This window comes from Musa acuminata, chromosome BXJ3-9 (assembly GCF_036884655.1).
Source record: "Musa acuminata AAA Group cultivar baxijiao chromosome BXJ3-9, Cavendish_Baxijiao_AAA, whole genome shotgun sequence".
NCBI lineage: Eukaryota > Viridiplantae > Streptophyta > Magnoliopsida > Zingiberales > Musaceae > Musa > Musa acuminata.
Genome location: NC_088357.1, coordinates 46,021,809 through 46,140,624, shown reverse-complemented (window position 1 = coordinate 46,140,624; position 118,816 = coordinate 46,021,809). Strand labels below are relative to the sequence as shown.

The following is a 118,816-nucleotide window of genomic DNA, read 5'->3' as shown; positions in this document are numbered from 1 at the left end:
CTGACAGTATGCAGGGGAGGGGGGGGCTTTGATTGGGATGCTCGCAATGGGATCCTCCTTTTTTGTGTCATGTGCCCTCTCCCTTCATTTCTGTACTTCGTCTTCTCCACTGCATTATTACCGGAGTAATTTCGGTGTGTTTGTTCCGTTAAGTTGGATCCCAAGTTTACAGATGAGAGAGACTGTAGTTTTACCCTGCTTGCTAACAACAGTGTTCTTGAATTACATGTGGATCAGCCATCTTGTGGTTGATGGTTGTCAGAGTTGGATAGGGGTCAAAGAACTATCAATGTGGTCCAAAGATCCAGCAGCAGAGGCATGCAGTGGGTAAGAGAACACTGGCTCTTTGCGATTGGCTTGCTTGTGGTTAGTGGCGTAGTCTGTGTCGGACTGACATCGCCCAGCATTTGGGACATACAATTTTAGGTGGATTTTCCTGATTTATTTAGAGCAGATAGATGACAAATGGCAGATGGGAGAGGACGAACAGCTTCTCCAAATCGTTGTCTCCTCCTTTTGGAACCTTTGGAAGCTCAGAAATGATGCTGTTAGTGACACAAACACTGGGAATCAAATTAACAACGTGTAGAGTAGTCATTTCTTTGGACTATATACCGTGTTTGACAGAGTAGAGTCCCTCTCTCTTTGGTCTGCAACGCAAACTTCTTGTCCCACCAACACACACAGGGAACATGGAGTCCTCCAGTCCACACAGCCTGACGAGCCGGGGATCGGCTGTGTTCCCGGCCCCGGTACGGACCCACCTCTCGACCGTCGGGTCCCACCAGCGACGAGGACCGATGGGCGTGTCGAGTGGTGGGCCCCGCGGTCGAGGACCGATCCGGGGTCTGTGCTCATGGTGTTCGGTCGCTCGACGGAGACGCGGGAGCGAGCGAGCCCCCTGCGGCGGGTGTCGGATTCTGCTCCGTTCCCGACGCACTCGGCGCGCGCTCGTGGACAGCGCAATGCACACCGAGCGAGCGTGCCGGCAAGGAGCAGGGGCCGCGCCCGGGGTGGGAACCCGGCCGCGAGCCGGCGCGGCGCCCGAAGAAACGAGGACGACAACGACCCCTCGTCCCTCGTCTCCCCCCTCCCCCCCCCCCTCCCAGTCCTCCTCGCCACACCTCACCTCACCTCACCTCACCCATTAATCCATGGCCACGGCCGTACCTCCCTTTCTGTAGTTTTGGCTGAAGGAGGCAGCGCTCTTCCTCGCCTCACTCCATCCCGGTCGCCGTCAAAAAGAGATAACAGACAAGCAGAGAGAGAGAAAAGAGAGAGCAGTGTGTACTAGCCAAGCCTTGGAAGCTGGGCTCCCTTGTTCCTTACCAGCCGTTCTTTTCCTACATCCATCTTATTCATTTAGAAACATGCACACACTGTGATCAGAAGAAAGAAAGAGCCAGGGAGACAGAAGGATAGATTCCCTCAGTTCTCTTTTCTTGCTCATGGTCCTGTGATGGAAGCTCAGAAGCCCAAAGACATGGTTGTGGGTACGCATCGACAGTGCTGCAGCAGCCCAAGGTGGCCATGCATGTATGTCAGTGCCTGCCATGACATGACCTAATGATATGACACCATTTCATGACCTGACATGAACCGGGAAACATACCCCATGCAACACCATCTCTCCCCCCCACCCCCCCCGTTCCTCTCTTCCCTCAGTAGAGTTGTATTCCACGGTGGGCCTGCACGTAAGCTTTGCTCCCCTGGCAGCAGGCAGCTCCACCTTTCCTAGGGCTTCACAACGCCATGCTACAGCCATGGGAATTGACACAGATGTATATGGTTTGAATAGGTTGTTGGCGGACTGTGGTGCGCGTGGGTTTTCGTGCTGGTGGATTGGTCCTTGTTCGCCTCTTCTGTGCAACAACTACAAAAGGTTCAAAGGAAGAAGATTGGGTGCCAGGACATGGATTTCCTAACTAGAGAGAGCCAAGGGATGGTTTGATGCTTGTGGAGGGACGCCCTTTTGCTTTGCCCCTCAAAGCTTAATGTATCATCAGTTCCTTCTCTTCCATTTGAATCGGAACGGCTACAGTGCTAGGCAAGGTTAGATGGGAATTCCCAGCCATGGCCGGCATGTGGGCGAGCTGCCATTCGGTCATTGCCGGGAGAATTCTTCCTCTCTGTGACAGGGTGGGGAGCCCACACGCATGACCAAGATTTGCGCCTCGATCGAAGCGCGGTCACCGAGGCAAGACTCGAGGCTTTCCGGCGATCGAGGGGACATATGCCATCCCCACTGTGAGATATTGCCGAAGCCTGTGTGCAATTAGCATGAATAATTAAGTGCCTTCTTATATGGTGGGAATCAACATTGGGCTCTCTGAAACAAGTATCATAAAGGAGAAATGATGCATTGAGACCCCTCCTCATGCCTATCTATCTATAAGAATCCTCCACTGCGAGCTTTATTTAATTGAAATTGTTTCTTTTTTCTTTTTTCTTGTGGGAAGAGAAATAATTGGCCTTTTTTTACATTAATTTTTCTTTTCACAAGATTTATTGTGTTTATTTGAGTTGCAATGTGCTCAAAAGGCAAAAACATGTAACAAAATTTGATAGACAATCCTAAATTAAAACCAATATATATATATATATATATATATACACGAAAGCAGTTTTCGATTTTAATCGCAGAAGGTTTTCTACTGCACTAATTCACCCCCCCCCCCTCTTAGTGCTCTTGATCCTAACAATTGGTATCAGAGCTCGGTATTTCTCATTTCGGATTTACACCCGAGAGAAATGGCTCTTGATGGCTTTCAAGAGGGTTTATCGGTCTTTCATCCACCATTGTTTAACGGATTGGACTACACTTATTGGAAAACTCAAATGAGAGTTTTCTTGATTTCTATGAATTTGAATTTATGGAATATCATATATATATATATATATATATATATATATATATATATATATATATATATATATATATATATATATATATATATATATATATATATATATATATAAAGATTTTTCACAGAAACTTTATAATTCTAAGCTTATATTGATCGGAGTCTCGTGCACTGACGTATATATCCTTTTTCTTTTTCTATATTTTTAGAGTATCTTCGATAAGTGTCTTTATTTAATCCGAGAGGATAAATATTCTAATAGAATAATTGTCTTCAAGACAAATCTCTCAAGTAATTGAGTTCTAATTTGTCTGAAATATCAATCATATCAAGTTCTCGAACCAATATGAGTTACATATATGACACTGTCTTAATGTAATAATTCTTCTAGTTTTGTATTTCTTTTATCTAGATCTGTCTCTAGAAATGTAATGATGACATCCAAGGAGGAAACATTGTCCTGTAACAGTTATGTGATGCTCAAATGTTCTTCCTTTAGCTTCAACAATATCATTCCACGTCATTTCAATTCAAGTCAAGATCATTTCACTTAGGATTACTTCCATCTTAATTTGCTCTGAAACCACCACAAGTAACTCAATATAATTAGCAGATTAATCACTCATATGACTCAACCATACAAATTCATGGGTTCTTTAGCGGTTAAAATTCTAGAGAAATCCCATGTTGCAGAAGCCTTCTTGCCACACGCCAAAGACTAAAATTTCTTAGTAGAGGCAATCTGTAGATTCTGCAACCATCTTCTAGCTCTAGAATTACACTCATTGCTTCTAAGATTCAACTTGAACTCTTCTCCAAGGATGCATATTTGTTTCTCCTTTGAACTGAAGGAAATTTGTATATCCTGAATGGCATCGATTAAACTGTTCCTCGGTTTGGTTTCAGTGTTCTGAAGCCTCTCTTTAATCTCATTTTGAAGTATCATTTGCTTGTATGAACATGTTGACCATCATATCAGCATCTCGAATCATTCCTCGAGGAACATGGGTGGCCTCGATCTTTGATCTCAAGCTGAACTGCCTAGATGAAACAAAACGGGGTATATAATCGTGTGAATGATTCATTTCAGAAACCAAATTTAAGGAAAATGACTGAAAATTCAAGAGGAAGCATTTACTTTGAAAGTGGGGAGAAGATAATTTGTACAGATGACCACTTCGGAATGGGTGAAAGTTAAGACAGTGGCTCGTTCTCGACCAGCTATCAAGTACGGGAAATCTTAATTGTGAATAGCTAGCTACATACTGACAGTAAGAAATTCGAGAAACTATTTAGCAATTAATATCTGTCTGCTACTGTAACATATCTGTCTGCTACTATTTGGGAATGCTACTGAAGCATACTAGAGAGGCATCATTGTTTGAGGGCTTTGTCCTTCATGGTAAACATTAAACAAATTGCTATGTAAAAGAGTTATCACTCATCATGTGTGAGGGAAGTACACTTTCTGCTCTAAAATTCTACAAATCAGTATCCCATGTCTAGATTCACCACACAGTGGCAAAATTAGTCAAGGTTTCAGATACAGGTTGGACTGGTATGAACTAGTACTTATCGACCCAACCAAGGATTGGTACCAAACCATATAGCTCGGTACGAATCAAGATTCATCATTTCATTACTTTCCGGAGGTACCGGATGGTACAAGTCGATGTACCATCTGGTATGTACTGTACCGATTCAACAAGCTGTAAATGGTATTGCTTCAAAACTCAGACTTGATATCAAATGCCATAAATGGCTGTGAACTTCCCAGACAACCATAATGCAGAAAAAAATGTCATATGAATTCTATAATCTGTCAGGCAAGAAAACAAGTACCTTTTTGGTCGTGCGCCAACATGCACTAGATTCCATAGTATTTTCCCCAACCTCCTGCAGCTTGTTTCCCAACCGTAGCAATCCAAGTTTCGACTATTTTCCTTGTTAACAACCTCATATTTCAATTGAAGAACATCAATTGTCAGTTTTTCGAAGCTTGGCTATGTTTCTCAGACTTCCAAATTTATTCTTTTTTCTTTCTGTAGATGAATGATTAGATTTTGTACATCCTGTAAATGAGTGCATTTCTAGCTCCTTCGGATGGAGAATAATCGACTGTCTCTCGTGAAAGAGTTCTGATACATTCAGAGCAAATGCTGATTTTGCTGCTCTAAATTCCCAGCATCTTGCTTAGTTCAAGTTTTTATCTGCAGATAAACGAAATATTTGATTAGTGACAGTTTAATTATATAAATTGAACTCTTGTCTTTAGGTACAGTAAAAGTTGACTGCATGGATGAGTCTGAAGGACTTACGGACAAGAGGACTGGCACAAGTTCACAAAGGCTTCCTGACTATCAGACATCAAGAGCATATTATATTACATGGTCCTTAGCAATGTAGTATGCACTTCCAGAAGTATATTTTTCAGAACTCTGCACTTCTGCCTGGCCATCGACATTTCCAGAAGAGTCACTTGTACAAGTAAACTCATCTATAGTTCTTTTAACTTCAGGAAAATTTTCTGCCTCAGCAGTTAACACGACATCCTCTTCCTTTTTCAGTTGTTCCAATTCTTGTGCTCTTTCCTGGTTTTGAGAAATCTTTAGTAGTTCAGCAATGTGCTCCTGATATTGCACCAATTGTGTGTTAAGGTCTTGAATTTTTTTCTCAGCATCAGCACGCAAAGAAATTTGGTGATTTAGGAGTGTGTCCTTCTCTGAAACAACTTCTTTAGACTCATCAAGCAGAAATTTTACATGCTCAATCTCCTGAAGATGTGCTTTATTCTTCTCAGATAACTTGTTTACAGTCACGAACGCAACAGTTGCATGTAACTGAGCTTTCTTAATTTGCTCATCATTATCTTTAATCCGGTTTTCTAATTGGTTTATATTAAACATCTTATCTGTTATCTCTGAGGTCAATCGAAGAATCTCTCTTTCTTTTTCATTATTCTCCAGCTGTTGAGCTTCATATATAGCAAGTGTTGCTCCCCTTAATGACCTCAACTTCCACTCTATATCACACCTAGTATTATATGCCTCCTCCAAGCATTTCTGAAGTTCTTCAATAACCAGATCCCTTTCGGAAAGACTCCTTATCATCCTCCCAACCTGCTCACCTATCCAACTCCTTTGCGGAAAGCAGTCAGATATGGAAACAACCTGATCAGTAGCTTCTTCAAGGGATGTATTTCCATCAGCAAGGACATCAGCAATATCATATGCTAATCTTTCCCAATCTTCGGTCAATGATCTTAATTCCCTGTCTTTCTCTTTAACCAAGTCTCCAAGCTTTTTGTTCTCCTGCATCACCAGACATAGCTGTATTTGTAGCTCTTTCAATTTGGTTTCTAATGCCATCAGGCTTTGCTTAGTGATAGATTCATTTCTTTTGCTGCCATCTGCCTGATTTTGAAGTACTACAAGTTCCTCTTGCAAGCATATAATTGCCTCAGCAGACTCAATCTCAACCTGTCTACGGATTTCCTCCATTTCTTGTTCAAGAGATGTTTGTGACACCTGATCACTTTGGAAGCTTATGTTCAAATCTCTTGCCTTTTCTAGAGAAGCTTGCATTCTTCTCAGTTTCATTTGCAAATGGAAGTCTGCATTTTCATGATGTTCAGAAGGAACATCTTTTAGCTCCTCTTGGAGAAGGGATAGTTTTTCTACCTCACTCGAAGGACTGTCAAGTTGGCTTCTCAGTAAGGATATCTCCTGCACTTTTTTCTTTAGAAGCTCCACTTGCTGGTTGCTCTTTTTCTTTGCATCTTCCATCTCATTCACCAGAAGGATGTTTTCTAATTTAAGCCTCTCAATGATGGATCTTGCATCTTTCAATTCATTTTTTATGTCTTCATACTGCTTACTCATATATAAAACCCTTCTATTTGCTGATTTGAGCTCATTATTTGTGTAATTAGCGCTTTCCTCTACTTCTGTACGAGATGACTTCTCCTCTGCAAGGATGATTTTGAGTATATCCAACTCCAGCTGTAAATTTAAAATTTCCTCTTTATGCTTCATTACATGTTCGTGCGAGCATTCTATCCTCTTTTCACAGACCTGAGAATCTGTTTGGGATGATTCTGATAACAGTTCCTGAAATATTTAGATTACAGATAAAGTTTTATATTAGGAAAATAAATTTTCACTTTAGTACCAATGAATTAGCAGAAATCAGCAGTCATGATGGCAAACTATAAGTAAAGCATACATTTTTCTGATGTGCAGCACTGATATATTGGTAACTGTCTGCAGAGCTACAGTTCTTTAATTCAACATGCAGATTGCTTGTCTCCCTGTGAAAAAAAAAAAAGAACGAACATTTGGTAATTAAGAAAAAAATGAGTGGAAAACACATTTTAAGTTGAAATTGAGCTTTTCATTTCTATAATTAAAATGTATAGCTATAATTACCTAGTGAGTCTTTGATTTCTTTCTAAGCAAGATTGAAGGTCACACCTGCAGCTTTCTAATTCTTGATAGGTCTCGTTTAACTGAAATAGCATCAATCAATCCCAGTTGCCAAACCATTTAACAGCAAACAAGTTTCAGAAAATGAAATATTCTGCAAAATGATCGAATTAATAGTAACTCCATAAACAATGATTCATTATCTCTGGATGGACAACCAGATAGGGGCTTTCCAGCATGCTGAACAAACCTACAGAATTTTTTTCAAGCACTGATGGCTAGAAACACAAGGATAAGATCCTCAACATGAACCTTACCTGGGTTTCCATATCTGACTTTTGGAGATTATGAAGTTCAGCTTCTGCATCAAGCACTCGCATAAGCTGCAAGGATAAAGGCAATTATTGCTTATATATGTCAAGAAGTTTATAAGATAAGTAATAATGGTAGTTAGAACAATTGTGGAGACCTTGTTGCGTAACTCAGATACTTCAGCTAACAAATATTCTCTTTCTCCTCCGTAGAAGTCCTGGAACCTGGTAAAAAGATATTGCAATAAGAAAAAATGATGATCAGAGAATACAAAAGATTTTTTCACAAGACATTGATCCATGTGTTACCTTTGCAGTTGGTCTAAGAGCCTGACATTTTCCAATGCAAAGCGTGTCACTTCGGGATTCCTGTCAACTCTGGCACGAAGCAATTGTACCTCTTCAGAAAGGGCATGTTTTTCTTCCAGTAAGTATGAGTCAATTGGCACTTGGCATTCTGAAAGTTTTTCCAAACGGAAAATCTTGTCTTCTTGAAACTTAAGCATCATTTTATTGCTTCGACTTTCTTCCTCTCTTTGATGAACCTGTCAGATAAACACTATTAATCTCCTGAGAAGGCCCTCATTACAAATGGCAGCAGAACTTTTGTTTCTTATAGAAGCATAAAACTTACCAGGCAATTCAACTGCTTAATTTCAGCTTCGAGTTGCTTAATTGTAGTATCTGCCATTTTTTCTCTTCGCAATGCACCAGCCAAGATTGACTCCAATGATTTTAACTGCATCACAAATGGCCAAGAACTTATGTCCAGCCCATGTCATGACATGAATTCACCTAGTGAGTGAAACTTCAATTTTGTTATAAGCAGTTAACTCTTAGCTGGACACCACCATAAGAAACTCAGAACTATATTCTCATCCTGATTTGATGTTTCAGGTCAATGCCATGAAACATGACATAACCTATTTCTCAATATATGTATAAAAAGATCTATACCTTGAAAAGATATCCTCATGTTTCTACAAATTGTGACTTATGAAAATATGTCATTTACTGGTGCCTTATGGAAACTCTTACACTGTTCAAACCATCAGTCTGCAACTCATCAGCGTTTGTTTTAGTAACTTCTGGCAACTTCTCTATTGCAGAAGCATCACAAAATTCACCCTTAGAGTCTTCAAAAATTGCTGAACGAAATGATAGAGATCTGGAGACATTTTGACGCTTTAGAACTGAAAGTTCCTCCTGTTATGAAGTCAGCATTGAAGTTTTATGATGAGTTCTAGGGCAGAAAATAGTTTGGCCATTATTTGCCCGAAAAATAAACAAAAAAAATGTCAGGATTTGAGTCCACCTTTAATAAACGTATTTGGTGCCGCAATGCGATAACATCTTCTGAAGCATCTTCATTTATAACAGCCTTATAATTTGGAGGGGAAGAAAATGAGTTATAGTAAACTAAATATTTGAGATTGAAATCAAGGCAAGCTGAATCAGGCATGACAATGCTCTATAATTTCAAAGACAATTACATTGTTCTGAATGAGTCTTGCGCGCCGAGCAAATTTAAGGGTACTTAGAGTCTCATTAGCAGAGCTGCAAGAGATATTGGTATGTATAAGTACCACACAAAATTTGAGAACATGAGGGATGAAAATATTTTAGCAAGGCAGTCTTTACCATATTGAAGGGCTGACATTTGCAATAATCATAGTTTTGGAGTTGCCACCAAGAGAATCCTGAGATGATAACATAAATAAATTGATAACAGAAAGATAAGTGGCAGAATGACAATGTAGCAGTAAATCACTTAAATATTTCTTACTTGAAGAAGAAACGTAAGTTTCGAATCCCTGTATGGAACATGTCTTTGCTTCCCATGAGCCATATCAGCGAGAACCATTATAACATGACTGCAAATGCATATCTAACATGTTATTATCTGTGGTCTGAGAAACACTAATGTGACAATAATTCAAGATACTGGTTGGACTGGCATTTAACACTCCGACCAAGCACTGAAAATAGAATCATAAGCCCAATACTATTATTATTATTAAAAGAATATATGAATATTGTGTTAGATACCCAAGTGTTGATAAGGATTTGTTGATGTTTGCAGCTTCCTTTAGGCGTTCGCCCTCAGCACCTGAAGTTTTCTGCCTGCTCAGAATACATATTAGTTGATAAAGGCATTCAGCCTTTTCATCAAGTACCCATTGAAAATTTTGGATTAACTTATTTGACATTAAAAATTTACCTTTCTGAGCCAGCCAGATCCACTAGATTTAACTTTGCAAAACGTGAGTTCACTGTCAAATCTTTCTCCCATCTACTCTCTATTGTACAGGTAAAAACACTGTGTGAACGGCTGCTCTCATGATTCATATTTGTAGCTGCCACTTTCCTATTTGCAGCACCCTAAATAGAAAATTGAAATTTAACAAAAATCAAAATCTAAATTGTAGTATTTATGATGATAAAAGCTGGTAGCCAGATAATATTTACCAGTCTAAGAAGCTTAAGAATGTCATTGACATTCTTGACTACATATTCAGTAAGATTTTCAACATAGACACCCTTCCTGATATCTTCTCTCAACTATCAATTATTTGCCATGACAAAAGAAGCACATTATAACAAAATATTAGATGAAAAAGAAAACAAGAATTCATTAGAGAGTAGATGTACAAAGGACTTCAAAAGCACAAAGGAATTACAAGCAGATTGCTGGATGAGGGGACAAGAAGATCATTAATTTGTTCACTGTAAATCTCAAGGAAGGAACATTTGCAGCTATACTTAAGTTTTTCATCCCTCCTGCTTTCTTCCTCCTGCAATGGAAAAAATGAATAAAAATTAATTACCAAACTTTTAAAAACCCCAAATGAAACAGTATTAACCCACTTTTGATATTTTACCACTTTGATTCTTGCAAACAAGAATTCAAATATTCTTGGTATAATTCCACGGTTCAGGTTAGGCTCCACTTCCAGCTCTCCAATCTCACCAAGCATTGTATATGTCTTCCCACTTCCGGTCTACAGTACCAAACAAAAAAGTTTGGAAGAACAGGAGATGATTATGGGAAGCTTACTTGACAAACCCCTCAAAAGATCAAAAAAACTAGCATCTATAGCACGGTATTCATAAAAATAAAAGATACCTGTCCATATGCAAACACACAACTATTATATCCAGACATGCAATTCTCAACCATCGGCAGACCAGCAACTCGGAAAAGCATCTCCTGCAAATCATTTCAGGATACTGATTAGATAGGATCTGATGATTATCTTTGTTTCTATAATTCATAATAAAATACCTGATTTATTGTTTCACATGCTACATAGTCAAATGTGAATCGGGTCTCTGGTTGCCCAATCCAAGTTATGTTATGAGCACTTTCTTGCTTCAAGCATCTGCGAAAATCTTGCAGGCTTTTCTCTGTGCTATTGAGAGGACGAACACGAATTGCAACCTACACAAAATTATGAAAATTGTTTAATACTTTCTTTTGTTAATCCTGTCACAGACTTATCAAGATATCTGGCTTATATGGTTGAGCTAGATGCACACCAAAGGTCCTTATAAACAGATGTAGTTCTCCAGACAATGAGGTTGTCCAATAGGTCATTTTTATTTATTATGTCTATCAGCTATCATAATTGCACTAATCAGTGATACTTCACAGCAAAGAATCTACACTCCATTCTAATACATTAATGAGAACAGAAGGTCAATTTTTTCTTAAAACTACATCATGCTGCAATAGATCAGATGTATATCACTTGAAATAATCGTAAACCAAAGCTCACATTTACTACTATTTCCTGCAGTCCCTATAAAAAATTGGCACCAAGTTTGATGACTAATCTAATGTTAATGGAAATGTTCAATTTTAAATGTGAAAAAAATATAGTAACTTGTCATCTCATCAAGTGAACTTTAAGAGATTGTGATAGTGCGGATATCTCGCAAAACAAAATATACAAGTAGCAGTAAATTTTGTCATCTCTTGCAGGATATTAAAAAATGAGGAATATGACAAAGAGCAGATGTCTGGAGATGCTAAGACATCCAATCTACACTAATGATCCATGGATTCCTCCAAATGAGGAGCTAGTTTAGACTAGTATAATTGAAGTATCAATGTCAAGGGTTGGATAAGAGGAAGAGCAAAGTTATTCCTCCAATATTACAGCATTTATGTTGTTAGCCATTACGATGGTTGTGATTTTCATATGCCTTCTCTAAAAGAATAAATCATTTGGTAGGCAACATAATCATAGTTACACATCTTTTTTGTAATATTTGGTATCTTTTGACAGAAGAACTTCTCGAGTGCAAAAACATTCCTCTTATTTTTAAGTGACAGGCGATCTTATAGATGCAAGGAGGAGCTACAATGGACTGGAAATACTTGTAGATGAAATGGCGATCTCCAAGGTCAGTGAAAAGTCTTAGTTTCCTTAAAAAGACAGGAAGGTGAGAATAAACCAAAGCTTGAACGAAAAACTTATGGTTACAAAGCTGAAAAAAGCTGAAAACAAATACAAAACATTATCCAAAGTTTAGTACTTTGTGACAGATTATCTTAGACCTGTCCATAACCCAAATGCTGACGATTAATAAAACATGCTGTAATATTTATGGTAAAGATGCTCGAGTGAAGGTAATCTTGTTACTAGAAGCATCATGCTACAAATTCGGTTAAGCTACTGATGTGACAGAGTAATTAGGAGAGTTAACGATACCTACTTCATGCTTTCTAGTATTAATGATCGACATCATCAAGCTCCTGGTGAAAGTATATATGTGTATGTGCTTTGTGATTAAGGATGGTTTCGCAGTCCTAAAGTACGTGACCAATACACAGTTATTCTATGTTCCACTTTCAACCATTAGAATATTTTCATGCTTTAGTATGTTACAAAGTTGAACAATTCAATTTTGCACAATTTGAGTTTTTATTTTGCATTTGATGTTGAATGTAGAATTCAAATATGAAACTCCTAGGCTTAACGTGACCTAAAGTTCACTACCTGCACATTGTTGTCCATCCAGAATGATGGATCCTCTTGGAGTTCGAAGTGAGGAACTTCAACTGAATCCACAACAGGAGGAATGGACGAAATCTGTGTCGGTCTTGATGTCACTCCAAGGCTCATTGTTCGAGTCCCTGCACTAATTGGAGGGCGGGATTTGCCGAACCCATAGTTGGCAAACCTGATAGCACTCTTCGTCGGAGTGCCCTGAGTGGAACTGCAATCCGATTGCACGGACGATGCCTTCGCAGCCGTCTTAGACGTAAGGGTAGTAGTCAAGCCGTGTTCATCCCCGAGGCCTAATCTTCCGCCACGGCTCAGCGGCGGGAATTGGTTTCCAGGACCTCTGTAGCTAGAATCGTCATCAGTCTCCCTACCGATCACTCCAGGCTGACTCTTAGGGCACAAGCTGAGCCTGTGCCGAGCTACCATTCTCTCTGGGGTGCGAAACGGCAAGCCAGGCAAATCCGAACCCTTGGTATGGTTCTTGGAGGTCGTTGCTTCCGGTTTTCCTCTCAAAATCGCGCCTTGATCGAACCCGATCTTGGGGTTCTGCACCGGCTCCTGGATCGCTAGCAGAGGAGGCCGAGACGGATCGGATTCCAGCCGCGAGGACGACGAATCGCATGGATCCACCGGGGGGAGGTTTTCATTATTAGTCTCGGGGGTGGGAGCCCTGCTGGAGCTCGAACTTTGGCGAAATGTCCTCAAATCCTTCAACATCCTAAAAGAAAATTTCGCACATTAAGAACACGAAAAGGATCAAAACAAGCTTCAAATTCCGCAACCGAAAAATCAGATGTGACAAGTTTACCTGAACGAGGAATTCAAGAACAAGATCCGGAGGCGAAGAATCCTGCTGAAATCCGTTTGTTCTCGATCTGATACCTAAAGAAAACTAGGTCACCAGGGTTTCCGAACGAAATTATTCGCAGCTCTCGTAGGATTGGGAGAGTGGATAAGGAAGAAGAAACCCTGATCAGGGGAGACTGGGGAGACAGATCTCGGTGGCAGAAGTGGAACTCCTTGTCTCTTTCTTCTCTCTCAGAACTCGATGGAGTGAGACGGGACGACAAAATAGGGTTCGACAAATTTAAAACCGAAGAAGAGGGAGGGCAATACGGACGGCAGAGATTCGATCAGAATTTGAAATTGACGGTGATTCGAGGATGACGGGTTTGAAGTGTAGGAGTATTTTGGGAAGGAAAGGAGGACGAAGATTCGTTGCCTTTATTTACTCCGATTTAAAGCACAGCTTGCAACGGCTACTTCAGACGTCCAGTTCCTTCAAAAGAAATCCAAGGGTGGGAAAGACCCTTCAACTGTAACATCTCGACCGTCCACTGAGTCGGCCCCATCTAGGTCCACTGACGTCCTTCGAAAACGAACCGTCCGATCTGTGATATACCTCCACAATTTACACCCGGAGTAGTGTTCTACGTGTTTGTTACTTGTTGCCGGAGACGGCCTCATTACTTACCCAAAAAAACAAAAAAAAGGTTGTTGATCAAATCATTTGTCCTTATGTTGCTAATTACATATTATCCACTTAGTTAGAGCTCTTCGCTAGATTTAAAAAATTTACATTTGAATCTTTATATTATATTAGAATCTTTATAATTATGAAAGTAAAATTTTAATTTTATTTATCAAACGTCATTAATTTTACCGACCGACTAAAGTATAAAAATGAGGGGCAAAAAGATAATTTCAATGTCCTGTGATGACGAACTATGATATTATTAGGGGCCATGGGTGATTATTGTAGATAAAAAAAAAGAACAACGATAGTAAAAAAAAGAAGATGACAATATAGACGTCGATATTGTGTCAGTGTCACTCAACAATTATATCGATGCCAACGCAAATATAGAGCGACAAAGGATCGCTCAACATCTACATTAGCACCAACGTAGATGTAGAGCAATGCTGCTCTATAACTATGTCAGCATCGACATTGCTTAACAATTGCATCAGCACCGATGCAATTATCGAGAGATACCGACATAAATACAAAGCGTTGACATCTACGTCGTCCTTTTCCTCCTCTCTCTTTGTCTCGTTTCTCGTCATCTCTCTCCCTCCTCTTCCACAACAGTCAATCATGACTCACAACGATATTACTGTCCACTGCAATTGAAAACATAACTAAAATATTGAAATCACCTTTTTATCTGTTAATTTCGTGCTTTCGTCGATAAAACCGACAACATTAAAATAAATAAAACTAAAAATTTTTCATTCATAATTATAAAGATTCGAATATAAATTTTTTGAGTCTAAAAATCAAAATATTGAGATCTAATTATATAATTAACCCATATTATCCAAACAAAATATAATAATTATGGTTAAAATTTTAATTTACATTAATATCTTTATAAATATTAGAGGTATATTTTAAACCTTTTATAGAGTTCTTCTTCAACCCACGCAAATTACTTTTAATCATCATAAAGTATTTAGCTTGAGATGGATGTTTACAGTAGTGGTATATATGGAGAAATTAATATTTGGAAAAATATGTGTTTCACTAAGATGTATAATAAAGCACCAAAGCAGTGAAACTAAAATACAAGCTAAAGATACAACATCAGTCACTCAAGGATCTTATCCCTATTGTGTAAAACTGTAACAAGACAGTTCTAGAATGATCTGGAATTACAATCTTAAGTGATGTTGTTTAGAACTTCAATATCAACTACACAACAGATTCAACCAAACTGGCACATACAGGAAGTAAATGCAACCATCCCATCAATATTGAAAACATCATTCAAGAAACATCTCAAGTGAATGCAGTAGTTGAAACTTTCGGGGAAAAAGGAACCCCTAAATGTATGACCATAACGACTCAGATTTTTAGCTGCTTGTAAACTTGCACAAGTGAGAAGTATTTCACTAGATTACCAAGCAACAACTTCATAAGGCCACCAGAGTACATTTCATTATAGATCAGGTTGGACAAGATATGAAATAATGCAGCTAAACTTCTATAGTGATTTGAGTATCCACCCTTCCTCCAACCTGAAGTGGTCACTTACGACCTAAATAAATTCTGCTTGAAAGTTGAAACTACTCAACAGGAAACAGAAAACTCCCTTCTTAGGTAGTATTGCTAACATCCTTCACTAGGTCTGAAAAAAACCTTCCTTTTTCACATGATTATCATTACATCAAATATGCAACTTTTTTTCTGACACCTCCTTTGTCACATGCTTTGGTTCTCCTTCTCAGAGTAAATCATCTCAAGAAAAATGATAGGTTGCACAAAAAAGAAAGGAAAAAACCAATGCTGGCTGGATAATGATGATTTTTCTTTTTTAAGCCTTTGTTCTCATTATTCCCAGGCATTTACCATATGAACATCTGAGAAAACCACCAGATTGATCCTGCAGATTCAGAAGTACAGCATCACGATAATGCACTGATCATTCACTGATTGACTGAAACATGCATCTTAGTTGTCAAATAACAACAACAATTGTTGAAAAAAAACAGTGGAGAAACTTTCTAAAAATTTAATGGACAAATCGTTGCAGTCAACCTCATCTATTAAACGGCATTTGTTGAGAAGCAGAGAATATATCAAGAAAATCCAAGCACACTTTGAGTTGCATTTGGTTCATGGATGGTGTCTGAGATTTTTGAAGGGGGCCAGTAACGCAGAACTGTCCTTCCAAGAATGTTTTTCACAGGAAGTGGCCCCCTGAAATATGAAAGGAATATTTATTAGATAATGACAATTGGTATGTAGTTTGGAATGAGAATTTTCAGAATTGCAAGCATAAAACTATGAATCTGTTACATTGATCTCAACACTCACCAGTTGTGAGAATCAAAGCTGTTGTTGCGATTATCACCCAATACAAAGACATAGCCTTCGGGGATAAACTGTAAGGAACAGCAGCAGACAGCAATGAGTTAGCATATAAACCAATGTTAGTTTTATGGGGAATTAGATTCCAACTGAAAATTCTCTGAGCTTATTCATAGTGTAAACAATCGGAAAGTACAAACAAAGCTAAAATCTCATATGTAACCATGTAGCCTAACAAGTCCAATAACATATCTCTGGTAATGCAGAAGCTATTCATTTCCATCGAGGACAACAATTTATGCAAAAGAACAAAAGTCATATAGACTTAGTTAAGGCCATGACAATAATCTGCTTTTCTGTTCATTAGCAGGTAGACAAAATAACGCATCAGTTCTTCCATTCAAGGTTTCAAATATCAGTCTGATACAGGTTTCATTAATCATCAAACCAGCACGACACAAAGATGTCAGCCAATATACCGATCTTAACTTCCCAGTATCACTCGAGAAAAATAAGACAAGGAAGAACACAAGTGGTATACAAAACGACATTGACTGTTAAAGGCTGTTATTGATGCTTGGTCAAACTGATGAATAATGAACAATACATATTAGATTGACTATTATCTGTAACCTTGCTTCCATCATTCGTTATTGATGTTAAAGGCTGTCATTCATGCTTGGTCAAACTGATGAATACTGAACAATACATATTAGACTGACTATTATCTGTAACCTTGCTTCCATCATCAGAGCTAACAATCAATGTCAATGCTTTTTTTCTCTTGTTGAAGTTTTAAACATGAGCCCACCAAAAATCTACATCTTCAGCACATCCCAAATGAGATTCAATATAACAGTGGTTACAAACCAACAATATTTCTCATGAAGTCATGCCTAATTATAATAACTAGGAAATCAATGGACCACATAATATAGTATCTAAGACATGTTACATGCAAAACTTTCCAACTTTTTTTTCCTTCAAGCCACTTCTAAGAGTAAATAGAATTTTAAAAATAGCAGTAAAACATTTCAAAGCAACCAACGGGAAGCTTGCCATACCACTGGTTCCATTTCATACTCAAGTGGTTCTAGAATGAATTCCTCATCTTGGATGATACCGTTCACCAATAATTTACCATCACGTACCTAAAAATGAGGGACAAATGGTGGCTCAGTAAACTTTAAAAATAGTACAAAATTACAGACAAAACTATGGAAATCACTACAATGAGACTAGAAGTTTACTTCAACATAGTCCCCAGCCTTAGCCACAACTCTTTTGATAAAGACATCACCTGAACTAAATCCAAATTGCTGCACAGAATACACATACATAATAATTGTTGATCAGAAAAGCTTGTAACAAGTACAAACATACAGAATCAGATTACATTAAATTGAATAATCCTACAAAAAAAGGAAATTGAAAGATACCTGTAGAATCAGTGGTGCTGTGAATATAACAATGTCAGTAATCTCAGGCTCCCGAAAGCAATAGGAAACCTGCAGATTTAGATTGTCCAATAGTAAATGGCACACCAATGACTTAACATTGCATTTCAAACAAATATCTAGCAAACAAAAAATAAAAAAGAGAAAAATGGCTTCTATACTGAAACTGAGACTAAAAAGAAATGTTAAGAAACAAAATTCTTACTTTCTCAGCTAGAATTCGATCTCCGACATCAAATGTTGGATACATTGATCTTGTGGGGATCGATCTAGGCTCGGCCAAGCGTGACCCATACAGCAGGGGAACTGTCAAAGCAGTTAAAAACGTCTTGGTTTCCTCCGAACAGGAACTCATCCACCGTGAAAACCAACAATTTCTGTCGCCCGAGCTCCTGCTGCAACAATTGCTCTCGAAGCGTTTCATCGTAGGCACAGTGGGAGAAGAGATAGAGCTTTCTGTGTGTTCACTAGCATGCACAGAAGGAACAGTTCCTCCTTTGGTCTCATCTCCAGTAGGGCGTGAAGTAGTCCTAGCTCCTTTATCCATCGGGCTACCTCCTCCCGATCCTGGGAGGAAGTCACAACAAGGAAACCACTTGGTCGCCTGGAAGAATGGGATCAAAGACGAAGGCTTGAACCCCATCGACATCGAGGATGCGACGCCGAGTGCGCCGACGCCACCCAGCGAGCCGGAGCCAGGGGAGATGGCGGACAGCAACCCCACGACGAGACAAGCCTTCCGGTCCTTGGCCGCGGGATCCGAGGAAGGGGAGGAGGATGAGGAGGCATCCGAGGGCGCCTGGGAGCAACTCCGGGTCCTCGATTGGGGGCGGTAGTGGGAGTCGCGATCGGAGAAGTGGCCAGCGAAGAGGGCGCCGAGAGGCCTGCCTGCGGACTGGTGGAGGAAGCGGCAGCGGATTCCGGCGGCGGCGGCGAGGTTCTGACCGAGGTAACCGGAGAGGTAGATGGTGTGCCGGACAGCCATGGTTGCGAGATCTGGAGGTGAACAGCGAGATTTAGGGTCGTTGCGGCTTCTCTCTCTCTCTCTCTCTCTCGCTCTCTCGCTCGCCCTCTGTGGAAAGGGAAGAGAGGACGCGGGGCAACTCCAAACGAAGGGGAGAAAGAAAAGGGGGCGAAACGGGTCATTTATTGGAAGGCTTCGTATTTATGTTTGAACCGCGTCGTCATAGAACCGGCCACTCGCCGGTCCACCAAACTTATGGGTCGGGTCAGTTAGACCGCATATTTAATTATATTAATGCATGTACATAAATACACATTTTCTCTTCTCTCTTTTTTTTTCTTTTATCTATTTTTATTTTTTCAAAAAAATCCTCTCCTTTTTTTTTCTTCTTTTCAATTTTTATTAGAGTAATATTTTTTGATGTCAAATTTATTTAAACACCTTATTCACTATCTAAATTTATCGAAAAAGTTAAGAGGATTGGATAATTTTCTTTGTATAAAGTAGAAACTAAAAAATTTCATACTAACTTCGATCGATCGATCTAAGTTACTTCTTTTGTATTTTATGTCTTTTAATCTTTATATTAGGTCGATCTGATTGGTTTTCAATTTTTATAAGAATCGAATTTGATTTTGATAACTATAAATAATATGATAAGTATTGGAGGATTACATCATATTCTAGTACTAGTTTTAGCTCACTAAGAAATTGACTACAAATAAATTAATACTTGATCTTAAATGCATCATTCCACAGCTAGCAAGTAAACCTATGAGGCTATACTTATTTCTATCAATTCCTTTGACTTGTAGCACTTCAACTACATTTCTCAAACTTAATCAAGAATTCATTGAATTTGGATGCTTAGTGTTGTGGCTTTGACTAGACCAAGTCTAATTATGTGCACAAACTGTAAGCATAGGTGTCCTAGAAAGATCACCTAAAATTGATCCAAATCCACACTGTGGGGTCCATTACTTCTCCATCCACCACACCTTGAGGACACCCATGACCATGGAAGCTGGTCGAGATGGGGGGGCAGGGGAACATAAAACAAGGTGGAGATCATGCAAATCCAGATGATGATGTAAGGACATGCGCAATAAGAGCATGAATTGACTGGGTCAAGCTGAGACAAACCAAGGTTTTGACATTTGAACAACATGAGAGATCTGCCTCTGAATCAGTAAATGAGGTTGCCACTTTAAACAAAAGCATTCAGGATGACATTTTGGTGCCCAAATGGTTTGTTAATGAACTAGGCAGATGACATTAGAACATTAGGTAAGCTTTGAATTGATGGCAAGCTTACATATGTATGTGTATTTAAAAGACAACCCAAAAGAATCCTTCATTGTATAGAGATCTGTGTTGCTTGCAGTTTTGGCTCATAGAAGAATGCTTAATGAAGGATAAACCATTGACAAGAGAACAAAGTGAGAAAGACCACCAAAGATGCAGCTTCCATGATCTTATGTTGGCAACACCAACTCTGTTGGTAGCAGGTCAAATTGTACCACCACAAAGACTGGATCCAGAGAAGTTGAATTCCTTGTCAAAGAATATGATAAGTTTAGCACACATGTCTTGTAACTCTGTTAAGTATCCATGGCTGAATTTATTCAACAAGAAAAAGGAGACAAAGAGAAAATAAATCTTTACTATATTCCTTGTCAAAGAATATGATAAGTTTAGCACACATGTCTTGTAACTCTGTTAAGTATCCATGACTGAATTTATTCAACAAGAAAAAGGAGACAAAGAGAAAATAAATCTTTACTGCAGCAAATTATCTTTTTTTTCATTCAAAAAGATTGGATGATTACATACTAACCAAGTCTAGAATCAGTATATTTGTGCTTTTCTTTCCTCCAGTGCACAAAATATTTTGTTGTGTATGAACAAGATAGTAAGTAAAAGTCCAATGTAAAATCATAATATATAAACACACATGAATATATATGTTGTGAATGTCAATAAACTTTCCATCTGTTTTGATCTTCACTGGTTGGTGGGAGACAGCTTCTTGGGAGTTTCTTAGCTTCTCGGGGGGTTTCCATGGTGATTCAAACAAAGGACAGATTGACCAAAGTGGTTGATGCTATTGCTGTTTTACTTGTTTGCAAAAAATCAGGCGAGATAGGTGTCTTATACGGATGATTAAGCAAGCATTGTTTATACAGATGAGTAAGATTCATGTTCATGATGTCTTACATTACTTTATGCTGACTATTATATATTTATTATTTATAATATCTATCACTTACATGCGATTTACATGTCCAGTTTTAGTTAGAAAGCACATCTGAACTCAATTAGGATCTCAAATTAACTTGCTAATCTGTCCTATATTTCAACTTATTATATATTCTAGACTTCAAATTTTCCGTCACCTGCACCAGAAGAGGATATGGGCTCTATGGCAGCCATCCATCCTCTCCCTCACCTTATCCTTTGCCACTCTCCTCTTAAGACACACCTCTCCGTTCTTACCTGCCATTTCCCCCCAAAATGATGGCAGAAACCATGGTTTCTGAAAACTCTCTTGCAGCAGAAAGCAAAAGCCTTCCTTAAGAAAATAGCTTCATGGTCTCTGACAAGCCAAAAAAAGCTGCCAGCTGATGAAGGTCATCACCAATGAGGAAACCAGCTCAAAGGCCACTAGCTTTGGAGGGTGCCACCCTAGAGTTATTAAATAGCTGCAAGATCCATACAAGTTTTTCAATAGAATCATTAGGAATCAAATGGGCTCTCAGCCATGAGGATGAAAAGAAATGAGAATTCTACAGTTGGTAAACCAGAAAAGGCAAAAAGAAAAGCAAACATGTTTCATTTGTTGAACCCCTTGTAAATCATCTGGCACCAGCGAGTAGGATTGCGGCCAAGTGACAAGTGTGAAGCAGGATAGATTATTTGCATAAATAGATAACATATTGTAGGAAAACTTCCAACATGGTAAACTGAACCACATTTTGCAAGAATGAAACTCCCGAGTCCAACATTCCAAAAGGCAAGTCCAGAGGATACAACCGTGTCAGAACATTTTCATCAAGGTCCGTCGTACCGTATCGTACCGGTATTTCGACCCGGGCTCGGTACACCCAGGTGTACCGAGCGGTACACCTAGGTGTATCGTGTTAGGATCGAGAGCACTAAGAGGGGGGGGTGAATTAGTGCAGCGGAAAATTTTCTGCGATTAAAACGAAACTGCGTTCGAATGATAAAAACAGTTTCTGTGTAAAATCCGATTCTAAGCAAGATGATATTAAAGTTAATCTATGCAGGCAGGTTGCAGCTATGATGAAAACCAGAATACAAGCGCAAACTGAAATGCGACGTTTGTAAGATAAAACCGGTTTACGTCTAAATGTCAATTTTGAAGATACTGAACTTTGAGATATGTTTTATAAGTGCACAGAAGACAGTTTGCAGTTATGATTGAAATCAAAACGTAAACGTAAACTGAACTGTAATGATCGTATGACAAAGCCGATTTACGTCTAAGCGCAGATTCGGAAAGTTCTGAACTTTGAAACTTGTTCGTAAAAGCGCAGAAGGTAGTAGCTATTTAGGAGGTTTGCAGTAAAGATAAAATGCTCAAAGTAAATGCAAACCGAGATTTAGAGTGGTTCGGTCAATCTTGACCTACTCCACTTTTGGCTTCCTCCACCGACGAGGTCACCGACGTCAACTAGAGGCCTTCCTTCAATAGGCGAAGGCCAACCACCCTCTTACAGTTTCACTCATTTTGACGGGCTTAGGAGACAACCCTTATAGAAATTTTCTCTCCTCTCTTTACAACTCAGAACTTGGAAGAAAAGAGGGAGAAGAACTTTTGGCCTTTACAACAATTTTGAGCTCTAAGAATCACAGAAAAAGATCAAGATTTCGGTGTATGTCTGTGCTTTTTCAGTGCTGAATGGGTGGGGTATTTATAGCCCCCGACCCAGTTCAAATTTGGAGCTCAAAACTGTCAATTCCCGGAATTTCGGGATCAGGCGGTTGCACCTCCTGACTGGGGCGGTTGCACCGCCTGCCAGAGCTCGAAGACCGAGCTCAGGCGGTGCTACCTCCTGTCAGGGGCGGTTGCACCGCCCAGTCTCGCTCGGAGACTGAGCCTAGGCGGTGCTACCTCCTGGCTGGGGCGGTTGCACCGCCCAGTCTTGCTCGGAGACTTAACCTAGGCGGTGCTACCTCCTGGCTTGGGCGGTTGAACCTCCCACAACAATCAGGGTCCGAATGGGTAGATCCATTCGACCCAATTTTGGGTTTTTCAGGGGCCCAATTGCCCCAAGATTAAGCTAATGGGATCACCTCCCATTTCCAACTTAATCATTGTGCTAACTACGATAAATCCTAAGACAATTTCTGCAGCTTGCTCAAGTGCGTCAATCGCTTCTTCCGGCGAGTTTCCGGCGAAGTTCCGTCGATCATCCGATGAACCTTCGGTGATGCTCCTGCGGACTTCCGGCAAACTCCTGGACTTGCGACGATCCACTTGGCGAGTTCTAACGAGCTTCTTTTGGCAAGCTCCTGGACTTCTCAGATCTGTTCCCGCAGAACCTCCGACGACCGTCCGGACTTCCGTCAAGCTCTCGAACTCCCAACGTGATCATTGTCTTGACTCCGGCGCAACTCCTACTGCATGTCTTTCTTCCATCGTAGTTAATCCTGCACACTTAAAACAAAACATTGATCGAGACATTTAATCCTAAGCAATTAACCAAGTTGTCCGACATGTCATTGGTCCCTCGACGCTTCGTCCAATTCTTCGGCGCATCGTCCTCTCCTGCAGCCTATTGCCCAATCGGCCAGTTGACTCCGCAACTCCGATATCCTTGGCACAATACCCACTCTTCTTGGCCCGATGCCCGAGTCCACGGCCCGAAGCCTTCTGTCGATACGTCGACCGATCCACCGGCCTGACGTTCAATCTTCTGACATGTTCCTCCGGCACAACATGATTTTCCTGCTTTAATTGTCTCATCCTGATCAAAGCATCCTGCGTCACTCAAAACGCAGATTGAATCATAAACATATATCAAGTAGTTTCATCATCAAAATACGAGATTCAACATATCGAACACTGTAGCACTGCTACAGTGCTACATTGCACTGCTACAGTGCGAACCGGTACAGGGGCGATCCGCGTACCGCTGGCCTGTCGGACCGATACGTACCGCCCATACCGGGCGGTACAGTCCGATACAACAGACCTTGATTTTCGTCGAGTGTAAATATTTACAACAAATTCACTAGAGGCTCACAGAACTATGTGGTTGAGTTAAAGCATCATCAATATTTGGATCCTGGATAGGAAGAAGATAGCCACAAAAATCTGATTTGTGTGATTTTTAAAATGATTTGATTTAAATGTCTGATTTGACACCAACATACACATTATGGAAACCAAAACAGATTTGGGTAACACAGGGATCTATATTTGCATTAGTATGTACTAAGGGGTATTTAACTTCCAACACCTTGAAAATGAAAACTATAAAAATAGCCACAAAAATCTTTGACATTCTAACACAAATTTGGTAGGCCAAATTTTATCATTGGATTAATTTATCATTGATGGAATGAAAACCCAACTAGAGTTTGCTCCAAAAGTAGGTGAAATAAAAGAAAAGTCTACTTAGCAAAACGGACAAATTGAGGCCACAAGGGTAAGCTTAGCTCCTGTCCTAGATAAAAATGCAACATAGCAGGTGGCTTTTACTTACTATAATTAAAATCCAAATAGTTATAGCAAAAATAGCATTGTCAGTACTATGGATGTACTTGCAAATATTATTCTGAACTAAAATAACATAACTGTGGTTTGTGAGATAAAAAGGTAAGAATTATAGCTACCAATTCAAAGAAAAGAAAGTCTTTGAACAATCAGATACATTAGTTACGGTTCATATATAAAGCAAGCTATATTGCTTCCTTCGCAAAGTTGGCCTATAAATAAATAAAAAGAGTAAAAAGCAAGATAAATAACCTTGTGAAAGATGGCATTGTTGCAAGAACACCAGCACATGCATATATAATTGGTATAAGAGTCCTGGGCTTGTTCTTCCTAAGCCACATCAAGGACCCAAGTGCAGCAAGTGACAGATTTAGCACCTAATATCAGGAAGAAATGAAGAGAATAAGATTATCACATTGAGAAATATCAACAACTTCATCTCCTCATATGTAATATATAATTGCTAACTTGGTTCGCATCAGGATAAAGCAAAAATATATATAAAAAAATTCTAAGGGCAAACATTTCTCATCCTTTTTTAACATATATTTCTTATCTTTCAACTACCAACACTATCAATTATTTAAGGTCAGCTATTCTTTGGAATATTATAGCTGACCACAAATAATTGGGACCTCACAAGTTGGATATAAATTGAGAACAGACTATCTACACATGTTGCAATTTAAAAAATACTGCTGCAGTATAATCTGACAACCCAAACCAAAGTAGTTCATTTCACAAAATCAAATAAAATGTACTACAGATACCAGATTTGCATTTGCTTCAACGCCTTGAAATATGTATTCCCATGTGAATTCTAATCCTCTAGCTCCCACCCATAGTGGAGCCAATCGGTGCAAAATAGAATCTCCCGTCCTGCATATGGCAAGAACAGCATCATGAGAACCAATAAAACTCATTCTGAAGCAATAAAAAATTAAGAAAAAATGACTGTCATATAACAATACAAGATTAAAGATGGCAGCATAATACTTTTCACAAATCAATAAAGGAATAGTCAGAAATCAGGACCTTCTAGATTAACAAAAATTAATAGATTGTATATGTGGATTTGTGTCAAAGTTTCAACTTTCAACACCACAAAAATTGTCAGATACTAATGATGAGAAATATGCAATCCTAAGAACGAACAATATAAAAGCAAGTAGATTGAATTCAATACCATTTAAAGACATCAAGGGAATGAAAGCTGATTGAGATCACATAATTTAACAGAACAAGAAGTAGAAAGCAACAAAGTAAGAGTTATAACTGTGAGGATGAAAGTCAACTTGGCCTTAAGATGACAAGAAGTATGTTGGAATGATACATGGTAATAAATATGTTTCTAAGCATTCGGGAGCTTGCTTTGGACCATGACTTACGATTATGCTATGTGGCATTTAGAAACACATGACAGATTGTGATAGGTTAATTACATGATTAAAAACATGACTGTAGAATTTTACAAATAACTATATTTACTAGAGATCACCAAAACAAAAAGATTCTCAAGGACCAAAAACCTTGTTATCTTCTGAAATCATATATGTCAATCTTTCTTTTCCAATTCTCTTTAGTTCAAAACTTCAAATCACTTTTAGACTCAAACATTTACATTTTGCGCGTTCACACTCACTGTGACTTACTATTTTCTTTTCCTGTGTGCCAACCAAAAATCCAGTGATTTAAAAAGCGCTATGCGCCAAAAGGTGCCAAGGTCCAAAAACGCCCGAGGCGCTAGGCCCGAGCGAAGTGAGACACTAAAATATTAAAATATATAATATAATTAATAAATATAATTATTTAACAATATTAAAATCAAAATAATATATCATTAATCTAATAAATACAAATACATTATTGTTACTAGTATACTGTTAACAGTATACTTTCAAAAGAGGAGAAGGAAGAGGAGTGTAAGGGAAGACCGAGGGTGCAACGACAGCGGTAAAAGTGAGCAGCGACAGCGAGAGCGGCGACAATGGCAACGGCAGCGAGAGCGGCGAGCGGCGACAGTGGCAACAGCAGTGAGCAGCAGCGAGCGGCGACAGTGGGAGCGGGAGCGGCGAGCGACGACAGCGGCAGCGGTGAGCAGCGGCAGTGGGAGCGAGAGTGGCGAGCGACGACAGCGGCAGCGACAGCGGGAGCGGTGACAGCGGCAGCGGCGAGCAACGACAGTGGGAGCGGGAGCGGCGAGCGACGACAGTGGGAGCGGGAGCGGCGAGCGACGACAGTGGTGAGCGGTGACAGCGACAGCGACGAGCGGCAGCGGGAGCGAGAGTGGCGAGCAGCGATAGCGGCAGCGAGCAGCAGCATCGGTAGCGTGAACGCGAGCAGGGTTAGGGTTGGGCAGCAGCAGCTGATATCGGTGCTTTAGTTGGTTTGATTGAACCAACTAAAGCACCGGAGACCGAATCAGACCTAAAACGCTGGTTCGGTCGCCTGGTTTAACCCAGGCGCTAACCCGAAGCGCCTAGCGCTTGGGCTCGGGCGAGCGCCCAAGTGGCGCCTCTTTGAAGCGCGCCGCCTGAAAGTGAAGCGAGGCGCTCGGGCCCCGCCTCGCTCGAGCGCCTAGGCGAGCGCCCGAGCGCCTATTGAAATCACTGCAAAAATCCAAACCAAATCCAAGAATCCTCACTCCTCAGTCACATTTTATACCTTTTCAGCAATTCTCCCTGTAATAACCATTCTCTCACTAGGCAATTGAAGGCCTTCACTGTTTGCTTGGTTGGATGACTTGTGCGCATGAACATCAAGCAAAATTTCAAGTATATCTGTTGTCCATGAGTCAAAATTTTAACACTCTTTAGTAGTGGTTTTTAGATACAGGCAGGTATGAAAATATTAGAAATTAAACATCTTGGTTTTTAATGTTTACCATAAAGTTATCTTTGATTTTTCACATCCTCACAAGGTTATCAAATATAATTTATTAGAATTACTTTTCTCCTATTTTCCTGAAACTCATTTTCATCTCCATGCTGACCCAGACACTTAGGTGAATATCCACATATGATTCAGTCATCCATATCTTCAGTGAATAAATAATGGGATCAAACTAGAATGCACCTATTTTTCCATTTGCTATAAAGCATGCACTTGCAGTATGTGACTTCATCCTTAGGAGTCCAACAGATGAAGAAGAAATAATCAGACTAAAAAACAAACAGTGCGCACAGAACATGCTTTGACCTAGGAGTCCATCTGTTTCCCATATTGTTGCTGGCCTTATATGGGAATCTAATTTGTGTCTAAACTGCATCACAACAGTCTGAAGCAAATATTTCTGATAGCATGACATGTGCCCTGGTATCATAGATTAGGAAGATGTAACTTCTAGGAAATTCCCTAGTTCAAAGTAAGGTGCATCAATAGAACTTGTCATGTAGATGTGCTAGTCTTCATTGATACTTGCAGGATATCATAATTATTAAACCTGGAGATACTAATTTATAAGTTGAGAATGTAACACCTGGATCTAGCTAAAAGGGAACTAAGAATATGTGCACTATGTGGGAATATGAAGATGAACAGAGGAGGAAAAATATCAAAAAATATTAATCAGAAGGCCTTCTCTCATCATATTGACAGGGAACTCAGCTGACTTATCCATTCTCCATTGTCTAAAGCTGACAATACAACGGATAAAGAACAAATTATGAGAATGAGGTAAGAGAAGGGTCCATGACAAAAGTGAAAAACCAGTTGGTATTCAGGTATCCTCCATTGTTATGATCTCACTACAAAAAACTACAGCTTTCAAAAATAATAGCTAGAATGTCTACCAATCATTAAACCAAAAAACAGACATTCTTTTCTTACTTACCAAGACCAAGAGCCTGGAACTTATGATTCTGAGAAATGTTTCTGTGAGTCAATTGTGTCAATGCAAAATAAAGTCTGGCAACATCTATAAATCCAATTAATGCTTTGAGCAGTTCCTAATGAACACAACAAGCAAATTAGAATTTCTAGCAGGATGTATCAATATATATGTGTGTAAGTTTATGAAATTAAAATGCTCTAATTTTAGACATTCTAAAAGACAGGAGAAAGCACCTGATAAGGATCAAAGTTATCATTCTCCGGTACTTTAAGAAATGTTGCTAGGCAAATAAGCTGCATGTGAACTATGATGAGGTTAGCATAGGGAAAAACTAATCGCAAGTGACATGCCTGACCAGAACATTCTGAGGGAAAATTTAATTCAAATAAATTGGTATAGAGAGAAAATAACCATAAGACAAGGAAAATGAAATTTAAAAATACAACTTTTTTTTTATAAATGAATAAGTATGCATACAGCTCACCCAAGAGTAAAATAGTACACAGTTAGAAAGCATAATTGCACATTGAATGGTCTACAGTGTAAAATGGAGAAAAAAATAAAACCAACATGCAATAAATCTAAATGAGATACAATGACTCGTTAATAGAGGAAATTTTGACAAAACAATGCAATAGTTCCACTGTGTAAGGTTTCTTGCGAGAAAAGAAAGATAAAGAGGTCCACTGCAATTTTCTCAAACAAGAAGAATAAGAAAAGAAGGGCAAAAAGTAGAAGGGATATTCGCCTAAGAGCCAAACTAGTATGTTTATTCATGGTCTCTACAGTATCTGTATTTGAAGAAATGATGCAGATTGTTAATATCAAAGTTTTGAAGAGAAGAGAATATTGTTCAGCTTGGAAGTTGACAGGATTAATTTGTTCTCACTCAAAAAATATGTGGACAATCAGATCAACAAGGAATACCAAAATAAATTGAAAAGTGTATAGCAAGTTCATTGAAACTATAATTTCACCAAAATAATGAAATAAAATTACTCTTTTTTGCAACATCAGCAATACCACCACACAGAAATTGCGTTCACAAACCTTTACCAATGCAGTTCCCGGATAAACTATAGCAGCTTTAACAGATGTTCCAATTGTATCATACTCTGACTTGTATGCCAAAACAGAATGAGATCCAAGATTTACAATAATGCATAAAATGTGTTATAATAATCATATAAAACACATGCAAACAAATGGATGAAAAGGAATGCATAACGGATGAGATACAAATATATGTTATAATAATCATAAAAAACACAAAATGAGATACAAGAATTATGTTTAAAGACATTACCCTCGTCTCAAAAGTTAAACAAGAATTGCACAACAGATGCACTAACTTCCAGAAGACACTCCAAAAATTAACTAACTTCCCATCTACTGATCATTGTCTTATAAATAATACATTGTTTGCCTAAAGAAGGGAAAGTTCATCTACTAATATGCCAGCACGAAGAGTATGGAGAGTCGAGCAAAAGAAATGTTATCCAATACTCTTCTTCAAGAAACATGAATCAACTCCAATGCCACAAGGAAACACCATAACGAGATCCGACCTGCATTCATTCACCTATCATTAACTCCACCAAGTAGCGAATATATCTGATCTGGCCACACAATTCTCAATGCGAACTTGACGACATTGGCATGATTACCAGATATATCTAAATATATCAACCAAATCAAAGCAAGCAGAACATAGGGTTAGGTTTCCGGTAATAGTCGCGTTCCAGTAATCTGGAACAAGGAGACACGAGAATCCTTCCATCGACGAGCGATAACGGGGAGATGAATTGGGGAAACAGATCAAAGTAACCGATGGATGAAGCGGGGTGTTGGGGCTTACAGAGGAGTGGCGGAGTAGTAGACGGCGTGCGGGCCGAAGGTGAGGATAGCGCAGTTGAAGAGGTGGAACACCGTCATCGCCCTCTCTCCTCTCCCTCCTATGTCCCTTGCTCGCCGCTGCGTCACTGATGTGATGGCCTCCTTTGAGTTGCTCGTTTCAACGGCGATTTGAGAGATCAAGAGGAGAGAGAAGACGATCAGCTTCTTAATGGGCCGTACTCTGTTAAGAGTAACACTAAACCTTTGGAGTTGTATTCAGACCGGAAATTGAATTGAAGCTTTTTTGGGCCCATAATTTTAGCGGGCTTGAAAATTTTTTGGATTATTATTATTATTATTATTATTATTATTATTATTATTATTATTATTATTATTATTATTATTATTATTATTATTATTATTATTATAAACAGATTTTGAAAATAAAATAATTATTATTACAGATTTTAATACAGAAAATACATCCCTTCAAATAATAAGATACTCCAAGATAACTTCTAACCAAAATTAACATTAATTTTTCAAAAAAATTAAACGAATATATAAAATATCAAAACATAAGATATCTCTAGTTTTTTTAAATTACCTTTGAAAATCTCATTTTTGCTATTGGAAACCATTTACTTTATATAATAATCTAAAAAATAATAAAATATAATTATATTAAATGCAATCCCTCAATTACCAATTATAGTTTTTTTTATAACGTCTCAATTACCCTTACTTTATAAAACTCATTTCATTCATTGGTCAATAATCCTAGCGACAATGTCGGAACTCTAACAATGTCCTTTCTAACCATCTTCAATGATTAAAACGAAGAATTAAAATAAGAATTAAAGAAAAGAAAGGAAAGAAAAATGGTGATGATGAAATGAAGTGAAAGAGGGTTGGAATTAAATGATGAATTAAGAGTATTTATATTTATTTGTAAAGGGATATCTTATAAATATTATAAATTCTTAAAATGATATTGTAAATAACGAAAAAAAATTATCAATGCAAATCCATATGTTTTTTTGACCTCATAACTCCATGGAAATTAAACATTAAGATACCATATCCTTAAAAATTATAATTCCATATCTTTTTAACCTCATAAATTCATATGTTTCAGTAACTTTTGAAAGAATAAAAATTGAATACTAATGATAGTTAATTACAAGAGATAATATATAATTAATCAGTTATACAACATTATCAAGCTTTTTAAGATCATCTTATCTTTATGGAATAGAGTTTTGAGTTTGAGTTCGATCGTTTGATGAAATGACAGATATCATATCCATTATCATCTCTAATCTTTCAGTGAAGCTACGATTAGCGACTAACTGTAGTTTGTGAAGATTAACAGCTTCGTCTACTTGATAGACCAATCAAAGAGACAAATTGATTGTTGGAAGAAACAAAGGGCTAAGACAAAAAGCCAATTTCCATTTCATTGATCTGATGATCTAATTAGTGTTCCAAAGTCCATTCAATCCTATGAAGGTGGTGGAAAAGACAGCGTTCTAGAATGCATGCAATGCTATCATAGAACAATATTTTAAGCAAAAGGTTGTGATCCAAAGTACGTCCAACTATGTCAGAGAACAATAATTAAGTACTTATCTGAAACAAAATGCGACGCTTAAGCAGGAAGAATAGACACATCATCTTGGAAGTATAATTAAACATAGTTTCAATATCATACAGGAACTGTTCCCGTTTAAGAGGACTGTTCCTCTCAAACATGCACTACATAAGGAACAATGCATCAAACCTTAGCCAAGTTGATGTATCAATAATTGGGTTAATTATAAATTAATAAAAATATCATACGTGTTCAATGATAAATTGAAATAAGACAGAATCAACAAGTACTTAGTAATAAACCCTATGGTATATTCGTCAACAAAGTCAATAACATAAAAAATAATAATAATATTAAATATTTTAATTTCATAAATATAGAGATCCTAATAATTTTTGAAAACATAACTAGCAAGATGCTAAAATAGCTAACTACAAAAGGATAATCTATAATTAATCTTGCTATTTAATTTAGTCTCATGAAGGATCACAATCGAGTGGATGAGACATTTAGAAAACTAAATGAATCATCATCAGGATATGTACATATACAGAAATCATTGTCACGTATCTTGCTGCAATAACACACCACCTGCATAAAAGTCTATAGTACCTATATTTAATATACACTGACATCAGAAACCTTGAAGCACATGCAATTCTTTCACTAAAGTTCCAGATTGTAAATTGATTCCAGTCAGCTACTAATATTATACACGCTGATTTCCTTTGATTGATATGATAAGATCTGGTGTGGTTAGTTTAACAATATGTGTACAAGATATTTTGCCAAGTCATGCATATCAAAGACATGACAAGATTAATTTACTCGAACCTGATCATACCCCCTAACCTAGCAAGCCCTTCCACTTCATTTGGTTGAATGATCTCATCCTTGGCACTTAAAGTACACTGAGAAATAATTTAGGAAGGTGGCATGATATGACTTGACAACTAAGATTCAAATATCTCAAAAGCAAGGTTTTCTACTATTGTATAGTGCAAAAAGAGTAACACAGATCACTTACATAGATTGCCTGCATAAACTAGTACTACTGTCATTATCATAGATGAAGAGTATAAGCATTTATCTAAACCAGCATGCCACGTTTCAGAAGCACACACAGACACATAATAGCACTGATGTCACTCACTTGGAAGTATAACTAAACAATGTTTCCACAAGATATGCATATATGTACATGATACTGCTTCCATTCAAGAGTTCTGTTTCCTCTCAAACATGCACTGTATAAGAAAATACTAAACCAGGCAACGTAGCAGTATAAATAACTATAATCTTCGCACATTAGTTTCATCATCTGAATCTAATGATACTAAGAAACTGTACTGCTGCAGGATGCACAGAGACATAGAAGCACTGCTGTCATCTGGATAACATCATATCCATTTTGAGTACTGTTTCCTGTCCAAAGTGCATGCACTCTGCAAGAAACTATATTAAACCTTAACCATTGAGTCATGGAAACAGGCCAGGTTGCACACTCTACGAGAATCAACATCAAAATATTGCATGTAGGTTTATAATCAAACAACTACTTTTGATCCTTTAGCTTAATCTTTCTGGGTCTTGTGAGGAACACATTAGTCAAAGACGCAAGTAGAGAGGAAAAAGATGATCTTAGAAGGCTATATAAGCTGCCAAATAGTATCATCATCACAAAGTAACATAAGAAAATCTTTGTCACATTCATTGCTGCAATATTAAAAATCCCATTGGCATGATATGTATCTTCCAAAAAGTGAAACAATAATGAAACTGTTTCCCTAATCCCAGTCTAATAATGATAAGAAGAGCACAGTATGTTTTTTGGGCACTAAAATATGAAAGTATGTTTCAGGTGGACAGAAGAAAAGATAATAGTGCGTTATATACACAGCTGAGAGGGGTCGCCACTCAAAGTGGCGGTTGCTGATATGGTGCCTGTTTGCAACAAGAGGACTATAGGGTCGAGGAAGTAGAAGCTAACCATGTACCGAAATGTGGGTAAGCTGGCTCCCAAAAGCTCCCTCCTCGGCTACTGCGCACAAAGATGATGGTCTTATCCCGTTGCGAAGGTGACAATGGCACCATCAGACTTTGACATCCACAACAAGGACAAGCGACAAATGCTGCGCGACACAGAGGGGCAAATTATCGAACAGTGGATGCGCATATCTCGGACTCTTTTCTATCGAAAGGTAGCAGGTAAGCACGGCGTCCCTGTCGCGTACCTCAATTCGATCAGACGCATCTGGGCGATTGCAATGACACTGCCTCCGATCACGAAGCTATCGGCTGCAATTGGGGCATGCATCGTTGTCTCTGCCTACCAAAGTGATACGTGGCCGTGGAAAGCAAATAGCTCGCAGCGATGAGGTGTGGTTGTAATAATCGAACGCGCCCCGTTATATGCTACTGTTACGTGGCGGGCCACTGGCGCTGTGGAATCCGCCGGCTGTAGATGACGACGACGGTGGTGGCTTTCGGGACGTCAAAACCTAGAAAAGAGGTGCACGTTACGAATCATAGGCAGCAGTCTGGCTGGGCATTAGACCGCCACAGTTGAATCGCGATCATGGCGCTGTGTTCACTCATTGTTTCTGTGGTGTCCATTAATTTATGATATCTTTGGGAATAATTATGGTCTCAGGTGCACGATTTGGAATAGCAATTAGTAGAATGTTCGAGAATGTTATTTTACCTCTTTTCGGATCTAATGGATTATTCAAACGTGGCCGATAAGTACGTTGATGTAACTTAAGTGAGTTGGATAGCTGCAAGTTTCCAAAAAACAAAAGAAAAAAAATTAACCTGTTGGATGAATGACGAAAAGATGAAAGTAAAATATTTTGATTTTTTATTTTGAGATGGAATCTCACTTTCATCATTTATTATTTATATAAAAAATTTAAAAAATTATTATGAGAAAAATAATTATGATATGAAAGACGACGATGAAAAAAGAATTGATGATAAGAAAAAAGAGGATAGATAACCGAAGAAGAAAGATGAGCACGAGAGATGAAGACGAGTGTTAATCCTAGAATTTTATGATGATATGATAATTTTTTTACTAGTCAAACTATTTTGTGTCATTTTTTATCTTAGAAATGTAATGATTATCACCAAATTTCTTTTATGATATAATTATTTTTTTAAGATGTGGTATAATTATATTACATATAGAGAAAAACATGAGATAACATAATAATAATAATAATAATAATAATAGTTAGATGATTCTGCGAAAAGAAGTGCAATCGGAAGGTATGTTTTATATAACAACCGTTATATAACAAAATCATTGTCATCTTCAAATTAATTAAAATGGACAGTATTTTGAGTGATTTTTTCTTGTTATCTCTTGTCGTGTCATAGTAAAAGTAGTTAAGATAAATTTATTTTTTGATAAATATTTCGTGTCAAAGGTGTTGAAATAGTCAAATAGGATGCAATGAAAACTTGTCTTTCCGATCTCATATCTTTCGAATACCATAAGATCTTAGTTGAATTAATTTTGATAGGAATTATACTAATAGTTAATCATCATCTAATATATTAAAAAAAAATTCAAATCACCCTTCATCTATTTATTCGTATAGATAAAAGTCTAAGATAGATTGTCTAAGATTATTTCTCCTTTTACTCGTAAGGATAAAAACATCGAGAGAAAATATTGAAGCAGTTACTGGTTATCCCCTTCAAAACTAGGTATAAGAGCGAATTCGTGAAGCTTTTTTCTCGAAAAAAAATTTATACTTAAAGAGACTTTAATTACTAACCTGAGCGTCAAAAGGATCGAGTTAAAAAACTTTTCCTAATATCGACTTTGGTATAGATATCACATCGAAGTTATTTCGAACATTCTGACACTCACATATTTGGTCTGATTGACTTATTTTCCTAAACAAACTTATTACTTGATTTTTTTATTACCTTTCAATCTTGAGATCATTTAACACTCATCTCCTATGAAGACCTACAAAATCCTAATTTAGATTGTATACACCATCTTTTTCGAGATGGAAAGGATCTCTTTTTGTCATTGAAGCATTCTTACACTACACTCCATATGATGCACATCTACCTAACATTTGTTAAAGATCTACGTGTTGTTTGCATTGTGAATTCGTGTTCGAAGGCTTTTACAAGTTAAACCGTGCCAGCAAATTACCCTCCCCGCCACTTTTATACCCTTTCCTTTTTCTTTTTCTTTTTTGTTCTTTTAATCCAAATTGATTGAGCGGTGGGCTAAAGTAAACACGCGTCACCAAAGCATCAAATTACGGCTTTAATTCAACGTTTGGTCCGACCAATAGAAGCCGAACGCGTCGTCCTTCGAAGTAAAAGCCAAAAACGCAGGGTTCACGGAGAACCTTCTCACCGAAAGTGAGGGCCCAGCGTCCTCGTGAAGCCAAAAATTGTGTTTCGTGTCTCGGGAGAGACATGGGTCCGCGTGTTTCCCCCCTTTAACAAGCGGTTCCGCTCCCGCAGTTTACCGAACGAAACGTTCCGTACATCTTGGAGTCACGTTTATCCACGTGGCGTCGCCTGGTTCTTTTCCGGCCCCTATTTATACACCATCCGCGGCCTTTGGGTTTCGATCGTAGCAAAGCCTCCACCGTAGTCTCTCGCACACACTTTCAAGTTTCAATTATGACGGACAGAGAGGATGGCACGGCAAGCCCACCGCGCACCTCCAACCTGTTCGACCTTCTCCAGACCGATACCACGTTCCAATCTGAGGACGAGCAACCCCGTGGCAGAAGCAGTGGCCGCGGCCTGGGATCCTCCTCCGCCAGCCTCGGCTACGACTCCGACTGCAACTCGGCCAGCGCCCGGGGCTCACCTTATGACCTGTCCCCATGGAACTCGGCGGCCGCCTCCCCCTTCGCCAAGTCACCTTGGGCCTACCTCCCCTTCCTCTCCGACGACGCGGCTGACCCCGACGCCACCGGCCTCGTTGGGTCGCTCGTCCGCGAGGAGGGCCATGTCTACTCCCTCGCCACCGCCGGGGACCTCCTCTACACCGGGTCCGATAGCAGGAACATCCGCGTCTGGAAGGGCCAACATGAGCTGTCGGGCTTCAAGTCCTGCAGCGGCCTCGTCAAGGCTATTGTGGTCGCCGGCGACACGATCTTCACTGGCCATCAGGACGGCAAGATTCGTGTCTGGAAGACTTTCGCGAAGAACCCCGTGGTCCACAAGCGCGTGGGGACGCTCCCAAAGCTCAAGGACTTCTTGAAGAGCTCCGTCAACCCATCTAACTACGTCCAGGTGCGGCGGCACCGCAAGACAGTGTGGCTTCGGCATTTCGATGCGATTTCCTGTCTCAGCCTCGACGAGGAGGCCGGGATTCTGTACTCTGGGTCTTGGGATAGGACGGTTAAGGTGTGGAGGGTATCGGACTCCAAGTGCCTCGAGTCCATCAAGGCGCACGACGATGCAGTCAACGCGGTGGCGACCGGATTCGGTGGATTTTTGTTCACGGGATCGGCGGAAGGCACGGTTAAGGTGTGGCGTAGGGAGGCGGCAGGGAAAGTGGGTGCCACGAAGCACGTTCTTGTGCAGAGGTTGCTGCAGCAGGAGAGCGCGGTGACGTCTGTGGCCGTGGCGGAGGTTGCTGGGGTGGTGTACTGCGGATCGTCGGACGGGACGATTAACTACTGGTGGTGGGAGAGCGGGCAGTGGCAGCTGGTGCACGGCGGGGTGCTCCGTGGGCACCGGATGGCGGTGCTGTGCCTCGCGGCAACCGGGAGACTGGTGGTGAGCGGATCCGCGGACAAGACACTCTGCGTGTGGCGGAGGGAGGAGGGTGATGGCTCCGTCGGAGGCCCAGGCCACACCAAGCTGGCGGTGCTCGCGGGCCACGAGGGGCCGATCAAGTGCCTGGTCGTGGAGAAGGAAGACGGCGAGGCCGGCGGGGCCTGCGGTTGTCCCCGCTACGTGGTGTACAGCGGCAGCCTCGATAATTCGGTGAAGGTATGGCGCGTGCCGGAGCAAGGTGCGACGCCGTCGCCTCCGCGCGCGCGGCGCGTGGAGGCGCAGCCGCCGCAGAGCGAGAGAGAGGGCGCGAAGCTGATGGAGTTGGGCTCGCACGTGGGACAAGACTTTAGCGTGCCGGCCGCTGCGTGAGCGGACGTGCGGAGATGCACCCCCTGTTTCATGTACGTATTTGTTCCGATCTTGGAAAGCATGTCTTTATGAGTGAGTGTGTGTGTATGAGAGTCCGTGTTGTTGAATACGTGGTGGGGATTAGATACTGCCGAGGAAGCACCACAGCAAGAAGTAATAATTCAGTGGCAAATGCGTAAAATTAGGAATCCTTTTGTGAACCATAATAGAATGTTACATGATTTCTTCAGAGTTTATGTTTGTGTGAAGTTGTCGATTAATATGTGCATGATATCAATTATATCCGTGGATACGATACATGTGGAGATCCAATCTTAAAGTGTTCCTATCACTCTATTAGATTGAATAAATCTTGATTAAATCGATTATAATTTAATTAAAAATTATTTGATTCAATTAAATGAAATGAGACATCTCATAATTCAATAACAATAATTTTGTGTCACGAGCTACGTGCACTTAATCATTAATGATAGACGATGACGACCTTTGTATTTTTCTCTTTTTTGGTTTTTTCTTTTCTTATCACATACTCTCTTCTCTTGTCTATCTCCTTTTGACTTCTCTTTTGTCGTAGTACCCCTCACTCCTCGTCATAGTCACCCCTATTATCCTCTCATAACCTTGCCTCGTTGATTATTGCAACTCTCGCCTCTCCCTCTATGATTTTTTCTAATCCTCTACATCTTCCCCCAATCTCTCCTTCTGATTATAATATTTTTAAATTTATTTAAATGTTATTATATATAGATTTTAGTATTATTAATTATATTTGATAATTTTTATTTTTTATTAAAAATTAATTAGAAGAATATGAAGAATATATAGATACTTCGTTATTAATGGGGATTCCCAATCCCTACACTCACCCCATCTAAATGGGGAATGAAATGAGGACGGAGACTTATCTTATCTCATTTACATCAATAATTATGTGTTAAGTTAATTTATTATTATCTTTGTGATTTGAACAGACTTATATAATATATGCTAATTTATTCATGATATATTCATGAAGAATTCAAAATTCTATGTAATAAAAAGCATGAAATATGACAATAAATGTGAATGCAAGCACATACAATATAGTGGATATGAATAAATAATGTAAACTGTTCTAAGCATTTAAAATAAAATATAATCCATTAGATATATAAGATTTATCTAATGGTATTAAGCAATAATGTCCTAAATGATGATAAAATATAATCATACTGGATCTAAAAATAAAATTTTAAAGGAATAAAAATGCAAATAATTAATTTTAGAGGTATATATATATATATATATATATATATATATATATATATATATATATATATAATCCTTGAATCATAACAATAATAGTAAGAAACTACTGTTACGGCAATGACAACAAAACCGGCCACCGATCGACCGAGAGCACGAGAATGCGTTTCTGCCTTCTTTCCCGCCATCGAATGCCTCTCCGCCGTAGTCTTCCTTCGCCATCGTGCATCAGGCGATCTCATGCTTGTACTGGTAGCCAGCGCTGTCGACCGGCAACGCCGGTTGGTTGGGTGTCGATCTCTTGGTTCTCTTGGTTGGGCGTCAATCGGGGCTGCATGAATTATGTTCCCCGAAAAGCATGTCCTAATCCTCGCGACGGCAATGACTCATGTGGTCTGGCGCCTGAGGGCGTTCTCGGTCTGCCTCTTGGAGTTCGCGGCTCTCTGTTCTGGTATAAGGTCTTCTCCTTTTAAGTTGTCCGAAAGGTGTTTGTGGAAATACAATAGATTTTTTTGTTCCCATCTTAATGATTGCGACATATTCTTGTGAAGGTGATCCATGGTTATGTCTAATACTTGGTGCTCTCTGTATGCTACTTGCTCCTCCTTTGATGCATCTTTTGCATGGGTTCATCTTTATCGTGGAAAGAAATTCGAATTTGACGCAGTCATATGGAAAAGAACCACTTAATTCCATAATGTTATTTGTTGAATTCCAACCAATAATCGTTGCAGTAACAAATATTGCCGTTTGGTTGGATAAACCTTGTTTCCACAAACAGTGCTGTGTTTTGCAGTTCAAACTTATGTAAGTTTTACAGGTTTCCTTTGATATGACAGATAGTGACCATCTTGCAGCTTATGAATCTTCTACTCATGATTGGATTCTTACCAGACAAGACTGCTGTTGTTAAGGCGATGGGAAGGAACTTGTCAATTCTTTTCTTTTTGTTCAAAAAGAAAACACATAAAAACAACAACAAAGAAAACATGTGCAATTGAATGCACCTCGTGAACCTAACAGAAGGCACTGTTTCCAAAATCTATTTTGGTTTCCTTTCAAATTATTATGGCTTTCGGATCTCAAGATTTATCTAATCATACTTTTTCAGATATGGCATAACAGTTGAACCTGCAAAAAGAGAAAGGGCAGACTTTATGTCATGCATTTGAAATAAACATGGTAATCTTCTTTCAAGTTTGAATTCTCATAGAATGAGAATAACTATAATATGCATAAATTAGCTTTATCTTTGCAATTATCTGTTTTTTTCCTGGTATTAGTCATGTTTCCCTTCATGTTTGCTTTTATGAGATTAATGTACGTTTTTTTATACATGGTTGCCATGTTTGTGTGAACTACAAGTTTAGGATTTAAGAGAGCTTGAGTTGTATGATCCAAGTCAAAATAATGAGAATATCTTAATGAGATAGCTGTAGGAAATTTTGTTAAAGAACATGAGCTGAATTTTGAAGATGAATCAGCTTACATGGACTATTACCCTGGTCTCCAGTTTGCTGCTTTGTTTTCTTTCTACAAGGTAGTCCTTCAATTTACTCTAATAAAGATTTTTCACCCAAACTTAGAACTACTTGTAGTAGCTTGTTGTTGGAATATTGGAGGTACGTTTAGAAATCATGCATTTGTGCTACTATTACGAGGGTGATGCCAGTGCATATGCATTTTAATTGGCTGATGTGGACTGCAAAAATCTAATGCTGACGCCAGAAGAATCATCTGTGATTTTGGACAAAACTCTAAAATATTTGGTTTCCTTTTCTTTTCTAGAGCTGATATTAGTCTTATTAGAGATGGTAGCACTTTTAGTTTGCTCCTTGTTGTCCTATGGTATTGTTATGGCTTATATTCACTACCAATAGTGAAAAACTTAAAAGTACATGCAAAAAACATGTTTGAGGGATTTGTTCTGATTTGTTGATTTTAGGAAATATGTACAAGTTTCTCGGAATTTAAAAAGAATTTGCTACTTTTCGAGGAGTAGATTGAGGTTTGGAGGTGAGCACAAGAAGACGTCAACATCAGACTTCCATGAAGTGTAGGAAGACTTGATGGAGTAGAGACACAGCCCAAGTGGTCCAGACTATGGAGATCTCCAAGCTGGTCATCATAGATAAATTGTGATCAAGTTAGATGGATCATTGCAGCAGTGAGAACAATTTGTGAACTGAGAGATAAAGCACAACTCAGCAAAGATCTTAACTCAGTGCCAATTACACACCTACCCGTATTGATTTCTTAGAATCTATGTAGTGTTCTCCAAACTCCCAGAGAACCTTAAACCACCTATTCTAGCCTTCATTAGCTTCTGGCCCAGCTGAGAATTGCTCACCAAAAAAAGTAGACATTAATTAATTTGATAATATGGAAATGTGGTCACAAACAAATTGTTGAAAAGTATAAGTTAATTTGTAGCCCAAAGGAGATACTAATTGTTGAAACAAACCAATGCTAGGTGGACTCAGAACTGATAGATGTGGTAAACCAGGAAAAAGGAACATCTGCAGAACTGCTTATTCAAATTGGATCTGAATACATTGCTCAATAATTCTTCAAGCAAGTGATGCTGCCTCTTCAATATCAACCTGAATGCTAGCAAATGAGAAGAGATCGGTATGTGAAACCACAGTCAACGTGTTGAGGCCATTGTTAAAGGATACCTAATAAGTATCACTCAACATAACTCTGAAAGAGGCAGCTACAGAGAAGAAGAATCTCACTCTACATATGATTAGAATGAAGCTCTTACTAGCAAGCATCTAAAAAAATTGTCATGAAGATTTCAGATCCAGAAATCATGGTTCATGTATTCACATCATATGTTTTGGCTTTATAGCTCCCCACCAATGCAAGAAAACCAAGGCATTTTTTATGATGTTCCACTGTCTTCAACTTCAGTGTGCTTTTGACCATGTCCTTGAAGTTTCTTATCCACATGCTTGATTTCTAGATTTTCATAGCAGATGGAGTTTTAGGTGTCCATAAATGATAGATTATTCAGGCCTCAAAGCAAAAATCATCTTCTGTTACCACCAAATTCAAAATAGAAAGAGAAGTTAATGATTCTCAGTCCAATATAAGTGGAAATTAAGTACAAGCTGGGGTAGAAAATGATGACCACCAAATATACTTTCTAAAAAACAGAGAAACATGAGCAATATTTGTGTTTCTAATGTTAAAAATAATTAAAAACATAAACAGTGCCAAACATGCAATTGATTACTTAAGATTAGAATGAGTGTGTTCAATTGTTGTAAACTTGCATTCTCGGATTAGATTCTTCAAGGGTGTATGCTCCACCTCTTGGTATTCCTCTTTTTAGCCTGGATTCATCTGATTTATCTGGGTAAGATAGATTAGAAACATATTTGGGTAACTATAATTATCTACTAATGGTTTCTGTATCTATAATTAGTATGCATGCACTAGTGGCACAAAAAAGTCTTGTTAGTTATGCACATTATGAATATGCGGACTTCCATCTAGCATAATTTATCTCACATTCTTATTATTATGTTAAATATGTGGAATTTTCTAATTCACAGGTCTTGATGATGATGATGATGGAGTTCAGTGGAATGGATCACACACGGTGTGCAGCCACTGGCAACATCCAATGCTGTGGACCAGTAAGTTTGTTTACAGCAATTTTTTCATCTAAAACATAAGGATGATCTTCTCTTAAGCTTTCTTAGTGTTTGAGGAGGTTCCAATGCTGTTTATATTTTATCGAGAGATTATTTCCACATAAAGATGATCAACCTTATTTGTACCTTCTTTCAACCCTGGAATACTTCATGTTGACATTGCTATCCAGTCGCAGCATAAAAATACTCTGCAGAAGCTAGGTTTAGATGTAGGGTGATTATGAAGAAGAATAGTAATCTTTGAGATCAATCATATTGTACATAAGCTAGATCTATCAAAACCATTAACACGTGCCATAATCAATCCCGATTTCTGTTTCTTTATTTTGTTGCCAATGCAATGTCCCTCAACTTTGTGTAGTATCAGTTCAGGAATCAATGATTATGACTCAACTTTGGCCTCTACTACTCTGACTGGAACTCTAGTAATTGGCTGTTCAAGACTTGGTCATCTCCTTGTTCATACTTGGCTGCAACAGTGAAGGATAGAGTAGAAACTATGGATGTTGTGGCATTACATTTAGACTAGTGCTTACATGTGTTATACAGTTGAAGGATTAGATCAACTACACCCAACCGGGCTAGTGGTATGTATCTACGGTCGAATCGAGGGTTTGAATCATCGGCATGACAATTCATGTGCTCGTTGGCTCATTAATCTTATTTTCTTTCCCTTTCTCTAGTGGCTGTAAGTTTCTATTCTCTTTCTTCCTAACTACCATAGGTTTCACTAATAAGCTGGAGAGGCAAATTAAGCTAATTGAGATGTATTTTGCCTCTTTTCTTCTTTCCCAAAAGCTTTAAATTATTTCTATACTTTTTTCAGTATAAAGGATGCACATCAAGCAAATCAAGAGAACTGAACCAAAAAGGCATTATCCATCCACCAGAGCTTTCATTGTTAAGCTGAGGAAGTCATCATCTTGTTTCCAATTAAGAGGTTTTCCATTTGTATATATTTTGTTATATAAAATTTTCCAAGCATAAAATTTGAATACCTTGATTTGCTAACCATACAACCTTCCTGCGCAGGTGACAATTCGTGTAGCGACCCTATCTTAGTGGGCGAAGAAACAATGGATCTGTTCAAGGTTGACATCCTTTACACTAAATGCACACCCCCTTTGACCATTTGTCTGCACCCACCAAGTCATTCAATCCTACAGTCCGTCTTCGTTGCTTCGCCAACAACGAAGAAGAGAGAACCACAGACGCTTTATTCTTCCCAGTCTTCTTCTCCACTTTCAGTTTGCTTCCATTTGTTGTTTCCGTTGATCGACAGATAGAGAATGTCTTCGTCCCATCAAAACCCTGTTTTCTTCTTCTTCCTCCTCTTCTTCTGTGCCGCTACAAGAGCTTCTGGATGCAACCAGACGTGCGGCTCCGCTACTGTCTCCTACCCCTTCGGCTTCTCCGATGGATGCGGAATCCGGCTGAACTGCTCCGCCGCCGGGGAGATGCAACTCAGCGGACACCGGATCAGGGTCATCACACATGAAACCATCATCTTGGACGTGCAGCCGGTCTGCGACCGATCCATCCTGGCTGCCGAAGGGCTCTTCCGGAGCCACTACGCCATGACGTCGAGCAACACGCTGTTCCTGCGGAACTGCAGCTCGCAGAGGGACTTCGGGTGCATCATCTCCACCGAGAAAATGTCCCGGCGTCTCAACGTGACAAGTTGCGGGCTGCAGGGCGACAACACCATCTGCTACTCCAGCAGGAAAACGGGCGGGTTCCTCTCCTGGGAGGAGTTTACGGAGGCCACCGCCGGGTGCGCGTTCATGTTCGCGTCGGCGAGGTACGGGGGGGCCACCTTCAGCAAGCCGTCGCTCGTGTTCGGAGAGGCCGAGACCGGGTGGTGGCTCAACGGAGAGTGCCGATGCGCGACAAACGCCAACTGCAAGCGCGTCGACACGCCGGTCTCCGGGGGGAGTACGGGCTTCCGTTGCAGCTGCCACGAGGGGTTCGTCGGGGACGGCTTCGCCGACGGCGCAGGTTGCGCGAGAGGTCAGTCCTGCGTCTTCTCTTCTATTAATCACCACTTCCATTGCATGCTGTTTCACTTACGGTGATCAAAATCTAGAGAGAGAGAGAGAGAGAGCTTGAAAATTTTATTCTAGCATTCATATGATAATAAAATAGATACTATCAATCTAATTAAAGATATTGCATTACAAATCCAATATTGGAAAAATAAATCATACTGTAGTAATTTAAAAATAGGACATTACAACCTCTTCTTAATATCGTTGCTGTGATTCTTGAAATCATATGGAATTTAGCAAAAATACTTTGTCTAAGTCGGATTATGTTTTCTAAAACTTGGAAGTGTGATTTGGTGAACGTTAAGATATCTTCTAATTGGGGATTAAGGACGACATGGTTCAGTCATATAGATCAATCTGACCAGAAATGAAATGGATTAGCATAATTAACGAAGAGATGTGTTCAAATTTTTACTGTCACTTCTTTAGTTAGTCAATATAGTTTAGATGAGGTAGGCCAATAACCATATTAGAATAACCCAAATTATGAATGAAAATGTGAGAGTCGATTTCATCTTTAGTGAACCTTATTAAGTTGTCAAACAAACAAAGAAGTGGATGTAATGCTTGTTATGATTCACAACATGTGGAAATTGTCTCAGAAGAAAGGTTGTGTGTTTCATTGGACCATTATGATTGGAACCATCTTATAGTTTTTGGTTGACATGGAGTTCTTATGACTTCTGAGAGGCCAACTTATACTGCCCATCTGTACCCATTAATGGCCTACCTTTGTTCCTCTTAAATGACTCATCATTCTTCTCATTTCTTAAGTCCGTAAATTAAAGTATAGAGGAGCTGAGTTCAAACTTTCTCACCATTATTCATTCTTTAGCAATATAAGCTAAAGATCAGTTTTTCCTTTTTTTTTGTGCAGTACAAAATTGCAGGTCTTTAAGCTCCATTTCAAGCGATTGCTGGAGCGGCTCCAAAGTTGGAGCTTTTCTTGGAGGTATTATGTTTCTTCCGTTGGTGCTTCATAAAGAACATGATGAAATGATCAATGGTATTAACTTAGCTGTAATACATAAGCAAAAAATTTCAAGTTATAAAATAGAAAAAATAATGACTAAGCACAATTAACAATTAAATTATGCTGAAGGTTATCAAAGGGTCGAAAAAAGAAAACTATATAGTTAGATTAGTGTTTGGGAAAGTTTTAAATAACAATTTAAAATGATGCATATGTTCATTCAATGATTTCTAAATGTTTTTGTGATGTAGATCATGTTCAATGAAATTGATCTTTGATTAGGTGCCTTTATTATAGAATTAAGGCTTCAGCCCTTTAGATAGATAAAATTAACGGTAACTTCCACATAAAAAGCCAATTTTTTTTTATTTCAATCATTTTTATCAAATTAATTTCCACTTGTCTTCTCACAGGCGTCCTTGCCGCAGTCTCTCTGATGCTTGGCGTGGCATTCTTCCGCGAGTACATCCGACGCCTGTCCACCGCCTCCAGAGGGAAGCAAATCACCCGACGCCTTCTCTCTCAAACATCCTGCACCGTCGCCACCTTCTCCCTCAAGAACGTCGAACGCGCCACCAGCAACTTCGCCGGCACCTCCGTGCTCGGCGCCGGCGCCTACTCCACCGTGTACGTCGGAAAACTATCCAACGCCGGCCTCGTCGCCATCAAAAGGCTCAAACACGACGACGTCGACCTCATCATAAACGAGATCAAGCTCGTCTCCTCCGTCAGCCACCCCAACGTCGTCCGCCTGCTGGGCTGCTGCTTCGAGAGCGGCGAGCACATCCTGGTGTATGAGTTCATGCCCAACGGCACTCTCTCCCAGCACCTCCGCCGGAAGCGAGGCGACGGCTTGTCGTGGCACGCTCGCGTCTCCATCGCGGCCGACGTCGCCACGGCCGTCGCGTACCTCCACACAGCCGTGCAACCGCCGATCTACCACCGTGACGTCAAATCCAGCAACATTTTGTTGGATTACGACCTGAGACCGAAGCTGGCGGACTTCGGGCTCGCGACGCCCGCCATGGTGGAGTCATCCAACGCCTCGACTGTGCCGCAGGGGACGCTGGGGTACGTCGACCCGCAGTGTCACTGTAACTTCCACCTCTCGGATAAGTGCGACGTGTACAGCTTCGGGGTGGTCCTGGTGGAGATGATAACGGCCATGAAGGTGGTGGACTTTGGTCGAGCAACGAGCGAAGTGAACCTGGCGACGCTGGCGACGGACAGGATAGGGAAGGGGATGGTGGAGGACATCGTGGACCCGTTCATCAAAGGTGACTGGGATGATCGGACGAGGGCTTCGGTGCAGGAGGTGGCGGAGGTGGCGTTCCGGTGCCTCGCCTTCTACAGAGAGGCGAGACCGTCGATGGCGGAGGTGGCAGAAGAGCTGGAGAGGATTAGGATCGAGGACCGTCGGTCGGCCGTGGAGAAAGCAACGATAGTGTTGGAACATTAAATTAAAATTGATAATTATATAAAAGATTAATAAAATTATATATTTTTTTAAAGTTAAATTTAATAGCTTGGCTTTTTTCCTTCTATAAATATATAAATAGAGAGATTAAGAAAGATATAGATTAGAATACACAAGAGATTAATGTAGTGTCACAAAGTTGAGAAATCTGGATTTTGAGAGATTGGGAGATTTATGTCTAATTTATAGGTCTCATACTAATAAAAAAACATTTATATACTTTTATTATATTTATAACAATAACAATAAAAAAACATAATGTCCTAATAATTTGATATTGGGTTTTGTTTAATTACATATTATCCTATATAGTTAAATCTCTTTTTATATTAAAATTTTTATAATTATAAAAGTGAAACATTTAATCTTATTTATCATAATATCATCGATTTTATGGAAGACAGATATAAGATATAAGAGGTGATAATACTATGTATGAATAGCACAAAGACGATGGACAAAAAGATAATTTCAATGATAATGATGAGTTAACTATATTTTAGCCCATGTAGTTAGACATATTTAGTATATCAGTCCACATACTTCAAAAATTTATATTGAACTCTCTATAATCATGAAAGTAAAATATTTAATCTTATTTAACATAACGTCATCGGCTTTATCAATTGAAGATATAGCACATGACAGTACATACATGAATAGTATGAAAATGATAGGCAAAAAAAGTAATTTCGATGGTGGTGATGGATGATGGCATCGTGAGTGGCTGTTATGACGATGATCGATGACAACGACGTGGTGGTCAGCCTTATCGATGTCGATCCGAACATCAACGAGGAGGAGGAAGAGCTAGAAGAGGAAGATGAGGCAAGTGAGGCATCTACATCTACGTTGGCTAGGGTTTCAAGATCGATCGATTGTATCTGCTCTATCTCACCTGCCTCATATTCCTCCTTCAGTATCGACGCAAATGTTGAGCAACACCGAAGGAGGAAGAGGAGGCAAAGCGATGCGGTGCTGATGCAAATGCCCAACTCCCTCGTCTTCCTCCTCCATTGTCAACGCATATGCCTCACCACTCTACCTCATCATCGATATTTGGATCAATATAAATAAGGTCGACCACCACGTTATTGTCGTCAACCACCATCACAACAGCCACCTACATCCGCTACATCATTAAAATTACCTTTTTGCTTATCGTGTTCATGCCATTCATGCACATGCTATCATGTGCTATATATTTTGTCAGTAAAATCGACGACGTTAGAGTAAATGAGGTTGAATGTTTCACTTTCAAATTTATCAAAATTTTAATGTAAAATTTTGAAGTCTAAGAATCGAAATGCTAAAGAGGTCTAACAAAATGGGGTAATATGTAATTAGTATATTATTATTATTATTATTATTAAAATTCTATATTTATTTATCTTCCGTCGGTAAAATCAACGATGTTAGGGTAAATATGATTAAATGTTTCACTTTCATAACTATAAGGATTTCAATATAATTTTTTTAAATCTAAAGATCAATATACTAAATTAATCTAATTAATAAGGGTAATATATAATCAACTCTCATTGACACAGCCTCAAACAGGACAATAAAAATGTTTGAAATGTATGAAACAACTCCTTCGTGATGCTGCATTTACTTAGGTAAAATATCATCTGAAATATCCAATGCATACAAAATATCTCTATTATGTATTGCCGTCTAAAATAAAAAGAAGCAAACAAAGTGTCAGATGTAATTAATGAATCTTTGGCACATAATAAATTCATCCTGAAAAAAAAAATATTTTAAATGTTTGATACAACTGAAGTATCTCTCCTATGCATTTGCTTACGACATAAAAGTATTTGAAGCATCTATCTCAAAGCATCGCATTCCACATAATACGATCACCCCATGATAAATGAACATTCAAGGCATCGATATGATTCAAGCATCTTCTTACGTACCATACACATACATAAGATTATATATATATATATATATATATATATATATATATATATATATATATATATAATCTTATCAAAAGATATTATTGTTATGTTTTAAAAATTTTGTTATGTTTTAGGATAATTGCCCCAAATAACAATGATTTTAATTTTGATACACTATAATATTTTAATTAAATTATAAGTAACCACCATGTTATTCATCTCATTGGCATATTTTCAGTTAAATATACTTGTTTTTTTTTCAAATTGTGCGCATAATAAACTTTTATATCATTAATATTAATTTCAAGTAATCGTAAAATGAGAATAACATCTACTTACAATAGTATCATATAATCGATGATGACATAGTGATATCGTGTGCTTAACTTTTCGACAATAGATGGACGATACCTTACCGTTATATGGGCAACATTTTAATGATATGTCATTGTCACATAAATGATAAATCAACACCATGTGGGTGACACATCAACGTCACGTGACCCACATTTCAACGCCATGTGAATGACACATTAACGTCATATGGATGACATGAAATTGATATGTACAATACACTAGAACTATGTGGTTGACAGATGTCTAACAATGAAGAGAGTAAGGATCAAAAGAGATCACTATAAAAGAACTTTATAGGTTTATTTCCAAACTATTAACTAAATTATTTAAACCTAAAACTATCTTAAATATGGAAAGGGTATTTGTTAGTAACACCTACTATAGTTTTATAGGATTCTAAACCTCTATAGTTGAATAAGTATAGTATTAAACAAAATTAAGTTGTGATAGATGTGAAAGGGACCACAATTTGCTCCCAAATTTTTACTTAACAACAACTAATAAAGAAAATTCAATCATTATACAAATTAAAAGTTTATATAATAATTATGATTACCTATGAATATGAGAAAGAATTATTATTTATTCTATTCCATTCATAATAATGGAACAATCATGTTAGGCAAAACAAAGAAAATCTATTAGATATCCCATAAGTACATCGAACTCATCAAAATTCATTATGAAATAATATTCCAAAAAATTGACCCTAATATATCTGATTAAAACATAATATCATGAGAAATAGATAAATTTGTGACTGCTTCTTACTATTAGATTCTTTAGCTTTTTCATCTGAATTTACATTAATTTTACAAGATCCGACAAAGTTGTATGAATATATTTAAAGGAACCCTAAATTGAATTAGGGAGTAAGACTAATAGTATATAATTAGGGAGAAATTGAAATATACTATTTTTTTTTTCCGAAAATAAAAATGATAATAAATTACTCCCATCAAATAGACTAACTTTTTTTGAATAGAATAATTTTTAATATAAATTCATCGAGAAAGCCACATCAGCAATGGTAAATTTGGCCTTTCCCGGCAAACAAACACGCACGAAAAATTGAAATCGCTGCGCCGAAGCCCTTTAAGCATCATCGCTGATCAAACCAAATCCAACCGTCCGATCTCCTACCCAGCAGCCAATTTAGTCGCCCGCCTCGCTCCTCTCCTCAGTCACGCAACGCGTTCCTCTTTCTCCGCCATGGCTTCTCCGGACCAAACCCACTCCGTCGAAGAAGCCCTAGCGCAAGATCCCGTTCCCTCCGAGGCCATGGCCCCCGAGGAGGCGGCCGCGGTCAAGGACCTTGACTGCAGTGGCGGTTCCTCGAGTGCTCCCGAAGAAGAGGGGCCCGAGAAAACCCTAGTTCACGCGGACGAGCTGTTCGAGAAGGGGTCCAAGGCGATAGAGGACGGGGACTTCGTGGAAGCCGTGGATTGCCTCAGCCGCGCCTTGGAAATCAAGTTAGGGCTTCGTTCTGCGACCTTTCGATCTTTTTCATCCTTTAGTTGTACTCTTCGATGGCTGAGTTCGATTTATGCTTCTATTTGCATCGTTAATTTTGTCTGTGGAACCAACACGCTGACATATCTGTATATGTCTTACATCTTAATATTTCTGGAAAAGTCGTATCTTTTAATATTTTGACAACCTTTTTTCCCCCGAAAGGTTGATATATTGAAATTTGTATCGTCCAAATTTACAATGACTCATGATGACAATATGTAGATGTTTTTTTGTCATATGCCAATTCTCTTGGTTTACATGTTCATCTGTCTATATGTTTATCATATTAGAATTTGTGGGGGCATATATATGTATACACACACATGTATGCTATACGGTTGTTTGGGAACTAAACTGGATGATTGATAGCGTTAGTATGGTTTATTTCAGTAGTTATCTGTTAGAAAATTGATGTAATTTCTGATAATTAAATACCTTGTGTACCCTTTTTACTTTACAAACTCATGCTAATAGACACTTTTTGTGTGTGAAAAGATAATGCCTTAAAAGTTGGACTGTCGCTAAATCAATGTATGAATGAGGAAATAGTATGCTGCTTGGTCTGCAGTGTTGTGGACGTTTCATGTTGGTATCTACAATGGCCTGCAATGTTGTATACAAAGTGCGTTATTTCTTTGTATGATTGTACTTTCAAGCATGATATTTTTTATGCTTTTGATGATCATTCCTCTGATGTACCTTCAGTTACCATTTTATTTGTAATGTAGTTTTAATTATGATGTTAAATTGATTGATTAAGCTTTGAGAGGGGAAACAAAAGGGGAGAGGAAGCCAGTGGAGAAGAAAGAGGAGGGAGGTGAGAAAAGCATGAAGATGGAAGGAGGGCAACAAGAAGGATGGTTGTTAGCTATGGAGAGAAGAGAGAGGGGAACAAAGAAGAGAAAGATGAAAAATGAGGGCAGAGAGGACAGCAACAATGGGTGTTGGTTGTAGAGAGAGAGAGAGAGAGAGAGAGAGAGAGAGAGAGAGAGAGAGAGAGAGAGAGGATAGGGTGGGAAGAGGAGGAAAGTTAGAATGACAACAGCAGAGGGTTCTGGCTACACACAGACGAGAGGTAGAGAGAAGGTAAGATGGAGGAGGGGGTGATAGTTAAGTACCTCTGGTCACACATAATTGAGAGATAAAGAGGGAAGACAGAGGAGAGGGCGATGACTAAGAACCTACAGAGACAGGGGAGAAAGAAGAGGTAGGAAAAAGGGAGTGAAGAACAGGGGAGACACACTGGACAAGGAGAGACACAACCAGTGGAAGGCAATCGATGGTAAGAATGCTAGGGCATAACACATGTATCAGGCATGGGGGATTATTTTTGGAGCAGGTCGGAGAGAGGGGGGAGAATTGGGTTTTTATCCTGTCAGTGGTATTTAGGTCACCTGGGCTAGTCTTTCTGAGTGCCTAGGATGCACAGCATGTTTATTGTTGCTTAGTTGAAGGTGCCTTGTGTATAGAAGTATAGCACACAGCTACACACTGAAGCCCTCAGCCTCGTCTCGCCTTACCCGAGTGCTTCTTGACATTATTGAGTTTAGTTGATTTATTTCTGTATCTTAGATTATTTAAAATCCGACATTGTGTAATTATTTTGAGAAAAAGCAAGTGAACTTTCGTTATGATTCACTTAAGCTATAAAATAGAGCACTTAACTTGGTGTTCTGTCCCTGAAATCTCGGCTGGTGGGCATATTGGTTAGTGATCAAGAAGATATGGCATGAGACAATTGCTTGAACTTTTTGACTGATAGGCATTATAGTAGTGTAATTTTTTGGTTAATTATTACTTATTCTTCCATATTTAGATCATGAATTGATTTGTTTTTAATCTATTGATGATAACTGTAATCTAACTTTTTGTTTCAGGGTTTCACATTTTGGTGAACTTGCTCAAGAATGTGCTAGCTCATATTATAAGTATGGTTGTGCACTACTGTATAAGGCTCAAGAAGAAGCTGAACCATTGGGTAACTTCCCTAAGGGCCCACCAACAATTGTAGAAAAAGCCAAAACTTCTAGTTGCACAGAAGAGAGTGGAAGTTCATCAAAGGCTTCTGTTGACAATTCTAAAGAAACACCAGTTGGGAAAGAAGTACCTGATGGTATTATTTTACAATCCACATCTCTCTTCTTTACAAGGTCCAAGATAGTGATTGCCTTATCTCTAATTAACCTCATCAACACTATATATATATATATATATACACACACACACACACACACACACATGTATGTATACACATATGTATGTATATATATAATCATTTGAATGTTAAAAGACTCCTATACTAATTCTGTAAATAAGTACAATACATAGTTCATTTTGTATAAGGTGATTCTCCTTTATGACCATAACATCTCAGAAATATTGGAGACTAACGAGGGATTTGCTGCTTGTGCAGCTCAAGTTTTTAAAAACTTCATGATTAACTCTGGGGAACAAATCAGCAGTAATAGGGTCTTTGTTGATGACATCTTTATACCTGCATTGCCTTTGTCTTCTACATAGTCATCATCATATTGAAAGAGTTAAGACTGATAGTACATCTTAGGAAAAAAGGTTTATTGCTCCTATGGTTATTAACACCTACATCCTCAGATTTTAAATATGATTGCTTCTTTTATTTTATTTTTTTTAAGGGTATAACTTGATTATTGTTGTTGATGCCATTATGGATCATATCAGTTGGACCAACCAAATTTTATCATATTGTTGTAAGTGTAATTTTCCTCCATTATATTCCAGGAATGAACTGAATAATTTTACATTTCGAGATTGTGATTATAAATATAATTGATCAAGGATGCCTGTCCTTGTGTGTTGCTTTTGAAAATGAATTCTTGAGCAGCTAGTTTTAATCAATCTAGATGTCTTATTATCATACTTCAACTCTGTGTTTAATAAATCAGTAATACAAGGTACTTGTCTATAAACTTAACCACCTTCTGTACTTATATTGCTGTTCTACTCAGTATGTGTTCTAACGCTAGTGCTGATGATCTGATACATTAAGCACCTATATATGTTTGATTTAGATAATAGGTATCTGTTGTCACTGTTGTTTTTCTATTGGGATTTTTGTAACACTGGGTATAACATCTATCATTACTAATACTGATACAGTTTTTTAAACTGTCCTTTCATATGTTACTGGGTGATGTAGATTAGTCAAAACTATTGTGATAGGGTTGCTGTATAGGTCAGCTTGCTTATCGAGCAATTTGTGCAACGGTTATTTAAGAGTCCCAAATGGTTCTAAAAGATTATCAAAGTGACATAATAGATTTTTGAGTTATATGCCCTAAATGTTTAGTTTTAATCAATATGTATCAATAATTATATTAAGTTTATTATATATTTACTTTCGGATAGTTGTATATTCTGTTGGGAAGCCAAAAGCCTTAAAAGGACTGTTGGATTGTTAATAGTTGATCATGATCATAATAGTGCCCTTAGGAGCACCCAATTTTTTAGGGCACCCAATTTTTTTGTTAGGATTGTTTTCATTTTAACTTTGTGATGCTCATGATGTGTAAAGTTAATGTATTGAATATTGACTTATCTCGATCTTGATTGGTTGAACCAGGTTTGGAACAAAACTCATATAAACTACCTTTAGATTTTTGGTTCATGGTTTCAAATAGCGGTCTGTATCATTTGGGGTGAAACAAGGCTGTATGAGTTATTATACAGGCTGGTTTACCAGTCTGCTATATTACCAAGCTGCTATTGGACCAAAATTTATGTTTGTGGTTTGGTTTAAGAATATAGTGGTAGTTTTGGCTGAAATCAGTGACACAAATTAGTCAAAGCTACCAAAACTCATGAGATAATCAAGTCTGCCCAATTCCATATTTGTTAATTTTTTATGACTTTTTTCTAATGAAGACTGTTTAGTGGACAACAGTTGATCGTATTTCAGATTGGTTGAACCAGATTTCTCTTTCTAAGAGAAATGCTAAAATTTCCACAATGAAAAAACATTGATACTGCCAAAGAAACTCTTGAGGGTTAAAATTGAAACTGAAAATAAAGGTGACGCTAGAAATCTTGTGTTATATTTTGGTCATCTTTAGAATTGGACACGTAGTCAATGTTTTGATAATTTAGTCAAGATTACCAGCCACCACCTCCTCCCTCCCATTGTCCTTAGAATGCAGACATAATAACATAACAGAGGAATATACAATCAAATCTAATTCTAGTCAATAAGCTAGCACACTTGCCATTTATTGATTTTTTAAAAATATGAATAAACTTATTATGTTGTTCTTGTAGATCTTATAAAGTTCATGTGGTGACCATAGCAAGTTATGGATCTGGTTGGTTTGCATGATTGCTGGAGTTCTAGACATCTTTGATAGTCATCAACTTTCCTGTTCCTAACTCTCTGTTTCTTTGGCAGTAGCTTCAATTTTAGCCTTAAGCATGCCCTATCAGTAGTTTCTGCAGCATTATTGTTTTAGGTCTCTTCAGTTTCTTTTTTCTGTTTCATGGCTAAACATAAGTTGCTCTACTGTTCCTTGTCATAGCTGTTCTTATTATGTCTGTAGGAGAAGGTTTAGGTGATGAGGATTATACAAATGATGAAGTTGATGATGAAAGTGGAGATGATGATGAGGATACGGCTGAAGCAGATGAAGATGAATCTGATTTGGATCTTGCCTGGAAAATGCTAGATGTTGCAAGGGCAATTGTTGAGAAGAGCTCTGGAAATACCATGGAGAAGGTGAATATCTTGGCTGCTCTAGCTGAAGTTTCCATGGAAAGAGGTTAGCTTCCTTTAGCTGCTGTTCCTACAGATATCAACTGCTATACTGAAATCTGAGCAACTTTGCTAACTTGCAGAGGACATTGAGACTTCGTTAAATGACTATTTGAGAGCTCTATCCATATTGGAACACCTGGTTGAGTTTGACAATCGCCGGATTGTTGAATTGTATCCTTTCAAGTGATATATTGTTACTACTTGCTACTTGTTAGCAATGTAAAAATAAAATTCTGACCTGGAAAGTGAGTAATTAAAGGTCATTTACAGAAATTCTCTTTTCTGCTTCTTTAACTTGATTTTAGAAACTTCAGGATAAGTTTAGTCTTGGAATTGGGATCTAGAATTAAAGATGCCATACCTTACTGTGAAAAGGCGATATCACTTTGCAAGTCTCGTTTACAAAGACTCAAGGAAAATACAACAAGCTTGACAACTCCAGCTGAAGCTGTTGGGAATTCTGTGTCTGGCTCAGAGAAAAGTGACAATCTAACTGCTGAAGATGCTAGGTCTTCATCTAATTTTGTGGAAGAGATAGAACTATTCAGTTCGATATTAATTGAGCTTGAAAAGAAGGTATTTTTTTACTAATGTTATTTTTCTTTGCAAAGTTGAAATTTGATTCTTAGAATTTTATTGCATTAAATTATATTACCAAATTAGAACCACTCGATCTGGCAATCGGTGATTTTCTCTCAGCTGCATTGTCAAATATCATGCGATAGCATGGTTGTAGCTTACAAACAGATTACTTCTTTGGACACACCATCAGCACTTACAAAGTCTTTTACATTTTATGGATGTAGCTGGAAGACCTGCAACAAATATTGATGAATCCAAGATCTGTTGTGTCTGAAGTCATGAAGTTGATAGCTTCTAAGCAGCCTTATGATGAAAAGAATGCACCAAGTGCATCCAGAGCTTCATCTTTGAATTCTTTGCAGATGGGAGCCACAAATGGTGGTTTTGATTCTCCAACTATTTCTACTGCTGCATCAAATGGTGGTGTGATGGACCTAGGCATCGTGGGCAGAGGCATAAAGCGAGCTACTATAAAGCCAATTGATGCTGAACCTTCTCAAAAGAAACCCATGTTGGATAAGACCACAGAGAGCTGATCGTGGCAGCATTTCTGTTGCTCAAGATGTGGGGCTCTTGGCTCCACTCCTTGAGATGCCCAAGTTAAAGTAGTGCTGGTATGCACTTCACTTTTTGCCCTTTATATTTCAAGCTGGTCAGTGCGTTGTTTGCATTGGTGTAGTCTAAGCTAATAGGATATTTGATACCATGATCAGTATAGATGTCTAATGGAACTGTTTGTGATATTTAAATGTGTGCAAAATTTCTAGTGTAGCTAATCCTGCATTGAGCTTTGCAAAATATTGGACTCAAATCAATTAGTGGTGTACTTTCTTTGGATGAGTGCTGCCTTATGGAAATCACATATAGAGATTTACATATCAGTTTTCCAATGGATCCTTATTTTTCTCCTTTTTTTTTCTTTATGATGCCATTTTATACAGGTTTACTTTGTTTTTATCTTTATATTTTGCTTCATTGTTCATTGTTCATGTAGAATTTTTTATAAGAAGATTGCTTTAGTCAAAGTGCTATGGAGGTAGCAACATAGGACAGAGAAAAAGAGATGTGAGAGAAATATCTAGAGCTATTCAAGTAAGCAGTTTTGAGGATGAAATTTTTATTTAGAGAGGAGGATTATAATAGTTGAGTCCTACACATTTTCAACTATAACTAATATGCCAATAGAAGTATTAAGTAATATATATATATTATCCATATTTAGTAATATGATTAATAATATTTATACTTCATAAATATGATAAATAATAAGTTTATGTTTTCGGATTTCATAATTGAAGTATATGTTTTTCAAAAATATTATCCTTAGTGTTCTATGAAATGTTGGTTGAGCATGTATAAGTATTAATGTTTACGTTAAGCATATTGCAATAAGTCAAAATGTGTTAGTGGATTTGACTATGAGACTAAGTTATGATAATAAGCATGCATATAGTAATTAGAAGTGACAATTGAATTTTAATTGACTCGAAGTGAATATCGAGGCTTGAATAAGTTTCACTATGATTATTATAAGGAAGTTTTAAGTTTTATTCATTATGCATGTGAAGAATTATAAACTATTTAAGCATGGATGGAGTAATAAAAAATTAAATGAAGAAGTAAATTAAAGAAGAGCATTCTACTACATATTGAGATATATAAGTGAGATTGAAAAAAGAGTTTAGATCAAAAATGTTATCTTTGTCAAATCAAATTAAACTTAATGGAAGTTACTACAACATAAAAATTATAGTAGTAAAAGAAAAAAAAAATTAAAATGAGGTTGGGATTGAACTTTAAACCTTAAGGTAATCTTTTTAACACCTCTTATCTTATTCTAGCCTTATCTTCTTTAGTAACTTGTAACTCATGACTCTTTCTTTTCTTCTTCAATTGTTCTTTTAGCTTTTTTCATGAAAGCCAGAAACCATAGAAGATTGAGGTACTTAGAATCTTCTATTTTCTAAGAAAGGGTTTTATTCAAATTGAATTAATCCCCTTAGGAATATGATTAATCTTTGACCTTTTGATTTGTTTTAAGAGGTTCGCTGAGAGTTCTGTGAGATTTGAAATTGAGTGAATATCATCTTTATTTATCAAAATCAAAATATGAGATTTATAAATTTAAATAGTCATAATTTCATTAGAATAGAATATGTATTAGTAGTTGAAATATGAAAGTAGTTTAGCCTCCAAATTATTCTATTTTAAGCTAAAATTTGATATGTATTTAGTTTTATATGTTTTCTAATTTTTAACAAAATTTTATGATAATTAAATCAAGGCATTTGATGATCCTATGCTCTCAATTTGATACCAACTAGTTTAATTAAGGCATTTGATGATCCTATGATCTCAATTTGATAAATATGTTGCTTTTTAACACACTCTTTTATTAGTATTTTTATTTTTTTTAACTCAATTAGGTAAATATAAGTTTAATTTATTATAAAATAATAGTTGTATAAATTATTGTATGCATAAGGTATTTTGGAATCTATGTTTTGACTAATATGATCTGAATATATATATATTTTTTATAAGTATAATAATATATAAATTATTATAAAAATATTTTTATATTTATGTATATATAATGATATGTGGTATGAAAATGCACGTTTTTTTATGATATATAATATGAGCATGCATGAATATATTATGATATTTAATGTACGTATATGTTACGATATGTAGTTTGAGTGCATGTATATATTATAATATATGAGAGTATATATATATATATATATATATATATAATAATATACTGTGAGTGTGTACATTATAATATGAAGTGTAAGAGTTTATGAATTTGTTATGTTTTCTATATATGTATATAATAATTTTAAATTATTTTAATATAAAATTTATCTCTTTATTTTGTATATGATATATTGTACGATTATGTTTGCTAAAAAAAATCTTAGGATAAAAAGTTTACTATTAAATGTTTTATGTCAATAATTTTAAAATATCATAAACATGACATGATATGATATATGCTTATTTGAATAAAACTATAAAGATTTATACTTATTAATTTATTGTTCACTATAAATTCTGAAAACAAGTACAAAATTATAGTTATATATTAGATTTTAAAAATACTATGTAAATTTTTTTTACCATTTTATTTTATTTTATTTTAAAACTATATTTTTATTATACTCTTATTAATAAAAACAATTAAAATATTGTATTTTATTTTAATCATGAATGTTGGGTATTACGTTGTGTAAGCGTAGAATGAGACGAGAGTGGGACCAACGTAAGTTGACTCGAGGTCAGCCCCAATCATAGCCGAGCACCCAATTTCCCGGGCTTATAAGAGAACCCAATCACCATCCAACACGTACGATTAGAGCGAGAAAGACACATTCCAAGTTCTGACCGGCGTGGCCATGACTCAAGTCACGATGATGTCGACGTGGTGCGCACTTCATTGCACGATTGCAAAAGCTTTCAAAAGCCATCAACGATGGCGTTGCATCAGCGCCTCCAAAAGCGGAGACACGCCCTCAACGTGCCCCCCAAAGCAAGCGTGAAGTGGTGACGTGGCTTTGACCACTCCACCTGAATGAACGCAGGAAATCAATCTCCAATGCAGAAGCAGAGATCCCCGCGTCCCGACCAAGCCACTCACACGGCTAATACCTCCGGAGCCCACCGCTTTCCACCAGTGGAAGATCGATAACCCGTGTTTGGTGGCTCCACCCAGACGCAGGAACCATCCCGGGGTCCTATCAACCTGCGCACGCATCACAATGCAAAGCCCCGATCGAGTATGTGGGGGGGTGGAAAGCAGGTGTGGTGGTGTCAGCATAGGATGCCATCCACTATGCACAGAAACCTTTTCTCATTGGTTTCGATGGCCATTCCCGCGTGTGTGTGGTCGTGCATGTAAGACAAAGCATGTATGAATCAAGTACAATCAAACCGCGTATAATCCTAGCTGTCAGACGCCTACAAGACACCAAAGCCTGTCTTCCTGAGGACCCTCTAGCAATTGCCGTAGAAATAACTTCCCTTAATGCTCTTTAAATTTAAGTGAGAAAGAATATATACATACATATATATGATAAATGATAAAATAAATAAATGTTTAAGATGATATAAACAGAAGAAAAAAAATATGAATATTGCAGTTAGAATATATAAAATAATTAGTATTAGTGAGGTAAGAAGAGATAGACCTAAAAAAAAAATTACTGAAAAACTATAAATGAAGAGCTAATATTTTTAATTTCTAATAATATTATTTTGTCTAGAGCTGAATGACAATAAAAGATTTGTTTGACTGATCCTAAATAGAACATGAGGTGTGAATTGCCTCTGAAATAAACAATCTATTATTTAAGGGCATCAACAATGTCATTTGGTGCAGTATTTGAGTTATAGGAAGAATCTTTCTGTAAATTGTAGGAATCTACATTGATCTTTTCCAAATCTAATGAACCCTTGCCTCAAATCCCTCTGCCAAAATCTCCCTGTAGAAGTTGACATCTCAATCTTTTTCCCACAGACAAAAATATGATCTACGGAGGATCTAAAAGCAGACATTTAATTCCATTCCAATGTTACAACTAACCTTTTAGTACTCAGCACTTGCCACCTCTACTTTTACTAGGTTTACCTTACAGGTACACACACAGCCAATAAAGTATTTGTTTGAGTGCATTTGACCACACTGCACTGGATCAGTGTCTCTGGTGTCTCTTGTTTCTACACACAAACAACAGTGTTCCTTTGCCCTAACTTGTAGGTCATGTTCCCTACATTCACGAAAAGAGTCTGTTTCCAGATGATCTTACTTCACTGGCATTAAGAGCCTATGAACAAAGCAGCTATGCATTATAAATGCAATGGGCCACACTGTTTGTGCATCTTCTTGTCTACACAGCCTGGTATTGCAGACACACAGCATAGGTCTGTACAAGTCCAGAAACAGTATTTGTTTATGTGAACATGGACCAGGTTAGTTGTCATGGAATATTAGCATCATGTTGCTAACAAAACTCCAAAGTATTGTGGTGAGTAGCCTATGTATCTGGAATGTCTTGTACTACCTTTCCAAGATAGAGGAAAGAATACATCTATCATGTCGAGTCAGCTAAATCATAGAGTTTCTCTCTGTTACTCGAGGAAGCTTAAATGAGGACTTGATGCCAGTTTGTACTGGCACACATCTCACATCTACTCTGCCCAAAATTGTGGCATTAGTTTTGAGTCGCACAGATTGCAGAGGAGCATGCTTACTGTGGCAGCAAAGCATCAAATGGGTAGAATGGTGATGGCCAATGTGCTTTTGAGTTTAAACTTTAAACAATTGAAAAGGTACAGACTAGCATGACAAGAGTCAAGATGGTTTGTACATGCATACCTTCACTGTTCTCTGCTTCCCCATTAGAGCTTGTCTCACACCTTTAATGCGCTCCAGCGGTGGTGGATAAACATTGATGAGCTCTGCATTTTCTGCAAAAGGTTGCATCCTTGCATGACCTGTAACACCTCAACAGCAGCAGGAGAAAGGAGAACAGAACATGAAAGAAAGAGAAATATAAGGACAATGGTTAAGTAGGAGATCAAGAGAGGAATTGGCAATGGCAATGGCAAGGAATAGAAAGCCAATTGGCAATCAAAGAGAGAGATAAAAATGATCCCACAGTAGAAGGACATTAAACAAACACCTACTGTGCCTCGCTTTCCTCCCCCTCTCCTCCTCGAGTGAGATTCTCTTCAGATAATGCAGCAAAGCCTGCAGCATAATTCAATTAAACTAACAAGAAAGGATTAGTAAATTGGGCAAGGTAACTGCTTTTGAGGTGAAACGTTGTTCAAACGTTCCTTGTCCCTCTCTCCCACTTGGAATCCCCTCCCAACCAAACAAAATTATATTTTTTTCTTCTCCTCCCCCTCGCCTGCAGACACTTGAGCCCCATCTGAGCAAGGGAGTTTGAGCCATAGTGGTAGAATCTGGGAAAAGATTGGAGCTTGGAAGCAATGGCGAACGGTTTCGGGCTCCAGTGAGCTATTGGCAGATCTGGAGGAACTTCTGTTTGAGTAGAGGACGACAATGGCAGCCGAGAAGTCCAGCTCCAGAGGCCAAGCATGGTTTGGTCGTTGCTCCATCTAATTTTACTGGAAAGCTTTGATCTTTTAGCTCATCAGTCTCGTTTTCTTGAAGGTTTTGCACTACTGGATTGCCTACTGACATTGTGATCGAGGTTGGTGAGATGAGCTTCCATCTCCACAAGGTGATGATCTAAGCCCCAAATGTATCAGCTTTTTGCCCTTTTTGTTGGTTTCTAACTCGGATTTTAGTGTCGACAGTTCCCCTTGATGTCGAAGAGTAGAAAGCTCCACCAACTGATCACGGAGATAGAGCAGAAAAATGGGGCAGACGGAGAGGAGGAAGAGATCGAAGAAGTGGAAGAGGACTTCCACCACATTCCGCTGCCGGACTTCCCCGGCGGCGCTGAAATCTTCGAGGCCGCCGCGAAGTTCTGCTACGGTGTCAAAATCGAGATCACCGCCTGGAACGCCGCCGCCCTGCGCTGTGCGGCCGAGTACCTCGAAATGACGGAGGAGTTCGCGGAGGAGAACCTCGTGTCGCGGACCGAGCGGTTCCTAGCCCAATCCGTGCTCCGGAGCCCGAGGGAATCGGTGAAAGCCCTCAAGTCCTGCGAGGCTTTGCTCCCCATGGCTGAGGACCTCGGCCTCGTGCAGCGCTGCGTCGAATCCATCGCCACCCGCCCCGCCTCCGCCGACATGAGCTCCCTCTTCGGCTGGCCCATCAAGGAGGGCAGCAGCGGGCGGGCGGCCGCGGCAGCTGACGCCAAGCTCCAGTCTGCCGCCGCCGCCCTCTGGAATGGGATCGATACCGGGATCCGCCGAAAGAACGGCCTCCGCTCCACCGCCGCCTCGGCCGCGGCCGCGGTTGCCGTTGATTCCTGGTTCGAGGACCTGGCGGCCCTCAGCCTCCCTTTCTACAAGCGGGTGATCTCCGCCATGAGAGCCAAGGATCTGAACGCCGACGTGATCGAAGGCTCCCTCATCTCATACGCTAAGCGGTCGATCCCGGGGCTCTCACGGTCGAACCGTCATCATAACGCCAGCACTGCGGCCGCCGCCTCCTCTGGCCCGCTGCCATCCGAGGCGGAGCAACGGGAGCTCTTAGAGACCGTCATCACCAACCTCCCCCGATCGAAGAAGAAGAGCAGCAGTTCCTCTTCGGGTCTGGTCACCACCCGTTTCCTTTTCGGCCTCCTCCGCACGGCTAACATCCTCCGCGCCTCGGAAGCTTCCCGGACCGCCCTGGAACGCAGGATCGCTTCGCAGCTCGAGCACGCCACCCTCGACGACCTCCTGATGCCGAGCTATTCCTACCTTGTCGAGACGCTCTACGACGTGGACTGCGTCGAGCGGATCGTGGGCTTCTTCCTGGAGGGCCTCGAGGAGAGACCGGCCACCGCTGCCGCCGCCGAGGAGGACGCAGACGACGGCGGTGATGGGGAGGAGGAGGCGGGATCATCCCTGTGTACTGATAAGAACAAGCTGCTGGTGGTGGGGAAGCTGGTGGACACGTACCTCTCAGAGATCGCGTCCGACGCGAACCTGAAACCAGACAAGTTCTGCAACCTCGCACTCTCGCTGCCGGACCACGCGAGGATGTTCGACGACGGCCTCTATCGCTCCGTCGATGTCTACCTCAAGGTACGGCGATTCCGGGGCTCTTGTTGGGATGTACATGAGGTGTTTGTTAATATGTTCGTGATGGATTATATATGCACGTGCACGTAGGCGCATCCGAGGATAACCGAGGAGGAGAAGGAGAGGGTGTGCGGGGTGATGGACTGCCAGAAGCTGACGCTGGAGGCGTGCACGCACGCGGCGCAGAACGAGCGGCTACCGTTGCGGGCGGTGGTGCAGGTGCTCTTCTTCGAGCAGCTGCAGCTGCGGCGGGCGATCGCAGGGACGCTGATGGCGGCGGAGCACGAGGAGGCCGAGGAGGAGGAGGAGGATGAGGCAGCGGAAGGGGAGAGGAGGGAGAGGGGCGGGTGGAGGGGGGCGGCGGCGATACGGGAGAACCAGGTGCTGAGGCTAGACATGGACAGCATGCGGAGCCGGGTGCAAGGGCTGGAGAGGGAGTGCTCGAGGATGAGGAAGGCGATCGAGAGGATGGACCGCGGGGCGGTGGCGGCGGCGGGGGGCGGCCGGGGAAAGCTGGCCAGACGGTTCGGCTGCAAGTTCGGCACGCAGGTGTGCGTTTCGCACCACCGGACGGTGGTGGCGCCGAGGAAGTCATGAAGGAGGATCAACAAATGGCTTAGCCAGATGATGTAATGCTGTGTCTTAAGCTACAATGATGTCAACTTTCGCAAGACTAATCGAGCACATGAGGACGATTTAGGTGAAACACTTGAGAGAATGGTTACCTGAAGAAGCCTCCGTCGAATCATGATGGAGATAGGCACAAAGTGCTGATGATGATACTTCAAATTGCTCTGACTAAAATCTTCTCAAATTAATCTGAACACTAAAGTAAACACAAATTGTATGAACATTTATGTTGTTACCAAACATTAGGGTATAAAAACATAAATATGCTCCTTCATACAAAATCTTATAAGTTCTTTTGAGAAAATAAATTGATATATTTTTGAGAAAAAAAAATTATTGATTCCACGATTATATAAAAACAAGTTTATATTATTTTTTTAAATTATATGATCTAATTCGTCGTTGCAGCAATCAACGGCTATCTCGAAGCATTTCGATCCTTATACTTTTAAAAGTTATATTAATTTTTTTTTTATATTTATAAAAATAAAAATATATATTATAATTATTTGTTTAATTATTTTATTTTATATATTTTTAAAAAATTATATTAAGATCTTTATATTTGTGAAAGTGAAAAATATAGTAATAGAGATATTAAAGATAAATAATTATGAAGGCTAATCTATAATTAATCTCAAAACTTTTGGGAGAATTTCTCATGCCATATTTCATTTACGTAAGAAATAAGTAAAAAATATAAATCTTATATAACAAAGATAGATATAAAAATACTTCAATTTACAAGCAACAGTGACAAGAAAAATACTATTTATCTGAAGAGAAGAAAATAGTACAAAAAGATGGAATCATCGAGTCATGCATATTCATTTTCAGAAATACTCGCAATTGAAATGGCAACAAATAGTTACATTTGTTGAAACATCGTCTGATCATAATCGTTGCATAAAATGCATTCAAGATGATGTCTTTATAGCTTATTGTTAAGGTATGAACAATCTATTAGGTGTCATCCCCCCTGTTTCAAACATTAAAAATCTTAAATTGAAAACTAATGAATTTTTTTTTGTCACTCACATATACACACTGAAAAGCTTTTATTTTCTAAAAATAATACAAAGTTATTTGAATAATATTGGTAAATAAACTGCATCGCACGAAGATTAAAGATTGGTGCAGAAAATGCTGTCAACCTCAAATAATTGGGGCACAACTTTTGGTACAATTATTGTTGTTGTATATATACGAATAAAATTTTAAATTTTCAAAAATAAAATAAGCATATCTATGTGATTTTGATCATCAAATGATGTTGTACATAGTTTAATAACCAGCATCCAAGGTTGTACAAAGGTATATTGACATGTAAAATATCTATGTGTATTTATCATAACATTATCGATTTTATCAATAAAAATATAAAAATAAAAAAATAAAAAAAATAATTTTAATATTTTAGTTAGTGGTGACGAATAACATTGGTGGTGGCAGACGATATCGTTGTTGGGAATCATGGGTGGTTTTTATGGATAAGGAGAGCAATGACAAGAGGTAAGGGCTGCTTTGCATATGTGTTTTGTCAATACAGTTACCAAGCGACGAAAAGCCTATCGATGCAAATGCCAAGCAACGTTATTCTGTATTTACTTCGATATCAACATAGTTGTCAAGCGACATCGCTCGACATATGCATTGGTGGTTGTTTCGTCACTCGACAATTGTGTTGATGCCAATGCAAATGTAAAACGATGAAAATGTTATTCGATAACTGTATTGACGTCAACGCAGATACAAAGCGACTCTATCTCTCGTCGTCACTTTCTCATCCACAACAGGCACCGGTGACCTAACGATTAGTTAAAATATTAAATTTATCTTTTAACTTTTTATTTTTATGTTTTTATTAGTAAAATTAATGTTGTTAAGATAAATAGACTTAAATATTTTATTTTTATAATAATATCAATATAATCTTTTAAAATATAAAAACTAAAATACTAAAAAAATTTAACTAAATACATAATATCTAGTCAGACTATCGACCTATCAAATTGTTTAAAGCTACGCCCCACCACAATTCAAAGAGTCAGAACACAATTAATCACTTCCACCAAACCGTGCATTAAATGAAGAAGACCCCACCCCACCCAACTGGCCAACTATTCATTATCGATTGCTGTGATGACATGGATGGATGAGCTTCATCTTCCTATAATTTCCCTCGAGGGGTTCATGTTCAGACACGTATCTCCTGAATCGATTGATGTTGAATTCGATGGATGTTAATAAGGGATGATTGAATTATATATAAATAAATATAAGAGAATTTTTCAGCGAAAGATATTATAATTCACTGGGAATTAATCACAAAATTCTTAACCATTTATGTCATTATTTCTCTATTAATAATCTATAAACATAATTAATATCATAAATATTTTAAATGAATCTTATACGAAGTCTGTATACTAAAGATGTTAATATTTAATATTTAGATGAATATATATAAATATTAATATATGTTATTTTCAGATCTGGCGGAAGGGGACACGTCGGCACCGTGGACAGTGACACGTGATGGAAGTGGGGCTCCGTTTTGTCGTTTCCTAGTGTGCCGCATAGTACGGTTCCGGTCTGGCGAGCCATCACCCATTTGGCTTACCACTTGTTTGCATGAGAGGAATGAGCTGGTTCCCTGTGCGGGACCCTGTGGGGCCTTCTGGTTCATTCCACGCGTCCCACGCGTCCCACGCTCGAACGAATGATCTCACTACTCTCCCTGACGGTGTGTTCCCAGCTGTCGTGACTGAGCCGCTGCACGACTCTCGACACGAATCTTCCATGATCCAAGAACACGACAGGCCCCACCTCACTTGGGAATGGTAACCCCCCTCCGTCCTTAAAACTCCATGGGAGTTCCTTCGTTGAGATCATATCCGGGGACAGGGAGGAGCGAACCGTGACCTTGTGAGAGGGGATGGCGGAGACGACGAGGGCTTACCTGAGGATGAAGACGGATTACGCCCTCAGCGGCGGCGACGACGAGTTGATCCGGTCGGATCTGAAGGAGCTTGGCCTCGCCGCTAGGAGGCTCGCCAACCACGCCTTCATGCTCGGCAGCGGCTTGGGCGTCGGCACCACTTTCCTCAAGTTCCTCGCTTCCTTCGCTGCTATGTCAGTTTGCTCGATCTTTCTGCTTTTCTTTCCTTTCCTACCTTCACATTTCTAGTTTGTTTTCGCGCGTGTTAACACATGCCATTGTGGAAACTAAATTCGTGAATGATGCGGAAAGGTCTTCGGTTGTGGGTTGTCATCTAATTATTTGAGGTTGTTGTTTGAACATTTGAGTTATTAGATCTGGATTGTGCTTTAGAAGTTTCTGATGGTGATTGTGTGTCTTGGGCACGTAGATTGGAAATGAATCGAGATAGTATGGACCATTGGGTAGGGCATGTAGTCTAATCTTTTTGGTTGCTGGGAAAAATGGAGGTTCGATCCCCAAAAGCAATAACTTCATGGTCACTGTTTGGTGGTAAGAAAAGGTTCTATGGTAAACGGTGGCAGAATTCCCATGGATACTAAATTGTTTGATTAAGAATCAAATCTAACTTTCCTATGTTGGTTAAACCTTTTCTGCTAATGGTTGGAAACGTAAAGCCACAGCCACAGTTTGATTCCTTCATGTGGATACTAGACCAGATCCTTTCAGGCAGTGACCTACTCTGTCATGCCTCACATGGACCTTGAAACAGATTCATGCAAGGATATAATCCTAGCTTCTTCTTAAGCTTCAAATCTCTATTATAGTCAGCAATTTCATTATAGTCTTCGAACTTACCTTTACCATCGCGCCCTTATGGGTAGCTTTTTTCTTTTTGCTTAAACAAAACAAACCAAAAAAAAGGTGATAACGAGAGCTGTAGCTCTTAGCATCCTGAGATGTAAATAGATTTTCTAAGATGGAGGTCATTATACTATGGTTTTTCTGCTTGGATCTTGCCATTTACCTCTTATTTATATGTGTGAATCTGTCTAATTATAAAATCCTACTCTGAGAAGAGAAAAAAAAAATCCTACTTTCAGTAGTATCTGTGACTTTGAACCATTTTTAAGTGTGTACCTAGAAGATAACTACGGTAGCACGTGCAATTATGTTTCTTTTGTCAGGTACATCAAAGTTTGCTTGAGCAATTTTCTCATGTTTTATGTTTGTTCTGTAATATCACCCCTTCCAACTCTTATTGTATTTTTCCTCAAGAAAAAGTTCTCTGGAGTTTTTTTGATTAATGATTTCAAAAATGTGTTGGACCTTATCATACTGAGATACAAAGCAAACCGATGATCAGATAAAAGATCATGAATAAGATGTCTTTGTTCTCATAGGATATACATTGATGAATTATGTAGTTCTGCCATTAACTTTATTTAGGAGTTAGGACTACCATGATTTCATGTAACTGCCTTGTAAATTGTCATCACAAATAATTATATCAGTTCTGCAATTCTGGAAGTTTTGTAGTATGACTTGTTTAGTATAACAATCAATGCATTTATCTTAATAATCATACTGGTATCTGAAGCTAGATCTTTGCTCTGATTTCATACTTTCAGCTTAAATCACCTACATTTTTGTTTCTTCTTCTGCAGATATCTGTTGATACTGGATCGAACGAACTGGAGGACAAACATGTTGACTTCACTTTTAATTCCATATATCTTCTTGAGCCTGCCATCGGTACTATTTTCCATTCTAAGGTGATCATCTTGTTCTTGTTTTCATTTGGATGTAATAGAGAATAAAGGTAAATGCCAATTTGACCAATCATCTTACAGTATTCTCCACCAAAATAAAATGTTGGATAGCTAAAAGGTTTTGGTTTTCCTGATGATGTGGAGATAGTATGGTGTCCTGGAGTTTTAATTATCAATCGCAATCACCAAATCACAAAATGTTGGATAGCTTAAAGGTTTTTGTTTTCCTGATGAAGTCGAGGTAGTTTGAAGGTCCATGAGTTTGTATTATCGAGAACAATTGCAGTAAAGGGTAAACCTTTGGCGGAATTGCAAGGGACAGCATCATTAATAAGCATAATAGGACTAGGTCAGGCTTCACTGTTACTGATTAAGAGTTTACTTATTATACTTAAACCTGTAGTTTAGGCAAATCTAGATTCTTAGTCTGGATTATTTGGTCTTCTGGATTCCTTTCATGCTTTCCTTTTTCTTTTTTTTAATATAAATCGTCTGCTAGACATGTACATCTTGCACTCTTGCCCATATGTATGGATAAGCTTTTCAATTGTTCTTATGATTATTTCTTGTTTATTTTTTCCTATGATGTGTATTTCCTTCTTGTTTTGCAGAGGGGAAGTTGGGAAATGGATTGCATTAATTGCTGTTGTTCTGCGCCTTTTCTTTCCTCGGCACTTCCCTGGTATTTGTTGCAATATAATCTAACTTGCTTTATCATATTCCTTACGCCAACTGATTATTCTTAGTGCTTATCATGCATATGGTCCTTAATGTGTGTAATATTGCTTTATTAATTGTAATTGTAATTGGCACCAAAATAACCTAACATATATGCTTGCTAAATAGTTTCTAGTTTCTATTTCATAATGTTAATTGCTCTAAATCCTTCTTCATTTACCTACCAGTAGATATTCTTTGGGCACCTACTATACAGGATTTTTAATATGATTTTCGAGTTCTGGAAATGTACGACAGTATGTGTTGGAAATTCATCCAATACTCTAAATCACTATTAAAATATTGTTTGATTGGGAACCGAATGTCGCCGAGTAAATCTTTATTCCCACCTTAGAAGTGTCAACAAGATATAGATGATTCAAAGTATCAATCAAATTGCACTTACCAGTATGTACTGATGTAGAATTTCTCAACACACATTTAATGGAGGAATGGTGTACCTCTCAAACTGTATTTAGAAGCTGGTCTTATGTTCATTTGGCATTCTTTTTTCTCCTCGTCAGGTGAACTATCAGATTCTGATCACAGAGTAGATTAATTATTGACATTAGTGTTTGAAGAGCGTTTTTCCCATAATTATGGGCTTATTTGCAAATTTGCTACCTACTTTTGCCAAAATCTCAAGAAGCAGGAAGACAAGTCGTTCCTTTCCACCAAATCAGCCCTAAGTCCTAGCAGCTTATTTCTTTAAAATGATTCCTACATATGAAATTTGTCTGTAACTATCTAGCAATCTTTGATAAGGCAACCATATAGGATGAATATTTCTCCTAATTATCTTGTAAACGTGGCTTTTTATTGGCTCATGCTTTGCTTCAGTCCAGGGCTATCACACTTGCTTTGGTCTTTGATCGTAAAGTATTGCACCATGCTGTTGTTATTTTCTAAAATATTCATGCATTGTGTTGTATGTGCCAAGAACAGTAAACGAAACATGTTAACAACCATTATGAGTTACTGAATTTTTTTCTGTAAATTTGCAAGGTTATCTAATAATACACTTCTATCAAGCTGCTTTATGCTGTTCCTAGTCTTTGCACAATGAACCTGTAATGAAATCTAAATTTCCTGATGGCATATATATTCGTAAAGGAATATACTGACATGTGCTTCGCATTTTAATATCTAGAATATTTTCCTCTTGAAGAGCAAAATGTCTATTGCAAGCTACCATAAGAACAAGCAGATTATGATCTTTCTGCTGCATTTGTTGTCTTTGGCTTTGCAGACTGGTTGGAGATGCCTGCAGCATTTATCCTTCTTGTGGTGGTTGCCCCTGGATTTTTTGCTCACACTGTAAGAAACGGTCTTGCTGGTGTCTTCATATGTCTGGCTATTGGTTGCTACCTGCTTCAAGAGCACATCCGGGCATCGGGTGGCTTTAGAAACTCATTCACAAAAAGCCATGGTATCTCAAACAGTATAGGCATCATTCTTCTCTTGGTTTACCCTATCTGGCGCTTGGTAGTCCATTTTCCGTAGGCAGCTATTGTCATTAAGGTTCTTGAAAGTTATGTGTGATTGAGAGTCTTAAGTTTGAGACATTTGTAGTTCACTTGTTTGCTAGATCTCAGTTCTGTTGATGTGGTAAGACTTACCAAGTCTAGTTATTCATTTGTAAGGTGATGTTTTCACTGTGTAGATCTGAGATTAAATAATGATGTGCAATCTTCTATATTAGAACGAACTGATGAATTGCAATGAGCCAAGCAAAACTTTGATGAAGAAAGGTGGACACCGCAAGTACTTCAGTTCAAGCAGCTAATACTGGTAGGCTCATTTACATATGTACCACCTGTTGCATGCTTATTTTTTTATTCTGGTTGACCCAGAAACATTATTGTTCTTTTACTTGGCTACTCTAAATCAACCCAAAAACTATAGTTTTCTTTTACATGTGCTTCAAACAGCTAATGCTGATGATTATGATAGCTTTTAAACCTAGGAGAAATTTTGAGTAATGACATGAGCTTTCACATTCTCTCCATTTGCTAGGTCAAACTGTTGATTTAAAAAAGTCCATAAATGGTTCATTAATTTTTTTTTTCAACTGCTTGCGATATATAAAATAAGCAAAATGGTAGGTAGATTTTTCCTATAATTTTATACAAAAATGTTGCAAGTCATTTGATATAGAAGCACAAACTCTTAGTTATTCAGCTGTTTATATCTATGTAACAAAGCAAAGGCATTGCCAAGTACAAACTAAATTGTCAAACAGACTAATTCCCACCCGTTTGCTTGACCTCACAGAGACTGAAGGCGGCTGTATTCCCCGTTGCATTGCCGGGCCCATTTAAAATGATGTGCGTACGCGGCTGTGCTAAAGAGGGTGTGACGAATCGCGGTGTCCCTTTGAAGCCACTGATCCGTCCCATTGGCACGTGGCGGTCAGGTGCTTCCCATCGCTTTCGTCCCTCGGCCACTTCGATTCCCTCCTCTTCTTCCATTAACGGCCACGTTACTTGTCCACACCAACCACCGTCACAGAGATAAAGAGAGCCCCCGCGAACTGTTCAAAAGCGGATCTGTCTCTCTCTCTCTCTCTCTGCTTTCATATGCTCATTAAAGAGGCAGGCAGATCATTAAATGGTGCATTGCGACCGCCATTAAAGAGCTCCACCTCATCCATTGGCTCCACCGGCCTACCCCTGCCTGCCAACGCCGACGGCTCCAGGTCAGCGTTGCGTGGGCGTCGATTGCTTCAGCCGCTCCGGGGACAGCAGCGCCTCCGGATCCCCGCACCGCATCCGGCTCGATGAAAACACCAACGATGTCGATGACGATGACGATGACGATGACGAGAACGACGGCCGCGGGAAGAGGGACGGACCCGCGCTGCTGGCGATAAGCCGCTCGCTCGGTTCCCACGAGAGCGGGAAGAACCCTCGCCGCTTAGAAAAGGCCGGGGACTTGGCCAGGGCCGCGGTGGCGCCGCGGAAGGAGAAGACCCTCGCCGCCCGCGAGACAGAGGAGGACCCCATGCCGACGCCCCCAAAAGGCGACGGCCACCGCTTGCTCCAGAAGCCCCCCCGCTGGTGGCGGTACCGCCATGGCGATGCCGTGGATGCCTCTAAGAGCATCCGCTCCGCCGCCAGGCTCCCCTCGAACCCGAAGGAGTATGAGCGCTTGAGTAGGAACCCTCGTGACACGAACCGTTCCTCGGCCGCGAGCGGGGATCCCGCGGCTGAGGCGATCTCGGGGCCGGTGTCGGGGTTCGGGAGGAGGATCGCGTCGCCCCCGCGGTCGGGCGGCGGGTCAATGAGGAGGATGTCGTCCAGGCTGGGGCGGATCCGAGCGGCGCGCATGGGGACGAAGGCGGCCTCGTGGCGGAGCACGGCGGCACGGCAGAGGGGGCAGGTGGGTTGGGATCGGAGCCACACGTCGATGCAGTCCATGTGGAAGGCGTGGGCGCACAGTGGCAGCGTGCGGAGAGTGTCATCGTCCTCGAACTCCAACAGGCACACCGCGCACTCCCGGTTCGTGGCGGCCTGCTGCTTGGCCTTGGTCCGCGAGAACAGCGACACTGGGATCGCCTTGATGGCCGCGTCGTCGAGGCCGTAGGGAGAGAGAAAGAAGTCCGAGGAGGAGCCGAAGGAGCCGCCGCCGTTGAACGGTGGGAGGGAGTCCAGGTCCGATGTCGCGGCCATGGACTGCAGAAACCTCCGCCGCCGCCTCCACCGTCGCCAACGGCGCCGGATGAGGCGGAGGTATCGGGAGAGGATCCGGGCGTAGAGGACGATGAGGAAGGCGGTGCCAACGACGGCCACCATGGCGATTAGCGGGGGGCTGATCCACCCCGGATTGGACCCGCCGTCGCCGGGAACGCGGGGGGATGGCCCCCACTGGAACTCATACGCCGCCTCCGCGTATGACGGCGCCTCCATGTTCGTCGGCGCGGCGGTGGGAGGAAACGGATCCAATCAGAAGCCGCACTCGCAGCCTCTCTCTCGATCTTTATTTTCCGTCTCCTCCGGTGGGCTTCGTTACTGTTTACAGTTCCAATCTGTTCCCGCAATAGGCTTATAACTTAACCGGTTCCCATGGAGTAAAGTGCGATAGGGTTGGGCGCTTTAGGTCGTGTCTAATGGGCGGGAGGCACACCGGAAGCTCCTCAGGGACAACGTGTCTGCATCGTTAGCCACCGGGTGTTGCGATCGATCATACCGGCTTTTAGTCGGAGGTCAGCATCGTCGTAGGAGACTTTGAACACGTGGAGTTCACGTGACTGTTTATTTGTCACGTCAATTCGAATGGAAACTAAATAATGATATTTACTCAAAATGTTAACTACAATTTAAAAGCACTAATAGTGTAAGTTAAATTTTAATTAAAAAAAATTAAAATTTGAGAAAAATATCAAACCTTGAATGGAAAATCTACGATGCTTATCTGATTTAAGATGGCAAGAACAGTGCACTTTAGGCATGACCACAAGATTGGTTGCCCAATTAAAGTCTTGCAATTGGAATAAAAACGTACAGCTTTAGATCTTTTTCATCATTAATATTTTGACAAATTAAAATGGCACCATTATGCAAGATATTTAATTAATAAACAAGTTATATACATATAATTTTACAATAATAAAAAGAATGGTTTAATTCACATGTTTTATAGCACACTTGTAATGGAAGAATTTCTATTTGTTGAGGGCAAGACTACATGCTTCTTATTTAACACATATACTTTAACCACATTTTTTTAATGAAGAAATTTATATAAATCCAAAAATAATAAAAAAAGAAATACCAGTATATATTACACATAGAAAATAGTATTTTCATTTGTTGGGACAACTGTACTTATTTTCTAATTAGAATACTTTAATCATATATGTTGATGGAGAAACTCTAAAATAAATGCGCAAAGCCAACTCCGCACTCAACCTCGTCGAATCCAAACTTAACCCAAACTAAACCAGACACTTTTATTAGTTGGCTTAATCTAACCAACTAGTGATTCGCGCGTCTATATATAGACACACACGAAACAACCCATTTGTTCGAACTGCTCTTTTGTGTCTATCGACGGCTAGGGTTTTGGCGAGGGAGGGAGGGAGAGAAGAGAGATGTTCTTGGGAGGGTTTCCCCGACGGCCGGACAAGGCCACGGCGTACAAGCAGCTGAAGAGACATCTGGGAATCATGGGCGCCTTTATCGTCGTCATCCGCGTCACTCCCTACGTCCTCCATTACCTCTCCCAGGAGAAGGAGGAGCTCAAGCTCGAACTCTGACGGCTCCCCCTCTCCCTCAGGTTCTTACCCTCTCAACCTAAATCTATCTTTGCTCGATTAGTAGTTCAGCTTGATCCTTCTGGATTTACATCTCCAGGTCGGGGTTGTTTGGGCATTTGATGCTTCATGTATGCAATCTCTCCTATTCGACTAATGATTTGTTAGTTTCATTAACACTGGTGTTTGGGTCGAACTGTAGAGTATGATGTGGAAACGTACAGGCGTTAGGTTATACCTGATCTTGTGAACTGCATTGACATATATTCCTCGTCTTATCTTAGAGTCAGAAGAGGAATGTGTGCCTCATGAATGACGACCGTCAATTTTCTACAGTATTTTGATTGTTACAAACTGGGTTAGGTTGTTGACAGTTCAATAATAATTTTATGACATAAGAACCACATGATCAACATCTTAAGTTGCCCATAGAACAGTACGGGACTTTACTTTTTGATGCAAGGTGAAACCTTACAAAAATATGGCTAGATTAACAGTTTAGTATCATAGATGGAGTATGAAATGAGTCACCTTCTGTGTTATATCTCTCTATAAGCCATTTCACATTCTTGCTACTGGCCAATACATCTGTCATATGGAATCTCGACCCTCTTTGTTTCTATACTGCTGTCACCTTTCATCACTCGGTTGCTTCAGAAAAGTTTGTTTAAGGCTCAGCATGTTGCTTATGAATAAGCTGCTAGAGCAGCCGCGAAATAAGTTTAGAAGACCAAATGCCATGATAATTATACAGTAGCATCCTAAAGTGTTTTGGTTTGAAAATGGCTGCTACAATGGTCTGCAGTCATTATACATTGTTTAGATGACAATTGTTTCATATCCAGTGCTATATATATATTTTCTTTTTAAAGTTTAGTTCTTATTGATTAAATACTAACCCTATAACTGCCACTATAAAGTTCCTGACCTGTCCTGGTCAAGATAAAAAGTTATAAATGTTACTTGTTGTTGTTAGTCATGTAATGCGTTGATCCATCTTATGTTAATAATATTTTTGTGTCATTGTTCATGAGATTTGATGGAGTTTTACATTGGTGAGATTATTGAAGATACTATTTATAGAGTAAAAATAGGTTGGCTATAATGACGAGGGGCGTCAAGAGTCTTGTGTGATCGTATAAAATAAAAATTTATTTAATAGTTGCTAGATCAGTAATGCGATCTAAGTGTTAGACAGTTAATAAACAATATATACTAAAAATTCATGTTGCTGAGTTGAGAATGTTGAGATGGATATACGAAATTATAGGAAAAAAATGTTTTCATTCGTGAACAATTATTTGCCTTTTCAATAGATGATAAAATGAGGGAGAATCATTTAAGATGCAATAGATAGAGGTGAAACGATTACAATTAGTGTTATGAATAGATAAGAGGAAGACTAAAATATTTAATAGAAATTATAATAAAGATTTAAATACTTTTAATTTAACTAAACATATGATTTTTTTATATGTCTCATTGGCAGTAAAAGATCTATCTGCACTTTACGACTTTGTTGTTGTTGTTGTTGAATGTTTTTATATCATTGATTAGTGAAATATATCTTCTTTACTATTCCATTGATGGTCAATCATCCAGAAATTATGTTTCCTTTCCATGGTTTAATGAAACCCATGTCAACTGATACTTTGAAAGAATACAAATCTTATGTTTTATTGAGTAATTTTATTATTATCTAAATCTTGGTCAGTCATTGTTGACCTGAAAAAAAATCCAGACCTAATTTGTTTGGAAGTCATTCTTGACCTGAAAAAATCCAGACCTAGTTTGTTTGGGCATGCCTTAGCGTTTTCATTGCCCTTTTAGACTGATAATCATAAGTAACAGAACTAATAAATATATATATATTTTTTGAGGTAATATAAGCTGAACTTAGTTCACTGTAATTGTTCTTTCAGAAGAAACAAAAGTTTTGTCAATCCTTATTATTACTAAAAGATCAAAAGGGACATCCTTGTTCTGTTAATAGGAATCATCTATCTAAATGTAGAGAGCCAACCTGCTTGTTGATTTTCATCGTTGATGATACAAGCAATTTTGAGAAAGTGACAACAGTAGTCTGCTAATAGAATGCCACCATTTGTTAAAGAGCAAACCCCTAATCAATGTTTGTTTAGCGCTAGAAAAAAAAGGTCTTCTTCAAGAAAGATGAAAGGAAAACAGAAGATGTTATCAGTGGAAAACAGATAGAAACCATTACAAGATATGCCAAAGATACTTTGATTTTCTTTTTTCTGTAGTGCACCAATCCTTAATCTCGTAGTCATAGCCAATTTGCCTTGAAAGCCACTTGTCCTGTGCCATGATATGTTTGAGGGATGGTTGTCAGTCCTGATCACAAATCTCTCCTTGGCAAATATGATGCAGCTTGAGTACTGAAGTCACCATCGATAATGTCTCTCTGTCATATATCAAGAGATATATGACGGTAGGATCACGATTCAAAAAAATATTCATGCATAAAACAATGATATAGGTTCTCTTGGGTAATGAGTCTAATAGATAAATGCATACACAATAAAACTTGTTTTCATACTTTTATAATATTGATCAAATTAAAATATATTCTTACATCATCAAAATTGCATATCCCTTATTCTACTTGATGCATAGAGATATCATGATTGATTTTGAGATGATAGACGGTCCTCTTGATAGAATAGTACTCTGGTGATATCACTGATTGAATTACTTGTAAGAATAATATCACTTGTTAAATTAGAAGTTGTGGATCTACAAGCTGACAAACAATAGTGTCTAAAAGTTATATTGTGATATCAAATCCATAAAGTGATTGTCATCGTTTTTACCTGCCATCATTTTATAGCTTGGATCTTATGTCCTTGTGAACTCTCTGCAAGCTTGCAACATAGTGGCTAACTCTCAAGAATTTGACTTTATGTATTAATGCATGGTTGTTTTCTTTCTCTTGCTTTGGCAAAATGCTGGTTCACTTATTTGACATACCATTCTTTACTAATTTTCTTGATATTAATTTTCCCCAGTTCTTGATGACAGATAAATTGCCTGCAACAGGTTGGAGTATACCATGAAGAAGAGGGTGCTTTTGGTTGATCGATTATGGCTATGCGTTAAGAAGACTATTTTGGGTTTCCATATCTTTTGAATATTAAAACATATACTTCGGTCGTCGTTCACCAAATTGCTCTGAGAAACCAAGTTATTGAGTGCTGTATGTTGGCTTTAATTGTTCTGTGAATGCAGATGCACAGAGTTCGTTATATAACGGGCCCTAATTACTCATGCTATCTCAAACAAATAAATCGGCGGGAAGCAACACTAACTGATGGGGCTTTGTGTGATTAGCTATACGGGTAATTATAGATTATCTTTTGTAATTAATTATGATTAACATCTTGAATTTTATATTTTAAAAAGCAACATTAATATTTTTATACTTACGAAATATTTAATCTATTTTTTATGTCGTTAATTTTATTGATAGAAAAAATTACATGTCGTGTGAAAAAGGTTATTAATAAAAAAATAATTTTATTTTATTTTTTAATTATTCATTTTATATAAATTTATTTTGATTTTTTTTCCTCCGCTCCTCTTTTCAACATGCTTGTCGCATTTGTTCGTTCGTTGCTTGTTACACTTGTTCTTTCGTCCATCGGTTGTTCTTTCGCTCTTCACACTTGTTCATCCATTGCTCTTGTTTGCTTGTTATATCTCTTTCTACCTTGATCGTTTGTCGCACTTACTTCCTGGTTTGAACACGTTATTGTACGATGTTTCTTGGTCGCATTAAGTGTCATTTTCACAAGATGTTTTTGGCTAGTTTGATCATGTTATAGTTGAATGATGCTTCTTGGTCGATTCGATCATGACATTATCAAAGGATGTTTTTGGGTTGATTCAATCATGTCATAGTTGAAAAACGTTTCTTGACTGATTTAATTGCATTATAGTTGAAGGACACTTCTTGTCTGAATCGATCATACCTTTCTAAAAAGATGTTTTTTTTATCGTGTCGTAGTCGAATGACGCTTCTTAGCTGGTATAGTCGTATCATTATTGAAGAATGCTTTTTGGTTGGTTCAACAATTTCATTATTAAAAAATGCTTCTTGATCGATTTGATCGCATCAATTAAAAAATGCATCATTATCAAAGGATGCATTTTGATTAGTTTGATTGTCTTATAGTTGAAGGATGAGTCTTAGATGATTCGACCACATCGATGTCAAACGATACCATTTCACAGTTTTGATCTCATAGTAATCGTAAGATTTTTCTTAATCGATTCAATCACATCATGGTCAAAGGATCCTTTTTGATTCATTCCATATCATGGTCAAAAGATGCTTCTTGGCTAATTTAATCACATCATGGTCAAAGGATCCTTTTTGATTCATTCCATATCATGGTCAAAAGATGCTTCTTGGCTAATTTAGTTACGTTATCGTTGAAGAACACTTCTTGTCTGATTTAATCGTACCATTGTTAAAAGTGGTCGATGGACACTTCTTGGCCAGTAAAAGAATGCTTTTTGATTAATTCAATTGCTTCACTTCTTGGCCAGTAAAAGAATGCTTTTTGATTAATTCAATTGCTTCATTATTAAAAAATGCTTCTTGTTCGATTCGATCACGAAGGATGCATTTTGGCTAGTTCGATTGTATTATGGTCGAAGAACGATTTTTAGATGATTCAAGCATATCGTTGTCGAAGGATGCCTTTTTTACAATTTTGATTTCATAGTAGTCATAGGATTTTTCTTGGCTACTATGAAATCAAAATTGTACTACATTGTGGTCAAAGGATCCTTTTTTATTAATTCAATCGCATCATTATCGAAATATGTTTCTTGGTTGATTTAGTTGCGTTATCGTCGAAAGACACTTCTTGTTTGATTCAATTGTACCATTGTTAAAAGATATTTTTTCAACCATGTTGTGGTCTAAGGACACTTCTTTGGCTAGTATAGTCATGCCATTATCAAAGAATGGTTTTTTATTAATTTGATAGCCTCATAGTTAAAAATGCTTTTTATTCGATTCGATAAGTGTCATTGTCCAAAGATGCATTATTGTATTGTGGTTGAAGGACAATTCTTGTCTTATTTGACCATATTGTTGTTGAAGGATGTCCCTTTTTGTAATTTTGACATTATAGTAGTCATACTAATTTTCTTGGCTGATTCGATTATATCATATTTAAATGATACTTTTTGATTCATTCAACAACATCATCATCAAAAGATGCTTCTTGGCTAATATAATTGTCATCGTCGAAGGATACTTATTGTTTGATTCGACTACACCATTGTTGAAAAATACTTTTTCAACTAAAAGATGCTTCTTAATCGGTATAGTCATGTCATCATTAAAGAATGCTTATTAGTCAGCTCAACAACTTTATAGTTAAAGAATGCTTCTTGATCGATTCGATCAACGTCATTATCGAACGATACTTTTTGGTTAGTTTGATTGTGGTGTGGTTAAAGGATAATTCCTAGATGATTCAACCACATCATTATCGAAGAATTCCTTTTTGTTATTTCGACCTTAGTCGGGATTTTTTTTTGACCAATTCGATCACATCATGGTCAAAGGGTGTTTTTGGTTAATTCAACTGTATCACAATCGATAGATGCTTCTTGGCTAATCTAGTTGCGTTATCGTCGAAGGATACTTTTTGTCTGATTTGATCGTACCATTGTTAAAAGATGTTTTTTCAACCATAATGTGGTCGAAGGACGCCTCTTGGCCGATACAATCATGCCATTGTTGAAGAATGCTTTTTGGTCGGTTCCATAACTTCATAGTTAAATAATGATTCTTAACCGATTCTACTGTCAGTGTCAAATGATGCATTTTGACTAGTACAATTGTGTTGTGGTTGAAAATTGATTCTTGGATGATTCGACTATATCGTTGTCGATGGATGCCTTTTCTCCATTTCAACCACAATCACAATCGTAAGATTTTTTTTATTGATTCAATCACATCATGGTCAAATGATGCTTTTTGGCTGATTCAACCATATCGTGGTTGGTAAAAAAAGCTTCTTGGTTGATTCATTTGTGTCATTATCGAATGCTACTTCTTGTCTTATTTGATGGCACCTTTGTTAAAATATATTTCTTCGCCCACTTTGTGATCAAAGGATTCTTCAAAGCTAGTACTTTGGATAGTTCGATTGTGTTGTGGTTGAAGAATAATTCTTGGATGATTTGACTATGTTATTATCGAAGGATTCTTTTATGCCATTTCAATTTCACAAAAGTCATTGGATTTTTCTTGACTGATTCGATTATATCATGGTTAAAAGATGCTTCTTGGTTAATTCAACCATGTCATGGTCGAAAGACGCTTCTTGGCAGATTCAATCGAAGCATCGTTGAGGATACTTTTTGTTTGATTTGATCACACCATTGTTGAAAGATGATTTTTTAACTACATTGTGGTTGAAGGATTTTTCTTGACAAGTACTATCATGTTATTATCGAAAGATGCCTTTTCGCCATTTCGACCTCATAATAGTTGTAGGATATTTCTTAGCCGATTTGATCACATTGTTGTCAAAGGATACTTTTTGGTTGATTTAATTATGTCATGGGGGAAAGATGCTTCTTAGTTGATTCACTTGCGTCATCGTGGAAGGACACTTCTTGTCTAATTTGATCACACCATTATTGAAAGATGCTTTTTTGACGATGTTGTAGTCGAAGGACACTTCTTCGCCGATATAGTCATCAGTAGCCTCATAGTTAAAGAATTCTTCTTAGTCGATTCGATCATGTCATCGTCAAAGAATGCATTTGGCTAGTTTAATTGTGTTGTGGTTGAAGAATGATTCTTGGATAATTCAACAACGTCGTTATCAAAGGATGCCTTTTCACCATTTTGACCTAATAGCAGTCATAGGATTTTTCTTGGCCGATTCAATCACATCGTAATCAAAGTATGCTTTTTGGTTGATTCAACTGTATCATGGTCAAAAGATGCTTCTTGGTTGATTCAATTGCATCATCGTCAAATGATACTTCTTGTCTTATTCAGTCATACCATTGTCGAAATATGCTTTTCCGACCACGTTGAAGTCGAAGGACCTTTTTGGCTAGTACATTCATGTCATAGTCAAAGAATGCTTTTGGTCGTTCAAGTGCTTCATAGTTAAAATATGCTTCTTGGTTGATTCGATCACATCATCATAGAAGGTTACATTTTGGCTAGTTCGATTGTGTTGCGATTGAGGCATGATTCTTGGATGATTTGATCACGTCATTGTTGAAAGATGCCTTTTCGCCAATTCAACCTCATAATAATCTTAGTATTTTTCTTAGCCGATTCGATCACATCATAGTCAAATGATGCTTGTTGGTTTATTCAACCATGTCACGGTTGAAAGATGCTTCTTTGCTTATTTGATTGCATTATCATCGAATGACACTTCTTGTCTGATTTGATTGCATCATTATTGAAAAATATTTTTTCGACTACTTTGCAATTGAAGGACGTTTCTTGACCAATACCATCATATCATTTTTCGAAGAATGCTGTTTAGTTGGTTTGATAGCTTCATAGCTAAAGAATGCTTCTTGATCGATTCAACTGTATCATTGTCGAAGGATGCATTTAAATAGTTCGATTATATTATGGTTGAAAAATGATTATTAGATGATTTGACCATGTTGTTGTCAAAGGATGCCTTTTGCCATTTTGACCTTATAATAGTCATATGATTTTTTTTTTGGCCGATTTGATCATATTGTGGTTAAAGATGCTTTCTAATTGATTCAACTATATCATAATCAAAATATGCTTCTTGGTTGATTCAATTATGCTTTTTGGTCGATTCGATTACATTATTGTCGAAAGACACTTCTTGGCTAATTTGAATGCACTATTATTGAAAGATGTTTTTTGTTACCGTCGAAAGATACTTCTTGGCCAGTATAATCATGTTATTATTGAATAATACCTTTTAATCGATTCGACAACCTCATAATTAAAGAATGCTTCTTGATCGATTCAACCGCATCATTATGGAATGATGCATTTTGACTAGTTTGATTGTATTATGATTGAAAAATAATTCTTGGATGATTCAATCGTATCACCGTCGAAGGATGCCTTTTCGCCATTTTGAACTCATAGTAGTCATGGTATTTTTCATGACATATTTGATTACATCATGGTCAAATAATACTTTTTGATCAATTTGATCAAATTGTAGTCAAAAGATGTTATAGGATGAGCAACAACAATTTTTTCTTATAATAGGAGAATAAAAAGAGAAAAAATGATAATAACCAAATAAATAATAAAAATAAAAGTATAACTATGGCTCAATAAGAATATTTCCAAGATGAATGTCTAGAGATCTTGCATGTGAGAACACATGTGACCTCGGACAACTCATACACAAGTGAGGAAAACTCATTTATTGATTCATTTCTCATCATCTAATGTTCTAACTCTTTTTATAAGTTCAAGTATAAAAAATAAAAAATAAAAAATAAAAAATAAAAAAAATATAATTAAATTAAATTAAATATATAATTTATTCGTATATAAAATTTATTTTTATTTAATTTAAATGATATTTTTATGATATTATAGATTAATAAACTTGGATCAATATATAGATAAATATTTAAAATTTACAATCAAAATTTACCATCTTCAATGATCAATAACAAACTTAATTTCTTCAAATCGACGCCCCCATCAACTCCATGTCGGCGATCGTGTGGGATTGAGTTCCGGTTGATGCATCAAACTACAGGATATTTTCTCGTATGATGGGACTGCGTACATGTGATGCAACCCCCTATCAGACAGGAAAATGATGAGCATAACACAACGTGTAACTTAAGGAAGCCGCTTCGCCTTGCAGCAAAAAGACCCTCACGTACTCAACTTAGTTCCTTCATAGAAAACCAAGTCCCCGACTCGCATCTGATGGTCAGAACAATCTACATTCAATCTTACCCAAGACCTATCTTTATGTATGAAAGATAGTTGTTCATCTAATAGTTCATTAAGTAATATTTTTTATGGCTGAGCTACATATCCAACCTGGTGCTGACTCTCCGAGATGGCTGGTCTACATATCTAGCTTTCTTGGCAGGGTCTCTTTGTTCCATGGCAAAACATATAGGGTTTTCAGATTCACTCCACATCCTTGTACACTTTACAGTATTGTCTTGCAAGTTTACTTGTACTTGCACCTATACTTGCAAGGACAGAACACCAATTAATTTTCATTTTCTTTCTTTCAATAGGATGCCTTTCGTTTTCTTTCTCATCTCGTCAAGTCTTTGCTCACCACATTCTTACACAAACACATCAATTTAATAATAGAGCTATTCTCTTGTTGTTCATTGCATGACCAATTAAATTCGTGTGCCATGTGATATGCAATGAACAACATGCTATCCCGATCTTTTTGGACAATATCATCAGGAGCAACTCAATGTTTTATTTTTATTTTTCTAATGAGGATGATTACCTGGAGATGCTACTCAGGAGGTTCCTTGGACAAGTGTGACTGGATCTTTCTTCTAAACCTATTTGTTTTACCTCATTCTTCCAACTCTAACTATTTCTGCTAGAAAATGGAAAGCATCCTTTTCGCATTTTATTGGGAGCCAGTCTCATTTGTGATCTCCACTTGACAGCTTCCTAGGCACAATCATGGGTCTGTTAATTCCCTTGGAGCTCTACACTGGCCATCATCTTTCAACTTGTGGCTTGTTGCTTCCTAGTGATATAATTTGACTGTTCAAACAAACACTCAGAAAAGGAAAAGAGATAAACATAGCATTAACACCATATTTTACTACTGAATTCACAAAACAAGCCTCGACATCACAGTAAGGTTGCTCCTCTTTGATCAGGTGACCAATGGTAAGACCATATATATTTATCCTTCCAGATTTTGGCATTGATGAGAACCTTATGCATTAATCATACTCTTAGGATAAATTTTCAGCACATACATGGAGTCATCCAAGATAACAAAATTAACTAAATCTTGTGCATATAGCAGCTCTAGATATTGCACAATTCTATCTAGTTAGACCATATAATTTTTGTAACATCTGACTAAAATGGCCAAAAGCTTAAGAATATGATAAAAAAAAGGTGAGAAGAAAGAATGCAAGTACTAACATGAAAGAAAGAAATCTGAAATTCTAGCTTCTTAAGGGAAGCAAAATAATAGGTCTGTGGTATATAAAGAACTTAAGAAAGATCATTTCCATACGGAGCTACTTAATAAATTACCTGATATGATTTGCAGCACTGATCCATCATCATTATTAGATTTTGTCCATTGTAGAGAGGCTTCCAAAATTCGAGTAACCTGTATTGTCAGTATTAGTTTCCTTCTAATCAATAGAAGCTCAGAAAGAAAATTTAGTTTCTCTTCATGCTTTTACAATGAAGCTTCAAAACATAATGTTTAAAGGCTCAGAATGGGGAGAGGATCACCAGACATCTCTAGCCAACCATTTGATACATAGCTTCGCAGTAGGTTCATCAAGACCCACTATCTTTCCCCTGGTCTTGGTTATTACTTCAACATTTATTTGCTGCAGAAACAATCACCTGCAGAATTCTTTGAAGCTTATATGACAGACAGATGCTAGCCCATTTATTTCACATCCTACTGCCAAACCATTTAATTGACATTGATGTTGCTGTTCTTCTCCTGCAAATCAATCTTTTGCAAATGCTGCATCAGTATTTTGTGTGATGATAAAGATTATTTGTGCATCTTCCTGCTCCCAAAACTATACAAATTTCATGTACTTGTACAGAAACAGTGAACCCCACCAATCTATATGCAGCCATCAACATGTTGCGGAATTGCATTAACTTCTGACTTCCACACTCATGGCAATGGCACAGTGAGCGTAGAACTTGTGAACAAAGCTGGCCTGTTTCCGATCAGTGATACCTACTCTCCTTTTCCTACACCCATCACAATCATCTCATCCTTTAATCTCTCTACCTTCTCGATATCCCCTTGCTTCCTGTATCCATGTATGAATGCACTATAGACCTCGAAGCTGTTTCCAAACCCTTTACCAGCCATCTCAGCCTGAAGCTTCAATGCCTGATCAATATCCCCTTCTTCACACAGACCTCTGATCAACACCTCATAGCTCAACCGACTCGGCGTAAACTCTTCTCTCCTCATCTCATCTCTCAAAATTCTCAACCCCTCTGCAACCCTCCTCCTCTCACACATTGCTACAAGCAACTCATCAACAACTGAGACCTCCATCCCAAATCCCCTCCTCCTCATATCCTGGTACAGAAGAAGCCCGGAATCGATATCTCCAATCTTGCAATGGCCCTTAATCAACTGCTCGAACGTGGTCACGGTCGGCTCGATCTCACTCATTATCATCTGTCTGTAGAGATCTTCGGCCCTCTCCATCTCTTCTACCTTGCAGTAACCACTGATCAAAGTGTTGAATGACATGATATCAGGTTTGATTCCCTTGGCTGCCATTTCTTCCCACAATCCTCTCGCACTATCCATCATGCCTTCGTCGCAGTATCCAGCCATTAGAATACTGTAGGTGAAGACGTTTGGATCGCATCCAACACTCTCCATCTCGTCTCTGATCTCCTTCGGTCTCTCCAAATTCCCTTCTCGATGGAGAGCAAGGAGAAGGGTGTTAAAGGTCCCCACATTGGGAGAAACCCTAAGCTTAACACCAACTCCATCGCAGCCAGCAGGTTCTGGTTTGAAGACATGGTTGTAAATTTGGAAGCCGGCATCCGATCCCTTCGCGCGAGACACCGATTGGATCAAGGCGTTGGAGGTGCCGATGGACGGCTGGATGCCGCGGGATCTCAGGATCCGAACGATCTGGACCGCCCGATCGAGCCGCTTGACTTGGAGGTAAGCCTGCACGAGGAGGTCGAAGACGAAGGGAGCTGAGTCGAAGGCGTGATAGGTCCTCGATAGGGTTCTGAAGATCTCCGGCGGGCCGTTGATCCCCTCGACGTCGGTGTAGGGGGAGGAGGAGGGGTCGAGGGAGCGGACGGCAGCCTGGAGGAGGGAGAGGGCAGCGGGGCGGCGACGGTGGCGCGCGAGGACGTGGGCGGCGGCGGCGAAGGAGAGGGGGTCGTGGCGGCAGAGGGAGTGGCGGCGTGAGAAGATGAAGAAGCCGAGGGCGAGGCGCGGGTTGTTGCGGATGCGGAGGAGGATGTGAGCGAACTGGGCGGTCGAAAAGCCGGCCAGGTGGACGGACTTGAGGAAGGTCCAGCGGCGCTTGGAGCGGAGCTCCCGCAGGATGGAGACGGCGGAGGAGACGACGGCCTCGTCATCGGGGGCGAGCTGTGGGAGATCGGACACCATCGATGAGGCGATGGACGGGTGGGATGAAGAGGAGTGGACGAATCGGGTGGAGGCGTTGCGGATGGAGAGAATAGGTTTTGCTCTTCGGATTCGAATCGCCACCATCGGAGCCCGCCGTGGAGGAGGAGGGAGTCGAGGGGAAAATTTGCCGGGCAAAATGTGCCCATAAAGGTACAAACCACGACGGGTCGGGTTTTTCATCTACGGGGGCAGAGCTAGGGGAAGTGGCGACGGTCGACTCGATCTTAGTGAATAAGAGTATGGGTTATAAAGTAACGTCACTTTGTTTTAGATTTAAGTCCATACTTAATTAAATAGTTTAGACTTATAATTTAAGTTTTTCTTGTTTAATAGATTCGAGTGTTTTATGACCTAGAAATATCTTCCTAAGACATTTGTAATAGTCCCTCTTTTATAATAGTGATTTACTTCTCCTTCGTCCGTGGATGTAGGTCAATTGACCGAACTACGTAAAAAAGAGCCAAAGAGCTATCATCCTAACTGAATAGGAACTAATTCTTTTCTTCTTCAAAGGTGCTATACTTACAAAAGATCAAAATCACAAGACTATACGAGTTAGCTTTCTTTAAGGTACAGAAAGAAAAGAGGAGGCCAAGATGTTTAAGTTATATCTCGAGGAGCCAAGCTGAGACCAGCATAGCGAGGTTGAACCTCTAATCCTGATATGAACTTATAAGGAAAAATCATTCATTCTATCCCTTATTGTTGGAAAGAGTTTCACTAATTTTGAAGTCATCCCGAGTAGCCAAATAGTAGTAGTTTTTTTCCTCACAATCAAAAGTAGGTAACATAGAGTGTGTGAGTCGGTTTACTACCGATAAGATGACATTCTCTGATTAACACTAAGTAGCGCTACAAGTTGGGCACTATATGTGAGGTGATATCCTCCATCATTGGAGACAAGATACCATCACTAGGTGAAAGGAAAAATTGAGTTTCGTCTCTAGAGTGTTAGAAAACAAGTAAAGGGACCAAAACATAAGGTCGAATAGATGATAATTGGGCTAAGAGATTTGTATATCAAATTCGACTGAGATAAAGTACTTGATCCATAAGTGATTCAAGAGTTATGCACTCAACATTTAGTATTTGTCGTATATATTTTTCATAGACTGTAGGGCTCGAAGAACCTTAGGGTTCACGAGAATTAACTCCCCTAATGAGGGAGAGGTCAGGAATTCCCTTACCCTTGGGCTGTCCAAGGACGAAGCATTGATCTCCCGATTGATAAGCGGTCATAAGATTGGGAGGAACTAAGCACGAGAAAGGAAAGACAACCCAACCTACAAATGTGAGGGCTAAAGAGCGTGATGTTGGAAGATTGAGGTGTTACTGAGTCAACACACCGAAAGGACGAGAAGCTAAAAAATTGACCTAGCTTGAATGCAGAAGGCTAAGCAGAAGTGGCTCTTAAGAGGATTTTAAAGGCTCAAATAGAGGAATGAGGCTCAACCCCCCATACTCGAGAGAGATTTATAGGGAGGTGATCAATCTCTCTCCTCCCATAATAATGATAAGTGTCTTCTTCGATCATTTCATAAGGGATATTGATTGATGAATAGGCATTTTGAAAAAATATACAAGTGGCCCAAGAGATCGATGCACGAAGACCGATACATGAAAACCTTCTTGAAAAGCATGCAAGTGGCCCTAAAGATCCATAGACAAAGACCACCTCGAAAAATACACAAGCGACCCAAGAGACCGACACACAAAGATCACAAGAAGAAATTCACCATAGTGCGAGGCACAAGATAAAAAATAATAATCGAGACACATAGGTCGGGAGGCCCAACCCCTACCTATACCTGATGAAGGTCTAAAAGTTTGACCATTGCCTCCGCACAAGATGCAGAGGTCGAGAAGCCCGACCCTACCTTTGCCCGATAAAAGTCTAAGAGGAAGTTGTCGAGGGCGGCTAGAGTTTATCTTTCCATGAAATATCAAACATAATATTTTGTGCCCTTTAGACTAGGTACAAAAGTCAGGTGCGAGAAAATGAGACTTATGATTTCTCACTACTTCATAGGCATCGAAGAGATCGGAAAATCCATCCCGACCTCAATCTTAATGCAGGTGGTACCTCGAGAGCTTAATATTTTGATCTTAGAGATATCTCGAATAACCTTATATATATATATATATATATATATATATATATATATATATATATATATATATATATATATATATATATATATATATATATATATATATATATATATATATATATATATATATATATATATATATATATGTTTGGAGTATATTAGATTAACCAAGTCATCAATAATATTTTCTCTCGTCATATATAAAACTCAATTGACATAATCCTTTCATCCCCTATCTTTTAGAAAAAGAATAAAAAGCAAAAAAAAAAAAAATACTACTCCTAAGATTTCACTATTATCATCGACTCCCACTATAAGAAGCATTGATTAATGTTTGTAAGCCAATAAGCAAGTGTGAAGGCAATATTGCATGGTGGGTCCAACGAGCTTTACATGTATCAGTGTCTACTTCTCTTTCTCATTCAACCTGCCAAAGTATTACTGTACTCCATCCATGTGTGTTCTGTATATAATATTATGTATAAAATGCAGGGCATTTCAGCGTTTTTGTCGTGCAGTTTATCCATAATGGCGATAACGAAGCCTTGTGACCTCATTATAATGGGGTTTAATCACCGGATAGTCAACACCATAATTGGCCAGTGGTCAACAAAGAAGTCCCATCATATCTGCAACCAAATAAGTTGTCTGATTTGACTGAAGTATATATTTGTCTGTGAGATGCTCACATTCTCGCTTTTGAATGTGCAATGGACATGAAGAGGACCATGATCAAGAAGAGCTCTGTCTGAGAATTCAAAAGGTTTCGAAGATAGACAACATGGCATCATTCAGTACAAGGAAGTATCCTCCAAAACCAAGAAAGTAAAACAAAGAAGATGATACGAATTCATATGCTCCAAAAAGTCCTCCAAAAACAAGAAAGTAAAACAAAGAAGATGAACAATGTGTGATAACTGATTGTAAAACAAAGAAGATGGAATGATTTCATGCACTCCAACATATCCTCCAAAAACAAGCAATACTTGACAGAAGAGTTGTGGTCAACAAAAGGTAGTTGACTAAGTAGCCTCAGATATATAAAAACATATCAAAGAGAATCCTACATAAAGATAGATAAGACAGAAACAACATGAAATTTCATCTCTGATTGTTTTCTAGACAGCATGCTTTTTCACTCTATCCTGGGGCTGATCATAAGGCAAAGACATTAATTCAACGAGTGCTGTAAAAATCTGAAATGAATAGTTGAATGTTCAGAAGAGGAGGAAGGTGGATAGATACCAGACTAATTTGATTCAACAAATCATGGACATGATCATGAACATTGACTTAGGCATCCAATCCATGTAAATCTTCACGATGTGCATGCAATGATATCAAGTTCAGCTGTTAAGATTGAGAAGATTCGAGTGTGAGAATATGTAAATAAAGCATACATCTGATTTCTCTGAAAACTCAATATAGCAAGATTGTCACTAGTTAACAACTCGAAAATTTCTTTCATAGCTTACAAGCAAACATAATCATAAAATGCAATCACATCTCCCAGAGAGAGAGCACATCACTCTGTAATGCTTGCACACATATGTGCCATTGAACTGATACCATATGCAATTGAGAGGTAGGCATTCTGTCTTCCAGCCTAAAGTCAAGCTTTGCCTGACTGCAGATCGCTCCCGTGCTGTTCAACATAAGGTCTGATGAATGTCCTCCTCCACCAGACCTCAAAGGCTCTCTGAAGATTAGGACAGTTATCACTAGCCTTCAGGAAACATCCCAACCAAGACAGCAGAATGCTTTGCTGGTCTTCTAAAGAAAGCGTTAGAATCGTTCGGCCAATTCCTTCCTCCACCACTTTTCGATCGAACGATCTGCTACCATGCTGTAACCAGCTATAGTCATTGATCAGTGGCTGCAACCATACATGTAACAGCAGCTTGCGGGTTTCCTTCGAAGGAAGCATCTCGCCATTTCCGATTCCAACGAAGAGCCTGCAGGTGATGCAGCTGACCAGGTGACGGGACATGGTTGGCACTTTCGTGTGCAGTTCTGCAAGTTCATTCTGGCTAGCCCACATCAATGTGAATTCATCTGCTGCATTCCTGTCAACCAAAATTTCAAGTAACCAGATGAGATTATCTGCCTCGAGAGTGATCTGTCGCACCACAGGATCTTTGCTCTCCAAAGATCTATCAGAAAAACCAGGCTCGGATGCTTGTCTGAATAGATTCAGCAGTGATTCTAAGCATCGCTGGCACGAACTGTATAAACTTTCAGTGCAAATCTCAACAGTTCCATTTGTCTTGAGGTTAATTTCCTTCAGAAGTTTCAACACTAAGGATTTCATTTCCCGTCGACCTCTATCCTCAGTGCTTTCAAGGACTAACTCCATTATGTGAGAGAGTGTGTCATTTGGTTGGTTGGATAGATCAGAAGCTACTCGGTTTAGTATAGGACTGATGCCATAGTTGTCATCCTGAAGTCGTCGAACAGATGAGACGACATCATCTTCTTCTTCTCCAATCCATGGTGCTGCTTCCAAGTAATCCAGGCATGACTTGATGCATGCTTGGAAGCCAAGCGTTTCAGCAACCTGTAAAATACTGTCCTCTATTAAGTTGGGTAAGTAGCACTTTCATAAAGTTTTAGGATGTTAGTAGCAGTGAAAGAGATAATATCTATAAGCTCCTCACTTGATACAAAAAATACATGCTATGATAAAGCCAGATATCTATGAAGCTACTGCAAAATGTTTATCTACATTCATGGTTTATGTTATCTGTGTTTCTGTAATCTGTTGCTGAAAATTTTCATCAGAAATACTACAAATTTACTCTTTAGGATTTACAAGGAATTCAGGTGCATTATCAGAGTTCATTTTCATCTCTGATTGCTTCATATTTGAAGCTCTGCAGTGATTAACTAATTGGCATCCCTTTATTTTAGGTACTAAAACTTAAGGAATATACTTAAGCTATGATCTACAAGTTAAATAGCAGAAAGAGAAACATTTGTAGGTTAACAGTTGCAATCCTTGGAGTCTACTAAGACTAAAACAATAGCAATGATGATACTTAAACAGGTCCTTCTGATAGGCCGGTGAATCATTTGTTTCCGTGATAAGAATCATCTTTCCTTGCACAAAATGGTAAGAACCTCCTGTTGAAGCCAAATATCATATCGGCATTGTAGTACTAAATAATAGTCAGATGACTACAAAGATTATAGAAATAGATGGTAAATATTATGCAACAGCCGAAGACAATGATGTAATCGTGATGGACCAACAAACCTTCAGAATACGAAGTACACGAGAAACACTTTGTTTGATCAGTCTGTGTTTAATTTCTTTGCAGTACATCAACCCCACGGTCTCGACAAAAATTTCCACATCTTCACAGTCTGCCATTTCGATTTGGGGCACTGGAGACAACCCAGAGAGCTTATCTGCAAAGAAGCTACTGTTTTCCGCAAGAATGTTCTTGTGAACACTCATCCTCACAGAAGTAGCTCCCTTTCCATGCAGAGTAACTTTCAAGTCACTGGTCTCCAGCTGACCAAAGCCGACTGATATCTTGCGTTGCTGAGATTCAACATTTAGCTTCTGGGGTCTCTCAGGAGCCTTTGATGATACGGGAGTAGCAGTGCTAGAGTTGGGACATCTCTGCTCATCAGAAATGAGCCTCGACCTCAGTGAAGTAGAGACTGATCTTTTGTCCACAGGGGGGGGAAGTGATGGCCTCTGAAGAGATGAGGCCTTTGAGTGCAGTGGAGATGTGGCTCTGTGTCTGTCTTGAAGATTTTGATTCTTAAGGGTCTTCTGGATGGCTGCAGGAGAGGGACAACACCAGAATCCTTCTGGGGTTACTGCAATGGGAACATTTCTGATCCTTGTGTGGCCTTGTTCAAGCCTTCTGAGTGTAAACTCTGCCATTCTAATGTCTGCTTAACGGTGTCTTTCTAAGAGAGAAATCACATTTGAGGTTGTCAACTGTGAGTTTGACAGCTTAGAAACCTTCAATTAAGATGAAGAACATCAAGTTGTGTTTCTTACAAGATGAATTCCTACATATAAACCTGCATAAGCAACAAGAAATTTACTTCAGCAAGCTGGGTATCCTGTTCAACCTCAAAAAGAAAGAGAAAAAAGGAAGAGAAAGGGAGGATGAAACATAATCAAATTGCAGATGACTATGTCTAGAATACAAGGCAAGGGTTCCAACTTGAACTCCATTTCTCTCTAGAACACCTAAAGATTCTACCTTTCCCTGTTCATAACTCAGAGAAGAATGAAGATTTGAAGTTTTGGAGTGTAAGGAACCTGTCTTGTGGATGACATACGAAACATACAGAGAAAGAATTCAAGAAAATGCAGTAAGATGTCCACTTACCTCATCTCCTAAGTCAGCCCCTTCCACTGCCCCCCCCACCCCTCCTTTACTCCATGTCTCTTCTTTCTCTTTTGGGGATACTAATGATGAAACCATGGTCCAATGCCAAGCATGCAGCCAACAGGAGATGGACGGAATCACAGATAGCAATGATGGCTCTTTCAAATCATTTCCTCTGATTTAGGGAGCGAAAAAGATGACAACTTTAGTTCAAGCAAATGAGAGTAAAACTACTTTCCTCTCCCCAAACCATTGTATTACTCTGAGACTTGGACACCACCTTTATAGAATGCCAAAAGAGCTGTTATCACAGCCTCATTCCTCTGTTTCACAATCCCTGCAATTAATTCTACTCAGGCTCCTCTCTGTCTCTAAATTGAGCTTTGGATGAGGAGTTTGATTATAAAGGAAGCCTGTGACCTTGCTCGAAATGTGCTTACTGTTCACCAATATCCAACTCTCGAGTCCCAAAAAGAATAATGTTAACATATGTAAAAGGTCACAGACAACAAGAGATTCAATGTTTGGAAGAAGTAACTAAGCCTTTTTGGGTTGTTTGATAGTGTTTATTAGAACTTCCTGAGGCCTCCTCACTCTGTAATGCAAAAACAAGAGGGTAGAACAAGAAATAGGACATAAAAAGGTGGAAGGTTGGAGCTTGGTGGAATAGGTAGAGTGCACATGGTTGTGTGGAATGAGTCTTAGAAGTGAAGATGCCTTCTCTAAAATATTTTGACTCTTATAAATTATTTGGAAGACTCTCTAGAGACTGATGATAGCTTTGATTTTAAGGAATGATCTGTCTAATGAATTAAAAAGACTGCTTCCATGTTCCCTCACAAGTCTGTCTGGGTTTTGTTCCTAATCTGACTTAACCTGTAGGTTTCCATCTAGAAAGCAAATGTAGAATTTGAAGGTATAAAACACTGAGATAGTGAATTCTGCTCCTATACAATTTGACCACTAATGAACATAAGAATTGATGTGACATACCATGGCATACTTGCAGAAAAGTCACCTTTCTTACCCTTACTAACTACATTTCATTTCCTCTTACATGTCATGATTTCAGAGATATGCATGTTCACAAGTTAATTCTTGATAGAGGAACAGGGAGAAAGTAAAATGACAGTAAGTACAGTGACCTGAGCAACCTGAAAACCAGATTAGTGATTGGTATAGTCTGATAGCTGGTGCACATCAAGTGTTTGTCAAAATTTGAAACTCTGTGACAGCAAAAACAAGAGCAGCCATCAGCCTCATGTGGAACCTTCTGCTTTTAGACTTGTCTGATGGAACCCCAGGAGCAACAAAAGCAGTCATTCCTGTGGTACCTGTCACTGCAATCTCACACAACTAATTTGTTTTTGCAGTACCATGCGAAAGAGACTGCTGTGACTGGGAAAGCAGAAGCAAAGAAACACAAAGAAAACCAGAGAGTTGGGGATTGGTACCACTGCATAAATAATGCCTCCTCTTTTGACTCTGCTTTATTGCCTTACTTTGGAGCTCAGCTGTCACACTTGCAATAATGTCTTTCTGTTAGTCGAGTTTTCATTTGATACTCTTCCAAACAAAGAAAAAGGAAAAGCTACCTTTTTTTCAGAAAACATAAATTGTATTGATTGAAAGGTCACATAAAACATTAGTTCATTCACCATTCTAATGCTTTGCAGAACAGGGCTACCTGCAAACATCTATCTTCCCTGCAAAATTAAGGCTCCCGACATCATTAACCAGACAATCTTGCTTGCCAGTAGTTTGCACAGTGAATTTGAGAATGTTTCTCCAGCTAATTCTGTAGCTACAAGTGTCATGGTTTTCATTTTCCAAAGTGATTCGAGTGGAAGAACATTTCAGGAGCTACCATCCTTTTTTTATCTTGAAAACTGGAATGAAAGATTAGGAAGGACATGGAAAGGCTGATGGATACATGTTGAGCGGGTATGGATGCTCGAGTCTACAACACAGATGCCTACAACCATGTAATCGTCTATTGCCTGAACAAAAGAAGAATAGACATCAATTTCCAACATTCATACAATCAAACGGGTCCGGTGAAATCTAAATCGTACGTTGGAATCCGACAGAATCTGTTGTTTCTCCTGGACTCACAGGGATCATTCAAAGCTTTGGTTGGATGGTGCCATGGAAGTGCTCCAAACAAGAAAACATGCACTGATATGAGGAATAAGACCTAATGGAACGGGGACGATGGCGTTCTGACGTCCATGGAAGTCAAAGAAAGAGACGAAGTCACAGTGCCTAGACTGCCGTGCATGTGTCCGTCCGTGGCCGAGGTCCCTTGGGTCACAAGGGCTTCATGTGCAGGAAAGCAAAGGGGTGGTGATCGAGCAGGAGCTGCACTCCGTGACGCGGCCCTTGTTTCTTGCGCCAAGTTGGCCGCTGTGGCTTGACCTCGCCCATGGCGAAGGGCGTCATGTGGGTGTGCAGTGCTCGCTCGGGGTTGCACGCGTTGCGACATTGCATTCTCCCTTTCCGCTTTGTTCGTTTCTCACTGCCCTTGGAATTAGGGTCAAGTAGGAACCCCATGAGGTAATGGTGGTCTTAAACGTTTTGTTTCAACATGTATAGAAGAACTAAGAGACCAACTCCCAGATCCATTGTCGTCCAGTCCGGTTAGGATACCTGGCTTTCACCCAGGCGACCCGGGTTCAAATCCCGGCAATGGAAAACTTTTTGTTACAAAAATTGGTTTTTCTTATTATAGTTTTGCTTTCAAATGATTTATTGATCTTTTATAGTTGGACAAATTCCTTTAAAAAAAAAGTCCTAAGTTTTTTTTTTTCCACTTAGTGTCCCTTTTTATTATTTTATTCCATCAAGTATTTTTTATTTTCTGAAAGATAAGATTACCCTTGATATATGTCTCGCTATAATCGTATTTGCTCCAATGCTCTATTATAGTCACCTCTACTTTGTTATCGTACCACGTGTCACCTCTACGTGATCGTACCCATCCCTTCGAATGATCACCATCTCCTTCTGCGTAGGACCCAAGCCCCACCCCCGTGAAACATGAAGCCTCCATCTTCAATACTTTTTATTTTATTCTATCAAATATTTTTTTATTTTCTTAAATATGAGATTACCCTTGATTTATGATCTGCCATAATCATCTTCGTTCCAATATTCTATTATAATCACCTCTATTTTATCATCATACCATGTGTCGCATCTATGCGACCGCCCCCCATCACCACCTCCTTTTGCGTAGGACTCAAGCTCTATCCTTGTGAAATGTGAAGTCTCCATTCCCAGCACCAACTAGTCCCCCTTATTGTCACCCCCATCATCCCTCCTCTTGTCTCCTGGCTATTACTTGTGATACCCATAGCCTTACCTCTTGCTTCCTCATTGCTTCCACCCCTTGCTCCCTTTGGATGCTTCCATCTTATCCCCTCTCGCACCATGCCCTTTGCGATAGTTTCTTCCCTTCCTTCCTTTCCATTAGATACCTAATCACTCTCATTATCTTCTCCCTGTGCACTAGCCCGTCGTCACTCACTTCAATGCGTAGCTACACCCTCTTGTCCTTAGCTAGCGTCATGTGGAAATAAAGCAAAAGGAGGCACTATAAGAAAAATAAAACTTATCCTTTTATGAGAAATTTACCTTTTATACTTTACTTATCCTTTTATTATTATATTTTTTGCTTTCAAATAACGATTTATTTTGTTTCTAATTTAACTTTCACTTAGAGACCGTGAATAACGGGAGCTCCTGTGGAACACCCAAAGATCCAACTCCCCAACTTGAGAATCCGATAAGCTCATGTTTTTTATGATTGCTAATATGGTCAGTTGCCATATCAATATTTGAGTCAGTTTGCTCTCTGATTCACTGCCTTTGATGTTACCATTTTGTGGCTTTCTTTCCTAATGATGTTCTGCTTTCAGTTTCAATTCTCCTTTTAGGGTTTGACTAAGCAACTTCTTCACTTCAATTGTTGTGTGGACATTAAAACGGTAGCAAACTTGCCAAACTAACACTTAAAGCTTTAGGCCTGACTCGATCTAACCATCCTTCCTACACCGACAAGTCAAAGAAGAAGAGGGCCGTGAAGAAGGTGGCTCGCCCTTAATGGGATGAGGAATCTAAGGGGGATCAGATTCTTGCGGAGAAGTCAAATGAAGTGCTTCTTTGTTTTGAGGTGCTAGCATCCTCAAAGGGCCCCCGAAGTTTAAGGTCCTCTTCAAGGAAAAGAGGAGGGAGGCAGAGGTCAATGATCCGATAGTAATATTTGCCTCAATCGATGATAGAAGAAGTGTGTTTGTGATCCTTTGATGCCATTCTAATTTGATTATACCTTGAGAATACATCCATAAATGTAAAGAGCTCGTGACCTTTAACGAGAAAGATGATAGCTATCATTCGGACATATCTTGTTGAGATTGGCATAATTAAGACATATCCTTAAATTTTTATTAGATTTTTTAATGAGTATAACGTTGGCAAACCATTGGAGATACTACACCCCAACAATAAACCCAGCTTTTAATTACTTATCTAACTCATCATTAATTGTCTGTTGGCGGTCGAGAGCAAACTTATAAAGCCTTTGCTTCATTAGTTGTGCATCAGAAGTAATATTCAAGTGATGCTGAGCTACATTGGGGTTAATTTCCAACATGTCTCTCGATGACCATGCAAACACCTCAACATTCTCCATAAGAAAGTTAGTGAGTTTCACCCATCTTACTAAGGGGAGTGTTGCCCTAACCACAACTTGATGTGGTCGTGCTTTATTTAGGAGTGCTTCAATCAATAGTTCTACCGATTTAAGATGTAGGGTGAGCTTGGCGAAGTCTTGGGGGTCCATAGGTGGTGCCTTGGATTGGACCTTCTTTGGTAGGAAGATCATCAAGCAACAATAGCGTGGCTCCCTCAGGTTGCTTCTTAGCTCTCAAATGTCAATTCTCATTAAAAACTTCATCACCATATGATAGGTTGATACCACCATCCTCAATTTGTTCAACATAGGTTAGCCTATGATTACGTGTTATACCAGAGAAATGTCCACCACCATGAATCTAGCTAGTATCATTTTGGAGCAAGACTCATCTCCGAATATGGCATACAAATTCACAATCTTGACAGGGGAGACAAAATCGCCAATGAATCATGTTAACGAAAAAGTCATAGAGGTAAGGTCAACGAAGAAGTCATAAAGATAAGGTCATTAGTTGAGAGCTCAAGTTTTTGGAAAGCATCTAAGTAGAAGTTATTGGTTTGAGCTACTTGTATCGATCATGACCTGCTTCACTCGAGTATTGATCATCCTTATAGAAACTACAAAAGCATCATCATGGTTCAGGTTGAGATATTGTCTCTTCCTTCTTGAAGGTTATCTCTAGATTGGCCTCTGTCTTCGAGCATTTTTCAATGATAGCTCGGGCATAAGCTTTATGACCCAAGAAGCTATCTCTCCTAAAGCTAATCTACTAATGATGATGTAAATTTATCTTTCCATTAACCCTTGAGGTCGGGGTGAGGGTTCTCGACGCTTTTCGGATGAACCACTCGAGGTGTTCCTGATGAATATTTTTTAATTTTCTCTTTCAACTTACAGTAATCCTATATTTCGTGATCGTAATCCTGATGAAATTGATAGTATTTGAACCCATCTCTTTTTGCTAATTGAGTCTTCATTGAGTGAGAATCTTTTAAGAGCCCTTTTTTTATTTATGGAAAAACTTTAATTCTAGACATATTTAGGGGGTCGACTTGGACTTTGGGCAAGGTAACTCAGGTCATTTGTTCCTCCTTAGCCATGGTGATCTCGAGGTTGAGATGGATTGTGCTCACTCCTATTTCGGCCTCTTGTGTGACTTCTTATATTTACTAGAGAATATTGTCTCGACGATAATGTATTAATTAACCATCTGAAGTACCATTGACATTTCCACTAATAACCATAAGAGATAAGAGGGTTTAAGACTTATCATAAATGTATATATTATAAGTGATGGATGGATATCTACCACATTTCGAATTTCATTAGTAAAGCATATGACGAAGTCTACTAGTGTCTCCTCCTCCCTTTGTCTGAGACCAAGAAGTGTCACTATTGATAGTCTCGAGTGCACATTTCCAAAGAAGTTAAGTTCGAACTCTCTCGTGAGTTAGGCAAAAGAGATGATAGAAAGTAACTTCAAGTAGATATACCATTCTCATTCTGGGCCTTTTAACGTGGTTGGAAAGGTGTGACATATTAGGGCATTTGAAGTGCCATACAATGAAATTTTGTCATAAAAAACTGTAATATACTCTATCAGGTCGACACTACCATCAAATGCTTCTAACAACAAGAGGTGAAAGTTTAGTGAAATTGATTCTTCTTAAATTTTCTAGGTGAATGATGACTAACCCAAGGTAGGGTCAACCAACATCTCCCTTTGGATTGTTGAAACTCTTGTCGTATCTCCTTTGAACATTGATCCATTTGTTATACTTGGATCTACAAGGAATCCTCCATAGAATCTATCGATTGAGTCTCAAATTTATGTAGGATAGAGTAGTGGTGTGATCTATTGAATTTTATGATTGGAGAGCAAAGTGCCCTCTCGACCAACGATTCGATGGGTCTTTTGTGCTCTTGAGATGTCGACACCAAGTTAGGTGGAGGAACATCGAGGGTGCTGAAGCTTGTGGCGGTTGAGATAGTGATCGCGGTTGAACTCATGGTGTTGCATGTTATGCTAACTAGTGCAAAAGTGAGGCAATGACTTATAACATGCCTATTAGCATTTGCATTTGTTTTAGTTCTTTCGAAATAAAGTTTTAATTTAAAATTTTTTGATCGAAAAATACATATCGAAAATACGTTTAACTTAAAATGTGAGTAAGAATAGTGAGCAACTAAATCAGTTAGTAATAGTAAGAAAGAGCATAAAGAGAAATGCAAATCACAGTTATAGTGGTTCGATTGTCTTGATCTGCATCCACTCTTGATTCCTCTTCCCTCGAGGCCATCGGCTTTCACTATCAATTTTCTTTTCAATAGGTGAAGATTAACTACTATTATTGCAACTCTTTTCCTTTTCATAGGCTTAGGAGAGAACCTTCACACATCTCTTTTATAAGAAAACCTCACACCTCCCTTAGAATAATCTTTAAACTCGAGGAGGAAAAGACTCAACACTTTTCAAAAGAGTTTACACACTTCAAATCATAAAGTTTCATGCTTTACCAAGCAAGTATCAGTGGGGTATTTATAAACCCCAAATGGCTTCAAAAATAGAGTCAAAATTTTAAATCTCAGGTTTTTCAAGCCTACGCTGGGCGATGCTACCACCGTATAGAGCCTAAGAACCTAGGCTTTGGCGGTACCATCGCCTGCTTGGGTGATACTACCGCTGACATTGGCGGTACTACCATTGGGATTTTCAGAAAAGCATAATCCGTACTTTCCAGCTCACAAGTAGTACCATTGCCTAGCCCAATCCCAGGTCATTAAATTAGTCTTTTAATATGCTCAATTTGTTCAAGCTTAATAGATTTCTAATTAAGTTGACATAGTTACAACCTAGAACCAACTCAATTAGACTCTAAGCCACTTCGATCAAGATATAACCACTTATGAAGTTTTCAGTACATTGTTTGGCATGACATTTGCTCATCCGACTCTTCGTCCTAACCTCTAATGTATCGTCTTTTTCTTTGGCGTATTACCCGACATATAGACCTCTCACAACATTTGATCTTCTGGAACAATACCCAATCCTTCTGGCTTGATGCCTGAACTCATGGCACAAAGTTCATCCTTCGGCACGTCGACCAATCCTCTAGCTCGACGTCCAATCTCTGACATGATGTTTTCCGGCCAAACGTATGATTCTCTTACTTCAACAATGTATCTTTCGATGGTTCAAGTCCATGATCGAAGTTTCTCTTGCATCACTTAACTCAAATGCTTATTAGTTTATAAACTCATCAATTGATTTCATTATCAAAATCTAGAAATCAACACTATCATCCTTGAATGAAAATATTATGTCAATGGGTGAGTGTTTCTGTGACATTTGGCTCTACTTCTAACTTAAAAAATGATAAGAAAAAATATTGTTGACATCTTGGTTAGCTCGATGTGGTCCAGACTCATATGCATAGGGTTATCTAAGATGAAAACGTCTAACTCCTGAGGTGCAACTTACAATTAAGACCAAGATCGAGAGAGATTTTCCTATTTGATCCATTCGACGTCCCAGTTAATAACTCAATGTGTATGAGTGCATATGCGAGTAGTCAAAAAAGGTATGCCCCCTTTCCCCCTACTTGAAGATGGGTTTTTGTGCTTGGTCCTAAAGGGCATAGAATATTTCATAGGATATTCTAGTTTTTCCTTGACTTATTGTCCATGTGGGCGACAAAATGAGAGGACAACCCATAATCATTTGCCATAGACTCTTGTCGACATGAATGGGTAGGTGGAAAGTGTCCTCCATCTTTTCTTTCTATCTTAGACTTGACTTGGTAGTTACATATTAAATTACGATTGGTTGAGTATATATTCCCTATCACTATCCATCATATTTTGTAAACTTAAGCTATTTTATGAAATAATATATCTAATTTATTTTTTTTTCACTGTATTACTGACTGTTTTTATCATTTTCACCCAACTGTTTTAGTTTTTAATCTCACCTTGCTTTATTAATCTGAACAATATTGGAAAAAGGGAAAGAAGCAAAAAAATAAAATCAAGAGATTAATAATAAAAATATTAAAAAAAATTTTGATATAAGATTTATATGAATCACATGGTTGTACACCCTTAATCTATATTCACAGAAAAAAAATAAAAATTGTTATCAATTACCAGCATCCTTACTTATCCTCACACACACACACACACACACACACACACACACACACATAAATATGACAATATTTTCTGCCATATTAAAACTTAGATATAGTGCGAGGATTCATTGTTATTCATATAGTATAGCCTAATTTACAAGCTTTTAAGCTACTTAGATGATGAGTAGATATATATACACTCTAACTCATCATCTGGTGGAACTCTTGGAAGTCAAGTTCGCCATCTCCGTCGAGGTCGTAAGCCCGTATCATGGCCTTGCAGTCCTCGACCGACCTCTCCTCGCCGAGCCGGCTCATCATTCTCTGCAGCCCCTTCGGCGTGATCCTCCCCGACCCCTTCACCACCTCGAACATCTCGAACGCCCGCCTCAGGTCATCCTCCTCCTCCCTCTCCATCATCCTCAGGAAGTCCCCAAAGTCCAGAAGCCGATCGCCGTCGGAGTCGAGCAAGGCGATCGCCGCCTCCGCCTCCTCCATCGGCATCTCCTCGCCTATGGAGCCGAAGAAACCGAGCAGCTCCACGCCGGAGATCTTCCCATCCCGATCTTGATCGATGTGGCGGAAGACTTGGAGGAGCTCATCGACGCGATCCCTGCGTGGGGAGGAGGGGGGAGGCGAGGCCACGGGGGCAGCGGCATCAGCCTGGCTGCAACAGAGCGGCAGACTAAGCTTGGATCGCTTAGGAGAGAGGGATTTGGATAGCTTAGAAGACATGGTTGCCATGGCCATCGTCTGTGGATTAAGCGATGCTATATATATGCACACGAAGATGAGGGTCGTAAATTGCATGGAAGTTGCGGTGCAAGAGGGATTACGTCGAGAGCCGGTACGCCATGAAAGTTCGAGGGAGCTTCGTGGGCGAATTGCTTAGCTCTGTGAACTTTGTCGGTCCCTCTTGCACGCCAAGTGTTTGTTCGATGTGCTGTGTAACTTTTGGACTGGCCTACACAGTACGTAGCTTAGCTGCTTTCAAGAGAAGGTGGTACAACATGATAAGGCAACCGACTTAGTGTTAGTATTTCTTGGATTCCTTCATTGAAAATAGAGTGATTAGAGGACAGAAAAATTTCAAACAAAGAAAAAAAAATATTTTTTCAAGAATTATGTGACAATATTATTGCTTTTCATAGTAAAATAATTTGAATTTTTCCTTATGGATGTAGTCAAATGATGCCACCCAAATCTTATGCCTATTAAGTATTTTTGGAGTTGTGTTATAATTTATTATTATTTTTGTATTTGTTCTTTTGATGCCACAGTTTTGTTTTTCAACATTTACTGTAGTCAAAGTTTATATAACCAGTAAATTAGTTAGGTTTAGACTTAGAAGATATTTTAGGCTCACTCCTAACGAATTCAATAATTCAAATATCAAGTGACTTATATAATAAAAACAAAGTAATGCTTTATGATTTTAAGTGTTAGATAATTAAAAAATTATATTATTGTGATAAGAATATCGAGATGGATATATGGATTGATAAAAGGGTAAGAAGAAAAAATAATTATTTTTGTGAATAATTATGTAAAGCTTCATTAGAGAATTAGACGAGAGAGAATTATCTAATATGATATAAATGGATATGATAGTCAAAAAGGATAAAAATGATTAATGTTAATAGTACGAGGAGAGAAAAGATAGAAAAAAACCTAAAAAAACCTTAATAGATACTAGAAATAAAAATTTGAATACTGTAAACTTAGTTAAACTTATAGCTTTTTGTAGATCTCATTTCTCTTCTTTTTTTTCCTGAAAAATTAGAAGGTTTCAGAATCTGGAAGTGATCTAATTGACGATTACATGTGTTTTCTGCTAAGAATAGAGAACAATGAGGTAATGATATGTCCAAATTGCTGTAGTTTGTCACAATGCACTCGGCATGAAGCAGTTCTCAACTTCGTGAGATGGATTGAAGCTCAACTCTTCCTTCCCATTCTCTTACGCGCTCTTCGGCTTTCGCGGCCTGTCGATCAAAGACGAAAGAAAGAAAAATAAAACAAAATCTTCCAAAAAAAGGGGGCTAAACTTTCGATGTGTTACACTCATTACCTCTTTCTGCCATTTAGTTCTGAACATAATCAGCAGTAGAACAGAGGTCTGCACCAACGTTCCAATTAGCATCCCGATCCAAATGCCCTGCAAGATGTGTTCACCAGCCGTATCATCATCTGATCGATACAATGAACACCTCCTTTTAGTGGCTCACCAGTTCATCGAGCTTGAGCTTGAATCCAAGAACAGCTCCAACAGGCAATCCTAAGAGGTAGTAGCATGCACAGTTTATGAATGCGACCGAGGTTTGCCAACCTGCTCCTATTGCCACTCCTGCAATAGTTGAGGAGACGATGCTACTTTTCGGTTCGATAAAGGATAAAATAAGTAGTCGAAGAGAAAGGAAAGAAAATATTTGAACTTGATAGAGAATCGTTTAAACTGATATGGTTAGATGTGATTCGGGTTTTCGATATGGCACAGAGAAGAATACCTGAGAGAACAGGTTGAATGCTGTTCAGAAGAATTATGGCACCGAGAAAATACCCCAATTTTGATGCTTCGTTGATCACTTCTGGTACGTCTGTGAAGAATTCCGGCAGTTTCTTCCTGAAGATGAGAGCCATGGCCATGAAGACTGTGCCTATCAACACTGATGTGGTTAGAACAACAACCACAGAGAATTTTGCTGCTTTGGGTCGATTCGCTCCGAGTTCATTCGATACTCGAACGCTGATGCAAGAAACAAGAGATTTCAGCTTGTTAGTGAACCATTTGCTTGGTGAGATTAAGAGGTTGGAGATGGATTGCTACCTGACTGCAATATAGAATCCCAGAGTAATCATCAATGTCCAGATTTGGTAGTTCATGCTGTCAATCGGATCAGATCATGTTACTGTGCGGAACTCAAGAATGAATCATGGACACGAAGGAAGAACAGCTAACCAGATGGAAATGGCAGCAACCGCCACATCTGGATTCTTCAGGTAGCCCACGAGGATGATCACTGCAGTGTAATACCAGAGCTCCAAGCTGCAATCGCACAACAGATGAGTCAACACATCCGAAGAAATCTGAAGGAAGTTGCAGCAGAGCACCAACCATAGCATTACAGCTGACGCGAGCGACAGCTTGAAGAAAGCAGACAGGTTTTGGAAGGCCAGCAGAGAGAACCCCGTCCATGAATCTCGAAAGCAACCGGAGAACAGATAGACCATCTGAGCCAGATTAATAAGCCACCACGAAACGTTCCCGATGATGGCTGCTGCTGCCAATCCATAGCCAAGTCTCACCACGAAAACCCAGTTCAGAAGGATGTGAAGGCCGAGCACCGCACCAGCAATCTCAGTTATCACCCAAACCTTCCTCTGAGACTGGAAGAACTTCTGCAGCGGGAAGTTCACAGCGTAAGCAAACAACTGTGGGATCACCCAGACGCAGAATTCGCCTGCTACTTCCGAGATGTCGGTCGGCTGCCGCAAGAGCTTCAAGATCGGCGCTGTGAACACGTAGAGTGGAGTTAGGACAGTGGCCGTCGCCAAGGTGATGACCCACGATCTCTGCAGGTAGATTCCTAGTATGTGGAATTGCCCGGCACCCACAGCTTGGCCGCAGAGAGTCTCCAGTGCACTCCCCATGCCCAACTACAGATGAAGAAGAAGGTAATGGAGAAAGTTCGCGTGATCCGACGACTCATCTGGGGAAGAACATGATTACCAGTATCCCAAAAGCGAAGCCTTCGATGACGTTCTGAGCGACGGAGACCGCAGCAAGCGCAACGGCGCCAAGATGGCCGGCGAAGGCGGCAGTGACGAAGCTAATGGAGAACTGGAAGACTGATCCAAGTATTGCAGGGCCTGCTATGTGCCATGTCTTCTTTGATTCTTCCCAGCTCTTAGAAAGGAGCCTTTCCATGATAGGAATGCCTCAGAACTACTCTCTCTTTCTGCACTTGTTCCTTGGAATCGCAGTACCAAACTATGATGCCACATTGGTTGCTTGTTGCTAAGAACCTACCAGATAAGTTTAGGATGATTAGTTCAAGTTCTACTGAAAGACTATCCTCAACTTGATGTGACATTGTTCATGGAATCAAATCATTTTCTCCCTGCAATTGCGTCAAGCAGTCGTTTTTTATGGAGATATTGTCTGGTGACCAATCTTCTTCACCAAACAGAGATTAATGTCTACCTGCTATACAGCTTAGCAAATTGTTCCATCTCAGATTATAATAGGAAATCTCACCAAGTCCTTAGAGCCCTTGTCAGTGCTACTGGTGGTAGGTTCTGACTTCTTATGCACAAAATTCAACATCATGAAGAGAATTCAGCACAACTAATGATTGATCATATGAGTAGATGATCATGTACACATAAGGTTGTATTTTGAGCAAGTAATAGCCATCAAACCACTGAATGCAATTGATAATGTTTGTTCTTCTCCACCCTATGGTAGACATGGACAGTAGGTTGTCTCTGTCAGTATTGTAGGTAGGTTCTTTTGTTCCTTGTTTTTCTTTTAATTTTATTTTGGTTGAGGGGTTAAAAAATAATTGAAGAGTTTGTTTCTATTAGGAAAAGAAACCCTAATAAATTATGGACTTATTCATGATGATGAATTTCTCATGGAAACTGCAAGATTCCTTATCAATGTCTCATAACTTCACTCTTTTTTTTCTGTACTGTGAGTACTATTGCACCAAATCTAGACTGCAGATTTTTCTTTAGAGGACAGATACTTGCTACCACAAAGGTGAGAAAATTGATCAGTTATTGGTTTGATTTGACTTCATTTTCTCTATATCACAATAGAAAAGGTAATCTAATTAGGGCTGTTAAGGATGCAGAGTTCTTTGAAGAACTATTTATGATTGGGCATCTACAGACAGATAGAATTCCTTATAATTATAATCATCACTCCATACTAGCTGATTAATAGATCAGACCCAGTCTGATGCAATTTTGTTGGAATAGGATATGTTCAAGCTTATAAACTGATGGCCTAATGTTATGTTTTACCATGTAGAACTTTTATCATAAATTTACATCATAAAGTTATCATTAATATTGTATAAGAATGCATTTGCTGTGTGATTAGCAATAATATTTTTATTTTATATGACTAACTTCTTTAAATGGTCACTAAAACAACTATCTTTCAGTGAACTCCTCCATAGCTAAATAGTTATCTTCCTTCAGAATATATATATGAAAGCACTAGGTTGAAGACTTGAGCAATTTTCAGGATCACATAATATATAAATTTCATGACAAAATAAATTAATAATAATTTAATTAGTAAAACTTGTTTTTTGGGGTATACACATTTATGAATGTATCTTATGCCTAGCCAGAAGAGTATGAGGAGCAAAGTGTATCCATGATACAGAATTTGGATCGGGCCATACCAACATCAACAAAAGATCATAATGACTGGAGAGAAGAAGGAAGAATTGTCAATTGTTTGAGACAAAGAAAAGCATAATTCCTAATAAAATTTGGAGCAATTTTGTGATAGTGCAAACAAACTGCACAGTGGTACCTCATTGGTAGAACATCATTCAAAGCATTAATGACACAGTATGAGAAATTATTTTACAGTAGGCATGAGACTTCAGATCTACAGAATTTTTTATGCATTTGCTGTGTACAGAATTTTGATGGATTTAATGATAAGCTTGATGAAAAATCTATCAAGTGTATTTTTCTTTGATACAGTAAAGATTAGCCAATCTATCATTTTTTTTTTTGTGGATATATTTGGCTTGGGCTAGGCACATGCTTTCGAAACCGGCCCGGCTCGGCCCGGCCGGAAATTAATATTTTACACACACACACAATATTTTCCATATTTGTGTGTACATGGATCTAATATTTTACACACACAATATTTTCCATGTTGCAGGAGAAGAAAGAATGCTTCTCAGACACAGGATCTGACAATTCTTTCATAGAATTCTTCTGCATAAGAATAGAATGTATATTTAACTACAACAGCATTGCTTTCCTAATCTTCAGAACAGAGAATATGACATCTTTTACATTTGATATAGGGAAGAAAAGTGTAGAAACCTGTACATAAACTATGCTACAAGGATGTCAATTGAAAGATACCAAGAAGTTTGACATTGACAATTCATACTCCATTAACGCTTGTTCTCCTTTGATGTTACTCTTGACTGATCACAGCATGTGCAAGGCAACAATCAAAACATCATAGGAATAGGATGTGCTCTACTCATAACTGCAATCTATATACCCACAATTCAACCTTCAGATCCATCATGTTCAATGATGCATATTTTCTGCCCTGAAGTGACAGCACTGCATGGTTTCATATGCAGTAGTTTTCAGTAATTATAAAGTTCTGATACAGATTTGAGACTTCACCTTCACATTCACAATGAAATGTCAAACAGTATAAGAAGCACAAATTGTGTCTCTGTGAAGTAACAACACCACTCTGGTTTTATATTCAGAAATGTTATATTATAATACAAATTGAGATCTCAAAAAAGTGAAGGATGGATCCAGTTGCATGAAAGGCATGTGAATCCAGACAGCACCAAAAGGGCAGGGAGACAGAAGTGCATGGCTAGGAAAATGATGGAAAACTGCTATTCTTCTGCTTTAAGTGTATCATGATTTCAACCTACAATCCATACCATCATTAAGTAAGATGAAAAAAAGCAAAAGAAAAGATGGTAAAGTGAATGTTCTTTTACCTTTAAAATCCTTTAGGCACCAATGTTTTTTTTTTTTTTGTTGTTGATAAATTCTAAAAAAATCTTTAAAAAAAATTTCCACATAGATTCTTTTTTAATTTATTCCCGTAAAATATCCTTTATTTTCTAAAAAATAAAATTACCCCTAACCTTCGTTCTGCTAGACGTTTTCGTCCCATCACCTCTATCATTCATTCGTCACTATCATCGTATCCCCATTTGTATACTGTAAGACCCCATGACCTTCGTCTCATCGCCATCATCCTTATCGTCGTCCTAAAATAATCTTAATATATTTAGAATTATAATAAGTCTTTAAAGGTATTTTAGTAAATTAATAACTTATAGTTACCAAAAATTAATTGTGATGATATATATAAGCTTTCAGATTATGAAGGTATATATATATATATATATATATATATATATATATATATATATATATATATATATATATATATATATATATATATATATATATATGCCCACAGACAAGTACATGATATTACTATTCACCTTATTTGTTGACATTATGATTCAGCTTATGGCTTTCCTTGGAAGCAAGGCTAATGATCAACATAAGAGACAATTTACTACCACCCACCAACCAAAAAGCAAATCATTCAGGTGATCTATCAAAGTCATGATCAAATAAATTATAAGGTTAGTGCTCCTTATTTAAGGACAAAATGTAAAAAATAATCAGTAAGTTGCAAGTGTTGCTTCACTTTTGCTTTATTAAACTTGAGTAAAAGTTATTACTTGTGTTGTCTTTTACATTTTGTTATTCTTTTATGCAACCAAAAAGCTTGATTAACTTTTTATTTAGGTGAGGATAGTGCTCCTCCTGAGTGAAAAGAAAAAAAATTAATCTATTTGCTAAGATGAATGATTGATTAAAAATCCTTTATTTTAACTAATTTTTTACTTTAGTCAAATCTCATGAAAACCTAATTTATGGCACTTGGAAAATGTGTGCATAAGTGTAACCAAATATAGTAGATTTAATAAAATATAGTTTTAAGAGTCATGAACATTTAATACATATTATTATCTCAGTGTATAGTAGATCTAGAAATTGAAACATAAAAAATAAATGACTTCAAATTTGTTCGCCTATTCAATATACTAAATCCGATTCGACTTAGTAAATTTTTTAAATAATCTTCTCTTAAGCTTCAAGGATATTTATCGATATGATTTCCGACTTCACCTAAGGTAATTTTATCCAAGATGATGAGATCATGCAAAATTAATGGTATGGATGCTCTTGACAAAATCTATTCGACGCTCGAATTGGTAAGGGACGTAAATACTTAATCTAGAGATAAAGATTTTTTTTTACTATTAAGTAAAATCTATCGTTTTCGACTTGTTAAGGGAGTATTAGTTAATAAAATTTGGTGCTGAAATGATTTGATTAGCAATATAATGTTTATATATCAAGATGATATAAAATAATCGTGGTTGGATGAGATGAATCAACGAAGAATACTAATGTCATGAGACAAACAAGAAGGTCAAAGAAAAGAGATTTGGTTTCTCTCGATTCAATCATAGATATAATTCAGAAGACATTGTGAGCTGTTGTCGTCGCATATAGTAAGCTAAAAATCATAGGGTTGGACAAATGGCAAAGTAGCCTCTGAGGACTTTTCCCCACACCGCTGTGGTCATTTCCTTCAACAACATGATCTAAAGTACAAACGAAGCATACCACCGTGACCAACACCCAAAAGCTAGTGGAGAACGACTGCACATCTCACTCCGTTGGCACAAAGCAACCCTCGTCGAAGTCGTCAATGCAAAGAAGCCTACTGTACCGAAACGCAATTGGAAGGTGGCCTAAACCCACCTCAAAGACTTGGACTCTGAGTGATGGCCTTTCAACATCAGCTGCCGTCGTCTTCTTTGGTCAATCAGTCTCACTTTGCTTGTTCCTATCCACTGTCTCTCTCTGTCTCTCTCGATCTTGTAATGAGATTTCCCATGTCATGAATGCTGTGTGAGGAGCTCATTCGCTCACCGACACTGCGCCATGGATAAATAACCATATCAATTCGCAGGTTGGCGAGCCGGAAATATCTTTACGAGTAATATGGCTATTCTTATCGTCTACTTATGAGCTCGAAGCTTCTGTCCCGAGGAGTGTGAACATGGCCATGAGGTTCTTATGTTTGGAGCATGTGGAGAAAGCCAAGCAGTGGGACATCCTGAGGCTTTAAGCATAAATGCTGACGAGCCTCCACATGTGCCATGGCATTTTGTAGTACCAAATAGAAGATTAATGGTTTATTATGAGCAATAGAGAAATTAAGTATGATCTTTTATCCTTAGAGATGTCTTTTGGGATTCATCCTTTATCAGTTCTCAAGTCTTAGGACCAATATCTTAGGACTTTATACTGATAAACATGTTTAGTCTTATATCGACTGAATGAGATATATTCTACTGATTGTTTGCAGTGATTAGCATGTCGTCCTCGAAGCTCTCGATAGAGCATCGCCAGCTAACAGCTTCCATTGAGAAAGGCCTGCCTTTTTTGCTGTCAACCAAAAGAAAATAATGGAGTTAGCCATCGGAATCTCCAGCTTCCATTTCTTTGATCATATTCTTAGATCTTGTTTACCTGCGCAGCATCTGTGTAGCCCCCTCCCTTAAACATCAGCAACCAAAGAGTAACACAATGAAGCTAAAGCTCTTAGAGAACAAGTATTTTATATCTTGCCTTTATTATATACACCCCCATCTTCTTTCCTTTCGAAACATATGAGATCCAAAATTTCATTGCATGATACCATATAATTCTCCTAGCTAGCATTATTATGCATCTTTACTGTGGCTTCCTCTTTCTCCTTACGTACTCTACAGTTGGTAAAAGAGCCTTTAGAGTGAAAGAACAGGAAGAATAGAGTCAAAGTGAGGTGGAAGAGGCCGGTCATGGCGGATTTGGATTGGATCAGGAGTCGTTGATGGCGAAGGAGGCGCGGAGGAGGAGGTCATATGGCGCCCAGAGGGCGTCTAGCGGGCACGGCCGTCCTGCGTCCATGCGCGCCCATGGCTTGCCCTTACCGCTCCAATGCAGCAGGCTCACCGGCCCCGGATGGAGGTTGCGGCACAGACCGCGGTAGTTGTCGCCGCCAAGGCCGTGCTGGTTCCACCGGTGCTCCACCGCTGCGATCCGACCGGCGAAGACCAGCAGGAACGGCGGGAGCGAGCCCAGCTCGTAGATCCGCATCCGCTTCTGGAGCTCCATCCACTCCTCGATCTTCTCCGTGTACCCGCCGTCCCGCCACCGGCCTAGCTCCATTACCATGACGCCGGTGTTGAAGTAGCAGGCGCGCCGGCCCTCGAAGGCCACGGAGAGCGCCGGATTGGCCCAGAAGGTGGGGGTGAAATAGGAGGTGAAGTTGGCGTTGCAGTACTCCGGGGCGGCGAGGGCGAGGCCGTCGGGGATCGGGGTGGAGGCTAAGCCGGCGATGTCGTCGACGAGAACGAGGTCGGAGTCGAGGTAGACGACCCGGCGGGCGCACTCCGGGAGGAGGCGGGCGAGGTAGGAGCGCGCATAGTTGAGGGGCCGGTCGAGCGCCGCCCGGATGGAGGTGGAGATGAGCCCTGCAACGCGCTGCTCGTCGGCGAAGGGGTAGATCTGGAAGGCGAGGGAGGGGAAGGCGTCGGCGATGGTGGCGTCGAGGTAGCCTGCGGCAGAGGAGGCCACGAAGTGAAAGAAGACCGACTGTGGGCAGGCGGTGTGCTGGAGGACGGAGAGGATTGCGGCCATGGACCCGCGGAGGTAGGCCACGTCGAGGGTCATGGCGACGTGAACCAGCGTGTTGGGAGAGCAGGCAGCGCCGGGCCCGGTCGGCAGGGGCGGCGGGCACGACGGGGAGTTGTAGAACTGCGGTGCCTCGCGGAACCTCGGCATGCTCGAGGCGGCGCCATCTCTCCCTTTAGCTGCCGCTGCGGCAGCGGAGGAGGGCGACGAAAAGATAGCGAGCAGGAGAAGAAGGCTCGAAACGAGCGGTAATGGAGGCATTTGGAGATCGTATGGAAGGGGTTGGCGCACTCAACCCGTCGAGCGGAGCAGAGGCGACGTTTATAGAGAGGGAGAGCGAGGTGAGGGGAAGTCAAACGGCCGGTAAAACTCAACGCTATTACTCACGCTTCGTGGGGAGGGGGAATCGCGATGGAACCGACGGTTCTGATTAATCGATAAAATACTCGATTTCGCCCACTAATACTCTATTTCTATTCTGTAATATGCCAAAGAGCGAATGCGCGTGGGGCCCGTCCTTTCCCCCAATGGCGAGGTAGGTAGCTTGCACCGCGTGAAGAAAGTCTGATTCCCTCCCTTACATATCGAGTACGATGACCCTTTCTAATGTGCCGGACCAACAACGCGAAATGGGACCGGCAGGTTGACGGAGGCATGAAATGACCGTCTTGCCCTCCTACTACGCGTTAGGGTGTGTTTACTGCGCCGTACGCGGTGGGAGGGCACGGCGGTCAAATGGGACCCGAACGAGAACATGCCACGTGATGGAATGACTTCCATGATGATGAAGAGCGATACAACTACACCGTCCATTTTCTTCCTTCAATTCCTCCTCAGATATATATATATATATTAATTGGAAGCAGTCACTTTCCATCTCTCTCTCTCTCAGCGACTACCAAGAAGAAGGTTGCTGCATCTCCATCATCAAATGAAGCCAGAAAGATCCACCTTTGCTTGTAATTAATCTTTTCGGTGTAGGCTTGTATGTAATGTCTAACACAAATTTTAAGCTAAGACTTGCATGTCGTGCAGTTGGGAGATCATCTTCGCAAATGTGACATAGTTCTTTGCCTCTGGGGTGCTGCTGTTCATGTGTCAGAAACATGTTAGGTGTGGATGAGTTGCTTTGCTTGGGAGAAACCTCAGCCAATATTCTCTCTCTCTCTCTCTCTAATGCTGGCATCCTTGAGGTTGTCTGCATGGAGTTCACTACAATGAGGTTTTTGGCTGTTAATTACCTGAGTGAATGCATGCAGACTAACTTGAGAACTTCTTACGTCTTCAGTACAATGTTATCCATCCTCCTCTAACATTACCGAGGAGATCAGCATCGAAGACTCGCTTGCCTTCCTGCAGTAAGACTCCATCTTCTTCTCACCATCTTAAATTCTTGTCCAGAGGATGCAGGGTTTTCGTGTGACTCGACTGCATCTGTGTCTCCTCCGTAACTTGTTTTCGTCCCCATAACTTCATGTCTAGTTTAGTTCAAGGAGAAAGAACACCTAACTAGAAAAGCATGGCGTATTCCATAGGTGACCCTTAAATTGTGAAGGCTTGATCCTATTAAAGTCATTATTATTATTATTATTATTATTATGAATTTATATTGTGCATATGTTTTATGCGTGATTGTATCCATTTTGATGGCTCTGTTATAGCGCCTGTAGACATCCCTTGTGATCCAACACCGGCTATAATAAAGGCAACAGTGCCCTGTCTCTTAGATTTTGAAGAGGTCATTTTCGAGAGGTTGCAGGCATTGAATGGATACCGGACATCCATGGCTTCATAGCCAATGCCATGCATATTTGGTCAACTTTTTACTCTTCATTTTACTATTATTATTTAGGAAACACTTTATCATGTGGTGATCAATTTAATCCTAACTCCAAACCAAACACTATCTTATGAAGTATTGTCTTGTTTGTGATGGTTCGACCTTTTAGAGATACAACATCTTGTCATGGAACAATGAACTTATAGGGTTTCTATGATACACGATTTGAGAAGAATCGATGTGTAACATTACCTTTCATGAAATTATATAGGTATTATTTATATTAATAGTTGTCGGTGGGTGTTTTGAATGGTCTAATGGATGATAGCGGATCAATACTAATTCGTACGGCATTGGGACCTGTACTTATGCTTCAAGTACATGTGAAGGAGCGTGAGATCTAACCAGTTTCATGTGGATCACGTGGCACAAAGCCAGTGGTCGCCGACGCCGGCGCGAGTCGAGTCAAAACCAGGCGTATGGAAATAGAAAGCTCGAACTCACGGCACATGGTGGCCGCGCGGGTGATCTGCTACGCGAGCCGAATCAACGGGCACCGTACCGCGCGAGCCACTAGCTTCCACTTCGGGCCGTCCCGAGACGCCAGCACTGTATTCGCGCGTTCCGTATCACCTACAGTATACCCGACCCACGGAAATTATCAATTATAGTTAATTATTTTTAATATTTCGATTATTATATTTTAAAAAAATTATATTGATATTCCTATAATTCCAAAAGTTAAACATGTAGATTCAACTTAACGTTATCGATTTTACTAATAAAAATAAAAAATAAAAAATAAAATTTTAATATTTTAGTCGGTGAAAATGAATAGCATCGATAGTGTTAAATGACAAGATCGTTGGAACTTATATGTGACTATTGTGAATGAAGAGAATAGTGACGAGAGATGAGAATTGCTTGTGTTCATATATTGACTTTAAAATGGTTGTTGAAATATATTGACTTTAAAATAATTGTTGAACAGTCCTTTTGTAATTTGTCGACATTGATGTAGATATCGACCAACGAAAGAAACATAAATATAGATATTGAGGAACTCTCACATCTTGTCGCCGAGAAGAAGTGTCATCATTTATCATCATCAATTAGAATATTAAAATTATTATTTTATTTTTATATTTTTATCAATAAAATTAATAGGATAAATATATTTAAATATTTCACGTTTATAAAGAATGTTAATATATATATATTTTTTAATATAAAAATTTGAGATATTAAAAGTAATTAATACATAATGTAATATATAATTAACCCGCATGAAAAATACCGGATAAGTATTGCTGACGCTAAGGGCGTGTACGTACGTGAACCAAAGGTCAGCGCCGCCATGTGAAACTTTGACTAACGCGGGCACATCACTGCATCAGGACCGACAACAAAAATAAATATTTTGACCGCAATAAAAATAAAAGAGAACTCCTTTAAACTCGCATCCTAAAAAAAAATCATTACCCAGCTTAGGAGACATTAATAATACGAATCCATAAAAAGCCATCACAATTTTAGCAGAAAATGACAGAGCTTGGGACAGACAAAGAACAACAAAGTCAACTCCAGAAATGAATTTAAATATCTCAGAATCAGCTCAGATATAATTTTCTAATGTCCAATCTGTAGCCCAGAATTCATTAGAGGTGACGAGGTATTAATAAGCTGATAAAAGAAGTGAAAAGGTTCTTAGGCAAGCCAATTACATTAGAGTTCCTGCTACAATGCTCGATGTAAGCAGGAGAAAACAAGTAGCTTTCGTTCACTAGGAAATTTCTGCTGTCTTTCCACGTTACGAAGACTCCAATGTGTGAAACCTTTGTGGATCCAAGGAATACTGTACAGCCGTCAAAGCGGAAATTGACTCTCAATACTTTTTTATCAACAGAGTACGCAGAAAGGACCGGAGATGGGTCTTTTCTTCGAGCAGCAGACCCTCTCTGCGCATATCCGGGATGTGGGTCTCCAGAGAGGTACATCGATGCCTCTTGCTGGGGATTGGCTTGTAGGTCTTGATGGGCAGTCACCGAACACAGTTCAGCACTATTTTAATGAACATCTCTGAAGTGTGTCACAGACAGAGAGAGGGGGTTAAATAAGTAAGAACAAGAAAGAAAAAAAACCACAAAATTGCAAACTTACAGCTACTGGTGTTCATGAGTTCAATTTTCTCTCTATGGTGCAGTAAATCTATGGCACATCTTGCATGGATCTGGTGGACCACTAGTACAGGAGAGGATCAATGATCATGTGGTGATATTAATGCTGCTGACATATATTTTCTTTACTTATTTATGGCAGAGGGAAGTGCAGAAGTACTGCAACATAAGGTTTCTGCAGTTATTATGGCAGAATGCAGTAAATGGCTCCAATTGTTTGAATCTCTACCTCTTGAGTTCAAACTTGGCAACTGCACATGGAGACACAAGACATGGTGAGCTATATAGAAAAACCTGATGAGGGTGTGAAGGAAACACCCAGGAAACTATTGATTTCTCCTCACAGACCTTTTTAGGTGTCAGAAACCAGGGGTAAGTAGTAGAGGTCATCATCCACATAACAAGAGGCCCCACCTGGATGTCACACTGGGTTGCATTCATGCCTCCTGCAGAGGGAGTAACTGGAAGACATGAGACAATACTGTGAGGAAATTTACCAGAACTTTAGGGTTTGCTGAAAAGCAGAAGTCACTAGAGGGCCACCAGTCAGGACTTTCACAGTTTGTAAGAGAATTGAAAGACATTACTGCATATATCAACCATACAAAGACAAATATAATTGACAATTATAAACAAGGTTTATAATTAGGCAATCAATTTAAAAAGGAAAAGGAATAAAAAAAAGGATGGTTTGAAACAGTGAATCCTATTCTATGAGTCATGAAACATGTTAAACCATTTAAAAGCAAGTGGCATAACAATTTTGTCATAACAATAGAATAAACTGCAAGATATGAAGTGTGAAAAACAAGTTAGATGGTAAGAGTATGTGCTGACCTAATTAAAGAATAAATTTTTTAGAACTAGAGTAGATGGTAAATGATGACATATTATGATTTCTACAACAGCTGCAGGTATGGATGCAGAGATAATTAAAGAAAAGTAAAATTCAACCACAGCAATTTGTGCTCTTGTCACTAAGGCATATTATGATTATTCAAATTAAAATGATAAAATGGTTTCACTTAATTTATCAAAAGTTCTTACTCTGTGCTTTTTGATACTATTCCAACAAAATTTCTT

General features: G+C 39.0%; 15 protein-coding genes, 2 long non-coding RNA genes and 1 other non-coding gene across 28 annotated transcripts in view; 7 read left to right on the top strand and 11 right to left on the bottom strand.

Moving 5' to 3' along the window:
* Positions 1–3,366: 3,366 nt before the first annotated feature.
* Positions 3,367–13,644, bottom strand: LOC135649353 (kinesin-like protein KIN-12F). Its single transcript, XM_065167621.1, has 23 exons — positions 13,423–13,644; positions 12,606–13,332; positions 10,886–11,041; positions 10,727–10,810; positions 10,482–10,601; positions 10,281–10,394; positions 10,069–10,161; positions 9,821–9,981; positions 9,649–9,723; positions 9,386–9,473; positions 9,241–9,299; positions 9,093–9,156; positions 8,915–8,980; positions 8,638–8,805; positions 8,234–8,338; positions 7,909–8,144; positions 7,758–7,824; positions 7,606–7,671; positions 7,292–7,371; positions 7,089–7,173; positions 5,183–6,973; positions 4,707–5,074; positions 3,367–3,905 (listed from the first exon to the last, which is right to left on the bottom strand). The coding sequence occupies exons 2-21, from the start codon at positions 13,329–13,331 to the stop codon at positions 5,243–5,245; spliced, it is 4,344 nt and encodes a 1,447-aa protein (XP_065023693.1). The 5' UTR covers position 13,332; positions 13,423–13,644; the 3' UTR covers positions 3,367–3,905; positions 4,707–5,074; positions 5,183–5,242.
* A 1,615-nt stretch (positions 13,645–15,259) lies between these two features.
* On the bottom strand, positions 15,260–19,030 carry LOC103999121 (thylakoidal processing peptidase 1, chloroplastic). Of its 2 annotated transcripts, XM_009420781.3 has the most exons (7): positions 18,091–19,030; positions 17,868–17,936; positions 17,679–17,747; positions 17,493–17,579; positions 16,435–16,502; positions 16,156–16,317; positions 15,260–16,000 (listed from the first exon to the last, which is right to left on the bottom strand). In XM_009420781.3, exons 1-6 carry the CDS (start codon positions 18,868–18,870, stop codon positions 16,197–16,199), a joined length of 1,194 nt encoding a protein of 397 aa, XP_009419056.2. In that variant the 5' UTR covers positions 18,871–19,030; the 3' UTR covers positions 15,260–16,000; positions 16,156–16,196. The 2 variants fall into 2 exon arrangements, with proteins under 2 accessions (XP_009419056.2, XP_009419055.2); XM_009420780.3 differs by lacking the exon at positions 15,260–16,000 and having other exon boundaries at positions 16,016–16,317.
* A 1,065-nt stretch (positions 19,031–20,095) lies between these two features.
* LOC135649835 (uncharacterized) lies at positions 20,096–34,442 on the bottom strand. 6 transcript variants are annotated; one of them, XM_065168708.1, is made up of 6 exons: positions 34,089–34,442; positions 33,845–33,986; positions 28,658–28,717; positions 25,363–25,471; positions 24,845–24,969; positions 20,421–21,551 (listed from the first exon to the last, which is right to left on the bottom strand). In XM_065168708.1, the coding sequence occupies exons 3-6, from the start codon at positions 28,678–28,680 to the stop codon at positions 21,437–21,439; spliced, it is 372 nt and encodes a 123-aa protein (XP_065024780.1). In that variant the 5' UTR covers positions 28,681–28,717; positions 33,845–33,986; positions 34,089–34,442; the 3' UTR covers positions 20,421–21,436. The 6 variants fall into 6 exon arrangements, with proteins under 6 accessions (XP_065024778.1, XP_065024780.1, XP_065024782.1 ...); XM_065168710.1 differs by lacking the exons at positions 33,845–33,986; positions 34,089–34,442 and adding an exon at positions 30,283–30,620 and having other exon boundaries at positions 28,658–28,728; XM_065168707.1 differs by lacking the exons at positions 33,845–33,986; positions 34,089–34,442 and adding an exon at positions 30,283–30,616.
* Positions 34,443–36,465: 2,023 nt separating this feature from the next.
* On the top strand, positions 36,466–38,221 carry LOC135649020 (protein JINGUBANG-like). Its single transcript, XM_065167114.1, has one exon. It carries the CDS (start codon positions 36,514–36,516, stop codon positions 37,990–37,992), a length of 1,479 nt encoding a protein of 492 aa, XP_065023186.1. The 5' UTR covers positions 36,466–36,513; the 3' UTR covers positions 37,993–38,221.
* A 5,902-nt stretch (positions 38,222–44,123) lies between these two features.
* On the top strand, positions 44,124–47,385 carry LOC103999410 (wall-associated receptor kinase-like 14). The gene is made up of 3 exons (XM_065167218.1): positions 44,124–44,915; positions 45,831–45,905; positions 46,340–47,385. Exons 1-3 carry the CDS (start codon positions 44,195–44,197, stop codon positions 47,383–47,385), a joined length of 1,842 nt encoding a protein of 613 aa, XP_065023290.1. The 5' UTR covers positions 44,124–44,194.
* Positions 47,386–50,850: 3,465 nt separating this feature from the next.
* LOC103999118 (uncharacterized) lies at positions 50,851–57,387 on the top strand. Its single transcript, XM_009420774.3, has 6 exons — positions 50,851–51,145; positions 53,066–53,301; positions 55,754–55,972; positions 56,049–56,139; positions 56,274–56,544; positions 56,775–57,387. The coding sequence occupies exons 1-6, from the start codon at positions 50,886–50,888 to the stop codon at positions 57,084–57,086; spliced, it is 1,389 nt and encodes a 462-aa protein (XP_009419049.2). The 5' UTR covers positions 50,851–50,885; the 3' UTR covers positions 57,087–57,387.
* A 4,207-nt stretch (positions 57,388–61,594) lies between these two features.
* LOC135649957 (uncharacterized) lies at positions 61,595–62,069 on the bottom strand. 2 transcript variants are annotated; one of them, XR_010501437.1, is made up of 2 exons: positions 61,931–62,069; positions 61,595–61,805 (listed from the first exon to the last, which is right to left on the bottom strand). It is a non-coding gene; the product is annotated as an uncharacterized LOC135649957 (long non-coding RNA). The 2 variants fall into 2 exon arrangements; XR_010501438.1 differs by having other exon boundaries at positions 61,595–61,743; positions 61,931–62,065.
* On the top strand, positions 61,960–64,966 carry LOC103999116 (BTB/POZ domain-containing protein At5g66560-like). Its single transcript, XM_009420773.3, has 4 exons — positions 61,960–62,661; positions 62,735–62,804; positions 62,881–64,263; positions 64,351–64,966. Exons 1-4 carry the CDS (start codon positions 62,624–62,626, stop codon positions 64,855–64,857), a joined length of 1,998 nt encoding a protein of 665 aa, XP_009419048.2. The 5' UTR covers positions 61,960–62,623; the 3' UTR covers positions 64,858–64,966.
* A 2,800-nt stretch (positions 64,967–67,766) lies between these two features.
* LOC135648315 (cold-regulated 413 plasma membrane protein 2-like) lies at positions 67,767–72,028 on the top strand. Its single transcript, XM_065165868.1, has 4 exons — positions 67,767–68,025; positions 69,499–69,606; positions 70,215–70,285; positions 71,570–72,028. Exons 1-4 carry the CDS (start codon positions 67,829–67,831, stop codon positions 71,821–71,823), a joined length of 630 nt encoding a protein of 209 aa, XP_065021940.1. The 5' UTR covers positions 67,767–67,828; the 3' UTR covers positions 71,824–72,028.
* A 446-nt stretch (positions 72,029–72,474) lies between these two features.
* On the bottom strand, positions 72,475–74,253 carry LOC135648314 (RING-H2 finger protein ATL65-like). The gene has a single exon (XM_065165867.1). It carries the CDS (start codon positions 74,226–74,228, stop codon positions 73,020–73,022), a length of 1,209 nt encoding a protein of 402 aa, XP_065021939.1. The 5' UTR covers positions 74,229–74,253; the 3' UTR covers positions 72,475–73,019.
* Positions 74,254–75,350: 1,097 nt separating this feature from the next.
* On the top strand, positions 75,351–78,862 carry LOC103999112 (mitochondrial import receptor subunit TOM6 homolog). 2 transcript variants are annotated; one of them, XM_065167736.1, is made up of 2 exons: positions 75,351–75,597; positions 78,635–78,862. In XM_065167736.1, the coding sequence occupies exon 1, from the start codon at positions 75,413–75,415 to the stop codon at positions 75,575–75,577; it is 165 nt and encodes a 54-aa protein (XP_065023808.1). In that variant the 5' UTR covers positions 75,351–75,412; the 3' UTR covers positions 75,578–75,597; positions 78,635–78,862. The 2 variants fall into 2 exon arrangements, with proteins under 2 accessions (XP_065023808.1, XP_009419045.1); XM_009420770.3 differs by having other exon boundaries at positions 78,617–78,862.
* A 6,348-nt stretch (positions 78,863–85,210) lies between these two features.
* LOC135649249 (pentatricopeptide repeat-containing protein At2g15980-like) lies at positions 85,211–88,155 on the bottom strand. Its single transcript, XM_065167458.1, has 2 exons — positions 86,067–88,155; positions 85,211–85,938 (listed from the first exon to the last, which is right to left on the bottom strand). Exon 1 carries the CDS (start codon positions 88,150–88,152, stop codon positions 86,536–86,538), a length of 1,617 nt encoding a protein of 538 aa, XP_065023530.1. The 5' UTR covers positions 88,153–88,155; the 3' UTR covers positions 85,211–85,938; positions 86,067–86,535.
* Positions 88,156–91,486: 3,331 nt separating this feature from the next.
* On the bottom strand, positions 91,487–95,380 carry LOC135585454 (BTB/POZ domain-containing protein At3g50780-like). 2 transcript variants are annotated; one of them, XM_065167694.1, is made up of 3 exons: positions 94,439–95,380; positions 93,340–94,124; positions 91,487–92,640 (listed from the first exon to the last, which is right to left on the bottom strand). In XM_065167694.1, exons 2-3 carry the CDS (start codon positions 93,979–93,981, stop codon positions 91,696–91,698), a joined length of 1,587 nt encoding a protein of 528 aa, XP_065023766.1. In that variant the 5' UTR covers positions 93,982–94,124; positions 94,439–95,380; the 3' UTR covers positions 91,487–91,695. The 2 variants fall into 2 exon arrangements, with proteins under 2 accessions (XP_065023766.1, XP_065023767.1); XM_065167695.1 differs by lacking the exon at positions 94,439–95,380 and adding an exon at positions 94,310–94,427.
* Positions 95,381–97,058: 1,678 nt separating this feature from the next.
* On the top strand, positions 97,059–97,132 carry TRNAE-UUC (transfer RNA glutamic acid (anticodon UUC)). Its single transcript has one exon. It is a non-coding gene; the product is annotated as a tRNA-Glu (tRNA).
* A 6,231-nt stretch (positions 97,133–103,363) lies between these two features.
* LOC135650221 (putative calcium-binding protein CML19) lies at positions 103,364–104,142 on the bottom strand. The gene has a single exon (XM_065169458.1). The coding sequence runs from the start codon at positions 104,072–104,074 to the stop codon at positions 103,466–103,468; it is 609 nt and encodes a 202-aa protein (XP_065025530.1). The 5' UTR covers positions 104,075–104,142; the 3' UTR covers positions 103,364–103,465.
* Positions 104,143–104,985: 843 nt separating this feature from the next.
* LOC135649372 (protein DETOXIFICATION 29-like) lies at positions 104,986–107,349 on the bottom strand. The gene is made up of 8 exons (XM_065167654.1): positions 106,995–107,349; positions 106,380–106,921; positions 106,224–106,310; positions 106,092–106,148; positions 105,772–106,010; positions 105,493–105,611; positions 105,336–105,422; positions 104,986–105,249 (listed from the first exon to the last, which is right to left on the bottom strand). Exons 1-8 carry the CDS (start codon positions 107,190–107,192, stop codon positions 105,178–105,180), a joined length of 1,401 nt encoding a protein of 466 aa, XP_065023726.1. The 5' UTR covers positions 107,193–107,349; the 3' UTR covers positions 104,986–105,177.
* A 5,353-nt stretch (positions 107,350–112,702) lies between these two features.
* Positions 112,703–114,083, bottom strand: LOC135649860 (probable galacturonosyltransferase-like 2). Its single transcript, XM_065168768.1, has one exon. The coding sequence runs from the start codon at positions 114,035–114,037 to the stop codon at positions 112,961–112,963; it is 1,077 nt and encodes a 358-aa protein (XP_065024840.1). The 5' UTR covers positions 114,038–114,083; the 3' UTR covers positions 112,703–112,960.
* Positions 114,084–117,133: 3,050 nt separating this feature from the next.
* Positions 117,134–118,816, bottom strand: part of LOC135649861 (uncharacterized) — a 10,694-nt gene continuing 9,011 nt past the window's right edge. For both annotated transcript variants that reach the window (XR_010501409.1, XR_010501408.1), the window contains exons 2-4: positions 118,082–118,179; positions 117,717–117,984; positions 117,134–117,635 (exon numbers count right to left, since the gene is read on the bottom strand). This is a non-coding gene — a long non-coding RNA (uncharacterized LOC135649861). The remainder of the gene's footprint in view (positions 117,636–117,716; positions 117,985–118,081; positions 118,180–118,816) is intronic.

What these genes read in the sequence shown, in the direction of transcription:
- LOC135649353 (XM_065167621.1), bottom strand. Translation starts at nt 13,331, where the DNA reads ATGTTGAAGGATTTGAGGACATTTCGCCAAAGTTCGAGCTCCAGCAGG. An exon ending in TGTTTGCAAGAATCAAAGTG is followed by an intron (nt 10,395 to 10,481) that starts GTAAAATATCAA and finishes TTTCCATTGCAG; the next exon opens with GAGGAAGAAAGCAGGAGGGA. An exon ending in TTAAGCAGTTGAATTGCCTG is followed by an intron (nt 8,145 to 8,233) that starts GTAAGTTTTATG and finishes TTTATCTGACAG; the next exon opens with GTTCATCAAAGAGAGGAAGA.
- LOC103999121 (XM_009420781.3), bottom strand. Translation starts at nt 18,870, where the DNA reads ATGGCTGTCCGGCACACCATCTACCTCTCCGGTTACCTCGGTCAGAAC. An exon ending in ATCGAATTCTAGCTGAGAAA is followed by an intron (nt 17,937 to 18,090) that starts GTAAGAATTTTG and finishes CTAAATCTGCAG; the next exon opens with GTTTCCTATTGCTTTCGGGA. An exon ending in AGGCTGGGGACTATGTTGAA is followed by an intron (nt 17,580 to 17,678) that starts GTAAACTTCTAG and finishes CCTCATTTTTAG; the next exon opens with GTACGTGATGGTAAATTATT.
- LOC135649835 (XM_065168705.1), bottom strand. Translation starts at nt 30,359, where the DNA reads ATGACGGTGTTCCACCTCTTCAACTGCGCTATCCTCACCTTCGGCCCG. An exon ending in TACTACTCCGCCACTCCTCT is followed by an intron (nt 25,472 to 30,282) that starts GTAAGCCCCAAC and finishes TGCCATATGCAG; the next exon opens with GACGGGAGATTCTATTTTGC. An exon ending in TTGAAGCAAATGCAAATCTG is followed by an intron (nt 24,970 to 25,362) that starts GTATCTGTAGTA and finishes TCCTGATATTAG; the next exon opens with GTGCTAAATCTGTCACTTGC.
- LOC135649020 (XM_065167114.1), top strand. Translation starts at nt 36,514, where the DNA reads ATGACGGACAGAGAGGATGGCACGGCAAGCCCACCGCGCACCTCCAAC.
- LOC103999410 (XM_065167218.1), top strand. Translation starts at nt 44,195, where the DNA reads ATGTCTTCGTCCCATCAAAACCCTGTTTTCTTCTTCTTCCTCCTCTTC. An exon ending in CGGCGCAGGTTGCGCGAGAG is followed by an intron (nt 44,916 to 45,830) that starts GTCAGTCCTGCG and finishes TTTTTTGTGCAG; the next exon opens with TACAAAATTGCAGGTCTTTA. An exon ending in AGTTGGAGCTTTTCTTGGAG is followed by an intron (nt 45,906 to 46,339) that starts GTATTATGTTTC and finishes GTCTTCTCACAG; the next exon opens with GCGTCCTTGCCGCAGTCTCT.
- LOC103999118 (XM_009420774.3), top strand. Translation starts at nt 50,886, where the DNA reads ATGGCTTCTCCGGACCAAACCCACTCCGTCGAAGAAGCCCTAGCGCAA. An exon ending in AATCGCCGGATTGTTGAATT is followed by an intron (nt 56,140 to 56,273) that starts GTATCCTTTCAA and finishes ACTTGATTTTAG; the next exon opens with AAACTTCAGGATAAGTTTAG. An exon ending in TAATTGAGCTTGAAAAGAAG is followed by an intron (nt 56,545 to 56,774) that starts GTATTTTTTTAC and finishes TTATGGATGTAG; the next exon opens with CTGGAAGACCTGCAACAAAT.
- LOC103999116 (XM_009420773.3), top strand. Translation starts at nt 62,624, where the DNA reads ATGGCAGCCGAGAAGTCCAGCTCCAGAGGCCAAGCATG. An exon ending in AGCTCCAGAGGCCAAGCATG is followed by an intron (nt 62,662 to 62,734) that starts GTTTGGTCGTTG and finishes GTTTTCTTGAAG; the next exon opens with GTTTTGCACTACTGGATTGC. An exon ending in TGAGCTTCCATCTCCACAAG is followed by an intron (nt 62,805 to 62,880) that starts GTGATGATCTAA and finishes TAGTGTCGACAG; the next exon opens with TTCCCCTTGATGTCGAAGAG.
- LOC135648315 (XM_065165868.1), top strand. Translation starts at nt 67,829, where the DNA reads ATGGCGGAGACGACGAGGGCTTACCTGAGGATGAAGACGGATTACGCC. An exon ending in CTCGCTTCCTTCGCTGCTAT is followed by an intron (nt 68,026 to 69,498) that starts GTCAGTTTGCTC and finishes CTTCTTCTGCAG; the next exon opens with ATATCTGTTGATACTGGATC. An exon ending in CTTTCCTCGGCACTTCCCTG is followed by an intron (nt 70,286 to 71,569) that starts GTATTTGTTGCA and finishes TTGGCTTTGCAG; the next exon opens with ACTGGTTGGAGATGCCTGCA.
- LOC135648314 (XM_065165867.1), bottom strand. Translation starts at nt 74,228, where the DNA reads ATGGAGGCGCCGTCATACGCGGAGGCGGCGTATGAGTTCCAGTGGGGG.
- LOC103999112 (XM_065167736.1), top strand. Translation starts at nt 75,413, where the DNA reads ATGTTCTTGGGAGGGTTTCCCCGACGGCCGGACAAGGCCACGGCGTAC.
- LOC135649249 (XM_065167458.1), bottom strand. Translation starts at nt 88,152, where the DNA reads ATGAAAAACCCGACCCGTCGTGGTTTGTACCTTTATGGGCACATTTTG.
- LOC135585454 (XM_065167694.1), bottom strand. Translation starts at nt 93,981, where the DNA reads ATGGCAGAGTTTACACTCAGAAGGCTTGAACAAGGCCACACAAGGATC. An exon ending in GTGTACTTCGTATTCTGAAG is followed by an intron (nt 92,641 to 93,339) that starts GTTTGTTGGTCC and finishes AGTATTTTACAG; the next exon opens with GTTGCTGAAACGCTTGGCTT.
- LOC135650221 (XM_065169458.1), bottom strand. Translation starts at nt 104,074, where the DNA reads ATGCAATTTACGACCCTCATCTTCGTGTGCATATATATAGCATCGCTT.
- LOC135649372 (XM_065167654.1), bottom strand. Translation starts at nt 107,192, where the DNA reads ATGGAAAGGCTCCTTTCTAAGAGCTGGGAAGAATCAAAGAAGACATGG. An exon ending in GCTTCGCTTTTGGGATACTG is followed by an intron (nt 106,922 to 106,994) that starts GTAATCATGTTC and finishes CTTCATCTGTAG; the next exon opens with TTGGGCATGGGGAGTGCACT. An exon ending in AGCTCAAGCTCGATGAACTG is followed by an intron (nt 105,423 to 105,492) that starts GTGAGCCACTAA and finishes CACATCTTGCAG; the next exon opens with GGCATTTGGATCGGGATGCT.
- LOC135649860 (XM_065168768.1), bottom strand. Translation starts at nt 114,037, where the DNA reads ATGCCTCCATTACCGCTCGTTTCGAGCCTTCTTCTCCTGCTCGCTATC.